The following is a 135778-nucleotide window of genomic DNA, read 5'->3' as shown; positions in this document are numbered from 1 at the left end:
TTTGAAACAGGTTTGTTGTACATCCCATGCTGACCTTGAACTCACCCTAACGCCCTGACTGACCTCGAACTCGAAGCAGTCCTCCTGCCTCTGCCTCCCAAATGCAAGGATTACAGGTATTCACTACCATAAACACGCTGTTGGGGATCTTTAGTTGACCATCGGTTTGTGCCTCCAACTCAGGTCCCTTTTTGGCTTCTAGGTAGTCTGGCTGTCTGGCCCTTGGCCACTCCCTGGGGACTATATAAACCTCAGTTTGAGTCTTTATTGCTCATCCCTAAAACAGTGAGCTGATGTCTGTGAGCAATGATTTCCTCATCTGTAAAATGGGAACGTAGCCAGGGATGATGACACACATACCTGTAACAGCAGCGTTCGGGAAGTGGGGGCAGGAGGAGGCCATTCTCAGGACATATCAAGTCTGTGGCCAGCCTGGGCTACTTGAGACCCTGTCTCAAAGCGGAGGAAGTTAGACATAGGTTCTCCCTGGGTAGGCCCCTATCAGAATTATGTGATTAAACACATAGTAAGTGGCAGCTCTTATGTTAGTCCCTGTGTCGTCATACTGTTCCCTCAGCTTGGAGCCCACCTGGATCTCCTAGCTCGTTTACTCTTGCTCATCCTTAATTAATATAGACAGATAACTGTCTATACTATAGATAGTTCCTAAGTACTTTGTATATATCAGCTTGTGTGTCCTCATGGCAGCCCTGTGGGATAGATGCTGTGTATTATCCCCATTCCACATATAAGTAAACTGAGGTTAAACTTGGACAACCAGTCTCCCTCACCTGTCCCTTTCGCTGCTACCCTTACTCTAAGAATCTCCAATAATTTAATTAATACGATAATCATTCAGATAACAAGATCACAGCAGACAAAATTGTAGTTGCACCTGGCGTCACCTAAGGGCTTGCTGGGACCAAGCCAGGCAATGGCTGCTGCTCAGGCCTGTGTGTGGGAGGCAAGATAGAACATGAGCGAAACTCGAAGGCTCTGAAAGGCAGGATCACGGAAGGTGGCGACCAAGGTCTAAACCTGTGCTTAGCCAGTAAGTCATTTGGTGGTGACGAATGTGCATTCCCTTCCTGCCACACCCCTCTGCCACACCGTTCTCCGTCCTGACCTCAGGCTCAACTCTCTGGCAGACTTGGCACAAGCCTCGTCCTCTGCCTACAAACACTCCATGTCTGGGTTTGTCTGTTTGCCTATGTCCTCCACTTCGGGTGGGAGCTCAAGCGTCTCTCATTTAGGAAGTCCTCTTTGTCCTCACACCCATGCAAGACATGGTGAGGCCACATGCTTCATGCTCTCAGAACCTGGAGTAGACATGCTGACACTTGTCTAGAATCCTAGGGCTCAAAAGGCTGAGGCAGGTGAGCTACACCATAGGACCCTATCTCAAAACAACAGTTTAAAAATGCTCTCAGGGAGCCCAGTGTGGTGGCGCACACCTTTTATCCCTGCACTTGGGAAGCAGAGGCAGGTGGATCTCTGTGAGCCCGAGATCCAGCCTGGTCTACAGAAAGAGTTCCAGGACAACCAGGCCTACACAGAGAAACCCTGTCTTGAAAAACCAAATAAATAAAATAAAAAATAAACCACTTTTTGTCACTTTTTTCCATAGCACTCACTACCCGAAGTGACCGATCATGCGGTCCTCTAATTGCCCCCCTGACCTCTGAGCCTGTCTCGGCTCCCAGCATCGGTGAGCTTCAGGCCTTGCCCCTCCCGCCCAGCCCACCGTGCCATTTGGTACCTCCCTGAGGTTCTTTTTAATGACTGTTTTTCCCCCTGTGTGTACATTTTGTGAGGTGGTCTCCTGTAGCCCAGGCTAGATGGTCTCCTGTAGCCCAGGCTGGCCTCGAGATCACTGTATAACAGAGAATGCCTTGAACCCATCTTCCTGCCTCCACCTCCCAAGCCCCAGAGTTGCAGGTGTGTGCCTGCTCCTGCATGTCTTATGTTCCGTCTCCAGGCCCAGACCCCTGCCTTCAACCTGGCCGAGACCAGGAACTCAAGGCTCCTTCATCCTGCCTCCTATGTACAGTCTCCTTAGGGACGGGGGAAGGGCTTTTAAGGCTTCAAGTGTTTCCTTCCTGAGCTTCTGCCCATGCTCAGTCCTTCCTTGTTTGTTTTTGCTTTGCTTTTCTTTTTAATTTACCTTTCTCTCTCTCTCTCTCTCTCTCTCTCTCTCTCTCTCTCTCTCTCTCTCTCTTTTTGCTCTCGCTCTCGCTCTTTTTTTTTTTTTTTTCCCGAGACAGGGTTTCTCTATGTAACCCTGGCTGTCCTGGAACTCACTCTGTACACCAGGCTGGCTTCAAACTCAGAGAGATCCGCCTGCCTCTGCCTCCCAAGTGCTGGGATTAAAGGCGTGCACCACCACTGCCCAGCCAGTTTTTGTTTTTCTTTAGTTTCTTAGATTTTAAATTTAAGAAATTTAAAATTTAAATTTTAAAGCCTGAGGTCAGGACGGAGAACGCTGTGGCAGAGGGGTGTGGCAGGAAGGGAATCCACATTAGTCACCACCAAATGACTTACTGGCTAAGCCCATGTTTATGCATGTATGTCTGTACCTACCATGTGTGTTCTGGGATTCAAACCTGGGTCCTCTGCAAGAGGAGCAGGTGCTCTTAACCTCTGAGCCTCTCTCCAGCCACCTATAGGTGTTTGTTTATTTGTTTGTGAGACAAGATCTCCTAGTACTCGGATTACAATCACACTTCACCACTCCCAGCTAACTCTCTTGTCTCCTTAGGTCCCCATTGCTCCAGCCTGTCAGCAAATCTACCCTGCTCCCTCTACAGAAGCTCCATGCTGCTCCCCACCCCACACCCCCACAGCCTTAATCAATCCCCTCCTCATCTCAGCAACTCCCCCCCAGTTACCTGCAAACAGAGGAAGCCTGTGCACATGGCTCAGGCCAGGTCCCTCTGACTCAGATTCTGTTCCTGCTATACCTTATTCCAGAAGAGTCAAGATTCTCTCCCCAAGGAAGGCAGTTCGGTGGTAGAGAGCATGCCCGGTATGCATGAAGCACCAGTTCTTTTTGTGGTTTTGTTTGTTTGTTTGTTTTCATTCAAAACCAAAAAGTCCTTACTGATCCATCCTGTCACCTCCTGACCCTTTGAGACACTACAAGAGGCCAGGCATGGTGGCCCTTGCCTTTAATCCCTGCACTTAGGAGGCAGAGGCAAGAGGATCTCTGTGAGTTCAAGGCCAGCCTGATCTATGTAACAGGTTCAAGGACCTGGATATTCCCAACCTTCTGGACAAAACTCCATAGGAGGCTCTGCCAGTATGCTGTGTGCAAAGAGCCTCTTTCCTGCACACGGGACCCTGGAACTCCATTGCCCAGGCATCTTCTGGCCCTCCCTTAGGGGGGCCTCACAGTGTGATTTTAGGGGAGTCTTCTCAGATCTCTAGTTAACCTCCATCACACACCACTTTTTTTTTCTTTTATGAATCAATCTCATCATGTAGCCCTGGCTGGCCTGGAACTCACACTGTAGACCAGGCCGGACTCAAACTCACAGAGATTCTCCTGCCTCTGCCTCCCTAGTGCTGGGATTAAACATATGCACTAGACCAGGTCTCTCCACCCCATTTTAGCATTCATACGGAAGGGGTTAAACTACCCCACTGTCACAACTGAATTCACAATGCAATTAGGTTCCAGTCCTCTGAGAAGAACAGACACGTGTCTTTTCCAGCAAAGGGCCATTTATCGACAAGGCCCTCACCTTCAGGGTCGAGGGAGAGAATAAACACAGAGGGTCTAAGTCAGCCTCACAGAGTCTCAAGGACAAACCCAGCAGCCCCCTCTGAGTCACGGCCAAGCTTGTGCAGATGTGTCCAGAAACGGTAAGACTAGACCTCAGCCGATTGAAAATATACTAATGTAACCGCTGCCTGCTTAACCAATTATGTACTGACTCTGAAACTCCCCTCAGCTGTGCTTAAAAGGAGCCTGCACGGTCCCTCTCCAGGTCATCGTCATTTTGTACAGGTGAATAACCCACATGCTGCAGTATAATAAACGCTCTTTGTTCTTGCATACTATAGAGTCTGGGTCTTCTCTGAGCATTTCCTCGGACCCTACAATACTCCACTAATACACTGTATAGTTACTGACCAATACTGTTTCTTTCTGTCATCAGTACTCAAATGTGAGCACTCTGAAGACGGGGTTTCTGACGTGTTCACAGACGCGTATCTAGTTCCTAAAACCGTGTTTCGTTTTCCTACCCGTGTTGGGCACTGACTCTAGGTCTCAGGACTGGGAGTCAAGGGTTCTGTCACTAAGATGTACCCTCAGCCCTTTCACAGCTGACTTTGTATGAGCAAGGAATACACTTTCAGCCCAGAGAAGGGATGCACACCAGTTATCTCAGGCTGGACAAGAAGCCTGCCTTGGTCTCCAGCATCCTTGAAGGTCTCATGCAGCCCGGACTGGCCTTGAGTCAGAAGACAACCTTAAGTTTCTTTTTTAAAAAAAAAATTTGGAGAGAAAGTTGTGGTGGCTTTGAAGTCTTTAATCTAGGGAGGAGCCTGGTCTACATACTGAGTTCCAGGCCAGCCAGGGCTGTGTAATAGAACCTTAGCTCCAAAGCCACAAAGGGCAATGGGAGGGCTGGAGAGATGGCTCAGAGAGTCTGCTGCTCCGCCAGAGGACCTGAGTGATTCCCAGCACCCCCTCTGGGTGGTCACAACCACCTCTAACTCTAGTTCCAAGGCATTCAAACCTCTCTTCTGGTCTCCTCAAGCACCCGTGCACAAGTGTGTGTGTGTGTGTGCGCTCAAGCATGCATGCATGCATACAAGCCACAGTGTGCTTGTGTGTGTGTGTGTGTGTGCTCAAGCATGCATGCATGCATACAAGCCACAGTGTGCTTGTAGAGGTGGGAAGACAGTTTGCAGGAGTTGGTTCTGTCCTTCCACCATGTGGGTCCTGGGGCTCAAACTTGTCAGCAGGTTTGGTAGCAATCACATTTACCTGCTGGGCCATCTCGCTGCCCCTTCTGATCCTCCTGCCTCTGCTTCCCCAGTTCTGGAAGTATAAGCCTGTGCCACTCTGCCCAGGCAGAGTGGGAAATGTTAGGATTCTGGTACCAAAAGGACTCCATCCCTAGCCCCAACCTCGGCTTATTTTGTTTTACTTCTGACTTTTTCCTGAGACTATTTTTATATGTTTCCGACCATTTTGAATGTGCAAATTAAAACACTATTATTGTGTGTGTACAGGTGCACATGTGGCAGGATCGTTCGTGGGGATCAGAGGACAATTCAGGAGTCAGTTCCCTCCCACCTCTGTTGGAGATCTGAGGGTTGAACTCAGTTTGTCAGCCACCTGGCTGGTCTCTTCAATATGCAAATGTTTGTTCTGCCCATTTTTTGCATATATTAACCGGAAAGAGCAGCTGTATTCACGGCTCACCTGTGACCAGACCTCGGCGTTCCTCACCCACTTTTCTCCTGGTAGGTGTCCAGTGACTCCCACAGTCCTTTGAGCATAATAAACGAGACAGCAAGGCTAAGGCTTTGTCTCTCCCTTCAGCTTGCTGTGAAGGAGGAACAAAGCCAGTGTCTCTGCCCTTTTTCTCCCCCACTGGCTAACACACAGATGTGGTAGAGCCATCTTGGAGGTCACAGGCCAGGCTGCTGCCTTAGGAGTAGCAGGGCCATAGGTACTGAGTACTCGGCGCCTAATGGCCTCAGCATCAGTTTGAGTGCTTAAGCTTTTGCTGCTGTGGAAGCAAGTAGAATTCTATTGCATTGACTCGGCTGTCATTCTGAATTCTGTTGCGGGGTTTGTTATAAATCTTATCCACCCTATAATGATCATTAGATACACCCTGGATAATTTCCCACAGTCCTAAAAACATCATTTCCACTGTGTGTTTAATATTCCATCATCTAAAAGCCAGCAGAGTTTTCATTTCCTTCATTTATTCCTTGAACACATATTGATCGAGTACTGACTAACCCCAGGGATCAACGATGATGAGATACAGAGAAGAACAAAACCTGCTGGTCTAGTTTGTTTTCTGTTGCTGTGGTGAAGCCCAAGACCGAAAGGCAATGTGGGAGGGAGCGTTTGTTTGGCCTACATGCTACAGTGTATCCAGGGAAGCCGAGGCAGGAACCCAGAGGCAGGAGCCCGGAGGCAGGAACCGGAGGCAGCAGCGGAAGCAGAGGCCATGGAGGAGCATTGCTCACTAGCAGCTCGCCATGGCTCATCCAACCTGCTTTTTTTTTTACAATTCAGGACCACCTGCCTGGCGTGGTACTGCCCACAGTGCACTGGGTGCTCCCACATCAATCATTTATTAAGAAAATGTACCCCACAGATTTGCTTACAGGCCAACTCGATGGAAGCATTGTGGGAGCCCACAACTGACTCAGTTTCCCAGTTTGAATCTGAAGTCTATTCTGAGTCAATAGAGTTCAGGCTTGTTTGTTCCAAGGCTGTGAGAAAGTCCTGATTAGCCCACAGGAAGGAACACACTAACTAGCTAGATGTAGGCTGCTGACGCCAGCCGGAGGTACATCGAGATAGAAAAAGAAACTGCCTGCTCCTTGATGCAAGGACAGGATAGATAGTGGTTGAATGCCTGCGCTGTGCACTGTTCTACCTCTGTCCTTCAAAACTGTATATAAGCTGGCTGTGAAATAAACTTGGGGCTGTCCGGCATTGACCGGCAGACCTCTCAACTCTTTTCTGTCTTCTTCATTGTCTCTTCAATCCGCACGCCTCTACCCAGCTACCCAGCTGACTGTCGGCAGGCTCCGACAAAGCATGTTCTCAGTTGAGGTCCAGAACTCTTCCCAGATATCCCTAGCTTGTGTCAAGTTGACAAAAACTAACCACCACAGCCATAAGTTACACCCTCTGTGTAAGCAGAGGAAGGCAAGGATCAGAGAGAGAAAACTAACAGTGCAGTCCCTCCGCGTTTTCAGAGCCAGCATAGTCAAAAATGTACGGTAGAGATTGGCTAATGTGACCTCAAGTGGCAAGAATAGGGGTTCCAAACAGTGAGGTGTTGCATGGGAGGACTGGGAATGAGAAATAAAGAGGACAATCAATCAATCAATCAATCAATCAATCAAGGCAAAAGCAATAGCTGGAGCCAAGAGGTCTTGCGTGAACTGATGACTTATGTCAAGCAAGTTTATTAAAAAGTGCTGCATCATATATGTTGTGGAATATTTCTTTACACTGTGTGAAGATGTGTCACTGTGATTGGTTTAATAAAAAGTTAAATGGCCAATAGCTAGGCAGGAGTTTCAGGGCAGAGAGAATGCTGGGAAGAAGGCAGAGTCGCCAGCCAAGAAGAGGGAGGAAGCAAGACATGCAGGAGGAGAGGTAAAAGCCGCGAGCCACGTGACAACACATAGATGAACAGACATGGGTTAATTTAAGTTATAAGAGCTAGTTTGAAACAAGCCTAAGCTAAGGCCGAGCTTTCACAATCAATCATAAGTCTCCATGTCGTTACTGGGGAGCCAGCAGTCCCAACAGAAAAGTCCAACAACACATATATACTATTTGCAGGAAGAAAAACGGCCAAGGTCAGCAGAGGGCTATGTCAGACAGTGTGGGCGAAGAGAACACAGGGACAGCTGCCTGAGAACGGACAACCACAGCCCAGGGGGAAGGGTTAGGTCCCTAGGAGCTGCAAGCTTGACTCCTTCAAGGCCTAGGCTCCAGCTCCGGACTAGCCTTGCCAAGTCCACTCCTGGACAAGGACGCAGAACTGAAGTTCTCTTTGTCCTTTTATCAGGGCCTCTGAGAAAGTCTTGGGTTTTTCTGGTTATCTATACAAATGATCCACTAAGATTGTTTACCTTTGGGCTGCCTAAGCAAGACTGTGGTGATATTTTATTTGTGCTGAACTGTGATATTTTATTTGTATGTTAATAAATAAAGTTTGCCTGGAGATCAGAGGTCATAGCGAGCCATAAACAGAAGTCAGGCGGTGGTAGCTCACGCCCTTAATCCGATCACGTGGCAGGCAGAGTCTCTGTGTGGTCAAGGACACAGACAATCGTGGTGACACACGCCTTTAATCCCAGTACCAACCATAGAGACCTAGAGGTCTGCATAGACAAGCAGTGACAAGGAAGTGATGTGGCTGGGCTTAGAGCCAATGAGAAGGCAGAACAGGAAGGCTATAAAGGTGCAGGTTAGACAGGAAGAGTCTCCTTTAGGAAGCTACAGTGGTGAGCTGGTAAGCTAAGGCTAGTCGTGGCTCTTCGCTATTTCTCTGATCTCTTCGGCTATTCCCCTGTATTTGTCTCTGTGTTTCTTATTTAATAAGACTGTTTAGAAATTCGTCTACACAAGACTACATTTCCCATCCTCCTTTGCAGTTATGTGTAGCCTCTGAACTATTGCCTGTATCTAGGAGCAGATACTTTGTGTCTAACATCCATCCCCACTCCGATTTACTGGTTTACTGGTTGACAGACACTGAGATCAGCATGTGGTGTGTGACTGCGGCATAGAGGAGAATGTATACAACAAAAGCGAAGAAAAGACCCATGTTTGTGCCTTAAAGAAAACTCCTGAGGGGGCTGGAGAAATGGGTCAGTGGTTAAGAGCACTGGCTGCTCTTCCAGAGAACCTGGGTTCAATTCCCAGCATCCATACAGCCGCTCACATCTGTCTGTAACTCCAGTTCCAGAGCTTCTGACACCCTCACATAGACATACATGCAGGCAAACACCAATAAACATAAGATTTAAAAAATAAAACAAAAAACTACTAAGTCTGGAGAGGCAGCTCAGCTGCTGTTAAGAGCATGTGCAGTACTTGTTTGGTTCACAGCAGCCACGGCCGGTGGCTTCTCCAGTTGACCCTCTCTTCTGACTCCATGCACCTACATGGCATGCAAATGAAAACTATAAGTCTTTTTTTTTTTTTTTAAGATATATTTATTTACTAAGTATACAGTGTTCTGCCTGTCCATATGACTGCAGGCCAGAAGAGGGCACCAGATCTCATTATAGATGGTTGCAAGCCACCATGTGGTTGGTGGGAATTAAACTCATGACCTCTGGAAAAGCAACTATTGCCCTTAACCACTGAGCCATCTCTCCAGCCCTATAAAAGTCTTTTAAAAAGCTGAGTGTATGGGCTGGAGAGATGGTTCAGTGGTTAAGAGTACTTGCTGCTCTTGCAGAGGACCTGGGTTCTATTCCCAGCATCCACATGGTGGCTCACAACTCTAGTTCCAGGGGACTCAATGCTCTCTTCTGACCTCCATGGGCTTCATCACTCAGGTGGTACACATCCATGTACACCCAGGCATACACATATACAAGTAAAATTAAACAAACAAACAAATAAATAAATAAGCTGAGTGCACACCTTTAATCCCAGCACTCGGGAGGCAGAAGCAGGTGGATCTCTGTGAGTTCGAGGCCAGCCTGGTCTATATAGACAGTTCCACACCAGCTGGGGCTACACAGTGAGACCCTGTCTCCAAAACAAGCAAAGGACAACTACAAGAAATGACTTAAATTTTTGTGGTTTGCTCAGCAGAGGGTTTCTTTGAAGAAAAATCACTGAAACAACCAACTCAGCCAGCTTAATTTGAAACAAAATCTTACTTTTCTTAAAATAAAATAAAAAAGAACGTAAAGAAAGGAAGAAAAGAAAACAAAGTTCTTGGGCGTGGGGAAGTTGTTCAAGGGTAGAATGCTTGCCTAGTATGTCCAAGGTTCTGGGGTAGAGATCAGTCTCACACACACACACACAAGAAAGAACAATGGGAGGAATGGAAATTTTGGTTGCTTTTTGTTGCTTTGTGTGGGGTTCTGTTGTGTTTGTTTCCTGTGTGTGTGGTTTGAGTCTCACTTTAGACCTGGCTTGTTTAAACCTTTCTGTGTAGCCCAGGCTAGCTAGGAACTTGAACCACCCCATTGCTTCTGCCTCCTGAGTGCCAGGCACCATGCCCGGCTACAGAAAGAATATTCTCTGTGGCAAAGTGGGGCTGTCTTAAGAACTGGACCACAGCTGGTGTGGTGGTGCAGGCCTGTAAATCCCAGCGCTTGGCAGACAGAGGCCCGAAGGCCACAGGTTCCAGTATGGGCTGTTTTATAGCCCAAATCCTAACTGGTCTTAATAATAAAAACCTGGAGCCAGATATTGGGGTAAACGCTGAAAGATCAGAGAGACAAAGGAGCAAGCCACAGCTACCTCTTACCTCGACAACTCCTCAGCCCGAAGGGGCCAAGCTCCTGTCTCCACCCACCTTATATTCCTCTCTCTGCCCAGCCATATCATTTCCTGTTTCCTCCTCCCAAGTGCTGGGATTAAAGGCATGAAATCCCAAGAGCTGGGGTTAAAGGTGTGTGCCACCACTGCCTGGCCACTTTTATTTGTTGGATCACAAGCAAAATATCACCACACGGTTTGAAGAATAAGAAAGAGCTGGGGAGAGTGTGAGTTTGAGGCCAGTCAGAGATACAGAGTGAGACCGTCTCTGAGGCAGGGGGGAGAAGAAAGAAAAAAGTCAGGGGTCTCTGTGGCCTCCTCTTGCATCTGAGTATCTTTGTGAGCACTCTGATCAATAGACAGCAGAGCGGTGACAGCGTGAGACTTCTAAAGGTGGTGACAGTGTGTGGCTCCTGAAGGTGTGTTGGAAAAGGCCATGCAGCTTCTGCCTGCTTATCTCAGCACTGGCTGTGGAGAGAGGGAGGTTTCAGACTGAAAAGTCCACCTGCACAGAGGCTGCCGCCTCTCTGGAAAGGCCGTGTGAGGTCTCCTAGTCACGGTCCCCAGGGCAGGGCCGACAGCCAGCATCACTACAGCCAAGTTGGTGAGTCATTTGGACATCCAGCCTTGTCATGCTGACAGGAGAGAGAGAGAGAGAGAGAGAGAGAGAGAGAGAGAGAGAGAGAGAGAGAGAGCGAGAGCGAGCTCTTAAAGAAGAGAGTACCAAGGAACTGGTGGACTAGTTAGATTCATTATCAATTTTTGCTATGCTGGGGTTCTGGGCTTAGGCTTTCAACTCTCCAGTCCTTGGACATTTTATCTCTAATATGTTTGTTCATTTGGGGGGGTTGTGGGTGGGGTTGCCGTGGTGCAGACGTGGAAGTTGGAGGGTCAAAGAACAGCTTGCAAGAGTCGTTACTTTCCCCCCACAACGTGGGTGCTTAGAATCGAACTCAGATCGTCAGCCTTGGCTACAGACACTTGACCCCAGGGCCCATCTCACCAGCCTTTTGTTTATTTTGAAACAGGGTCTTGTGTATCCCAAACTGGTCTTGAAAGCTCGTAGTAGCTGAGGATGATCTTGAACTCCTGGTCCTCTTGTCACTAACAGTGCCTTTTACGGGGTGCTAGGGATGGACCCCAGGGCTTTTGCGTGCTAGTCAAGCATTCTACCAACTGAGTTACATTGCAGCCCTCCTTGACTTTAATATAAAAACCACCAAATAGGGGCTGGAGAGATGGTTCAGCAGTTAAGGACACTGGCAGCTCTTCCAGAGGTCCTGAGTTCAATTCCCACCAACCACATGGTGGCTCACAACCATCTATAATGAGATCTGGTTCCCTCTTCTGGGGTGTAGGAATATATGCAGACAGAACATTGTATACATAATAAATAAATAAATCTTTTTTAAAAAACCCACCAAATAGTCCTAATTCTAACTCTGAAATAGTCAGATGTAGAATATGTATCAGGACTGGGACCTCGTGTGGCACTCAGGAAGCTAGGGCAGGAGGCTTGCCGTGGGTTCCAGGCCAGGCTAAGGGCCACACCTAGACCCTGTCTCAAACAGAACAAAACACCAAACAGCTGGGCTTGGTGGTGCACTCTTTTAACCTCGGCACTTGAGAGACAGAGGCAGGTGGATCTCTGTGGGTTTGAGGCCGGGCAAGATTACATAGTGAGACCCTGTCTCAAAAAGAACAACAAAAATCAAACAAGCAGCTGGATGTGGCGGCACATGCCCAAGCTGTGTGCGTTTTCACCCTGGGAAAACAAACACATGACTCTTCACTCCAAACAGGGCATTGCCAGCAACCGAAGGAACAGTTCCACTCAAGTCCCGCTGTGGAGCAAGTAGTTTATGTAAGGTTGTTCACAGGGTTGTGGGCAGTTCTGAGTGCCAGCCCCACATCTCTTTAAAAATATTTATTATTATTGGGGGCATGAACATATGGAGGTCAGAGGACCTTGTGGGATCAGTTTTCTTCTTCTACCTTCACACAGGACCCAGGCATCAAATTTGGGTCCTTAGGCTTGGCAGCCAGCAAGACTATTAACCACCGAGCAGTCTCCCTAACCCTCGCTCACTGTCTGTCTCTGTCTCCTTTTCTTCTGAGGATCAAACCCAGGGACCTCATGCACACCAAGAAGGGTCTTACACCCCCAGAACTCACCCTCCTTTTAAAGACCAGAGTCTCTGTGTGTACCCCAGACACACTGTGAGCTTACGGTCCTCCTGCCTCAGCCTCCTTAGTGCTGGGATTGCAGGCATAAGCCATCAGGATCAGATCTTCTTTCAAAAATATTTTAAATTGTTTTTATGTGTATGGGTGTTTTGTCTGCATGTATGTCTTTATACCATGTTTGTGCATGGTGCCTTTGAAGGACAGAAGAGGGCATTGATCCTCTGTAACTAGAGATAAGGTTGTGAGCTGCCCTGTGGGTGCTGGAAACTGGATCCCAGGTCTTCTGGAAGAGCAGAACCTTGAGTCATCTCTCCAGCCCCAACCAGCACTGGATCTTAATATCACAGGAACAACCAAAGCCAGGGGTCCTTCCTCAAGCCTGTAAGTTCAGCATTTGCCACAAGTCCAAGGACAGCCTGATCTATGTAAGGAAAATCCATCTCCCAAGAAAGGAAAGAAAAAAAGCAAGCAGCATGTGGAATTTGTTGCTGGTGGAATTCAACTCTACCATACCCCCAAACTGAATACTGATACAGCTTTTCAATCTATTTACAGTAGACTAATTGGAAACTGAAGAACATCCCAGGGCTGGTGAGAGGGCTCAGTGGTCAAGGTCACTTCTGCCAAGACTGACCACCTGAGTTCTATCCCCAGTAACCAAAATCCCTAGGACCTATATAGTAGAAGAGAGCTGAATCTTTCCAGTGGTCCTCTGACCTCTATAGACTCACCAGGGAGCACATACACATAAAATAAATAAATGTTGAAAAAACGTTTTTGTTTTTGTTTTTTAAAGAACATATTGAAAGGCATCAAGGGATGCAACCAGCTAAATTCTTATTATTTAGACTGTGGGAAACCTATGGTTTAGATTGTGGGAAGTCCCAGAAAAATGAGCTGGAGTGGGATTGTTCCAAAGTTCTTAAGAGAGCTATCCTAGCTGAGCGGTGGTGGCGCACGCCTATAATCCCAGCACTCCAGAGGCAGAAGCAGGCAGATCTTTGACAGAGTGAGTTCCAGAACAGGCTCCAAAGCTACACAGAGAAACCTTGTCTCAGGAAAACAGAGAGAGAGAGAGATCTGAATGCAGCATGTGATGTAGGGACCTTAGATTTTGATTTATATAAATCAACAGTAAAAAAGACATTTATGAAACAATCAGAAATATTTGAATACTGACCAAATGTTAAACCTTAAAACCAATGCAACTTCTTTTTTTTTTTAATAAATCTTTTCTTTTTTTATAATTCATTTATTTGTATTTTATGTGCATTTGTGGTTTGCTTGCATGTATGTCTGTGTGAGGATGCCAGATCCCTTGGAACTAAAGTTACATACAGTTGTGAGCCACCATGTGGGTGCTGAGAATTGAATCCGGGTACTCTGGAAGAGCAGCCAGTGCTCTTAACCTCTGAGCCATCTCTCCAGTCTCTTAATGCAACTTCTTAAAGGATTTAATAGAAACCCTTATTTTTTTTTTTTACAGACCCTTACAAAAACATTTCTGTATGAGATGTTACACTGTCCGAGAGAGGCAGGCGTGAATGCGCATGCCTGCAATTCTAGCATTTGCAGGCTAGTTCCAGCTACATAGCAAGACCCTGTCTCCAAAAACTAAGTAAATTGCTACATTAACTAAGACAGCGGGAGATGTGTAATATACAACACAAGATGGCCATATGATGACAATTAACAAAACTGAATCAGGCGTGACTTGATGGTGCAGTAGTCCCAGGACTCTGTACACAGGGTTTTCAGTGCCAGCAACTGCTTAGCCCCGCAGTCCTCACAGTGGGCAGCCACTGTGTACAATTCCTGGTACTGTATGAACTGGGTGGGAGTTGGGGTGGAAGGAACCGCGGACGACGACTACCTCTGCTTGGGGACAGCAGGATGGGGCTGAGACGTCGCGATGCTTTCTGGGAAACGATGTCCTTTTAATTTGCGGGCACTACTGTTCTGCAGGACTGCAGGCCCCAGGCCGCTGAGCGGTGCGCTGCTGCCCCCTGGTGGAGGCTGTGCGGTTATGGTCCAGGCTAGGGTCATTGCAGATGAGGGAAGTGGAGGCCAGGCGTAGACCTGGGAAGCTGTGGGAATCCTTTCTGGAAAGAGTGGACAAACCGACAGGAGCCTTAGGGGCGAAGGGGTGATGGTTTAAAAACAGGCGCAAGGCCGCCACCAGCGTGGACTGTTCTGGGTGTGCTTCTAGCTAGTAACCAGCAAGCATTTCTACGGGCCTGTTGCTTCACTAACGGAAGCTATTCGTCCCTGCCACTTCGTGTGTGTAGAGGTGGGTCTATGGTCAGCCCTGCTTCCTAGGAGTGAGGCTGCAGCCCATTCATCTGAACAGCCAGAGCTCGATCTGAACCTGGGCTGCTAGGCTTCAGAGTCCGCACTCTTCCACACTACAGCTTATCGATCACACCTCTCTTAACTAGTTAATTATCCCAAGCTTTTAATTGGCACAAAAGGCAACTCACTTTTAGCATGTAAATCCTTAAATCAGAAATTTAGCTCCGCCCTGGTCCAAAGGCTGCACTCGGGTGTGTTTGGTTGATGACAGCCAGATTTCTGGTCATCAGGAATCATGGGAGGGATTGCTGGAGGCCCAGAAAGGTTCACCCCGTATTTCAGCATGATCCCATTCCTTTGATGATGACACCGCCTGGCAGATCTGGCGATTCAGTTTCCTCTTCACACATTGCCAGCTCTGCTTACCTGGAGCGCTTCAGATCGTAATTAATTCAGATAGTAATTCCACAACAGCTTTGCTATTAACAGTGGAACATGACCAAAATCATGGCTCAGGGGTGAAGAGCTGTGTGTGACTTCCTGGGGAGACAGGAACAAACGTCTACTCACCCCAAATAGGGAGCCCATGACAGACCAAAGTACGGTGCCACCGAGGTCCAATTTGGTGAACCAGTGAGTTTTATTACTTACAGGGATATGGGTGAGGGGTCACTTACAGGGATATGGGTGAGGGGTCACTAACAGGAATATGGGTGAGGGGTCACTTACAGGAGCAGAAATGACTCACAGACAGCTGCATCACCAAGGCCCACCCTAGCATGGGTGACAGCTCACACAGCTGGGAACCTGGAGCCCACTGCACAGCCTGCAGGCCACTCAACAGGTTGGAGAGTGTCCTCTCCAGGTGCCTCAGGTGGTCTGAGCCTCCTCCAGGCAGCTCGGCTGATCTCTGCTTCTTATTGGAGGTTGGGCTTGTCTGACAGTGAAGTGCATCAGGCTTTACTCTTTAAATATACTCTTGGGAGGAACCTAGTGAATCTGGTCAGTTTCAGGGACTTCCTGAAGCTATTTTGAGGTTTTGGGTTTCGGTGTCGTGTCGTCCCCCCCCCCCCCCCCCCCCCCGCCCTCCGCCTCCCTGGCAAGACAAGGTTTCTGTGTAGCTCTGGCTGTCCTGGAATTCCCTCTGTAGATCAGGCTGGCCTTGAACTCAGAGATCTGCTTACCTCTATCTTCCAAGTGCTGCGATTAAAGGCACGTGCCCCACTCATTTTGAGTTGTTTACTTTTTGTCTCAAAGTGCTCCCCTGGAGGGTGGAATCAATCTCAGTAGCTGCTACACAAGAGCATTAGCTGCTCTTGCAGAGGACCAGGCCAGGTTCCCAATACCAACATGACTGCTTACAACCATCTCTGACTCAGGTCCAGGGGAGCCAGTGACCGCATCTGATCTATGGGTACCAGCCTAACACATGGTGCAAATGTGTACATGCAGGAAAAACATACATACACATAAAACAATTAAAAAAAAATAGAATATGGCCAGGTGGTGGCGGCGGCGGCGGCGGCGGCGGCGGCGGCGGCGGCGCACACCTTTAATCCAGCACTAGGGAGGCAGAGGCAGGCAGACCTCTGTGAGTTCAATGCCAACCTGATCTACGTAGTGCATTAGGACTCAGACTCATAGGACTTACAGCCAGGACTACATAGAGAGATCTTGGAGGGGGCGGGCTGGATACTTCTAGCCTCCGAGAGGGCCTGTACTCATGTGCATGTGCTCACATACAGAAACACACACACACACACACACACACACACACACACACACACACACACATACACACACACACACACACACGCCAATAAAAATCATGAAAACGCATTTTACATTTTTATTTGTTTTTTTTTTTCCAAGACAGGGTTTCTCTGTGTAGCTCTGGCTATTCAGGAACTCACTCTGTCGACTAGGCTGGCCTCGAACTCAGAGATCTACCTGCTTCTTTCTCCCTAGTGCTGGAATTAAAGGTGTACGGCTCCCAGCTAATTTAATTTTTTTTTTTCGAGACAGGGTTTCTCTGTGTAGCTTTGGAGCCTGTCCTGGAACTCACACTGTAGCCCAGGCTGGCCTTGAACTCACAGAGATCCGCCTGGCTCTGCCTCCCAAGTGCTGGGATTAAAGGCAGGCGCCACCACCACCCAGCTTAATTTAAAATTTTTAAACAAAAACCAAGAAGAGCTAAAAGTTTGGTTCAGTGGTAGAATGCTCAAGGCCCTGAGTTCAAAACCCAGCATTGTAACAAACAAACAAAACTAGCTAAACGTATAAATAAGAAAAGTACTAGTCTGATGCTGAGGGTGTGGCTCAGCGGTAGAGTGTGTGAGCTGAATCCAGCAGTGTGGGAATGGGGCGGTGGTTCAGTGGGAGAGGGCTAGTTTAGTGCACCTGAGGAGCTGCAGTGCACTGCCAGCAACGGCGTTCACACACACACACACACACACACACACACACACACACACACACACACATCAGCCCTTCCACTGTCAGCTCACAACCAGACAACCACCAGTCTTTATTTATTTAAAAAGGGTTTTTTTTGTTGTTCTTTGTTTTTCGAGACAGGGTTTCTCTGTGTAAATGCCCTGGCTGTCCTGGAACTCACTCTATAGACCAGGCTGGCCTGGAACTCACAGAGATCCACCTGCCTCTGCCTTCCAAGTACTGGGTTTAAAGGTGTGTGCCAACACGGTCCAGCTAAAATTTTTATTTCTTTAAGAATAAAAAATATCTATGTGTTTTGCTGTATTCATGTCTATACACCACATGCATGGAGTAACAGGTGTGTTCGACTAATCCTGTGGGTGCTGGGAATCAAACCCGAATCCTCTGGAATGACAGTCAGTGCTCTTAACCACCGGGCTGTTTCTCCAGACCTGGCTGGCAGACTTCTGAAGCACTCCCAGAAACTCCGTGCTGACGTTTGGTAGATCTTGGCGTGCAGTTACCTGAGTGCAACAGAGAAGAGCACACGGTCCCCCCTTGCCCTTTTAGCCCCATCGTGTGAAATATGAGCTCAGGTCTTCCGTGCTCGAGGATGAACTCTCTTGCTGAACACAGGCTGGTAGGTGTTATCTGGATCCTATGTGTCCCCTAAAGGCTCATAGGCTGAAGACTGGTCACCAGCCTGTGTCACTACCGACCTTGAAGTGGGGACCCTTAAGGAAGGGAAGCCATGGTGATGCACACTTGTAGGGATGCTGGGATCCTGGCCCCTTTCCCTCTGCTTCCCCTGCTGCTGTGAGATGAGCAGCAGACTCCTGGCCTTGACACTGTCTCATCACAGGCTGAGGTAATAGTAACGAGGGTCAGATAGCCACAGATGGAAATCTGCAACCACGAGCTTCTCCTGGCTTTCCCTGTTTGGAATGCTAAGGGTTGGATCCAGGACCTCGTGCATGCTTGGCAAGTTCCGGGTCACCGAGCTACAGCCAGCCTCCTCTCCTCTGTACATTATCTCAGGTTGGGCTGGGGGAGAGTGCTTGCCGGTCTGAGGACTGGAGTTGGCATGCCAACACAAATGTCAGGTGGGCATGGCGGGCCTGCCTGTAGTTCTAGCCTTGGAAGGGGGAAACAGGGTCTCCAGAGCAAGCTGGCTAGCAAGATTAGCCATTAGCAGTGAGCTCTGGGTTTGAGTGAGACCTGCCTTGATGAATGAGGGGAAAGAGCAACAGAGGGTTATTCCCAACAGTAACCTCAGACCTTCCTATGCATGTCCATATACACAGATGCACAATACCCACATGTATGTCCACACATGCAAATATGCCTTCATACATGAACACACACATATACACATGTGCGTGCGTGCACACACACACACAAACAAAAATGGAAAAAAATTATCTCAGGTATTTGTCACAACAACAGAAAGCTGCCCAACAAGCTGGCTGGAAAGTTGGGGCATCCCTCTTGCTTGCTGACTTGGGGGTGGGTGGGTGATGTGCCAGCATGTTCTGTGGATCTATTTCTTGTAATGTTTGGTGGTACTCAGTATGTGTGGTGGGTGCGTGGCTTGTGCAAATCTGTAGGCAGTTTCTGCACACCACGTCTCATGTCTGTGTTTGGGGTTGGCGCTGCGTCTCTGGGAGTTGAGTCCATCAAAGCGAGTCCACATGCTCTATGGTGGGAGGTGACTCCGGCTGTGTGCCCAGGGACCCCAGAGTTCTCAGGAACTTCCATTTCCTTCTTACTGTATCTGCTCGCTGTTACTGCTTCCTCCGTCTTCGGAGTTACAATTAAACAATTACAACAATTAAGCCATCTCCCAAAAAGTCATGCCACCCAGAATCCCTTGAAGGAGCTAATGAGGGTTATTATTTTACATGCAGGTCCATGCCTAGTGACTCACACTCTCCAGAACATACGGGCTGCACACACATCGTAAGCCTGAGGGCAGTGTTCTCTGCCAGGCTACACAATGCTATGAAGAACAGCTTCGTGCTGCTGATCTGCTTCCAATGCTCATTGACTTATTTTTCTACTTGGGATAGAACCATATGCTAGGCAAGCACTCTACCCCTGAGCGATATTCTCAGCCCTCTTTTTACTTTAAAAAAAAATTGTGTATGAGTGTTTTTTCTGCATTTATGTGTGCACCACATGCATGCAGTGCCCACAGCGGCCAGAAGAGGGTGTCAGATTCCTTGGAACTAGAGTTACAGACGGTTGTGAACCACCCGGTGGGTGCTGAAATTGAAGCTGAAGTTGGCTAAGTGCTCTTTTTCGTTTCTTGAGGTGGTATTGTGTTCCCCAAAATATTGTGTACCCTAATAAACTTATCTGGGGTCAGAGACAAAACAGCCACAATATTAAACATAGAGGATAGGCAGTGGTAGCACACGCCTTTAATCCTAGCATTCCAGAGGCAGAAATCCATGTGTTCAAGGATACAACCAAGCATGGTGACTCACGCCTTTAATCCCAGAAAGCAAGCCTTTAATCCTAGGGAGTGAGACAGAAAGCAGAAAGATGTATAAGGCATGAGGACCAGAAACTAGAAGCATTTGGCCTGGTTAAGCATTTGGCTGGTTAAGCTTTTAGGTTTTGAGCAGCACAGTTCAGCTGAGAACCATTCTGGATGAGGACTCAGAGGCCTCCAGTCTGAGGAAACAGGATCAGCTGAGGATCCGGCGAGGTGAGGTAGCTGTGGCTTGTTCTGGTTCTCTGATCTTCCAGTTCACCCCAATACCTGGCTCAGGTTTGATTTTATTAATAAGACCATCTAAGATTCATGCTATAGTTTCTTTTTTTTCTTTCTTTTTTGTTTGTTTATTTTTCAAGACAGGGTTTCTCTGTGAACCCCTGGAATTCACTGTGTAGACCAGGCTGTCCTTGAATTCAGAGATCCACCTGCCTCTGTCTCCTGAGTGTTGGGATTAAAGGCATGGGCCACCACCGCCCAGCTTTCTTTGTGCTTTTTGAGGCAGGGTCTCACTAATCGTTCAGGCAGGCCTTCAACTCACTCAGTAGCCCAGACCTGTCTGAATAGGGAGGATGGCAGGTCTGTGCCACAAACCTGGCTTTGTTTACTTTCTTAAAATACTAAGTGGGGGCCGGAGAGATGGCCCGGCAGTTCAGAGCACTGGCTGCTCTTCCAGAGGACCTGGCTTCAATTCCCAACACCTACACGGCAGCTCACAATAGTAACTCCAGTTCTAGGGGACCTGATGCCCTTTTCTGGCCTCTGTGGGCACCGTACACAGGCAAAACATAAAAACAAGTCTTAGAATACAAAGTCCCCGAGGTCAGGGTCTGTGACAGACCTCACCGCCACCCTCCCTTCTCTGCTTCTCCACAGTTCCTTTGACAGCTGACCGGTTAACAGTTGTTCTAGAGTGAAAGACCGACCCCCAGATTCTTCGAGCTTTACCATGTGGCCACACGACATCATTCTGGCTAATGAGTTAGGAGTAGGTTTGGACTTGGGCCTCTCCCAGGTCTGTACTCTAGCCCAGGCTGGTTTGGAATTCATCATAACCCACGCTGGTTGTCCTCCATAGCTTCCTGAATGCTAGGACTACGGTCAACTACCATGCCTGGCTCTGGTGCCCTTTCTTAAGGACAAAGACTCCTCCTGTTCCTTCTCTCCTGGAGTGTGAGGTGGGAGTCAGGACAGGATGGGAGTACACCATGGTGTACAGACATGGAGATGGCTGCTGACACACAGAGATCATTATCCTGCGGAATATGTGAGCCTCTACAAGAAAATCAGTCAGGCTGGAGAGATGGCTCAGTTAAGAGCTCTGGCTGCCCTTCCAGAGGACCCAGGTTCAATTCCCAGCACCTGAATGGCAGCTGACAGCTGTCTGTAACTCCTGTTCTGGGGGATCTGATTCCCTTATACAGACATACATGCAGGTAAAACACCAATGCCCATAAAAATAAATTTATTTTTTAAAAAAGAAAGAAAATGTATCAAACTGCAAGGTGTGGTTGCACACACCTTTATTCCTAGCACTTAGGAGACGGAGGCAAGGAGGATCTCTCAGAGTTTGAGGCCAGCCTGGCCTACACAGTAAGCTCCAGGCCAAACTACATAGTGAGACCTTATCTCAAAAAAAAAAAAAAAAGAAAAAAGAGGACTTGAGCTTTCATCCTGCTTAAACTCCATTATTTTGGGCTGTTACAGCAGCACAGTATTTAATTTTAAGAGAAATTTATATGGGTAAGTATACTGTGTGTGCAAGAAGTTGACCTTAACCTTTATGAAGGTTAAGGATGGATCCTGGTGTATTGAGATGGATCCTGGCCCTCTGAAAGCAGCACTTTTTAAAATCTTATTTTATGTGCATTGGTGTTTTGCCTGCATGTATGTCTGTGTGAGGGTGTCAGATCTTGGAGTTTACACACAGTTGTTAGGTAGACATGTGGGTGCTGGGAACTGAACCCGGATCCTCTGGAAGAGCACTAAGTGTTCTTAACAGCTGAGCCATCTCTCCAGCCCCTCAGTAAACACTCTTACCCACAAGTCAACTCTCCAGCACTCAGGATATTACCTTAAGTAAAAAGGGGTAAAGCCATCTCTTGGCGGCATCTAAGTGCCACGGCATCATCCAGGTGTTTGATTGAGACGGGGTCTTTTTATGTATTTCTTGCTGTCCTGGAACTCACTCTGTAGACCAGGCTTGCCTCGAATTCAGAGATCTGCCTGCCTCTGCCTCCCGAGTGCTGGGATGAAGGATGTGTACCATCACACCCCACCATGAGTTACTTTACCAAGATCTTCCCGAAATCAAGAGACTCCCACATCCTCCTGGATTCTGATTAATTTAATGCACAAATCTCAAAAACCAATGGCAGAAAAGAGAATAAAATAAACGGGATCAGAGGAAAAGGGCCACAGGCAGACAGACAGAGGGGGACGCCCTTCGTTCAGTGTCACATCTCATCCAAGCCGTAGTCCTCCTCGGGGAAGTCTCCCACGGTGACGAGTGCCGGCTTGACAAAGGCTCCGTACTTGGCCTGGCATTCAAAGTAGCGTTTCCCATTCACACTGCAGGGCAGATGGGGGGCAGCAGTGAGGGCAGGCTACCACTCTCCTGGCCAGCGTGGGTAGACTCAGCCAGCAGCACATGGACACGGACAAGCACACACGTCAGTGGCAATACGTTACCTGCCATCGTTTTTCCCTAACGGCTCATCGTATCTGACACCAACCCAGTAGCCTGGCTTGAAATCTGTGAGTCCTGTCCGGGAGAGAGATCTCAGTGAAACCTCTATGTGGAGCCCCCTCCTGGTTCCTGCTCCTTGGTGGAGTGGAAATGCTGCCATGGAGACAGGTTCCTACCTCCATGGCTTATGTCCCACCTCCTCCCCAGACAAAGATGGCAGCCTTGCCACCGCCTCTTCTCTTCTGCCTCTCTCCATTCCCTCAGGAGCCCAGCCAGAGCATGGCGTTGCCACAGAGAAAGGCTTGGGTGGCAGTGTGGCCATGGATAAGCCTGGCTTCAGGTTGGTGACGGACTACACAGGCTTGGCGTGTGCTGGGCGGCAGTGGCGGCACACACCTTTAACCCCAGCACTTGGGAGGCAGAGGCAGGTCAATCTCCGAGTTTGAGGCCAGCCTGGTCCTCCATGATGCTACGGCCAAGTGCATGGGGCCAGGTGGCCACCAACTGCCCCTTCCGAAACTTGAGCCAAAAGACATCTTTCCTTAAGTTCTGTCACGTTTCTAGTCACAGTGACGGAAAAGACACATACCTACATACATGACAGTGCCCCGGCGCGGGGACTGGCCAGGTGCCTGCACCTCACAACGGCTACCCACAGAGATGGCGCTGGCTTGGGTCTTCTCCTCGCTGAGGCGCTGGGCGGCTTCCGCCTCCTGCTGTGCCCGAAGTTCCTCATTGTATGGGCCTACCTTGCTGCGCTTCATGAAGGATCGAACTGTGTCTGTGGGCAGGGTGGGGATGGGGTCAAACCTGCCCTTCAGACATGTCCCTCCTATAAAGGGCTGACACTCATGGGGAAACTCTACTGAGTGTTTAAGAGCTACCACCAGATGCTCTCAAGCCTCTCGCCACGCTCTGGCCTCTCCCCTGCTTTCCTCCCTCCTCCCATTTGCATCTCCCTGCAATTCAGAACTAAAGAGATGCCACCTGCCTCCCGTCCCTTGGCTGACCCTATTTCTCCACACATCCCTCTGGTCTCATATTCATCTTCATCTGGCTCCCGAAACACTGCCCTGTCTGCACATTCCGATCTTTCCTCAGATGCCTGCTCCAACTGCCACACTACCCTGCACACATCCCATCTGCCCCATCACATGCCATCTTTACCATGACCACTCCCTCAACCAAATCCCCAACCCACCTCAAGTTCCTTTCTTTCAAAGCCCCCTCTGCCCGCCTAACCCCATTTCCTAGCCTCCCACGCCACTCCATGCCATCTACCTGAACTCATCTCCCTGTCCCTTCCCTACCGTAAGTCCCCCCTCACCAGCTTCCATCCTCCAAGCTCCATCCCCGTGCCTAGCCAGTGATGGCCCCAGCCTTCTGGACCACACATGCCCTCCAGCCCATCCCCGTGCCTAGCCAGTGATGGCCCCACTGTCTCCCAGCCTTCTGGACCACACATGCCCCTCCAGCCCATCCCCGTGCCTAGCCAGTGATGGCCCCACTGTCTCCCAGCCTTCTGGACCACACATGGCCCTCCAGCCCATCCCCGTGCCTAGCCAGTGATGGCCCCACTGTCTCCCAGCCTTCTGGACCACACATGGCCCTCCAGCCCATCCCCGTGCCTAGCCAGTGATGGCCCCACTGTCTCCCAGCCTTCTGGACCACACATGGCCCTCCAGCCCATCCCCGTGCCTAGCCAGTGATGGCCCCACTGTCTCCCAGCCTTCTAGACCACACATGCCCTCCAGCCCAGCCCATGCATTCTGTACTTTGCCTCCGGTCATAAGCTTCTGATGACATTTCATATTTCTCCACCTTGGACACATCTTCATACTCTCCAAGGCGGATGCCACTGTGGTCAATGACCTTTGGGAAGAAGAGGGAAGTCAGTGGGGACCAGGGTCAGTAGAGAAGACCTGGGATGCTAGCATGAAGTCACACACTGGCAGTCTGGAGACTTTAGTGGAAGCCACACTTCTCTCCTCCCCGGAGCCCAGCAGAAGAGACAGCGGTCACGCCCCTTTCACACCCATCTGAGCCTCTGGATACTGCATCTGCCCGCAGTTAGCCTCCACACACTGGCATCAACATCACTGATGTGTGCCCATGTCCTTAAAACAAGCTATAGAGCTCGTCTGGCTCACATCCTTCCTCTCACGGCCCCTGTGATGTTCCTAGGGTAGCCCCAACCTCCAGAACCAGGATCACCTGAGTCATAACAGCCTCCTTTCTGGCTTCCCTATTCTGTCCTCCATCTGGCTTTCCAACTACAACCTGAGGGTGCCCACGAACACCTGAGGCACAGCAGATCCCTCATGTTCAGCGCCCTCCCAGCTTCCACCATCCTTCCCAATAGCTCCCGGCAGCCCCTGTGTTCCCTCCCCTTTCATTGTGTTCTCCCAGGCCACGTCCTCCGCTGCCTCTTCTATGAACTCTTCTTGAGATGTTCACACAGCACCTGCTCCAGGAGGTCCTCACAGATCTCACTGAAGGCCAGCCTCTCCAGCACCCAGGATTCCAAGCTCTCCTGCACTGCCCTCATCCCCATGGATTTTTCCTATCTGGTTCTGTGATCATTTAGCGAAGGCCACCACACACACTGGGTAGGGCTAACACAGGCTTTCTGGGTTACGGCTTGCAACCACACCCAACCCAACACATATGTTCGAAGAACCAGTAACAGAATACATGAGAGACAGAAAAAATAACCAGTTCTCTAAGTTCAGTAGCTTCTGGAGTCAGGGCAGACCCAGGTCAAAATTCTAGCAAGAGTTCACCCTTAAGAAAGTAAATTTGGGGTTGGGAGGGTGACCCAGGCCTGTAATCTTAGCACTCTGGAGGTGGCTGCAAGATGATTATGAGTTCAAGGACAAGGACAGTCTGGAACACACACACACACACACACACACACACACACACACACACACACACATCAAACTGCTTAAGAACAACAACCAACCAACAGAACAAAACAACAATTCCATCCTTGAAGCTGAGTTTTTTCTTCCACAAATGGAGGTAAGTCAACCATAGTCCTGTGTTATTCTGAGGGTTCAACCACTCAGCAGTGACTCAGTGATTTACAGAGGACCCTGTCTGTGCTGGGCCCTATTCCAGTAGCTGGTGACATAGCCATGAACTACTGTGAGTGATGTCTGTGCTCCTGGAATTCTAGTCAGGGAGACAGACAAATAACCAGACCAATGAGAAAGTCCCAAGACATGCTGGAGTGTGGTAACAGCTAAGAGCAAAGAAAAACCCCAAGTATGTTTTAAAAAAGGAGAAAGAGAGGTCAAATTTTTATTCTGAGCTATAATTCCACTTGGGAGGTGGAGACAAGCCCAGGAATAGAGGGCTAGCCATGGCTACACAGGGAGTTGGAGGCCCATCAGGACTACATGAAACTATCTCAAAAAACCAAGAGGTGTTGAAGAGGTGGCTCAGCAGTTAAGAGCACTGGCTGCTCTTTCAGAGGACCAGGGTTCAGTTCCCAGCACCCACATGGCAGCTCACAACACTTCTAATTCCAACTCTAGGGGATTCAGGGTCCGCTTCTGGCCTACACACACACACACACACACACACACACACAAACACAGAGGCAAAATTCTCATACACATAAGACAAAATAAATAAATCTAAAAACAAACCAAAACAGTAAAAAGGGGGAGCACAGGATGGTTGCATCGAGATGGCTCAGGGTAAAGGTGCCTGCTGGCAGGCCTGGCCGAGTTCAGTTCACAAGGCTCACACAGAGGAAGGAGAAAATCTGATCTGACAGCACGCTGTACCACCCCTGCGTGCACCACGGCACGCACTGAACAGAAGCAAACAAACACAATCACTGACTCCTATAAAGGCACTGTTTGGAAGGCCTTTTTTTCTGTGCTGACTAATGAGCTTAGGCCTTGCAGTTTCATCACACTTGGACCTTTCATTGTTTTCAGTGTGTGTGTGTGTGTGTGTGTGTGTGTGTGTGTGTGTGTGTGTGCGCGCGCGCACCAGAGGACAACTTTGTGGAACTGGTTCTTTCTTTCTTTCCTTAATGTGGGTCTAGGAACTGAACTCAGGTTGACAGCCTCCTGTGACCAGCTCCTACTGTTGTTCTGTTTTGTTTTGTTTTCTCACGACAGGGTTTCTCAATGTAGTGCTGGCTGTCCTGGAACTCACTCTGTAGACCAGGCTGGGCTTGAACTCACAGAGATCCACCTGCCTCTGCCTCCTGAGTGCTGGGATTAGAGCTATGTGCCACCACTGCCCGCTTTGTTTGCTTGCTTGTTTTTTTTTTTTTTTTTTAACAGAGTCCCACTACTTATCCTAAGCTCGCCTCCTAACTCCTCCTGAAAGCTGAGATTACAGGTGTGCCCCACTATATCCAGTGCTGGAAGGTAACATCTTAAGATTAGAAAGATTCCCATGTGGGCATATGAAAAGCGAACTATTTGGATAGAGAATACAACACAAGGCAGAAAAGGGATGACGCGGAGCTTAGAACAGGATGTCTAACCAACAGTGGGGTAGGAACTGAGCGGGGAAGGTGAGGAGAGCTGTTACACACAGAGGTCCTTTGTGTTCTCGCTTCTCCCAATCTGGCCAGCCTCCTGCTCAGGGTGCTTCACCTCAGTTCTTTGGAGTTCTGTACTCTTTCCCTCCACATAATACCCTCAGGATATCAGCTCAAACACCCATTCCTCCAGGATACCCCCAAGTCAAGCCAGGAGCCTCTTCGGTGTTTCGCCACTCCCGGGAGTGCCCCTAACCCAGGACAGACAGCTCTGGTCTGTCACTGTCTACTGAACACCTGCTTTTCACCAGGCTTAACTGGGGGTTCCATGAGGACAGGGCCTATACTGGTTACCACAATGGGCAGAGCACACTATTTGTTGACTAAATAAAGGATGAATGTGGTGTGGGAAGGGTGGCCTCACATGGATGCGGCAGCCATCATCTACAGGATAGGAGCCCAGCAGTGCATCCTCTTGATCCAACTTGCTGTAGAACTTGTCATCAGCTCCGTACAGCTCCAGCTCCATGCAGGAGGCAGGACTGCCCACCACCAGTTGTAGTTTACACTGCGGCAAGGGGGCAGAATGAGGAGAAAGGCTGTCGGAGGCCTCATTTTCTGGCTTGTATCAACCACTAGGATGGTTCCCAAAGACCCCGGGCCCACCCAGCTCAGTTCCTTCTGGGGCCCGCCCCCTCGGCTCTCTGGAGCGTCTGGTTTTCCTGGGCCCCGCCCCTACTCTGGGGACTCCCACGCCTCGGAGGCTGGTTACCAGTCTCTGCAACCTCACCTCAAGCCCCGCCCACTAGCCTCCAGGCCCCGCCCTCCGGACCCCGCCCCCATGGCCACACCTTGAACTCTGCGATGGTAAGGCTACGACTGTACCGCTTCTCCGAGCGGAAGCTGTTGAGAGAGCTGCTGATGAAAACCGTCACCGTGGGCGCCGATATCCCCGTCACCTCCATCTCGCCGCGCCCTGCAGTGGCCCGCGGTCCAGTTCAGCCGTCTCACACCGGCTCCGCAGTGGCCGCCGCTCCTTCTGGGCTATCAGTCCCGCCCCCGGTCCCGAGGATGACCAATGCAAGCGCTCCAACAAACACGGTTGGCCAGTCACTATCGTCCTTTCTCCGCCGCCAGGCAGATTCAGCCAATCCCGAGAGGCCTTCCGTGGCTCTGGGTTCTTCCAATAGCTGCAAGGGAGGCCGCCCAGGCGGGCGGGAGGAGGCGGATACCAAGGAGAAAGGCTGGCTAGAGTTATCCTGGTTCGCCAAGAGTAAGCTCGGCGCATGTGCACTGGCCTGGGGCCAAGACGCGAGCCGTGGCTTCTTCCGTTTACGCTCCGCGCTTGGCGCACGGCGTTGCGCACCATAGTCTCAGCGCTTGTCCTGGGTCCGTGCTACTCCATAAATTGGGAAGCAAGGTTGCGAAATCGGGAGTGATTAGCAGAGGGTATCAAAGGATTGCGGCAAGCCGTCAGCCAGAACCCAGCAAGATTGAGAACCAACATGCGCACGCATCCCCGACCAATTTTGGCGCAGCCACGCGGTATGACCCTTCCCGCGGTCCGTAGCGCGGCGGCGCAAGCGCAGAAAGCTCGGAAGCCCCTCCGCTATGGAACCCGACGGGACCTACGAGCCCGGCTTCGTGGGTATTCGATTCTGCCAGGAATGGTGAGGCCTGGGCAGCCGGTGTGGAAAAGCAGTGAGGATTGGCTTCAGGTCTGACCTCCGCCCTCCCTCTCCCCACAGTAACAACATGCTGTACCCCAAGGAGGACAAGGAGAACCGCATTCTGCTGTACGCGGTGAGTACCAGCCGCCCTCTCCAGCGGGTTCGCGCCTTCCCTCCTCTCCGCTCCCTGCTGGTTCCCCACGCTTTTGCCTCTTGACTGCCCTTCACTACACCCTCTCTCCCATCATGTCCATCCCCCCCGGGGATCCTCCTGCCCTCCCATCCAGTCTGATCTCTTTGTGACACCCCTCCCGCCACTCACCCCCCTCCGGTAGTGCCGGAACTGTGACTACCAGCAGGAAGCCGACAACAGCTGCATCTACGTCAACAAAATCACGCACGAAGTGGAGTGAGTGGCGGGACCCCGGCTTGGGGTACGGGTATGGTCTTGGGACACCCAGTCTAACTGTAATTACTCACTTCCCCATCCCTGTAGCGAACTGACCCAGATCATCGCAGACGTGTCGCAGGACCCCACGTTGCCGCGGACGGAGGACCACCCGTGCCAGAAGTGAGTGCGCAGCTGACTTGGGGGAAAGGAAGTGGCTGTCCCCCGGGGATAACTAGGGTCTTTAACACTTAGTAACTGAACCATCTCCTTAGGTGTGGCCACAAGGAGGCAGTGTTCTTCCAATCACACAGTGCCCGAGCTGAGGTGAGTGGACCACTTCTTCCTGGGTGGCTGGGTGGTTCCCCAGGGGGTGGAGATGCCAGTTTTAGGCTGATCCTATGCTTCCTCCCTTTTGACTGTTCTTTGGGGTGGAATACCCCACACTACTCTCTCTTGGTCCAGACCCTTCCTAACTGAACATTCTTATTGCCAGGATGCCATGCGCTTGTACTATGTATGTACTGCCCCACACTGCGGCCACCGCTGGACTGAATGACTTTCCCTTCCCCCATCTATAATAAATGCCAGTTTCTATACTACTGTTCCCTGTATTTATTTGTCTCATGGATAGGCAGCAGCCAGTATATCAGGTTGTGCGGTGTAGCATGCGATGCTGTGCGTAAGCATCAGGCCGAGAGCTGGTGAAGCCGCAGTCTTCACACACGTGCAGCTTCTCCCTGCGCTCCCGGTAGGCGTAGCTGGCTGGCTGCCCATGGACCTTGGCAAGATGAGCTTCAAGGGAGCAGCGCTGCGTGAAAGCTTTTCCACAAGCTCCACAGCGGAATGGCCGTATTCCTGTAAAGATGAGGGGCAGAGAGGGCAACGGTCCTGGACTATAGGCTTCCCACCTTGCCTTTCCTGTCCTTATTCCAAGCTGGGCAGGCGCTTACATTCATGGCCCACCAGCCATCTGCTACCCCTTCCTAAAGCAACATGAACCAGCCCTTTGTCTCCTCCATTCCTCACCAGGAAGCTCCCGAGAAAGGGAGGAGCCCTTAGCAACTTGGAAAGTTTCCTTGACTGCTCTGAATCTGGATCCTGAAAATTTACTTTGTTTTTGTTTTTGTTTTGAGATAGAGTCTCTGTGTGTAGTCTTGGCTGTCCTGGATCTTGCTCTGTAGACCAGGCTGGCCTCAAACTCACAGAAATCTACCTGCCTCTGCCCCTCAAGTGCTGGGATTAAAGGCGTGTGTCACCAAACCTGGCTTGATTTTTTAATTACATTTTGTTTGGTGTGTACGTATTTGTATGTGCGTGCGAGCGAGCGTGTGCACAAATGCCCTGGTACAAGTCAGATAACTTGCAGTCTGTTCTTACACCTCCTGGGTCCTGAGGATTGAACTCGGGTCGTCAGGCTTGCCAGCAGTTGCCTTTACTCTTTGAGAAATCTTACTGGCCCCAGAGCCTGAATTCTGTAGCCAGCACCCATCTCTACCCTCTGCCAGACTCCTTCCTTGGTGCCAGCTTATGCTCACCTCCTGTGAGGTACCCCATTACCTGTGTCCCTGCCACATCCCCCACATCCCGTGCCTCTCCCTCTGTCATTCCATCACCGTCCCTGGCTGGCGTCCTGAAGACCCTCTTTTCCCCTGTCGCTCACCAGTATGAGTCCTCATGTGGCGCTTGAGATCGAAGGCATCGTGAAAGCCCTTACCACAGCAATGGCACACGTGGCGCCGTGCTGGGCTATGACATTTCAGGTGCCGAGTCAGCATGCGCTGCAATGGGAAAGCCTTGGGGCAAAGTGGGCAGCCAAGTGTTCCCGGGGCCCTGGGAGCAGAGGGCAGTGTTCCCTGTGAGGACTGCCAGAGGGGTACAGGAGTTAGCCTGGCCAGCTGGATCCTGCCCAGGCTTTGCTACTCTGCAAACAAGAATTGTCCGTGTGCCCACAGCTAAGGACCACCAGAAGAGGGTCTGTGAGTCGTGGGGACAGGTGCCACCCTCTCCCCAAGACCTTCCCTAACCAGATCCCATCACTGGTGTTCATGTGCGTCCATTGCCAAGAACACACTTCGCTAATATGAGCTTTCCTAGTGTTATTGTCTGTGCCTCCAGCTCCCACCAAGAAGAAGCTCCATGAGGAAGTGGACTTGCGTCCCTTCTGCTGGATACTCAGCACCTTGACCAGTGCCTGTCTCTCAGATACTGAGATGACCTCAAGCACACTCAGTTTTGACTAGTACTTTCTTTTCAAAGACAGCACAATTGACCTGCTCGTGGGAGGTTAAGGAAGCAGAGCCCCATCTCTGTTACCTTATCCAGTGTTCTGATATAAATCACCCACTGGACACAGCTCCTTGGAGCAGCCCTACAACTGCTCACCCACCCTAGGAATGCCGTTCTTAACTGAGACTGGGCAGAGCTGGCTGCTGGGAGAGGAGCAGCATGCCACATGAAGAACAACAGGTCCTAGACTGGAAAGCATGTGAAAAGGACCTGGAGTCGGGGAGCCAGCTCTCCGTGTGCGAGTGGAAATCCAGCCCTGTCTCAGCTGCCAGCTGCAGACTCACCACTGCCCAAGTGTCTCGCAGACCAGGAGATCTGTGTGCTGGTGGCACTGCCAGGCTGCTGCAGTCTGGGGAGAGAAGCCGGATGGTGATACCTCAGTCTCCCTGGCCCTTCACCTCCATCCAGGCCCAGTGAGATGTATACCTGGGATATAGGCATCTCCCCGGAGCTGGTCAGGCAGATGGCTCCAATTAGGGGGTTGTGGACGCCGACTCCTCACAAGGAAGACCCGGGGCATTGCTTTTAGGATGGTGGGGTGGCTCCTTGCAGGACTGCCTCAGCCTGTCTGCCTGCCTGTCAGTCCTCAGCCCCAGAACTATCCAGAACTCGGTGAGCTCAGGAGACCCATGGAGGAGCCTCATTCTCTTCATGCAAATTTTGGGACAAGTCTGGGGAGCAGCCTTAACTGGCTCTAGTTACCTACCGCTGCTCTGGGGCCTGCTCTTATGGCTCCTTTCCTAGGCCAGGCTCCCAAGGAACTCTGCAATCTCCAGGGGCTGAGACACTAGAGGACCCCCAGAGAGACTTGAGTGAGAGAACTGCTTAGGTTACTCCTGGGGATAGAGAGAAGAAAGAAGCATGACTCCAGTCTTGGCAGGGTGAAGGACTCCAGGGACTGTTTACCAGGCAAATCAGTCCCATGTCCGTTCCCCCCTACACACACACACATATCATCAGCCTGCCTGGTTATTCAAATCACGGCAGCTGTCCAAGGATTCAGGTGGGGACAGCTGTGATTGTTCTGTGCCACTGGTGTAGGATGACAGCTGAGTGGGAAGTTAGAAAGTAAAGATTCAGGCTGAGCTTCCTCAGTCAGGAAATGCTCCTTCCCTCCCTCCCTCCTTCCCTCCTTCTCTCTCTCTCTCTCTCTCTCTCTCTCTCTCTCTCTCTCTCTCTCTCTCTCTCTCTCTCACATCTTCAGGTTTCCAAAGATGATATGGCATCTTTCAGGCTTAAGGCATTAAAATGCCGGTTTGTCAACAGTCCGGTTCCTAGTGAGTGCACAGGACTCCGCCCATCCCTGGCCATCCCTGGGTTATCAAGAACTTACTACACTCTGGGTAGGCTGTCCTACATTGGTCTTTATCTGATGTCTGAACTAGGAGTCAAGAATTGTGAACCCTCTCCCCATAGTTACTTCTCTGACTTAATTAATTTTGAGAAAAGGTTTCTCTGTATAGCCTTGGGTGTCCTGGATCTCTCTCTGTAGACCAGGCTGGCCTTGAACTCAGATATCTGCCTGCCTCTGCCTCCCAAGTGCTAGGATTAAAGGTGTGCGCCACCACTGCCCAGCTTTCTCTGATTTATTTATCTAACAGTCTTTTGAACTTGTACTCTAGGCAGTTCAGCACTGAAAATGAGCACACCAGGCCATGAGGGAGACAGCAGTGACATCCAGAATGGTCCACTGTGAAGAACAGAGTGATAGGGATAGCTGGGATGGGCAAAACTGGGAGAGCAGAACTCTTGGAACCAAGAGAAGGTTCTAATCCAGCCTAGGGGTTCCTGTAGGGCTCCTGAAAGAAGAGGGCTCATGTGAAAGGGAAAGGCATTCTGAGCTCAGACCGTCAAGCTTGCAGCCAAGTGCCTTTACTCTGAGCCATCTCATCCCCTGCCTTTTTAACAGAGGGTCTCATGTAACCCAAGCTGGCCTGTGTAGCTGGGGATGAAATTGAACCCCTGGTTCCAGCCAAAGAGAATAGTCATTATAAAGGTTTGGCGGGAAGGAAAGGTACATTGCATTTTTTTTTTTTTAATTATGGCGGAGGGAGCAATACACAACACGTGTAGAGGTCAGAGGACAAAGTTTAGGAATTGGTTCACTTTCCGAAACCTTTATGTGGTTGGTGTGCTGGCTAGTTTTATGTCAGTCTGGCACAAAACAGTCATTTGGGAAGAGGGAACTTCAAATGAGAAAATGCCCTCACCAGATTGGTCAGTGGGCAAACTTCTGGTAAACTTTCTTGATTGATGTGGGAGGGCCCAGATCACTGGGTGGCGCTACTCCTGGGCAGGTGGTCCTGGGAGTTACAGAAGCAGGCTGAGCAAGCCATGAAGAGCAAGCCAGTGAGCAGCACTCTTCGGTGGCCCTTGCATCAGTTCTTGCCACCAGGTTCCTGCCCTGACTCTCTCGGATGATGGACCACATGTGATGTGGAAGTGAAATAAACTCTTTGCTCCCCCAAGTTGTTTATGGTCTTGGTGGTTTTTTGTTTTGTTTTGTTCTGTTTTGTTCTTTTTTCGAGACAGGGTTTCTCTGTGTATTCCTGGCTGACCTGGAACTCACAATATAGACTAGGCTGGCCTTGAACTCACAGAGATCTACCTGCCTCTGCCTTCTCAGTGCTGGGATTAAAGGTGTGCGCCACCATGCCTGGCTGGGCTTGATAGTTTATTTATTTATTTATTTATTTATTTATTTATTTATTATCACATCAATAGAAACCCTAAAGCATGTGGGTTCGAGGCTTGTGTGGCCAATGCCTTGACCTGTTGAGCAATCTCATCGCCACCCCTTTTTAAACAAATAGAACAAAAGAGGGTCTTTTTGTTTTTCACAGACCAAGCCTTGACCTTTATTATTTAAAAAGCTGCATATTTATTTTGCTTTCTGACTCTGTGCTTGTGCCTTCAACACCTTCACAACGATTTTCTGCTCCTCCGTAAGGAAAGTCGCTGATCCTGTCACAGACACACTTGGCACACAGGGACCCACCGTAGGCCCTGCTGACACGCTGCTTGGTCTTAGACAATCTCATAAGGACTTTCGGTCTCACAACACGAACCCCTCGAAGCCTGCCTGGGCACACACCACATGCGGATTTAGGTACTTTTCCAACCTTCTTGGTATAAAGGTAAACAATCCTGTTGCCAGGGGTTCGAGACAGCCTAGTTTTGTTAGAGGCTGTGTTGTAGGAAAGCCTACGACGGTATGGCAAACGCTGGACCATTCTGAGTGCCTCTAAGCACCGTCCCCGGAAGACTTTTTTTTGCTTTTTTGAGACAAGTTTTCTCTGAATTTTTGGAGCCTGTCCTGGAACATGCTCTGTAGACCAGGTTGGCCTTGAACTCACAGAAATCCACCTACCTTTTCCTTCTAAGTGCTGGGATTAAAGGCATGTGCCGCTACTGCCCGGCCAAAAGAGGGTCTTAGGCATCCCAAGCTGGCTTCCAACTTACTATATAGTCAAAGATGGTCTTGAACCTCTCAAGTGCTGGGATTGCAGGTATGTGCCACCATACTCATTCTATGTGGTGCTAGGGATGGAAACCAGGGTGTGGTGTAGGCTAGGCCAGGAGGTGGTGTAGGCTAGGCCAGCACTGTATTGAATTACACCCCAACTGCAGGGAAGATTTTTTTGTATTCCTTGTGTTATGATTTGAGTATGAAGTTCTCCTCCAACTGGGCGGTGGTGGCTCACGCCTTTAATCCAGCAATCGGGAGGCAGAGGCAGGCGGATCTCTGTGAGTTCAAGGCCAGCCTGGTCTACACAGTGAGTTCCAGGACAGCCAGGGCTACACAGAGAAACCCTGTCTCGAAAACAAAAAACAAAACAAAACAAAACGAACTCCTCCAAAGGTTCATGTGCTATAAAGAGTTGGACTCATTGGCTGGTGAATGGAGAGCTGATTGGGCCATGAGGGTTCCTAGCTCACCAATGGGTTAATCCATTGATGGATTCATACTTTGATGGCATTCTTGAGATGGTAGAAACTAAGAGGTGAGGCCTAGCCGGGCGGTGGTGGCGCACGCCTTTAATCCCAGCACTCGGGAGGCAGAGCCAGGCGGATCTCTGTGAGTTCGAGGCCAGCCTGGGCTACCAAGTGAGTTCCAGGAGAGGCGCAAAGCTACACAGAGAAACCCTGTCTCGAAAAACCAAAAAAAAAAAAAAAAAAAAAAAAAAAAAAAAAAGAGGTGAGGCCTGGTTGGAGGAAGTGGGCTCTGAATTATGTACCCGTGAAGAGCATATTCTGTGCCCAGACTTCTCTCTGGCTCCCTGTGGCTGGCCACTACGAGGTTCCGTGCCACAGCTTCTGCTGCCATTAAGTTCTGCGCTGCCTTAAGCCCGCAGCAAACGGCGGCCAGCTACAGCTGGAAATCACCAGCCTAAACAACCTTCCTGTCTCTCAGGAACTTTCATGATCACGGGAGGTGACTAACACGGGAGTCTGTCTTTCGGATTCACTGGGGGTACAAGGGAGAACGCCTGCTCCTCACCTGCATGCTGAGTTCTGCCACGTTTTCTCTGTTCGTCCTACGGTGTAGGACCTGGGCAAGTCACCTCAAGGAGACTTTAGGAAGCCTTACCTTTGTGTGTGCGCGTGTCTGTGTGAAGGTGCATGTGAGTGCAGGTGCCTGCAGTGGCCAGAGGCATTGCATCCCATGGAGCTGGAGTTACAGGTGGCTGTGAACATGTGTGGGTGTTGAGAACGAAACTTGGGTCCTCTTAACCGTGGAGCCAACGCTCCATTTTTTTTTCTATGCTGAGTCTGATGCAACCCAGGCTGGTCCCAAACTTATGTAGCCGAGGCTGGCCTTGAACTCCTGATTCTCCAGTCTCCACCTCCCAAGTGCTAGAATAACAGAATTACAGGTGAGGGCCATCCACACTCAGCTTCATTTGGCAATTGGTTGTAAAATGTCTTCTTGTTATGGTGTGTGTTGATCTCCACAGATCACATGCTCAGTGTGGGGTCAGCCGAGGGTGGACATACACAAGGTTGTGCTCAATTAGTCCTCAAGTGGCTGGGCAGGCTGAGTTTCAGCTGTCCTGGCTGAGAAATGGGGCTGAAGTGGCTCCATGTCACACCAATTGGATTTCATACTGTGATTGATGTTCCTTGTGCAGGTTGGTGTCTCACTCTCTAGGAACTGTCCTGATGTCAGGGGAGCCAAGTGTGGGTGTGGGGCACAGACAGTGGTGGCAAAGGATGGGCTGACCCACCGATGGGGAGCTATCTTCTTCTCAGGTGCCCTATGCCCACTACCACGCCTCCTTAGTGTTGTTGCTAGAGAAACCTAGAGTCAAGCTGCTGATTAGCACTATCCCTTTAGTCTAACAAGGCTGGGTTTTGTTTTTGTTTGTTCTGGGAGGGTTTTTGAGACAGGGCTTCTCTGTATAGCTTTGGAGCCTGTCCTGGAATGTTTGGTTTTTGAGACATGGTTTCTCTGTGTAGCTCTGGCTGTCCTGGAACTCACTCTGTAGACCAGGCTGGCCTCGAACTCACAGAGATCCACCTGCCTCTGCTTCCTGAGTGCTGGGACTAAAGGTGCACGCCACCACTGCCCAGCTGTTATCTCCGTAATCAGAGTTACTGTGACTATCCACAAGGGACCTTTCTTCAGAAGAGTGGATGGGTGATAGCCCTGTGCTTCAGACCTCTCTGCTGGGAACCTTTTTACGGGGACTTAGGACAGGATGTGTGTGGTCACGAGCAACCTTCTTAGGAACATGTCTGCATGCCTACTGCCTGAGGGAGCTGCTGGCTCATGGAATAAAGCTGGACAGTCCTCTTCCCGATGAAGGTATCACAGGGCCCAGCAACTGGGTGGCTTGGGGCTGCTGCAGATTGTAATGGTGGTTTTTTGTTTTTTCGAGACAGGGTTTCTCTGTGTAGCTTTGGAGGCTGTCCTGGAACTCACTTTGTAGCCCAGGCTGGCCTTGAACTCACAGAGATCTGCCTGCCTCTGCCTCCCGAGTGCTGGGATTAAAGGCGTGCGCCACCACTGCCCGGCCTGTAATGGTGTTTGTCTCCCCTGCTGCAGAAGTGATAACCGCAACCCAGACCCTGCGGAGTTAGCTTAGGGCTGTCGGCCAGAAGTCTATGTACTGAGGACAGGGTCAGCCCATGGTGACCACAGTGGCTCCAGTGGGTGTGGAAGCACCTGTAGGGTTAAGAAGGCTAGCTCCTCCCTACAGTACAGCTGGGCTCCAACGGGCAAAGAGCACACATGACCCCCGGCAACAGCTCAGTATGCTATGGACAGGCTCCGTGGGGAGCCAGGCCAAGCATTCTCATTACTGCTGGTCCCACGTTCCCTGTCAGCAGGTCTACAGAACAGGGCCTAGAGCTGAAGCAAAGCTGAGTCTCCAGGCTGGTTCATCCATGCAGGGCGCCCTCTACCCTCTCTCTGCATCCAATGAGGAGGGCTTTGCAGACAGGACAGGTTCCAGGAAACAACTTTATTTAGTTTAGTCAGTTTATTTGCTTAAAAATCGATTTCTCCAGAGCAGCAGGGCTTTGGTAGAGGGGTTGCAGGCCCTCAGTCACCCCTTGCCTTCCTCCTCACAGCTTGTACCAGCAGCTCTGAGTAGTGTTCCAGCAGGGCCTGCAGGTTTGGGCTGGCCAGGGGACATAGTGTAGGTGGGGACCGCAGACCTGGGCTAGGCAGTGTCTGGGCTGGAGCCGGGTTAGCTGCAGGCGTCCCATTGCTGGCTTCCAGCTGGCTGTGGATCCAGTGGAAGGTGGAGGCCAGCTCAGTCTGTGCCTGCTGTTGCTCAGCACCCAGCTGGTTGCTGGAGGCCAACTGTAAGGGTTGGCAAGCTTGTCAGGGGACATCCAGGGACTGCCAGGGAGTCCTTCCCATTCTCCTACCCTGCCCTGGGCTGCTTAGCTTACCATTCGGTAAAGGTCAAGGGCTTCTTGGAAGGCAGTCTGCAGTCGGTGCAAGACTGATCCTACACTGCCCAGCTCAAGGAGAGCTGGGGGCAGGACCTCAGCTGGCGGCCCAGGCTCCCCACAGTGTCCAGGGCTGCCCGGGATCACACTGGGTGTATCTGGGGCTAGAGAAGAGTGAATGACCAAGACAGTTTGATCTGTTAGATGGCCTGAGAGAGGTCAGGTGGCTGGGTTAATGACTGTTGGCCCTGGACCACTTTCGTCTGTCCTGAGGCTCCTCTTCCTCACAGAGTTCTGCTGGGTATAAACTTGTTCCTATGTCCTTTTGTTGCCATCCTAAAATTGAAGCTACACTGCTGACCCCTTCTCTTATTTCACCTTGTGATACGTCTGACACTTAAATTGGTCTGTGTAGCTCCCCTAGCATAGGAATCAACTCTGTCCTCTGGTTTGCCACTATGTTTCATGTGCTCAGGACCTAGAACAAAGCCCAGCATGTGCTCATTAACTATATAAAGGAGTGAATGAATAAATAGCAGGGTCCCGTGGCTAGGCTGAGTACCCCACTTGGGAGAAGAGTCAACCAGTGCAGATGGGCCAGGGCTCTATCCATCCCAAGGCAGTACTCACCAGGGGTGGGATCCAGGAGAGCAGCGGGGCTACCAGGCATCCTAGACCTGGTCTCTAGAAGTTGGAGGTTGTTGGGATGGCCAGGAGGGGTGAGGGGCCCAGAGGCTGAGGTCTTTGGGAGAAACACAGAGCTGTGGAGTCTCAAGGTGCTCACATCTACAGGGCTGGGTGCTGGGAAGCTGGCTACTGTGACCGCCATACCAGGCTGGGTATCCACAGGTCCCTGAGACCACATACATGTGGTGGGTGGATCCAGTGGTGGCGAAGAGAGGAGCTGGCCGCAGACACTGGACAAGGACAGTTTCAGGCTGGCTCGGGCCTCATGGTTGCCCCAGGAAGACATGGCAGGCCCATGACCTCCCATTCTAGAAGTGAGTGTCACTGTGGTGGGGACGACCTGAGGGTCTTGGCCCAGGGAAGCCAGTTCTCCCATGGATAAGGGTTTGTGAAGTGACCTGGAGAGCTCAGCTGTCACAGGGCCCTCACTGTCCCCAAGAGAAATGCTACGTGATAACTTGGCATGTGAACTAGTTGTCTCCAGGTAAGAACACGCGGAGAGGGCACAGACACTCTGATCCAGGCCTGTGGTAGGTACAGATGTCCTGTCTGTGATTGGCACTGAGGAAGAAGGGACACAGGATGCCAGGCCTGGGAGGGAAGGAGCTGTAAAGGAAGCAGACGGCTCACTTGCACACTTGTCTCAGAGCCTTGCCCTAGGAAGGCTTCACAGTCTGCGTGGACACTTCCCGTGGCTCAGCTGGGCACCCAGGGCTGTTCATCGGGGATTGGGGACACTTACTTGGTAGACACAAGGCCTCTGGGGTCTCTTCAGCCTTCTGCCCAGAGAGGACCTGCAAGCACAGCTCTGTAGTAAGGACAAGGCCTCCTGGCTTGCAGCCCTGTGTCCTGAGAGAGTAACCCCAATACTCACATTGGTCCCATCTGAGGACATGTAGCCAGTACCTGCTCTCAGGGGCCCTGCTTTGGGCTGGCTGCCCCCTTGGCCTGCAGGCTTGACCTCCGGAGACTTCATAAGGTACAGGGGCAGCCGGGGAGGAAACCTGGGGAAGAAGCCAGCGGGAAAGGCTCATGCAGACATACCCTGGGATCACTGAGGGGCATGGCTCTACTTGGGGCTGGGGATAGAAAGAGGGGAGCGTGGGGGTCACTAGTTTCTACCTGGAGGTCTTCTGGAGGCGTGAGAGAAACTGGGTGGAGATGCTCAGCCGGGGATTGAAGAAATGATTGTCAGCCTCTGAGATCTTTATGTCTGCCGCCGATCCATGAAAGAGCTCTAGGAAGACACCCCTGGAGCCTCAGGCCTGCCACATCTCCATGGCTCAGGTGGGAAGCGAGAGTCAAATTGTCCACTCTCACCCTTCCTGGCCTTCACTACCCTACCTGGCGCCATCACCAGGGCGCCCGCTTGCTCCCCACTCACCCTCAGGTAGGCTCTGATCCTTTGAACTGATGGAGGAGACCCTGAGATAGGAGTCGCCACACTGCCCAGCACTGGACACACACACGCACACAGTCTGGGTGCAGGGTCAGGTCCTACCTTCAGGAGGGGTATCAGTAAGTGTCTCAAAGTGGTGGCGAAGGAACTTCTCCTGCTCAGGGGTCTGGGGTAAGGAGCCACTGGCCAAGCCTGGCACTTCAGGCTGGGAAAGCTCTTCTGTACTTGGGTTCTCTGGATGGGAGGCAGGGTGGAGAGAGGAGTTGTCAGCACTATGAGTCATGGCAGAGATGGAGAAACAATGGAGAAATCCAGACTTGCCTGCCACACAACTATTGCCACCAGGCCGAGAAGGAAATGCCAGTTTCCACTGAAGAAACTGAGGCTCAGGGCTGATGGGGGCCTTGACGGCTGACTTACCTGGTTCATGGGGCATCGTCACAGTGAGGTGAGGGCCAGGGTCAGTTCGGGAAGCCGAGAAACGGGCATCGGCAAAGCTGCACTCCAATTCAGCCTCTGACTCCCCGGAGTCTGAAGGAATAGAGTAGGGGTCGGGAGCCTGCCCTAGGTAAAACAGGGCACATTACTCAGCTGCTTTGGGCTGTTTCCCCATCTGGAGGATGGCGGTGATTTATAGAATGAGTGGCAGAGCTGGGTGCTCAGCATCCTCAGGTGATGGCAGGAAACACTTCTCTTTTGTGGTATTATGGACATTGGAGAACTGGGTCAAGGCTATCACCAGTGCCCGGAAGGGGCCACCACAGGCCACAGGTACCTGTTGCTCCCCACTCACCCTCAGGTGGGCTCTGCTCCTTTGAACTGATGGAGGAGACCCTGAGGTAGGAGTCGCCCCGCTGGTCTTCAGGCCCGGCGTCTGCCTCCTCGTAGTACTTCCTGCATGATCGGGGTGGGGCGGTGCCGGCAATTAACAACTGGCCCTTGCCCAGACCCCGAGGCCCACACCCTGCTCCTAGACCACATCTCAGCTTCTCCTGCCTCCTAGAAGAACCCCTCATCCAATCTGGGACCAGGGAAACTGAGGCTGCAGCTGACTCCGCCTGACCCATGCTCACCCAGGCCCACGCCCACAGGCTATGGGAAGAGCAGTTTTTCCAGGTTGAGCCTATCACAAGGGGCTCCCTCTCTGTAACTATGGCTCTCCGTGGTGCAGAGGACATTCACCTGTGCATCCCTGTGACTGTCACTTCTGCCTCTGAGGAGCAGAGGATGAGCTCTCTTGTCTCAGTGGATTCCCTCTGTAGAGTCAGGAAGGAAGGATGTCCTCGGTTGTCCTCTTGGGGACTCTCTGACTGGGGATGAGGAGCAGAGCCATTCTGAGGGGGCTAGGACACCCAGGCCCTCAAAGCCGCCAGCTGTTATGCCACAAATGGCAGAGGAATGATCCCACAGCCCCCACTGACAGACGCCAAGTCAGGGACAGTGTGAAGTGCACTGCTGAGCCAGACCTTGTCCCCACCCAGGCATCAACAGCCCTTTACAGATAAGGGGTATAGGTTCAGCCTGAGACCAGAAGAGGCCTAACTCCGTTACAGGACAGTCAAGAATAAGCAAAGCTGATGGACGGTGGCACACATTCAATCCCAGCCCTCGGGAGGCTGAAGCAGATGGTCTCTGAGTTCACGGCCAGCCTAGCTACGTAATGAGTTCCAGGCCGAGACTCTGCCTCAAGATGACAACGGGAACAGGCAAGCCCGCTCATGGGACAGGTCAGAACGTGGGCACCTCAGGGGTTGGGGATACTGACGGGGTCACAGGAGATTTTCCAGGAGGTAGAAAATGCTGTGTGGTGAGGGTGGCCAGTATCTCTGAGTGACACAGGTAGCTCACCAAGCCTCCTTCCTGAGACGTCTGTCCATTACTGTGTGAGCACTGAACCACAGTAAAGAGGAAATGTACATGTCAGAGAAGGAAGGGACTGCCCTCTAGAAAAGAACAGTAAGGGCTGAGCTCTGGACCTGTGAGTCTTCCGGGGCAGGGTGTAGAAGAACATTATTCTAAGGTGTGTTACTTTGTTTATGTTGCATTTGTTTAACTCTGTGAAGCTGTGTGACTGTGCTGGTCTAAAACACCTGATGGTCTAATAAAGAATTGGCCAATAGCAAGGCGGGAGAAAGAAAGGATAGGCAGGCTGGCAGGCAGAGAGGATATATGCGAGAAGAAATCTGGGAGGAGGGTTGAGAGAGCTAGGAGCCAGAGAAGGAGGAGGACCCAGGGGCCAGCCACCCAGTTACACTGCAAGTCACGGAGCTAAGAGCAAGATTTACAGAAGTAAGAGAACAGGGCAAAGCCGGGGCAAAAGGTAGACGAGATAAGTTAAGGAAACCTGGCTAGAACAAGCCAAGCTAAGGCTGAACATTCCTAATTAAGAATAAACCTCCGTGTGTGATTTATCTGGGAGCTGGGTGGCGGACTCCCCTAAAAAGGAGTAGAATACCAACAGCACCACAGGGAGCACAACAGACTATTCCTGGAAAACTGAGAGGCGAGCCTCTCACCTCAGGTCAGAGCAGGGAGGGCTCATCACGGGCTCTGCCCACTCGACACTCCCCTTAGAAGAAAGGCCCGTTCTGGGGATCCAAGCTCTTAACCTCTAAGTAACCCTCTCCCAAAGATTGCTTGTTTGTCTTGAAAATCATGGTGTATAGTGGGCCTGGGCTCACCCTCCTGCCCTCCACGGTCTCCTGTAACCCTCTCTCCTCACCCCTGTAGTAGGACAGTCTTCCCCGAGTGGGCAGCCACAGTGTAGGGACTGCTGGTGGGCTTGGGGGGCAGGCTGTACCTCACTAAGCAGGCCTGACAGGTTCTGTGGTTCCAAGGATTCCAGAACAGAGTCTTCTGAATTTTCAGACTTCATGGGTGTAAAGTAGGAATCCAGGGCCCAGGCATCCAGGATGGTCTTGAGGGGCTCCTGCTCAGCCCGCTCTGCCCAACGGCCATGTGGCTGGTAGCTGCGGTTGGCACGGAAAGCCGAGTTGTCCGCCACATCATCATCCCCTAGCTTGAGGGACAGGGACAGTAGTCAGGCAGCTAGCCATGTGTGCAGCACCCCCAAAAAGGGCTATACAGATCTCATCCAGCCTCCTGGCTTCACATTTCTGAGAAACAGCTTTCAGAAACAATGTACTTCTACCCTGAACCTATCTACCTTTCCCATCGCTTCTCTTTTTCTCTCCCTCCCTCCTTTCTTTCAGGTAGATTGGCCCCATAGCCTAGGGTGGCTGGAACTTCCTATGTATCCAGCCTTTCTGACTCTACCTCTCAGGAGCTGGGATTATAGGTGTGAGCCACCAGGCTGGGCTCTGAACCGCCTACCAAGGCTGCGCCTCCTTGCCACATAAGTGCTCCAAGTTACTATGCTGGGGGCTCTGCTCTGGACTCCCCTTTGCTTGCCCCTCCTAAAGCCTTGCAGCTGCAATGGTTCACTGTAGTCTCTTAGGCCCCAATGGTGGCATCATTCCCCTCCCCCTTAGTCTGCCCCTCACACTTCACTGGTATTTCACCAGCAAATTCTGTTAGCTCTGCCACTCAAACCACCCAAAGCACAGCCCATTCCTACTGCATCCAACTGCACCTCCTACCAAAGCTGTCGCTGGAGGGCGTACAGTTGTGGTTTTCTTAAGTCCACACTCTAACTTCCAGCTGTGAGACAGCTGACTAGGCACTTAACTTCTCTGAGCCTCAAGTTTCCTGCTGTGAAATAGGGATGGGAAAAGCCCCTACTTCAGTGAAGTTTTTTTTTTAATACAAAAGTAACTTTATTATGGTTTCACAATGTAAAATAAAATTACTTTTCAGAAAATTAAAATATAAAATAGCTCAATAATAGAACATAACAGTGAATTATTTCCAGACAGGTGAAGATAAAATGAGATTGTAGAGGAGCTTAGAATGGAGTAAGCATACTGTCAAAGTCTGTTCAATATCACTGAAACCAGGCAAGGAGAAGTCTGGGGCCTGCAGCGCAAAGCCAGGGGCTGGCATCCAGGCCTTGACCTTAGGTATGGCCCTGGGGATGAAGCCAACTAATAAGTCTTTCGTTCCGCCTTTTTCAGTACTGGGGATTAACCCAAGGCCTCAGTGAGGTGTGACCCCAGCTTCCCGGCTTTCTTTTGTTTTCACTTATTACTTGGTTTGATTTTGAGACAGGGTCTCATGTTCTCATGTGTCCCTGGCTGGCCTGGAACTTGCTATGTAGCAGAGGATGACCTACTCCTGCCCTTGACCTCTGGTGCTGGGACTGCAGATGTGCATCACCACACCTGGTTAGACTGTGATCTTAAGGAGCAAACCTAGGGCTTCGTGAGAGCTAACTGAGCTACATCCCCAACCCTATTAGTTTACTACAGGCAGAGCCTCACATAGGCCAGGCAGGCTGGCCTTCAACTCCAGATCCTGATCTTCCTCCTCTCGCCTCCCAGACGCACCCACCTTACTTTCTATTTTGACGTAGTGTCTTACTAAGTTGCCTGGGATGGTCTTTACCTTACTCTACAGCCCATGAAGGCCTTAACCTTGTGATCCTCCTGCCTCAGTCTCCTGAGTAACTGGGATTATAGGTCTATACCAAGCTGGGATCTGGCTAGAGGTTAGGGTCCTGCTACCAGCCTCTACTCACCAGCTCCCAGCCTGTCCTTCATCCATGTCAACAACCATCCCTTCCACTTTGACACCATCTTGGTGTTTTCTTCTCCTCATACACAACTGGATGGCCCACCTCTGAAGCCCCTAGAGTCCACACTTCCTTCTGATCCAGCCCCCAGCCTCTCACCTGCTTGTCCCTTAGCCTATTTCTTGTCACTCTCCCTTCTTAGGCTCCAAGAGACATCGCCAGACGCCAGCTGACACTGAACTGACGTCCTGGACAGTCCTACTTTTCCTCTCTAGCATGTATCTATCAGCCCACATGTGGCATGGTTTATCTAGTTACTGTTCCTCTCCCACCTCCCCCACAGGTGACAGGCCTGGAAGGTCAGACTGTCTGCTGTGTTCCCTGCCCCCCTCCAATGGCCAGGACAGCAGCAGTCACGGGGCAGACGGTTTCATGAACCAAGGCTGCCTCAGCTGAGACTGAAAGGAGACAGAAAGAGAAAAGGACTTCCGGAAGGGGGAGCATGGGGAGGGCTCCTCCTCTGCCAGCCACTGAGTCTCCCATTCTTCCAGTAGACTCACCAGCCGCTTTGCCCAGAGTGGCAGCTTGCCATTGGTCAGCAGGCACTGGGGATCTGCAGACACACATAGACACATGAAAAGAGGTCAAGCAACCCCAGAGATGAACAGACCACACTTACTACTGGGCATTTCCAAAAGGAGTAGCACAGGAACTCACAGATCAAAAGATGCTCAACCTCACTCACTCACTGTCAGAGAAATACAAACTTAGATAATAAATACACTATTTAACTCATAAGACTGACCAAGTCTAAACATTAGGGGGCGGTGCTGGGTGTAGTGGTATGTGCCTGTAATCTCAGCATTCAGGAGGCTGAGGCAGGAGAAGCAAGAGCTCCAGGCCAGTCTGGGCTACAAAGTGACAGCCTGTTTCAAAAAATCAAAACCAAGACGGATGGGGCTCAGCTGTAGACCGTTAGCTTGACATGTGCAGGGCCCTGAGTTCAATCCCTAACACAGTGGTGGGGAGTGAGCGTAGGCTCACACCTCATTTCAGATAGGGCATCCATCTGAATTTGGAGCGCTCTTGGGGCTTCCTTTTAAAATAAAAGGAACACTAATGTCAGGACCCAGTGTGTCTGGTCAGGAAAAATACTCAACTGACTAACATGTCGGCCCAGGACAGGCAGGTGCAGCTTCTGCAACACTGTGGCATGAAGTTCGAAAGAAATCTAAATGCCCACTTGCAGGGGACTAACTCTACTAGAATACTATAAATATGGGGGCTTCTGCTTTACTCACTCACAGTCGGCTAAGCTGTTTCTGAGAGGGAAGGTAGGAACAGTAGCTCCGGGATACCGAGACTCACAGATATAACAGGATGTGCTGCGATGCACACACAACACTAGTGCTCAGGGAAAGGCACGATTTACACCAACCTAGTAAAAGCGGTCAGCATGGAACAGCAGACTGGGAGTGAGGGAGATAACAAGAAAAATTAGTTTACTCTCAGACACCTGCATGCCTTTAGTCCTAGCACTTCGGAGGCAGAGTCCAAGGCCAGCCTGGTCTACAGAGCAAGTTCCAGGACAGCCAGGGCTACACAGAGAAACCCTTCTAGAAACAAACAAACCTTTCCAGCTGAATTCTCACACTGCTGTTGTGTATCAAGAAGCCCCTTCTTGTCCCTTGGGGAGAGTCACCCTATAGGCACCCAGTTCTGTCACTGTTTCCAGCCTCTCTCAAGGATGGAGGCATAGTGGCCAGTGAGATCTACAGGAAGCCTGCCAGTGACTTCTGAGAAAAGGCTTCCTCTCTATTTGTGTGTGGTCCTGAGGGCTGAACCCAGAGTCTCACACACACCAGGCAAATGCTCGGCCACTAAGCTACTTCCTCAGCCTTTTTTTTTTTTTGGTTTTTCGAGACAGGGTTTCTCTGTGTAGCTTTGCGCCTTTCCTGGGACTCACTTGGTAGTCCAGGCTGGCCTCGAACTCACAGAGATCCGCCTGGCTCTGCCTCCCGAGTGCTGGGATTAAAGGCGTGCGCCACCACCGCCCGGCTTCCTCAGCCTTTTTAAAGACAGGGCCTCACTAAGTCCCCAGGCTGGCCTTGAACTCACTCTGTAAACCAGGCTGGCCTTGAGCTTATAATCCTCCTGCATCTACCTGTGATTACAGGTCTGTACCATAGACCCTGCTAGGAGCATCTTTTAAGGGAGACTTAGACACAACTATCTCTCCTCTTCAGCCAGCTCTGATGCCTAGACCATGAGCAGCCCTCTTGCAAGCCTGAGAGCAGATGCAGGGGAGCGGCACACAGCTAGCCTTCCATCAAATGGAGCTGTGCTCTCCCTACCTTTCCCTGGGAAGCCCTCTGGGGAAACCCCCTCAGCCCTCTACCATGTCCCACCTTGGCCAGGCACTAAGTGGAGCTGACTAAGCCTCAGCCCACAGGAACGGACTGATTCTGAACTGGGCCATAGTTTATGTCAGGAACAGGAGTCACAACTCCAGAACTCTGCTTGAGCATTAGGAAGGAGTGCTCATTTCTCTGCAGTTTTGTATGCCTACAGCTGATAGAGGCCTCTTCGCCCCTCAAAAAGGGAGAGTCAGCCTGAGCACAGAGGCAACGTGAAGAAAAGCAGACTCAGAGGACGGAGAAAAAGATCTTCCTTTTCTTTCTGGTTTTGAGATAAGCTCTTGCTATGTAGTTCAGGCTGACCTGGAACTTGCAATCCTCCTTCATCCTCTTAAGTGCTGGCTTTATAGGTACGAGCAACCACACTCAGCAAGATATCTTAAAATATCTCCCCCCCCCTCTTTTCTTTTTTTTGAGACACGGTTTCTCTAAGCAGTGCAAACTGTCATGGAACTTGCTATGTAGAGAACTTGCTAGGTAGACCAGGCTAGCCTTGAACTCACAGAGATCCTCCTGCTTTTGGAATTAAAGGCATACACCCCCACACCCTACCTGATACCGGTTTTTTTAAGTATCATGTTGAGCAGGCTAGCCTCACCCTGCTATGGAACTGAATGCTGGGATAACAGGCGCGCGCACAACACTCAATGGGGAGCACCTTCCTCTTGATGTCACCTGACCCTGGGCCCAGCAAAGCTTGAAACTAGTACTCTTGACTTTTCAGTTACTTCAACCAAGTCACTTTCTGGTTAGCTCAACTGTTATACTCCCAGTTTGGGCCTAACCTGGGTCCAAGCTCTCTTTGGACGGCGTTTTCAGCGACTCTTCTGGGTCACATTCCTCCTCCATCTCATCTTCTGTCTGCTCTCCAGGGCTCAGGGAGCGGATCTCACTTGGTGTGGATACATATGTCTCCTGGCTTCGGGAAGAAGAACAGAAAGAAAGCCTAGGTGAATGTGGGGAGGCGAGGACTTGCCTAGAGCTGACCTGTCCACAGCTTCAGCCATGACTGTGGAGAGCCACCCCAAAGGGAGCACATTCCCTTGGTGCTTCTGCCCGTGACATCTCCAATGCCACCTCAGGACCAGTGGTTGTTGCCAGACAGCAAGACTATATAAAAAAATCTGCTGTAGAATAATCCTTTTGTACACTGTGAAGATGTTACTCGGGCTGGTTTAATAAAAAGCTGATTGGCTGACTGCCAGGCAGGAATTATAGGCGGGACAATCAAACTAGAATGATGGGAAGAAGGGCAGAGTCAGGAGAGATGCCAGCCAGTCACAGCTGAGGAAGCAGGACATGTAGAAAGGGAGGTTCAAGCCATGAGCCACTTGGCAAAGCACAGATAAGAAATATGGGTTAATTTATATGTAAGAGTTAGCTAGTAACAAGCCTGAATTATTGGCCAAGAATTTATAATTTATATTAAGTCTCCGAGTCAGTTATTTGGGAAGCGGCTGCCAGTTATTTGGGAGTAGGTGGTTGGGACAGGAAACTTCTGCCTACAAAAATCATTATGGGAGCTCACTCCAAATAGTTTGAGAGAGGCATAAAGACTAAAGACATGTGCTTTGGGGACTCAAGTAAGCAAAGGACCAGGTCTGTGCTGAAGGGTAGGAGGACACTCAGTGCCACTGGAGTCCCCATTGGTCCCCGTCCTGAGCACCCTTCCCCACTGCTGGGTGGGTAGGTCTTCTCTCCCCCACGCCCTGGGGCTTCCCCATCACCATGCTCACGAAGCATGAAGACTCTGCACTTTAAAACCTTTCTTAGACTGGGTTTCTCTGTGTAGTCCTGGCTATCCTGGAACTCACTCTGTAATCAGGCTGGACTTGAACTCAGAGATCCACTTGCCTCTGCTTCCCAGGTATTGGGATTAAAGGGGAGCGCTATCACTGCCCAGCTTAAACCTTTTCTTAAGTTGTGTTTCTGGAACTTTGTTTCCAAAGCCTGACATTCCCCCAGGCTAAGACTACGGGAGGGCTGGCTCAGGGCCTTCTTGGCCTTGGCCACTTCACTGGTCTTGGGACTGGCAGGACCTGGGGGCGCTGCTCCACTTCTGGTGCTTGGGCTGCCGCGGCGGCTGCTGCTGCTGCTGCTGCTGCTGCTCCTGGTGATTGATCTCCAGCAAATGCTGCTTCATGCAGGTGGTGATCTCCGGGCCCAGGTGCCAGATGAACACGCAGCTTCAACGACCAGGGCAGAAAGCAGAAGGAAGTGTATGTGGGAGCTACTGCCATGCCTGAGTCTGGAGCCCCTCTGTCATCATGGCCAAGATCCCCTCCCTTGATGCCCTGTCAGCTTAGCTCAAGGTCCAGGCACCCCGGCAAGCTAGGGGCCTCAAGACTCAAGCAGAACAGTGCTGGGAGCAGAACTGTGATAAATCCAAGGAACAACCAATCAATCCCATAAGACAGCGGCGCTGTATCGTCCTTTCAATTGTCGTCATTACTTTTCAAGATAGATGGAAATGACCTGCTCAAGGTCACAAGAAAACAATAGATCTGGGTGGAACTTAGGGCTGGATACGACTCAAGGTGTACACTGTCCAAAGTGAGAGGAGCCTGGGAGCTCTGAAGCACCCCCACACAGGCTGAAAGCGCCTCTCCCCAGGAGGCATGCCCACCTACTCCTAGAGGGCGGCCCACCTGTCTCCAGACACTGTGATCAAGTGACGGCAGTCGTAGGTGAATTTCATGCCGGTGACAATCTCTGCAAGCAAAGGAGAGAGGCGTCCTTACTCAGAGCCAGCTGTGGGAGCAGGGAAGGGGGCGCAGGCCGCCAAACGCCTACCTGAATGGCCGAACATCTTGGCAACACACTCGCCCGAGTAAAAGTCAATCACCGAGATGCTCTTGTCAGAGCAGCTTGTGGCCAGGAAGGTGCCTGAGGGGTCCACATGGACCTGAGGGAAGAGACATGTTACCTCAGGCTGCCTACTTTATCCTTATTGGGAGGCCTGGGCCAACCATCTCAGGACCACCCCCTGATGACCACCTCTTTTGTGCTGGACACTTGGTTCAGGGAATCAACTCAGGGCACTCTCATGACACCCGACAGGGCAGAGACTCCTGCTCCCATTTTGCAGGTGAAGCAGTCATGGCCACCAGTGCAGAAATGATGGTGGCCAGGCCCTGGGCAAAGTGCTCAGTACTGCATACTTGACCCTCTACACAACCCTAGGGTGGAAGCTGCTTCCATTTGCATTTGACAGATGATGAAACAGGTTTAGACACCTGCCCAAGGTCACGCAGTCAGCCTGAGGCACAGCTGGGATCTATCAAGGAGCCTGAACTCAGAACAACTGCCCTGGGCCAGAGTCTCTGAGAAGTGTCCACCTGTCCTGTGTCCTGTGGGAGGACAAGCTAGGAGAGGAGTGAAGGTCTGTCTGCTCCTCCAATCACATCTTGTTGCCATCCAAACTAGAGCCCACTCAGCGAATAGAGGACCCCTCCCTCCATTCCAACTCAAGCACCCGTGGCTAGCCGGGCCTAGGTGGTTGCTGTTCAGTGTGACCGTTTCAATAAACACTAAGGACACAGACAGGAAGAGGCAAGTTGGGGCTCTGTGTTGGGGTCTGTGTGGTCTCACACTCACCTTCAGCAGGGACCCCTCATCTCCCTGGGAACCCTTGTAGCACTTCTTCTGTTTCCCACTCACTGTGTTGTAGACCCTGGGGAAGTGGGGATGCCATGTGGGAGCAGAAGACACCACCCCTTCCTCCTGGCCCTGCTGCCCTCTGCTCCTGGGTGGGAGCCCCTACCTCAAGCTGAGGTTATGCCCTGGGGTATTGATGAGTTGGCATCTGTTCCCTTTCACACAGCAAGCTTAGGGCTTAGCCCCAGGTGGAGGGAGTCCAGGGAAGAAGCAGAGAACAAGCCCCAGGCCAACCCTGATAGCTCCTGACCCTCCCACAGCCATGCTGACTCCCAAGCCTCCCTCCATCTCACCCAGACCACTAGGCACTATCCCTTCATGGACTATGAGTTTCCTGAAGGGCTGGGCTACCTTGGCCACTGCTCTGATAGCAGCATTCTCCAGCCCAGACAGGAGCCCAAGGAAGACAGGTGAATGAGCTATGAGTTCATGACTTCTCCATCCCCACCCAGTCCCCGGAGAGCCACAAGTCTTTTGTAGGGCTGGTGGCTAAGTCTGGTGGAGAAGCTCCTCCTCCTCTTCCCTTTTTTGAGACAGGGTCTCATGTAGGCTATAGTGACTTCCAATTTGCTATGTAACTAAGGCTGGCCTTGAACTCCTGATGTTTCTCCCAAGTGCTGGGATTACAGGCACGCTCTGCTGTGATGAGGATCACAGATCCTAAATGACGCCCTCTTCCCCTTGAAATCAGGCCACTTCCTTTTGCAGTCTCTCAGCTACAGAGAGCTGCTGTGACCTTCCAACTAACACAAAGCTGAGTTCTTTCTCTCCCCCATACAGCTGGGAGACAACCTTGAATTATAACTACTGTTATCAGAGCCTTGTGACTTCTGGGTCATATGAAACCTCCCATCCTGAGCCCCTCTGGGAATCTCTTAGAGCCAGAAACTTCCTTTGCCTTACAGAACTAGAAGGCCTACTTCTCCCTTGGGACCCCTCTCCTAATGCTGCCTATGATGCTGTACCTCTGCTAACATTCTGGGAACTGAAGGTTTGCCTCTACCTTCAAGACCCCTGTCTTATTACACATGGTGGCTCTTTCTTAGGGTCTCATCATGGCTGCCTATGGCCAAGAGCCTCTGGCTCTCCTTCTATTTATGTACTCTATGTGTATGGCTGCTTAGTCTGTATGTACACTTGCACACCAGAAGAGGGTATTGGATTCCACGGGACTACAGTTACAGATGGTTGTGAGCCACCATGTGGGTGCTGGGAATTGAATTCAGATCCTCTGGAAGAGCAGCCAGTGCTCTTAACCAGAGTCATCCCTCCAGTCTGCCTTTGGCTCTCCTAAAGAAGCTCTTTTGAAGGGTGATCTCACCCTCAGCTTCCTCTCTACAAACCTGCTATACAGTAGTTACAACACATGCCCTGCTTTGAAGCCAGACTTCTAAGAAGCATGCTGGGTCCATCAGTCTCACCAACTTTTCAGGGGCCAGATGAACAGGGAGAAGAAGCAGGAGCCAGAGAGAAAACAGTCCAGCAAGTAAGTCAGACCTTACTGAGAGAGGCTGGAAACCAGCTGGGGCCAGGCTAGCAAAGGCCCAGGCACTCCTCACCTCACGTTGCGGTCTTGGCAGGCTACAGCCACATACTTCTGCGTGATGTCAATGTCCATGTCATACAAGGTGGTCTTCTCTGCGACATGGTGGGTGCGGACGAAGTGCAGTCCGTCCGAGGTCTGGCAGGGCAGGCAAAAACTTCAGAGGACACCCTGACCAACTCCTGACCTTAGCCCCAAGGAGGCCACCCCACTTACCTGCTGGGCACTACGAAAGTAGATGCTCTTGTCGGCCCCACAGCTGATCATCTGGACATCTCTGGTGCCTGGAGGAGGAGGCAGGGGTTGGACAGGGCTGCCCTATGCTACACAGGAAGGAAAATGGGGAGCTAGGAAACCCCATTTCAGGGCAAACAACCAATTCTGCTAGGATCAGAAAGGTTCCTAGCAGAGGGGAGGCCTCTTAAGACACGAACTGTGTGTGCAGGTCTGGGCAGGGCAGGGGTACACAAGGAAACAAAGACCGGGGTACAGAGGGGACAGCATTTGAGAACTGGAGGTGGTGGTGCATGTAGTAATTCTAGCCCTCTGTAATACAGCACTTGGGAGCCTGAGGCAGGAGGAACTCAAGGTCTAAGCCAGTTTGGCTACAGATCCTGTCACAAAAACCTAACACAAACAACTAAGGCCAGAGATGATGCTTAGGGGTACAGCCCTTGGCTAGTGTGCTCACGGCTTCAGCACTGCAGGATAAACAAAAGAGCAACAGATGAAAGCCATGTGTGTGACCCATGCCTGCAATCCCAGCATGTGGGAGATGAAGGTGGGAAGATCAGCTCAAGGTCAGCCTTAGCTCCATAGTAAGTTTGAGGCTAGTGTGTGCTATACTCCGGAGTCTTGCTATATAGCTGAGGATGGTATTAAATGATCCACCTATTTTCTTTCTTTCTTTCTTTTTTTTTTTTTTTTGGAGCTGAGGATCGAACCCAGGGCCTTGCGCTTGCTAGGCAAGTGCTCTACCATTGAGCTAAATCCCCAACCCCATGATCCACCTATTTCCACCTCTCAAGCACTGGGACTACAGACCCATGCTACCAAACCTGGCTGGACATATATTTTACAGAAGGTTAAAATACTGCATCCGGTATCGTCCTCGGTCACTCTCTACCTTATTTTTTAATTTATTGTGTACACAGTGTATAGCGTGCACGTGAAAGTCAAGGACAACTTGCAGGAATTGGTTCTCTTCTCCCACTCTGTGGGTTCCAGAGATTGAACTCAGGTCACCAGGCTTGGTGCCAAGTACCTTTTCCAGCTAAGCCATCTTGCCTGCCTCTTCTATTTTAATTTCTGAGATCGGTCCTTCCTCTTTCTCTAAAGCTGGAGTTCACTGATTACCTAGACAGCTCCCAGAATCCTCATGTCTCTACCTCTCAACACTAGGATTACAGATGGCTTTTCATGTGGGTGTCAGGGATCAGAACTCAGGTCACCATGCTTACAGAAAAGCAGTTTGCCTGCTGAGCCATCTCCTCAGCCTCTGTAATGGTCCATCTGCACTGCCAACTCAGATCGGAATCACCTGAGTACCACACCACTGGACACGTCTGTGAGGAAATCTGTAGAGGTGTAACTGAGGGGGATGACCTACCCTGAATGTGGGCAGCACCATATGGACTAGGGTCTTGGACAAGCCCCAGCATGCACCTCTCTCGGACCCTGACTGCGGATGCTGCCTCCTACTGCAGTCATACCTTCCTGCCAAGAACTGTATCTTCTCCTAAACCGTCAGCCAAAACAAATCCTTGGTACATTGTTTCCGCCAGGTACTTTGTCAAAGCACAAGAAAAGTAAGCTGCCAGGCTGGTCTTGGATCCCTGAGCCCAGGCAATCCTCTTGCCTCTGGAGCACTGGAGCTACAGGTGTGGCACTGCACCGGCCTATTTATTCACTCACTTTGTATTTATTTTATGTGTACGTGAGCTGGCCTGCACGGATGTAGGTCTATCGCATGTGTGCTTGGTGCTTCCAGAGGTCAGAACAGGGTGTTGGGTGCCCTGGACTGGAGTGCAGATGAGTGTAAGCCACCATGTAGATGCCGAGAACCAAGCCTCGGTCCTCTGCGAGAGCAAGAGCTCTTCACCTGAGGCATGCCAGGCACGGTGGCTCTCACTTTCCACCTCAGCACTTGAGGGGCAGAGGCAGGTGTTCCATCTCTGTGTTCCAGGTCAGTCAGGGCTACATAGTGAGACCCTGTCCCAAAAACAAAACAAAACACCCAACCCCTGAGCCATCTCTCCTGCCCCCTATTCACTTTTAAAAATCAATTTTCATAAATCAATAAACCAAAAGCCCAGCCTTCAGATCCATGGGTTGCTACTCCTGTCTGCATACCACAGGGCATGCCATGGTTCCCTGCTAACAAAGGGGCTGTCTGCTGAGGTCCAGCAAGAGGGAGGGAAGGCGCTCACCAGCAAACTTAATGGCTGTGATGGAGGAAGAGTGGTCATCCAGCGTCTGCTCCAGGTTGTAGTTCTTCTCCACATTTAACACGTGGATGAGCCGGTCCCGACTGGCTGAAGCCAGCAAAGTCACTCCTGTGAGTGGAGAGGACAAGTGGGCTGCCAAAGGTGCCTAGATGCTCTGCCTCCCACATATGCGGGCAGACTGAGATAGATGTACAGTCCTGGATCCAGAGTCGAAGCTAAGCGGCCCCAAAGCAAGAAGGGGCAAGTCCTTGGCTCTGGGGAAAGACCCCCAGAGCCAGTTGAGTAAAGGCAATTCTTGACGTATGTGCCATGCTTACCAGTAGTAGACACTTTTGCACACCACAACATTCCTTCCTGGTGAGTCCTACTCTGTGGGATGCCATGGGAAGCCCAGGCACTCTCTTAGCCTCACTTAAACCATGCCCCAGCTCTGAGTCTTGGCTCTAGGCCTCAGCCAGGCTTTGCTGACCACTTTCCGCCACCATCCTTCTTTCACTGGGCCGTCCCCCTCACTGGACCCTCAGACTATGCCTGCTCTGACACCCAGCAGAGCTGAGTTTTTAACAACACAGCCTGAAGCCAGGAGGGCTCAGGGAAGGTCTAAGAGTTGAGAAACAGAAAGAAATTCTGATGGGCAGAGGGTATGGAGGATGGAAGAATGAAACATGGCATGGAAAGCCACTGTTTGCCATATCAGGGTGTACCTCCACCTAGATTGGCTAATGGACTGGTTTGAATGAGAATGCTCCACACCGGCTCAGGCATTTGAACACTGGGTCCCCAGGGGGTAGTTCTGTATGGGGAGGTTCTAGGAGGCAGAGCTTTGCTGGAGGAAGAGCATCAGTCAGTGGGGACCACCTCTGAGGGTTACAGCCTCACCCTACTTCCTGCTCTCTCTGTGAAGATAAAATCATCAGCTAACTTCCTGTTCTTGTCACATGCCATGCCTTCCCTGACATTAATGGACTCTATCCCTCTGGAACCATGGGGTAAAATAAACTCTTCTAGAAATTGTTTTTGGTCATGGTATTTCATTATAACAGCACAAAAACAACTAATACAGATAGGATACTCCAAAAGTATATTGTCTGAACTAAATGATAAGGAATCAGACAAACTCAAAACTGAGAAATTCTACATGACTGGCTTGTTCTCTTCAGAAAGCCGAAATCCAAATACCAAGTTAAGACTGTGCAGGTGCTCCAGAATAAAGACGATAATAAAGCCAAGACACTTAAGAACGTGAACCTCGATTAGAAACAAAGGTTCTGTGAAAGACAATACTGGGGAATTAGCAGAATTTGAGTAAGGAACATTGTCTAAACAACATCATGGTATCAAAATGGAATAAACAGACTTGGTAAGTACAGCAGTGTTTTATATGTGTGTATATATAAACAGACACATACACATGTGTGTATGTGCATATATGTATATGTATGGATGTTTATGACCAAGATGGGACCTAGGGCACCTACAAAGCTAGGTAATGCTACACCAATGAGCTACACCCTAGCACGCTACAGTCATGTGAATAGAGATGCTCTTCTTAGGGTACTGGAGGGTCAGAGGACATCATGCCTGAACTCTCACATCACCCAACAAAAACACAAAATGTGTACGCCCTTATTTTATCCTGCATGTAGCATACACATATACACAGCACAATGGAGAGAGGAAAGCTGAGGAACTCATGTAGATAGACAAAGAGTGAGACTGGATTAAAACCCTGGATCTAGATGAAAGATCTCTAAGTACTTGCTGTCATATTCTTGCAATTTTTCTGTGGGCATTTAACTTTTTAAAAGGAACACCTAACAGCCTGTCCATCCAGAAGATGACGAGCTTATATTCACATGCTCACTCACCCCTTCAGCTGGGGCCTTGAAGAGGCCCTGGGACCAGCACAAGCCTGAAGCTGTCTTGCTCTGTGCAGTCCATACCAACCTGGCCAGTCTAGCCCCAGGGCCCTTCCTGGACTCCCACCAGTTCTGCTTTCTGTGGCTCAGCCCACCTGACCTCAGCGTGCTGTGGGCTCACCTGTCTCAGGCTTGGAGTACTCCAGGCACAGCACCTCGGCATCATGGGCCTCCACCTTGATCAGCTCATCCATGAAGTGCAGCTCGTGGATCCTGGGAGACACACACTGCCAACTGTACCCTGCCCACAGCCCCTCGCCTGGCTCTAGGCCAGTACTGCAGTCTTATTGTGTCAAGCAAAGCAGTCTGAGATGCCCGACCACAGCCTCCCATCCAGAACATGGCTGTGGTAAAGGGAGCAGTGCAGGGACAAGGAGACCACAGTTATGAACCTCTTGTAGTTCAAAAGCCAAAACATAACCCCAGGGACTGAGGATAGTCCTCTGCTGCACATTTTTGCAGAGCTAAATTTCATATAGGCAGTTTGAGGGAAAGGGCAAAGGCCAGAGACCATATTCATGTATTTACCTCTTTTGTTTTCTTAAAAAAAAAAAAAAAAGATTATTTATTCCTTTTTTTGGTGGGTGTGGGGTTGGAGGTGAGAGAGTGGAGGGAGTCCTCAGTATTTAGTCCTGGCTGGCCTGGCACTGGCTATGTAGACCAGGCTGACCCCAGGCTCACAGAGGCCTACCTGTCCCTGTTTCCAACTGCTGTGATTAAAGGCATGTGCCTATTTCTTTTTTTTTTTAATTAATTTATTTATTGTGCATTGGTGTTTTTGCCTGTGTAAGGGTGTCAGTTCCCTAGAACTGGAGTTACAGACAGTTGTGAGCTGCCATGTGGTGCTGGGAATTGAACCCAGGTCCTCTGGAAGAACAGTCAGTGCTCTTAACCACTAGGCCATCTCTCCAGCCCCAATGTGCCTATTTCTTAAAAAATATATATGTTTTCATCTTGTGTGTGTGTGTGTGTGTGCGTGTGTGTCTGCAGAAGAGGGCATCAAATCTCCTAGAGCTATAGTTAAAGTCTGGCAGTAATGAGTTGTCGGACATTGCTACTGGAGACCAAACTCTGGTCCTCTGTGAGAACAGCAGGCGCCCTTAACTACTGGGCTGTCTGTCCAGCTCTTCGCTTTGTTTTCTTTCGGTAGAGCATGCACCATCGTGTTTCATTCATTATCCGTTCTTTTCAAAGACAGGGCTTCTCTCTGTAGACCAGGCTGGCCTGGAACTCTCTCTGTAGACCAGGCTGTCCTGGAACTCAGAGATTCTCCTGCCTCTGTCTCCTGAGTGGGGATTAAAGGCGTGCACCACCACATCTGGCTCATGCCTCATTCATAACGTCTCAAATGTAGACTTCCCTTATTTTTACCACCACAGCTCCTCCACTATCTACTGTGTGAGTTTTAGCCCATCCTTTTCTGGTCTCTCTCACCTCAATAACCCATGTATATAAAAGAGAAGTAAAACTGGGCTTACATACAGCAGGCTCTGCAAGGGGATTAAATCACCAGGTAAACACAGTGCTCAGCCATCACCAGGCATGGGGCGTGTTTGCCATTCATGGAAGAGCTGTCACCATGAGCAATGACACACGCACCTTGCTTAATGCGTGACTGATATTACAACTGTCAGTATTCAAACATCACAGGACTCCACAGGAAAAACTGAAACAACGAAAAACTAGGACAAAAAGATGGTGGGTAAAGGTGCTTGCTGCCAAGACTAGTGACCCGAAGCTCCAGGAACCACACTGGAAAGAGTTGACCCTCCAAGGTTCTCTTCTGACTCCCACACTTGCACTATAAGATGCATGTGTGCACTTGCACACGCACGCATGCAATAAATAAATAAACAAATAAAAAGAAGCTGTTCACTAGGTACCCCATGGTAGCTAGCTGCCCCTTTATGGGCACACGCTTTGCAGTTTCTTCCCACTTGCTCTGTCTTTCAAGACTCAGACGGCCATAGCTGCCACTTACCATCTTACACCAGGTCTCTTGGACAGAGCTCATGCTCTGCTAGCACCCACTAGCTAAGCACGATGGCTGCTCACGCCTATCCTACAATCCTAGCATGCTAGAGGCTGAGGCAGGAGGACTGACACAAGTTCAAGACTAGACAGGGCCACACAGTAAGTTCTAGGCCATTCTGGGATGCCTCCAGTATGAGCCCCTGTCTCAAAAATGAAAACGGGGCTGGGGGATAGCTCAGCGGGTAAAGCACTTGCTGAGTAAGCGAGAGGATCTGAGTTCGGCGTAGAGTGTGCCTCTAACTCCAGGGCTTAGGGCTGTAACAAGGGTCCCGGGGGCTTGCTGGCCGCCGGTCTAGCCAAACTGGTGAGCTTCTGGGTCAGAGAGAGACTGTCTCAAAAATAAGTACAATCAAGTGATAGAGGCAGACATCCAGTCTTGACCTCTAGCCTCCATAGAGGCATGCACACCCACATACACACACACACACACACACACACACACACACACACACACACACACACACACACAAATAAGTAAATAATAAAATAAAAATGAAGACAAATCTGGACATGGTGGTACACACCTGTAATCCAGAACTCAGGGGGTGTGAACAGGAGAATTGCCATATAAGACTGTCTCAAAAAAACCTCACCAGGGGCTGGAGAGATGACTCAGCAGTTAGCACTGGCTGCTCTTCCAGAGGACCTGGGTTTGGTTCCAAACACCTATGTTGGGTGGCTCACTACTACCTATAACTTCAGCTCCAGGGGACGTGACATGTCTTCCGAGGACACACACACACACACACACACACACACACACACACACACACACACACACACCCTCAAACCACCTGGGCCTGCCCTCTCAGTGCACCCACCCCCTGCAGCTGGCTCCTCCCACTGACACTTCAGCCTCAGTACCCGATGCTGTGAGGGTTTCATGAATCTCCCTGTCCAGGGAGGAGGCCATTCCACGCAGCTGCTGAGGTCCTGACAGCCACTATGACCTCAGGCCTTCAGGAGCCCCTCCCAGTTGAAGCCCTGGGGTGCTGCTGGTAACTGCATTACTACTCATGGTCTCCTATTCCCAACCAGCAGCTGAGATGCCAAGACCAGGACTCCTCCCCAGTGCCCTGAGAGCCCCAGCTGGGGCCACCACCAGGGCCACTTGCCTCAGATTTCCACTGCGGTCGCCTGAAGCCAAGTGTTGGCCGTCAGGACTGACCTGCATGACTCGAACCCCAGCTTTCACATCCATGGGTGTCCCATTCTCACTGCCCCGGTCTGGGAAGTGAGACATGTCCTGCAGGTGTTGAATGTCATTCTCCACATATACCACCTTCAGCAGGGTCTGTGGGAAGAGAGGCTAAGGTCAGCTTGCATGGAGCTTACAGCACCTCTGAGTTCAGTGCGTCTCTTGGCAGGGGCCTGAGTAACAACTCAAGCCGGGAGCGGAGCTTCTCCACTCAACTCCAGTCACTGCATTCCTGTCTTCCTTGCAGCTAGACAAGGTTCTGGGCACTGAGAAGGAAAGCAAGTGGGAACGCATCGGCTGCCTTTCCCCTGGGATCTGGCTGCATGGGGCTGACCAATGGCTCGTGAGGATGACAGCTATCTTCTCACATGACAGAATGAAGAGACGGGAGGCCTCCGAGTCTCTGAGAGCTTCCTGGAGCTGGATAAGCTAGCTCCAGACTTCTATTTTAAACATGTGTATGAGTGTTCTGTCTGCATGTATGTACGTGTCCCATGCATGTGCTATGCCCGAGGAGCCCAGAATCAGTCACTGGATCTTCTAGAACTGGAGTTAACTGATTGTTAACTCTCACAGAGTGCTGGGAAAGGACCCAGGTTCTCTTCAAGAGCAGCCAGTGCTCTTAACTGCCGAGCCATTTCTCTAGCCTATAATCCCCCCACTTTTTAAACATTTTTTATTGTTATTTCGTGCACATTTGTGCTTTGCCTGCATGTATGTCTGTGTGGGAGAGTTGGATCCCCTGAAACTGGAGTTACAGGCAGTTATGAGCTGCCATGTGGGTGCTGGAAATTGAACCTGGTTCCTCTGGAAGGGCAGCCAGTGCTCTTAACTGCTGAGCCATCACTCCAGCCTGCCCCCCCTTTAAAAATACAAACCCTTTTACGCATCAGAACACCACACTCTCACAAGAGTTGTAGGGCGTTCTTTTCCTGTTGTTGTTATTCTGTTTTTAAGACAGGGTCTCACGTAGCCCAGGCTGGCCTCAAACTCCTGACCCTCCTACCTCTAATTACAGGTGTGTGACACCACGCCTGGCCAGTTTTGCATTTCCTCTCCTGAAGAAGACAGTGCTATTGGCTGGGGAGGGAAAGAAACAAAGGAGCAGTTCCGTGCATCTCCTGCACTAAAGGCTGCATTACTGCAGCCACACTGACCTTAGAAGGTTTTCCCAGTCACCAAGTTTGGTGTCACCTCGGGGCCTTTGCACAGTTATTCCCCAGGGGTGGAGTCTGTCCCCTCCTCTTTTTACCCCGTCCCTCTGTACTGTGGCGGAAGTGCTTCTTCCAGAAGGTTCTTGCGATGGCATGGGCTAGTGTTACACGTTAGTAGCACCCTGTCCTTTTCTTTCATGGTGCTTCCTGCACTGGTGTTTGCATATGACTTCAAGTTATCCAATTACTGTCTGCCTCTCACAAGACTTGGAGGGGCCACAACAGCAGAAGGGTGTTTTAACATAAAGTACAATACATAGAGAGGTTTGGTTCTCAGCTACCCAGGAAAGCTCCCTTGCTCACCTAGCAGGACTGACCAAAATGTCTTCAGCAAACTGTTTCTCCCCAGCCTCCACCAGACCTCCCCCCACCTCCGCCGGCTCCTGCTAGCACACCAGCTGAGGTTTCCCGTGTGACAGCTACTTAGATGAGGCAAGTCTCTGCCTGGCTCTGCCCATTGTACTCTCCTTGAGTTGTGATGCAAGACTTGGAAGCAAGGTCATTTTCAGTGAAGGTGCTGGACCGCCTGGAGTGACCACACACACACACACACACACACACACACACACACACACACACACACGTGCGCGCGCGCGCACACACGCAGGCGTACACACATACATACACACACCACAAACACACCCCCCCCACACACCCCACACACAGCAGAAGTCAGGTGGAAAAGAGAGAAGACTGATCATGCCACCACCACAGAAAGGGAGGGAGAAAGAAAGAGAGCGACACAAGAAGGGACAAGAGTGCCCCATCTCGGTTCCTGGATCCTGCCCCTGGGGAAACCTCACATCTTGTTCCACAGGGAAGACTTCCCTGCTCCTAGAAATCAGACTACAATGAAGCAACTCACGTCACTGAAGATGTTTTTCTGCCACTGAGTGTCAGAGCTGCTACCCATATTCCAGAAGCGGATGGTGTTGTCTGAGGAACAAGTCAGAAAAGACCCGGATGGCAGGCAGGCTCTCTGATCTTCAAACTCAGGATACACCTGCAGCCCAGAGAACAAGGCAGTGCTGGGATGATGGATGATGACCATGTACTGTTGCATGTGGGCAAAAATCTAAGCTAAAGCTTGAGATGGTGGTGGACCATGCCTGTAATCCCAGCAGTTGGGAGCTGAGACAGTTGGGATCAGAAGTTCATTTCAGACTTACCTACGTACTGAGTTCAAAACTAGCCTGGGCTACAAGAGACCTTGTCTCAAATAGAAAGAAAGAAAAACCAGCCAGGCAGTGATGACACATGCCTCTAATTCCAGCACTTGGGAGGCAGAGGCAGGTGGATCTCTGAGTTCAAGGCCAGACTGGGCTACAGAGTGATTTCTGGTCAGCCAGGGCTGCACAGGGAAACCCTGTCTTGTGTGTGTGGGGGGAAACAAAGAAAAAAGAAAGAAAAAACACTTTGAGGACTACTTAACAAGATCTTGCCTCAAAACAGAAACAAAAACAACAAACAAACAAACAAACAAAGCCAGGAGCAGTGGTGTAAGCTAGCACTTGGGAGGCAGAAGCAGATGCCTCTCTTTGAGTTCAAGGCCAGCTAGGACCATACGGTGAGACCCTGTCTAAAAGTGTGTGAGTGAGTGTGTGTGTTTCCCAGATAGAAATAAAAATAGAAAGAAAACAAAACATGTGACCATTTTCAGAATTGAATAACTGCCACTCTTCAACTCTGGTATATATGATGTGGAAAAAAGCAAATGAATAACAGGACATTCTCATTCTGTAACTTTCTGGGCCTTTGACAACTAAGAGTCACCTAGTGTCCTTAATGATTTAATAACTGGCAAGATGGGGATATACTTGATGGTAGGGTACTTACATAGTATAGATAAAGCCCTGGGTTCAGTCCTAAGTAGAAAAATGAAAGCAAAATCTAAACAACAACAACAACAACAACAAAAATACTCATGCCAGTTCCCACTGAAAAATGAACAGAGGTTTTCAAAAACTGGCTGGGTCCAGGCCTGGGACAAGAAATGTACAAGATGAAGTGGAAGTATCTTGGTAACCACCAGCAAGGTGCTACCAAAGACTACCAGGGGGCTTCCAACACCAGAAGCCAATGTAAAGAAGCTCCCATTGACCCAGAATGAACAAGTTGAACTCTAACAATGTTAAAGGTGATGGACAAAAGCATATCCCACATATTGAAACATATGAGTTTATATAATGCTATGAACTGAAACAACCAGGTATGCTCAGCAGGCAGAGAACCAATTGGTTGTCTTGGGAATGGGAAGTAAAGGCAAAAATCAAGCATTATCCAGCCATCACTGCATGAAGTGTCTACCAAGTGACCAAATGTTACACAAAAAGAAGAGACTCATTAATGTGAGTGGGCCAACTAACAAAGAGAACCGACAGCATGAGAATATCCCATAGTGAACCCCTCAATAAGAAATGGATCTGACCGGGCGGTGGTGGCGCACGCCTTTAATCCCAGCACTCGGGAGGCAGAGCCAGGCGGATCTCTGTGAGTTCGAGGCCAGCCTGGTCTCCAAAGCGAGTTCCAGGAAAGGCGCAAAGCTACACAGAGAAACCCTGTCTCGAAAAACCAAAAAAAAAAAAAAATAAATAAAAAAAAATAAAAAAAAAAAGAAATGGATCTGGGGGCTGGAAAGATGGCTCAGAGATTAAGAGCACTGGCTGCTCTTCCAGAGGTCCTGAGTTCAATTCCCAGCAATCACATGGTGGCTCACAACCATCTGTAATGAGATCTGGTTCCCTCTTCTGGCACGCAGGCATACATGGGGCAGAACACTGTATACATAGTAAGTCTTAAAAAATGAAGTGGAGGGGCTGAAGAGATGGCTCAGTGATAAGACTGTTCTTCCAGAGGACCCAGGTTCAATTTCCAGCACCCACATGGCAGTTCATAACTGTCTATAATTCCTGTTCCAGGGGATCTGATGCCCTCAATACAGACATACCTGCAGGCAAAACACCAATGTACATAAAATAAATAAATTAAAAAAATAAGAAATGGATCTGAGCATTGAATCTCAATATCTGCTAATAATAGTCAGCTTTTTCTTATTCTTTAAAACAACTTTATTTTTATTTTATGCTTATGAGTGCTTTGCCTGTATGTATGTACACCACGTGCATACAATGCCCACAGAGGTCAGGAGAGGGAATGATGATCTGGAACTGGAGTTACAGGCCGTTATGAACCACCACTCACATCCAGGTTCTCTGCAAGAGCAGCAAGTGCTCTTAACCACTGAGCCATCTCCGTTCAGTCTCTGAACAGAGCTTTGGAACATCTTTTCCTTCCTTTTGTTCTCTTTATCACAGGGTCTCACTTTCCATACAGCCTGGCTGGTCTGGAACTTGCTATGTACACTAGGCTGGCCTTGAACTCACAGAGATCTGGCAGCCTCAGCCTTCATAACACTGGGATTAAAGCACACTTGGGTCATCAATCCTGTCCAAGTTTTTCTTTTCTTTCTCTGAGACAGGTTCTCATGTACCCCAGGTTGGCCTTGAATATTCTGCACAGCCACGGATGACCTTGAACTCCTAATCTGCCTGCCTCTACATCTCAAGTACTGGGATTACAGGTGCGTACCAAGCCCAGCTCAATTTGTGTCTTTTGACACAATGGTTACATGGGTTCTCTAAGCTCTAGGGAATACATGAGCTGAGCCCCAGTGGAGACACAGTTGGACAAAGAGAAGGAGGGAAAGAGGGTCTCACCTCCACATTCCAGACGAAGGAGCTATGGAAGAGCTCTGACCACATTTTGCTGACTTCATTGATGTCCTTGACATCCCAGATATAGATGCTGTGGTCCTTATAGACACAGGAGAGCCACTCGTGGATGGGGTCAAAGGTCAGTGCCACTGTATCTGGGTAGACTGCTTCTGCTTTTCTGTGGAAGAAGAAGCTACCGAAGCCATATGGGTTAGTCACCATCAATGCCAGCAAGCCACTCCTGCGGCTCTGTGGCTGGCCATCTTTCTATTCTACTTCCATGCCCTGTCCTCTCTTTTCTTTTGTTTTGCTCCTAACGTAAGCTGCAAACTGAAAATGCCTGGGTCTGACCCTGAGAGCACACTCTTTTGCATGATGACTGTATTTATTATTTATTGCTACATTAGAAATGAAAAGAAGACTGTGAGAAGCTACAAAAGCATGCAGCTTCACGGAGATCACGAGACAGTGGTGATACCCACTGTAGTTTGGTTAAAATTGGCTTGCCCTGTAGGTGGTGCAAGGACCACACACTTGATGGTCATCAGTGGTGAGATAATCAACAGCACCTTCCATCTGGAATTTACACACCAATGAGAACACTGAAATAATTCAAACTCAAGTATGGTGGCGAACATCTTTAATCTTAGCACTGGGAGGTGGATGCAATTGGATCTCTAAGGTCAAAGCTAGTCTGGTCTACAGAGAGTTTAAGAATAGCCAGGGATGCACAGAAAAGCCCTGTGCGCCCCCCCCCCCCCCCCCGGCGGTGGCGGTGGGGGGGTGGCGGGGGGGGGGGGGAATAAATTCAAGGGAAAATCGGCTACTACTACAGCCAGGAAGTAGAAGCCATCAATGGTGTCTCTAGTCTCTACAGACTCAGGTTAACAAAATCCAGTCTAAAAAGGAAGAGTCCTCTGAGGGCATTCTGAGTTGCTCTTTTTTAAATCCTGGGGGTTTGTTGTTGTTTATTTTGTGTGCAGGGGTGCTTTGCCTTAATGCATGTCTGCATCACGTGTATGCTTGGGACCCATAAAGGCCAGAAGAGGGTACCAGATCCTCTGGGAGTTATGAGCCTTGATGTGGGTGCTGGGAATAGAACCCAGGTCCTCTGGAAGAGCAGCCAGTGCTCTTTTTTTAAAAAAATATTTATTTATTACATATACAGTGTTCTGTTTGCATGTATCCCTGCACGCCAGAAGAGGGCGCCAGATCTCATTACAGATGGTTGTGAGCCACCATGTGGTTGCTGGGAATTGAACTCAGGACCTCTGGAGGAGCAGCCAGTGTTCTTAACCTCTGAGCCATCTCTCCAGTCCGCAGCCAGTGCTCTTAATCACTGAGTCATCTCAGCAGTTCCTTGTTTTAGTTTTGTTTTAGAGATAGGATCTTACTATATAGCTGGCCTGGAACTTGCTGCGTAGACCAGGATGGCCTTGAACTTACAAAGATCTGCTGCAGTGTGTGTCACAATGACCAGCTGAGTTACTGCCTGATTATCATTTCTACTCCCATTCCATTCACCCCAAGATCCTGTCCATTTCCGTCCAGAGGGAAAATGAGCATCTTCCTCAGGCCTCCTCTCTTCTGTCTGGCCTCATTAGTAACTGACCCCAACTGCAGGGCAGGGCTGAGGTAGGGCGGTCCTAGACCTTGGGTCTCCTACAGGCGACAGCCCACTTAGTGCTCGCTGTGCACTACTCAAGTCTCATCACTCCCAGGAGAAGTGGTGTTGTTTCACAGACCCAGAGGGGCACACTGACGACCTGAGACCACACAGTGCGTTATAGCAGGTGGGGGAGCTAGGCAATACGCCATAATCTGTGGCTTGCTCAACTCTCTCTTTCCTTATACACCGAGTGTGTCACCCCTCCAGCTTTCTTTTGGAGAAGCTGCTGGCCTAGGAGCCAACAATCTACAAAGAGGTAGCCCACCACTGTTAGATACCCATGCCACTTTCCCCAAGTGAGACTTATGACAAAGGGAACAGCTTGGCCCTTCCCTCCACTTTGGACATGGCATTCAAATGATTCTGCATTCAAGAACTTACCATGCAACCCCCTGTGGCCACCCCTCAAACCTCAGAAGAGACACAGGCTCATCCAGCTGGTCTCCACCAGCGTTCCAGCCACCCAGTCTCACAGCCCTTTGCTAGTCCTGCAACATACAACATTCGGTGCGCTGTCCTTTATGGCATTTAACTTGCTGTCAACACTGCTGGCCTCTCATACCAGACACTCAGTGGCCATAGCCCCGCCCAGCATGCTTCTAAGTCACTGCTTCCTTTCAGCATTCTCTCATGTGGGTACTTTTCATGGAGCTCCCTCCCTGTGCCAAGGTTTCTTGGCACAGAAAATTTCTTGGCAGTGATTTCCTTTTTGTTTGTTTGCTTTCCTCCTCCTCCTCCTTCTTCTCCTTTTTTTTTTTTTTTTTTTTGAGACAGGGTTTTTCTGTGGGGCCCTGGCTGTCTTGGAATTCACTCTGTAGACCAGGCTCGCCTCACACTCAGAGATCCACCTGCCTCTGCCTCCCCAGGGCTGGGATTAAAGGCGTGTGTCACGACTCCTGGATGCCACAGAGATTTTGCTGGCTCGAATTCCTACTTTCCGCCTTGGGCTGCCACTGAGTAGCTGCTTTGTAAATACCTCTGGAATAGGACTTTTATGCCTTATTCACTGCCATTACTGCTCAGAGCTAAGAGTGATCATTGGTATTTACAGTGTGGACACTCAGGTGGATGGACGCCAGTGAATAGACTCCCAACACACCCCCCCCCCCCCCAGTGCAGGACAGTACCTGGAGTCCAGGCCCTGTGCCACGTCTACTCCCAGGTAGTGCGGCTTGGGCAGGTTGGTGAGGTACTGCAGGCTATGGGCCTGGAAGATGCGGACTATCCCATCTGTGCATCCACAGAAGATCAGTTCCTCACTGACACACAGGCAGGAAGACAAGGAGACCTGAGGGGACATACTCAAGTGGATTTGGTGTTTTATAGTATTTTGAAATCAGAATATAGCAACAGTCATCACTGAAGATGTGTCAACATGCAGACAAGAGGCATGACTTGGGGCAGAACTGTCACTGCTATTCACAGAGGAACTTAACTGTATGTAAAAAATTTGTCAGGGATGGAGAGATGGCTCAGCAGCTAAGAACACTTGTTCTTGAAGAGGACCCAAGGTCAACTCACAGCCACATGGTGCCTCACAACTATCCATAACTCCAGTTCCAGGGGATCCAATGCCCTCGCCTCACCTCCACAGGCAGCAGGCTCACAGGTGGTGCACATGCATACGTGCAGGCAGAACGCTCATACACATAAAATAAAAAAATACATAAATCCGCTGGGCGGTGGTGGCGCACGCCTTTAATCCCAGCACTTAGGAGGCAGAGGCAGGCGGATCTCTGTGAGTTCGAGGCCAGCCTGGTCTCCAAAGCGAGTTCCAGGAAAGGCGCAAAACTACACAGAGAAACCCTGTCTCGAAAAAACCAAACCAAACCAAACAAAACAAAACATAAATCCGAAGAGTACCTTTCCAGCAGTTACTTAGGCAGGTCACTGACAGTAACTGGGCTGAAGTTTAGACCAGAACTCTAGAAAGACTGCAGTTTTCTATAGGGCTTAATTTAATTTATGAGTCATTTGGTGCTCTCTCAAAGCTCGTGCTCTCTCTCTCTATTTTTTTTTTTTTTTTTGAGATGGGGTCTCACTATGGGGCTAAACTGGAATTTCTGGCAATCCTCTGGCCTCAGCTTTCCAGATTCGAGGACCAAGTGCAACACCACACTTTACAAAGCAGAAGTGTTTCCTTGCACCAGTAGTGGTGGTGTATAACTACAAAAGCTGAAGCCAAAGGATCACAAGTTTGAGGCCAGCCTGGTCTACATAATGAGACCTTGTCTAAATAAAAACAAACAAAATAGCTTTTAACTCACTTTAAAGTTGCTTAAGTTCTAGAAAGATTAAAAGAAAATTAAAAAAAAGATGTTCAGGGCTGAAGAGATGGCTCATCAGTTACAAGTGTTTCCTTCTCTAGAAGAGGATCGGGAGCTTCCCAGTGCTCACATCAGGCAGCTCACCACCCCTGCAATTCCAGGGCCACTGGATCCTATACCATCTTCTGGCCTCCATGAGCACCTGTGCTTCTGTGTGCAGACACAGACACACACACAGACATCCTACGCTCACACTCACCATTGTGACACTGTAACAATTAAAAATAAACACATATTTTGTTTTAAATGATGTTGGGGGCTACAGAGACGGCTCAGTGGCTAGGGGTGATCTTTTAGAGTGCTCTTCTAGAGGACTCTCGGAACACAGTCCAAGAACGGAGCTCTGTGTGGAGACTTCTGAGCACCTGAGAGAAAACTCCAAGAAACCAAGACAAGAGTCTTGTGATCTGTTTCTTCAAAAACATGGATTTAAGCCAAGAGGTGGTGGCACTCGCCTTTAATCCTAGCACTCGAGATACAGACTTGTCTATAGAGCAAGTTCCAGGACAGCCAGGGCTACACAGAGAAACCCTGTCTCAAAAAAACAAAATCCAGAACCAAACAAACAAAACATGGAATTGTTCTTAGATGATGCTTTTGTGCCCCTCCCAGGTGTAGCAGACAGGAGCGAGTTTACTTCAGATTATTCATTACAACTGGCTATTGTTACTAGCTTATATGCCTCTGGAAAAACTGGCTATTGTTACTAGCTTATATGCCTCTGGAAAAACTGGCTATTGTTACTAGCTTATATGCTTCTGGAAAAACTGGCTATTGTTACTAGCTTATATGCCTCTGGAAAAACAACTGGCTATTGTTACTAGCTTATACGCCTCTGGAAAAACTGGCTATTGTTACTAGCTTATATGGCTCTGGAAAAACTGGCTATTGTTACTAGCTTATATGCCTCTGGAAAAACATGTTTCTGCCACTTGAGGTTTGCCCTTGTGATTGTACACTTTGCTCAGGTGACCTTGCTTAACCCTCAGAGTATAAACTGTCTGATGCTCTGAACAAAGCTGGCTACTGCATGAGGATTTAGTCCGCCTCATTCATTAGCTCTATTCTCCCAGGTCCCACCGCCTCTAGAGTGGTGACTTAAGACTAGAGTTCGGGTCCCAGCACCAACATTGGTCAGTTCATACTGTCTGTAACTTGAGCTCCAGGGAACATGACGCCCTCTTCTGGCTTCTTTGGGCACCTGCACTCACTTACACAAACACACATACACATAAGTAAAAATAAAATAATCTTTTTTTTTTAAGCGACACTTAAGTTCCTAGAAAACAGACAAAATTTGGAACTCTTCCACATGCTATAAGTCATGAAGGCAAGTTCTGGGGGCAGTCACAGAGGCCAGCTGGGAAAAGGAGCAAAAAGCCCATCTCTCCCACCCACTGTCAATGGGTAACTGAGCTTGGAGCAGGGTGATCTTGTGGACTCAAACTCAGGCACTAGGACAAAAAAATAAAACAAAACTCTGCAACTTATTAAAACACTGACCTTTAGTCTAAAATTTTGTTTTGCAGAGTCTTTTCTTTTTCTTTTTGGTTTTTCGAGACAGGGTTTCTCTGTGTAGTTTTGGTGCCTGTCCTGGATCTTGCTCTGTAGACCAGGCTGGCCTCGAACTCACAGAGATCTGCCTGGCTCTGCCTCCCAAGTGCTGGGATTAAAGGTGTGTGCCACCACCACCCGGTGCGGAGTCTTTTCTTTTTTGACAGGAAAAATAGTAGGTTCATGATATTTAAAAAAAAAAAAAAAGTCTCCTGCATATTATCTCATGTGACTTCCTTGTCAACTTTAAGGAAGGTATTTCCATTTAATTTTTGTTTGTTTCTTGTTTTTCGAGACAAGGTTTCTCCGTATAGCCCTGGCTGTTCTGGAACTCACTCTGTAGACCGGGCTGGCCTGAATCAGCAGAGATCTATCTGCCCCTGCCTCCCGAGTGCTGAGATTAAAGGTGTGCGTCACCACCTCCTGGCTCACAGGGAACCTGTGTAGTCAGTCACTACCTTGATGCCAGGCAGGGGGGTGCACACCTGCTATGCCAGCCCTCAGGAGGCGGAGGCAGGAGGATCAGGAGTCTGAGGACAGACTCAGCTTCACAAGGAAGGGGAGACCCTGTCTATGACAAAACACAAAACACCTCAGTCCCTCCCGAAAGAACCAGCAGGTGCAGTGCACAGTGGAGTACCCCTGGATACACTAAGGACAGAGTAGCTCCCCAGCTGACGGCTGGCAGAGAGAGGTGGGTACCTTCAGGTTGATCCACTTGTCCAGCATCCTCTTCTCATTGAACTGGCAGAGGAGGCCAGAGTAGGACACACAGAAGGTATTGCCCGCCATCCGGCCCCGGCCGCAGGCCACACCACAGAAGATGTTGTTGTGCAGCTCACCCAGGATGCCTGAGCGCCCCACCAGGGGCACTGTGCCAGTCACCTGGAAGCACAGGAGGACATGTTAGAGACTACCCCCTTGCCTAGTGCTCAGCTGTGCTCAGTGGGCCCTTACTGACACAGCGGACAGGAGGCCTTTTTTGTTTGTTTTGTTTTTCTCTGTGTGGCCCTGGCTGTCCTGGATCTCACTCTGTAGACCAGGCTGGCCTCGAACTCACAGAGATCCGCCTGGCTCTGCCTCCCGAGTGCTGGGATTAAAGGCATGTGCCACCACCGCCTGGCTGACAGGAGGACTTTTAAGAAGTCCTCCATGTGGAGGAGAAGAGCAGAACCCACACTTGGGCAGCGAGGCCAAGAGGCAGTGGTCCAATGGTGAGTCCTGGCCTGGGGCACAGTCCAGCAGGGCTTACTAGTCAGCACCTGGACGCCTGAGAAGCTTGATGACCTGTGAGACCACGACTTCCAAGTCCGAGGTGGACACAGGAGCCTACGCTGCCACTGCTGCGAGGGACTCTCCAAGACCTGACGGGATGGGGACAAAAGCTCACCTTTGCTTCCGTGGAGACTTCTAAGAACCAAAACCTCACATGCCGATTCCCAACGGTGACAAAATAGCTGCTGTCCTCAGAGAAGGAGAGGGCGATGACTCTACATGACACCTTGTTGGAGGCCACCACAATGTCTTTCTGAAAGAGCGGGTGCAGACTAAGGTGCTGGCGACTCCCTGCCTGCCCATATGCCCACGGGACCACTGGGTTCTCACCTTCCAGTCCCAGACATTGAGGACCATGTCATGTTGGTAGCCCATGGACACGATGTGCTTCATATTGGGTGAGAAGGCCACACAGGCCACACCATACTTGTGGCCCAGCATCTCTGCCACCTGAGTTTTTTCCTCCACATCCCAGATGCGTACAGCTGGCCTGTGCCCGTTCTGGGGGTAGGGTGGGAGGGTAAGGTATTATTACTGCTGAACAGTGTGCCAGGCAGGGTTAGAGGGGCTGTTTAAGCTGAAGTTGACATTGCTACAACTTGTTCCCAAAAGCCACCTCCCATATCTGCCACAGGCCTTTTCTGAAACCGGGAGCCAATAAGGGATTCCCAGGCCTGCTGGAAGCAGAAGAGATAGCTCCAAGACCTTTCCCACCTGCTCAGGCAAGACTCACCTCTCCTGTCACTATGTACTTCCCATCTGGGGAGAAGGCCAGAGCACTCAGGGACTTCCTAGGGACAAGGAAAGAGTCATCACTGGTTCCACCAAGGGTGACTATGCTCTCAGCATTCTGCCCGCTCCTGGTCCCCAAGGCTGGGGAAAGGCTTGGAGGACTGAGCGCCAGCTCCTCCTACACAGCCAGCGTAGCTTGTGTGCTCAGCATGGCACTCAGGGAAGCAGAACAAAAGCAAAGGGCTCTTCCTCCCTCAGCACCGAACACTGCAGAGCCCGGATGGAGAGCCCGCTTTCCTCCCCAGTGAGCTTCCCAAGGCCCCCCCACCTGAACACGACCCTGAAACTCAGCCGCAGGACCCAGTACAGCCTTGGCCTAACTAGCGAAGTGGTGCTCATGGGAGGACGCCGGTAGACAAGGCACAGATACAGCTTATTGAATGCCTAGAAACCCTGACACCTGAAATGCTTCTGATACTCCATGTGCGCACATATGCACGTGGAGGCCAGAGGTCAACTTTCGGGGGAGCGGCTCCTCAGGAGTTCTCTACCCTATTTTCTTGAGACAGGATTTCTTGATGGGATGCAGGGCTCACCAGTTAGGCTAGACTGGCTACCCAGTGAGCCCACAGGGATCCCCATCTCTACCTTCCCAACACTGGAAATATAAGCACATGTCACCACACCTAACTTTTTTGGGGGGTGGGAGTGGGGTTTTGAGACAGGGTTTCTCTGTGTAGCCCTGGCTGTTCTGGAACTTGCTCTGTAGACCAGGCTGGCCTCGAACTCAGAGATCTGCCTGCCTCTGCCTCCCAAGTGCCACACCTAACTTTTCCTGTGGGTCCTGGGGACTGGATTTGGGTCCTCATGCTTGCATGGCAAGCATTTCACAGACGGAGCTGTCTCTCCAGCTCCTGTCTCGTTTACTCTGAACTAGCCTGAACAGGGACTGAAGGCCAGACTAGCTGGCCTGCTGTTTAGAAGCAAGGCCATGTCCAGATTGTATAATGTTAGCTCCTCCTTTATTTCAGCTCTAGAGGGTAGATTCTTGTCTCTGCTCATCGCTAGGTTGCCAATACCTGGAACAGTACCTAGTACAAAGTAGGTCCTGTGAACATTGCGGAGTAAATGAGTCACCACCCATGACTATCCCCAGTCTCTGTGGGGAAGGATTTGGGACAGCACCCTGGTCCCCCAACCCCACCCCACGCCCAGGCCCAGCCTACCTGGTAGTGTTAAAGATATGCTGCTGCTTGTTCTCTTTGGGGTTCAAGATCACCACCACACAGCTGGGGAAAAGAAAACATGTCTCAACTGGGGGGTTGGGAGAAGCACTGGGTTCAGGGATGATTCCCTCGCCAAGGAAAAGCCCATGTATTAACATGGCTCCTTTTCTTTCTGTTTCCTTGTCTCATTATGCAGCCTAGGCTAGCTTTGAACTCCTCCTGCCTCAGGCTCCTGTGCCAAGGAGCTTTTGCTTTTGGTGGTGTTGAGGATGGAACCCAGGGTCTTAAATATGCTAGGCAAGCACTCTACCCCTGATTACCTCTCCAGCTTTTATAAGGCTCCCTCTAGGCAGAAGATCCTGTTTCAGGTTCCCCCTTCCTCCAGACAGTAACGCGGAGAAATCTTGGGCACCTGTCATTATTAATATAGTCTTAAACAGAAACAAGCACTTCCTTTGTGGGGACTATTCTGGCAGGCCCTAGGCTTATGGCTATAATAGCCTTAAATCTTCACAGTTGCTTGGTTAGGCCAAGGGTTCTTTAGATCTGATATAGAGGAATGAAGCCCAAAGAGGGCAAGTCGTTTGCACAGTCAACCAGAAGGTCAGAAATGGAGTGCGGATGTGAATGTACCCCAGCTGGATTTAAGAGCCCAGCCTGTCCTCCATCCTGGACTGTTTCCCAAGGTCTCATTAATAGATACTGCTTGTTACTATGAGTCTATTCAGCCCTATCTTGCTCGGGGGGTGGGAGAGAAGGCTCTTTCACTGCCTGAGCAGGGCCAAGCTAGATCAGTATTTCTGGACAAAATCCAATCTCCTTCAGTTCTCTCAGCTACCCGAGTGGAGTGGAGTGTTACTAGGTAGAAGCAGAGGTTCTAAGTAGGGCATATGTAGAAGAGCTGGACATGAATTTGGGTCTCATCCACTGGAGTTTCCTATAATTGCTACCACCTTCACATCTGTAGTCATGATTAAAAGGCTTTCCAAGCACTGACTTGCCAGGTGCTGTTCTAGACACTGATGGGCTTGTGAAGAGGATGGAGACCTTGCCACAGCCCTCAGAGGGAGAAGCATTATCTATATCCTACAGATGGGAAGTCAAGGCCCAGAAAGATGCAATGATTTCAATTCCAAATTCCTAACCAGCGACCAGCTGCTGAAGCCCACCCATGTGCTTACCCTGCCAGGTAGGCTACATGACCCGTGCCAGGGTCACAGGTTAGCCCACTGCTGTTCTGGGCTGTGATGCCAAGCACCTTCTCAAGTGTCACCTGCAAATGAAAGGGCTGTCAGAAAACATGCTCTAGTGGGCCCCACATGGCACAGCTGCTCAGTCAGGAGTCTAAGGGCACTCCACACACGCCCCTGAGCGTCGGAAGTCATGCTGGTTACCAGCAACGGGCACTTGACTTGACAGCATTCCCTTGCCTGCTGCAAGAGAAACAAGAGCTAGCAAGGAAGGAACCGGGCCTGTAGGGAGGGAGACTGCCCGGTGACAAAGCGACCTGTGATAAGTGTCAAGGATGATCATGGATGAAAGACATAAGGCCTGACAATCCGTGAGGAAGAGGATCACAAGCACCCTTGTTTACAGACAAGCCACAAGCTCCGCAGCTGGCGAGTGGCCCTGGTGCAGTGCCAACCAAGGTGCTCTGTTCCAATGCTAGCACTTCAGGCCACACAGGGTGGACACAGCACTGAGCAAAAGCAGATAGTGTCCCCTCATCAAATTCAGTCTAGAGTTTTCCACAAGTAGAGAAATAAGTCACACTAAGAACATCATTTCAACAGGTTGAAGATCGAGCTCAATAACAGAACGCTTGCCTAGCAAATATAAGGCACTGAGTCCTTATCACAATCACAGGGGTGTGCGGGCACACGCTTACTGAGTCCTTATCACAAACACAGGGGTGTACGGGCACACGCTTACTGAGTCCTTATCACAAACACAGGAGTGTACGGGCACACGCTTACTGAGTCCTTATCACAATCACAGGGGTGTGCGGGCACACGCTTACTGAGTCCTTATCACAATCACAGGGGTGTGCGGGCACACGCTTACTGAGTCCTTATCACAATCACAGGGGTGTGCGGGCACACACACTGAGTCCTTATCACAGTCAGGCACTGTTCTAAGCAGAGCTCCTCAACACACATGACCACCTTATGATACAATCACTACTGTCATCCGGAGCAAACAGAGCCCCAGAGCAGCCACCCATGAAGAGGAGCCGCTGCCAGGATTCTGGTACAGTCAGTCAAGCAACAGCACTCAAGGGTCTTACACGCTCATTAGTTTTATAGGGCTTTAGTGTAACTGGACATTTTTAGAGTACAGCTTTTGTAAGCCAGATGATCTCTGGGGTGTGCTGTCAAATGAGAAAAAAATAAATAACATCACCCCAAACACAATAACAAGAGTATTTAGTAGAGTACCTGCAATGTGCCTAACAGGTGTTCTGAGGCTTAAGATATGTGTGCCTACAGAATTTCACAGGTACCCTTCGAGGAGGCTGGGTAAGGTGGCACACTTCTGTGATTCCAGTACTTGGAAAGCTGGAGAAGTATAAGTTTGAGGTCAGTCTGGGCTATATAATAAGACCCTGTATCACAGACAAAACAAATCAAGTCATAAAAGCTAGTGTGGTGTGAGAGATTCTACATCATCATTCTTGTTTTACAGCCGGGACTGAGGCATGGCAAAGTTCCTAACCTGCTAAAGAAACAGAGTATTGAAGCTCAGGCGTCAGTCCAGAGGCCGGGCCAGACCACCTTACTGTGCCCCTTTCTGTATGTGCTTCTGCCATTCTCCTCCATGCAGCTTAAGAACACACAAGGCACTTTCAGGAGCATGAAAGGGCCCCGAGGGAGAGTTAACGTGGGTGTCTCTAGACTGGGATTCCAGAACCCCGCTCTGGACAGGAATATTCAGGCTGAGACTTGAAGAATGGGAAGGAGCCAGAGAGAGACTACAGCCAAACACCCAGGCACACAAACATCAAATGCAAAGTCCAAGGATAGACTAGAACTTGCAACTTCAGGAAAACAGAAAGCAGGCCAGTACAGCTGGACCTCAGTGACAGGGAGGACATAGAAGGAAGGTACAGCCAGACAGGTGGTAATGGTGCACACCTTTAATCCCAGTCCTCAGGAGGCAGATGCCAGCCTGGTCTACAGAGTGAGTTCCAGGACAGCCAGAGCTATACAGAAAAATCCTATCTTGAAAAACCAAAAACCAAAACAACAAAAAAAAGAAGGTACAGTCACTATGGTGAGCAAGGGCCGGGCGTAGTGGCTCATGCCTTGAATCCTAGCACTTGAGGGATAGAGGCAAGTGGATCTCTGTGCATTCGAGGCCAGCCTGGTCTAAGTAATAAGTTCCAGGATAGCCAGAGCTACATAACAGAAAGACCTTGTGGGCAAGGGCCACTTGTCTAGAATCCAGCAGTCTGGGTGGAGGGGACACATTCTCTAAGGCATCAAACACTCACCAGAGAGGAAAAAGAGCATCAGCAGCTTCCATAGATCCATCCTTTATCTGGACACTGTGTGTGTGTGTGTGTGTGTGTGTGTGTGTGTGTGTGTGTGTGTGTGTGTGTGTGAAGAAGGGCACAATCACAATTTCAAATCCCTTCAATCCCATAGTATGGCTGTCGTCTCCATTTTATAAAAAGATTTATGTGCCCAGGCAATGACTGGAGAACCACTCTTTTTGTTCTTTCTTTCTTTCTTTCTTTCTTTCTTTCTTTCTTTCTTTCTTTCTTTCTTTCTTTCTTTCTTTCTTCTTTTTTTTTTTTCGAGACAGGGTTTCTCTGTACAGCTTTGCGCCTTTCCTGGATCTCACTCTGTAGCCCAGGCTGGCCTCGAACTCACAGAGATCCGCCTGGCTCTGCCTCCCAGTGCTGGGATTAAAGGCGTGTAAGGCGTGCCACCACCACCCGGCCTTGAGAACCACTCTTGTGTTGCTGGTGGAGTGGAAAGCTGGCTTAGCAGTTAGGAGTGCACTTGTTGCTCTCCCAAAGGACCCACAACCATCTGTAACTCCAGTTCCAGATGATCCAGCGCCCACATGGTGCACATACATAAATGGAGGTAGAAAGCCCCCCACACACAAAAATAAGAATAAATAAACCTTTAAAAAAAGAAACAAAAAACTACTGCCTTGGGGTCAGAGACGTGGCTCAGTGTCAGAACATGAACCAAGAATAGTGTCATGTGGGGGAATTCTGAGTGTTTGTGAGAAAATTCCAAGAAACCAAGACAAGAGTCTTATGACCTCAATTTCTTCAAAAACACAGAATTGTTCTTTGATGATGCTTTTGTGCCCCTCCCAGGTGTAGCAGACATGAGTGAGTTTACTTCAGATTATTCATTACAACTGGCTATTATTTGTTCATGTGCCTCTATGGAGAAACATGTTTCTGCCACGTGCAGCCTGTCCTTGTGACTGCACACTTTACTCAGGTGACTCCTCTTAACCCTTGGAGTACAAACTGTGTTATGTTCTGAATAAAGCTGGCTATTGCACGAGACTTTAGTCTGACTCATTTATTGGCTCCATTCTCCCAGGTCCCACCTCTAGAGCAGTAAATGACTCAGCAGGTAAAAAATGTTCTTGGGACCAAAGCTGACAACTTGAGTTCAAATCCCCAAAACCCACACAAGGAGAGTCTAATCTCAAAAGTTGACCTCAGACATTTACACCTGCACCAAGGTACAAAATCCATCTCCCCCAATAAAAAAGTGTAATATAAAAAATGTCTGGCAGGGGCTGGAAAGATGGCTCCCAGGATAAGAGCATTGGCTGCTCTTGCAGAGGACCCAGGTTCAATTCCCAGCACCCACACGGCAGTTCACAACTGTCTGTAACTCTAGTTCCAAGGGGTCTGGAACCCTCACCACAGACACATACATGCAGGCAAAACACCAGTGCATGTAAAATACGTAAAAATCATTTTAAAAATGTGTTGCTAATAGCATTCCTTCTTCCTAAAGTCATTTCTGTGTCTCAACATGTGTGGAACTGACCAGGCGTAGGTGGCACACGCCTTTAATTCCAGCACTTGGGAGTCAGAGGCCAGCCTGGTCTACAAAGGGAGTTCTAGGACACCTAGGACTGTTACACAGAGAAACCCTGTCTCGAAAAAAAAAAAAATTTTTTTTTGTAACTGTTCTGTACACCCTCCTCCCCAGGCAGCACTACTGAGATTTTACAGATCATTACTCTCATTCTCCTAATTGTGAGCTGTAAATACAGAGTAAGAATCCCTTCTAGCGAAAGAAAAGGGAAAAAATCAGGAGCTGAGAAAAAAGGTAGAAATGTTAAGTAAGTAAGGGAAGCAAGCAGAGCCTTAAAGACCCAGGGGAATGATGTCAACAAAATATGGGGCGCCATGGAGGAGGCAGGTCAAGAGCCACAGCCGCCCTCTTCCTCATACCTGGGTTTGGCACTCTGTTGTTGCTGCTGTGGATAGCCAGAGCTACGTAACAGAGACCTACCTGGTGGGCAAGGCCCACCCAGCCCTATTCCATAAAAAAAGAAAGAAAAACAAGAAAACATTGGAATGGAATAGATAAGTGTCTTAGGTTACAGAACGGGAAAGTGAGACTTGGGAAGATTTGTAAACGCAAATAATTTCCCAAAAGTTGGAACTAAGATAACGCAATGTGCCAACACTGGATGGAGCCAGAAAGATGGGCGGCAACCAACGCTGAAGTCAGCAGGAAAGTGGGAGGAGCCTTTGCTCAGGGGGCGGGCCTTCCGGACCAGGCAGGCCAGGGAAGGCAGCCTGCAGCAACACGTAAAGGGTGATGGGAGGGGCCGAGGCCCTCAGGCGGGACCAAGGTGGCCCAGAGAAGCCCGGAGCAGGGTGAACAGGGCGAGCGGACTCTCACCCGGTTCTGCACTGTGTCCTCGGGAGCCGCCGCGAGTCGCGTCCGCCGCCGGAGGCAGAGCGGTGGGGCAGGAGGCGGGGAGGACTGGTTTCTCCGCGCCGGAACCCCCGCCATAACAGAGGGCAGCTTCTCTACCGTATCACTCCGTGCGTAGCCTCCGGCCGCTAAGGCCGCCATCATCCTGCCAAAGACCAGCGTCCGTTACGCTCTTAACAGCCGTCTGTCGCCAGCACCCACTCGAATAGCGAATGGCCGCGGGAAAGCCGGCGCCGCCGCCCATTGGACGCGGCCGCCAGCCCGTCTGGCCAATCGCGAGGCTGCCAGGCGGGCTCATTGACCAATGGTAGCTAAGAGGCGGAGCTGGGGGTGGAGCCACGGCCAGTCTATTTCAATGCTTGTGAGCCGTGCTGCTATCTCGAGCAGCTAGCGTTTTTTCGCTCACAGAGACGTGGGACTTCTAACTTTTATGAGGCTAAGCCCTCAGCTTGTCTTTTGCCACAGTCCAGGGCGACTATTCAAGCTGTAGCAGTCTCCCGGATGTAGCTATAGGGCGGAGCCAGAGAGCTTGGACTTGGCGCAGGCTCAGGAACACCACTGCCCTACTCTTGCCTGTGCAAGTGGTGAGGGGCTGGCTGTGCGCGGATGTAGTCGCTCTCCCTTCGCGTGATAGGGACGTAGTCGTGGTAGCACGAGGAACATCGTGTACGTATGCGCTCTCAGTTTCCCCGTCACGTGTTGAGACATCCCACTCCCTCCCCCGTGGGCTGACGTGAGGCCGGTTGATGGCACGCGGGTGGGGCGGGGTGCCGTCCTGGCTGAAGTGGGTCGAAATGCTTTCGCTGACTGGCAGGACTCGACGGGGTTGGATAGCTGTGCCTAAGTGCTGCGGGGCTCCAAACTGCTTCAACACTGCGGGCCAACTAGGCGCAGACAACCAGCCTGGGAGCGTCTACAAGTGAGCGCAAGCACGGGGTGGGGCTCAAGGAGAAATGCATCTGGGCAGACACTTGGTCCTGAGGGAGTCCTGGAAGATGCTGCTGGGAAGGTGCAGGTGTAGATAATGTAGTTAGTTCACTGCTACAATCCGAGCGAGAGGGATGTGTAGACACATAACTCTCCTTGTCCATCTCCTGTTTTATTTTTCTCTAACCTGGAGCATCACATGTTTGAGGTATTCAACGTTGTCAGCCAGGTCACTGAAGCCAACGGATTTTGCTCTCTTGTTTCCTGTTAGTCCTAGGTTTCTAGTGCCTGGCACGCACTATGTGTCTACCAAATATTTGTTGGAAAGGTTTGATTTTACCCCAGCTGTCCATGTCTCATCTCTCCTTTGAGGGAACTTTGTGCAGGGTAAAGAGGGTCAGGGGAGTCTTTACATCTAAATCAATGGATTTGTTTAAATATATTTTTTGACACTATGGTGTCATGTGGGCATGACATGTCACTGTGGGCATGTTGGCACACACGTGTAATCCCAGCACTTAGAGGCAGGAGGATCAGGTCCTCCTTAGTTACATAGTCAGTTAGAGACCAGCTTGGGCTACAAGACTCCCTATCTCAGAAAGCCAAAATGAAAGCTAGGCGTGGTGGTTCACACTTATAAATAATCCCGAGATTTGGGAGGTAGAGGCAGGAGGATCAGTAGTTGAAGGTTGCATAAAAGAGTTTTAGGCCAAACTGGACTACGTGAGAGCCTGTCTCAAAAACCAAAACCTTTAAATAAATGAATATCACTGTGGCACACAAAGGTCCTGTTTCTGTTATGAAGAATCTTTTCTGTATTGAGACAGGATCTCTCTATGTAGACCTGGCTATCCTTGAACTCACAGAGATCCTCCTTCCTCTGCCTCACGTGTGCTGGGATTAAAAGTGTACACCATTACACTCAGTTTATGACAGATCTTATAGACAGGTCTCTGGGCTTGGTGGTGTGCACCTGTAATCCTAGGAGGTGGAAGCTGGAGGGCTTCAGGAGCTCAAGGTCATCTTTGGCTACCTAGCAAGTTCTAGACTGATCTGGACTACAGAAGACTTGTCTAAAAAAACAGACAAAATAAGCAAAACCACATAGGTGAAAGGGCCAAACATTGATGAACTGAATACAAAAACAGGGGGCATCAATAATCCTTCCCAGCAACACTTACAGCAAAATCACTAAGACTTTGCCTGTACGAGTTATAATTGCAAATGGAAAACTCTCAACTAAATGATTAGGAAATTGGGGGTGAGGGAAAGCACATTCCCAAACGACTTCTCATTGTATCTATGTCACCACCACTCATCACCTCTTACCTAGACACAGTGACAGATGGCTGCTCACTAACTCGTCTTACAACAGTAGTATACATGAAGAGCATTTATGTGCCAGGCACTGCCTGGCATGTAACAGTAATGAGGACAATGACAACCAGCTGTGTGCTGCAGCCAGATAACTTCGTAAAAACCAGGGCCTTTTGTTTTGCTTATATGTTTTCAGATAAGGTCTTATAGAGCTCAGGCTGACCTTGAACTCATGAAATTAAAAATAACTTTAAACTCTTTAAAATACTTATTTATGATTGCATGGCGGGGGTGTGCATATGAGTATTGATGTTGGCAGAGGCTAGAAGAGGGCACTGGATCTCCTGGAGCTACAGTTGTAGTTTTGAGCTGCCCCAGTGAGTTCTGGGAACTGAACTCTGGTCCTCTGCAAGAGCAGTACATGCTTTTAACCACTGAGCCATCTCCAGTCCAACTCCTAATCCTGCCTCCAGCTCCCAGATAATGAAGATTACAAGCATGCACTGCCATGCTTGGTTTAAAAATTGCTTCTCATCTTTGTTGGTGCCTACTAATGGCTTCTAGGCTGCTCATCACAGGGCTAGCCCATTTCCATCTTAGAGCCTTCACCCAGCTGGTCTTGCAAAAGAAGACACTTAAGAGTTAGATGAAGAGCAGCAAGATGGCTCAGTGGATGAAAGTGTTAACTGGACAAGCCTAATGGACCTGGTTCAGTCCCTGCGATCCACAGTGGAAGAAGAGAGCTCACTCCTGAAAGCTTCCCTCTGACCTCCACACATGTGGACATGTGTGACATGTGCCTTTCCACCTACACTCCCCAATATTAATAATAATTACATTTCTAAAAAGGGGGCCAGGTGATGGCGCACGCCTTTAATCCCAGCACTCAGGAGGCAGAGGCAGGGGAATCTCTAAGTTCAACACCAGCCTGGTCTACAGAGTGAGTTCCAGGACAGCCAGGGCTGTTACACAGAGAAGGTTGTCTCAAAAAAAAAAAAAATTTAAAAAGGGAAGAAGAACCCAGATATGGTGGTACACTCTAATCTCTGTATGAAGGGGGTAGAGGCAGGCATAACTCTGATGCCAGCCTGGTCTACATCGTTTCAGGACAGCCAGGGTCTGTACATCTATCTCAATCACCACCAACCCCCAAGAAAAAGAAAGAAAAAAAGAGTATTTCCCAAAGAGATTCAAGAGCAGGCTTGGTGCCAAGTAGGAAATGAGGTGAAACAGTGAGAAATGGCTTCTGGGAAGTCAGCTGAAAGCCTGCCGAGAGCCAAAGAGAACATTCATTAGTCCTTTTTACGTCTTTTAGAGCTTTGTTCTAGGGGCCTATTATTAAGAAGTTACATCTTCTTAACAATCACAAAGTCCTCAACAAACAGTGGCTTAAGCAAGTTATGAAGTCCATTATTGTAGAATATTATTTTAAGATACATTACATTTGTTTATGCTGTGGAATATTTGTTTAATGATGCAAAGACGTGTTGCAGTCTTTTATGTTGCATTTGTTTAACTCTGTGAAGTTGTGTTACTGTGCCTGTCTAAAACACCTGATGGTCTAATAAGAGTTGAACAGCCAATAGTGAGGCAGGAGAAAGGATGGGCAGGGCTGGCAGGCAGAGAGGATAAATAGGAGAAAACGGGGAGGAGGAGCAAGGGATCAAGGAAGGAGGACAATGATAGGGGCCAGCCACACAGCCAGCCACACAGCCACACAGCCAGCCACACAGCCACATGGCCAGCCACACAGCCAGCCACACAGCCACACAGCCACACAGCCAGCCACACAGCCACACGGCCAGCCACACAGCCAGCCACACAGCCACACAGCCACACAGCCAGCCACACAGCCAGCCACACAGCCACACAGCCAGCCACAGAGTAACAGTGAAAGTAAGATATACAGAAGAAAGAAAAGGAAAAAGCCCAGACGTCACTGGGATAATTTAAGTTAGGAAAAGCTGGCTAGAAATAAGCCAAGCTAATGCTGGGCATTCATAAGTAATTATAAGTCTCCATGTGTTTACTTGGGAGCTGGGTGGTGGGCCCCCCAAAAGAGTTAAAAGCAAAAGAGTAAAACAACCAACATCCATGGAACCAGACCATGGAACCAGCATCATTAAGTTACACTGTAGTCTCAAACTCCCCAGTTTCAGTGGCTTACCACAGCTCGGGCATAGTCCTTGCTCACAGTCTGTTGCAGGTAATTGGTAACCCTGCTCTACAGTGTTTTAGTTGGGGACTCAGCCTGGAGGAGCTGTCCCTACTTGGAACATTGGGTCTTATGAAAGGAGGAAAAGAGAAAATGCAGGGATCTACCCAGTGCTCCTGGGAAATTTTGTGTTTAGGAGTGGCCTGTAATACTGCACTCACATTCTTCAGACATAGCAGTTATATGTAGTAAGCAGCTTGTCTATGGAAGAGAGCAAAGGTTTTGAATGGTACAACTCCCCATGGGATTTTGTTTCCCTTTAAGATTTATTTTCATTCTTTATGTGTGTGGCATATACACGTGATTGCAGGTATCTGGAGAGACCAGAGACGTTGGATCCTGCTAGAGCTGGAGTTACAGGTAGTTGTGAGCCTCCCAATGTGGGTGCTCGAAACCAAACTTGAACTCAGATCCTCTGTAAGAACAAGGTGCATTCTTACCTATTGAGCCATATCTCCAGTACCCTATGTTTCTCTTATATCACACAAGCACAGAGGTTGGCATACCAGCATTGGTATAGCAGCTCCATCGTCGTCCAAGATGAGGGTCCTCTCCTGTTGTATCATCCTTAGCCTGTGGCTCCAAGATAACTGCCAGTGCCCCAGCCACCATGCCCTGCCATTCCTGCAGGGGAGGAAACAAAAGTCTCAGTGCTAAACTGAGCTAGCTCCCTTTACAAGGCCTTCCCAGGAACCCCATTCAGTGGTAGCTTTGTCATTATTGGTCCCACACAACTGCAAAGGAGGCTGGGAGTGTGGTCTTCTAGCTATACACTTAACCACCCTGAATAAATCACTAGTTATATTAAGAAAGAAAAGACCTTTAGAGCATGCTGTCCCATCCTCTAATGTGACCAGCCGGTCTCACACAGGTGACAAAGGTGAACGAACACTTGTCCAGTTAATGTAGGTGTTTAGAGGGAGGGCCCAACATGAATGCTGCCATCTAGAGGATTGCAAGAGAAAAGGCCTAGACCAAGTTGTGGAGAGGTTTTGTTATGTTAATCACTTTCCTTCTTTGTTCTTTGTACCATTCTGTTCTGCTGGAGTGTCCTTTCTCCTTTACACATCCCACACTACAGGAAAGCATATACCGGCCAGAACATAGGTACATGACTCACCTGGGATACTCTTTTTTTCCAGAAAATGCTAATGAGCTCAAAGTTGTACTTGCGTTAGGAAGGAGAAAGAAGAGGGTGGATATTGGAGTAGTCAGCTGGCAGGCTCTGTGTGCAGGGAAGGAGAAGGGTGCTGCGTCAGTAGGTCTCTGTCTAAAAGGATGGGGCTAGTGAGGACATTTAGCTCCTGGATGGAGGCTGAAGGTGCTCCCTGCGACATTCGGATTCCCTGGCTGTGTGCCCTGCAGTTCAGCTCTTTGTGTGTTAGAGTGTCTGAGTCGGCCCTTCAGTCGCCTTTTCCCTGTAGTCCCCACTTTAGTTTTGTCGAACTGTCTTGCTCCGTCATCTCTCCACCCCACTATTTCCTCACTAGTAGTTTTTCATGTTTCCTTTCCATAGTTCCTCCTGGGTGGTTTAGTTTTTTCAAACAGGGCCTCCCTATATAGCCTATACTGGCCTGTAACTTGCTGTGTAGCCCAGGCTAGCCTTAAGCATGCACTCCTCCTGCTCTTGCCTCTCAAGTTCTGGAATCACAGTTGCATGTGGCCATGCCCCATTCCCTACGGTTTCTCTGTGTAGATATAAGCAAACATGAATGTATATTCCTATTTCTCTTTGATTACAGTATTACTTTTAAAAATGTATATATGTGTGTCTGTGTGTCGGTGTGTGTACATGCCACATGTGTGCATGTGCCCACAGAGGGCAAAAGTGGGCATAGAATCTCCTGGAACTGGAGTTACGGGCAGATGTGAGCCACCTGATGTGGATGCTGGGAACTGAACTCCAGTCCTCTGCAAGAGCAGCAAGTGCTCTTAACCATTGAAACATCTCTCCAAATGCTCTCCAGTCAGTTATGTTTGTTGTTTGCTCTTAGACAGGATCTTACCATGTAGCCCTGTCTGGCCTAGAACTTGTTATGTAGAACAAGCTGACCTTGAACTCAAAGAAATCTGCCTGTGTCTGCTTCCTGCATGCTGAGATTGACCTGGCACTAGTTTTCCATTTGTGGTGTTATTTCTCTTTTATGTAGTGTTAATGAATATTTAAACATGAGGGGGCTAGAGGTGTGTGTGTGTGTGTGTGTGTGTGCAGGTGCCAGAGGTCAACATCAGGAGTCCTATTGCTTCCCACCTAGTTTTGTTTGTTTGTTTTTGTTTTTGTTTTTGTTTGAGACAGGGTCTCTCACTGAGTCTAGAGCTCACCATTTTGGCTACACTGGCTGGCCAGAGAGCTCCATGGCTCCACCTGTCTCCATCTCCCAGCCCTGGGGTTCCAGCTACGCTCTGCCATTGCCTGGCTCTTAGGGGTGCTGGGAATCCAAACCCAGGTCCTCAGGCTTGTACAGCAAGTGCTTTATCATTGAGCCGTCTCTCCAGCCCCACAGAATTCATTTCTTGGTTGTTTTTCAAGACAAGCTTTATCTGTGTAGCCCTGGCTGTCCTGGAATTCACTCTGTAGACCAGGCTGGCCTCAAACTCAGAGATCTGCCTGCCTCTGCCTCTGGAGTGCTGGGACTAAAGGTGTGTGCCACCACTGTCTAGCTCAGAGTTAATTTCTTATGACTATCCAATATAGTTTATTACTGCTTTCTCCAGATGTCTTTTTCTTTCTTTCTTTTTTTGGTTTTTTGAGATAGGGTTTCTCTGTGTTGTTTTGGTGCCTGACCTCTGTAGACTAGGCTGGCCTCGAACTCAGAGAGATCCACCTGACTCTGCCTCCTGAGTGCTGGGATTAAAGGCATGTGCCACTGCCACCTGGCTCTCTAGATGTCTTACATTGGGTTTTTACTGGATGGTTTATTGCCCGTGGGGGTCTATATCCTAAATTTGGGTTACTGTTTGGTTTAATTTTTGATTACTGTTGGGCCTGCTGACAGTCAGCTGGGTAGCTGGGTAGAGGTGTGAGGACTGAAGAGACAATGAAGAAGACAGAAAAGAGTCGAGAGGTCTGCCGGTCAATGCCGGACAGCCCCGAGTTTATTTCACAGCCAGCTTATATACAATTTTGAAGGACAGAGGTAGAACAATGCACAGCACAGGCATTCAGCCACTATCTATCCTGCCTTGTGTCAAGGAGCAGGCAGTTTCATTTTCTATCTCAATGTACCTCTGGAAGGCATCAGCAGCCTGCGTCTAGCTAGATAGTGTGTTCCTTCCTGTGGGCTAATCAGGACTTTCTCACAGCCCTTCAAGGAGACTCTGTGGGCTAATCAGGACTTTGTCACAGCCCTTCAAGAAGACTTTGTGGGCTAATCAGAACTTTCTCACAGTCTTGGAGCAAAGAAGCTTGAACTCTGTTGACTCAGAATAGACTTCAGATTCAAACTGGGAAACTGAGTCAGTTGTGGGCTCCCACAATTCCTCCTTTTTTATTTATTTAAAGACCCCACTGAGTCTCTCAGAGGACTGTGCCTGTCTTAGGTGTTTCCTTACCACACTCCAATCTTACCTGTCATGGGAGCATGAATTCCATCATTCACGTCCTGTCTTAGGTTGAAAGGAGGCAAAGAAAACTTCCGTCTTTGGCTACCAGCCTCTGGTGATAAGTCATAGGAATGTGTGTAGTTTTACTCCGTGGAGTTCCGAGTCCAGTCTCCATAACGAGTTCAAAATCAGCTTGAAAAATCATAGGCAAACAAATTGTGCCTACTAAGACACATGCTCCAGTAGCTACAGCACAACTTAAGATTGAAGTATGCTGCAGGCCGCAGGAATATTTCATAAGAACTCAGCTGGTTATGGCAAAGTCACTACCTGGAGGAATCAAGGAATTCCTCCAGAGGAAGCCAAATCCCAAGGAGTTTTTGATGTTACTTGGCTTGTTATATATCAGCTGTATTCTGTTATGAAAATCATGTGTGCCTTCATAGTTTTCCCAATCGACTTTTCCCTAAGAAGGGCTAACAGTGTGGGCTGATCACTCTCTGGACATACACATTCCAGGTATTTGGAGAATAGCCTCAGGAAAGGCTTTCTCTGGAATCATATATCTCCCTTAGCCACTTTCAAGGACTAGCAGTAATAACAGTCCACATGCAAGTCTCCTGATTTAAGACAAATTCCACAAGGAGACACTGCCTAGGTCAGGTGGATGTTCAGTAATAGCTTTACATGATTTAGCTCGGACCTTCCTTTCTTACAGCCTTATTAACTTTATAGACCTCTAACTCCTTACCTAACCACTTCTAGGAATATTTAGATAACCTTCTGCACTGACAGCTATGCTCAGCCAGAACCCCAGTTCAAGCCTCCCTGTAATTATCGTCATTGGCAGCATTCAGCCAGGTCCATCCCCAGTTGGAGGAAAGTACCTTATCAGAGATACCTCTGTATTCTCTAAGAACAGACTTAACCATCCAGGCTACCTGTTTGAGAAGGCCTGGCAGATGTGCCAATTAAGCTTTACTTCCTCCTTTCCCAAATCTTACCTCTTGTTCCAGATCTCCCTTTAACTATCACCAGAGGCATCTAGCTGTACACAGGTTGCCTAGCAACTGAGCACACTTTCCCCCACCCTGCAGAAAAATGGCAGATAGCTTGGACAGATAGGAGCCACAGGAAAAAAGAAGACAGTTTTATTTTCTCCCATTGACCTAGCAACTTATAGATTCTTAACATTTTCTACCAATCATGTTTAAGATTATAGTTGAGCACACAAGAGCCCCTTCCTAGATATTACCCGAATTTAGCCTTTAGTTAATTCATTTCCCCATTGGTCACTTCCTTTGGGGTTGCAAATGATAATTAACGGTTATTGCCTCTCAATGTGATTCTTATCACCTCTCCGTTTGACCCTGGAAGCCTGGCTTTATATACCAGGACTTCCAGGGCACGGAGAGACGGAGAAGAGAAAAGAGAGTGGAAGAACTAGACGGGTAAGAGCTTGAGAGGAACAAACTGAGATGGGGAAGAACTAGGTTGTAGGACTAGAAGAGAGTACCAGAGGAACGAGATGGAAGATGAGGAAGAGCCAGATGAGGAAGAACTAGATGGGGAAGAACAAGTTGAGGAAGAACGAGATGAGGAGAGAGAAGGAGATGGGAGAAAAGATGATATGGGAAGGAACAAGATGGATGAGAACCTAGAAGGGGCAGAACTAGATGAAGGAATTAAGATGGAACCTAGAGGGGACCGCGGACAAGTGTGGAGAGAAATCAGGCTAGAAATGAGCTAAATACGAGAGCAGAATATAAGCTTGTAACTGACTCAGAAGAATAAAGTGTATGGACTAAGGAGTTTCGTGTACATAGATTCATTTCTTCTCATCAAAGATTAATTATCAGCTGGTTGTAGATTCTCCCCGGACCTGGGAGGGGACTGTCGAGGGGCTGGACCCCCCTAGTCCCCGTAGAAGTAAAGGATGACTGTGATGGGGTAGACCTTTTCAATTGTTCTAAAATATCTGCGGCTGTCTTAGTTGCACAAAATCCAATGTAGTCTTTTTCATTTCTATAATCTCTTGATGTAATTTAGTCAAATCTAAGGATTCATTAGAATCATGCCAGATTTCTTTAAGATGTGCCTTAACTCTTTCCCATCCAATAGCACTTTCATTATACACAGAAGATGTAACACAAATCCGTTCATAATTAGCATGACATTTCAAATGTACTCTAGTTTTCAGGTTTGGAGCTCATCTCCCAGAAACTGTACCACATCATACAAAGCATTCAATTTATCTTCCATTTTCACATCTATATCTTCTTAAATCTCTAATATCATACAAACAGTCATAGACAATTGATTAACAAACCCTGTTGTCTGGATGGATTGAGACAAATGCATTGAAGCAACAGTAGTAGTAGCAATCATAGTAACAAAGGCTGCAATTCCTGCTAAAACTAATCCAGCAACATGCTTCTGTCTGCTTAAAGCTTTCTTGATTTCTTCAGTCACTTGCAGCCCTTTATCATCAAACCGTGGGTCACTCATATATACTGGCAATGTTACAAAAGAAGGTCCTTTTAACACTATTACATGAGTATGATTATCCATTTGAGAAATACAATTAGTCAAAATACAATTAAGACATGATACATAGAACCATTCATAGAAATATTTGCTTCACCAATTAAAAGAACATAGAGCATTTTTACACAAGCTAAAACAGTTCCTTTCAAAGGACAAACAGGTTTCAAGCAACTGGAATGTCCTGCCACTGTTCCCATCACAGCAGCAAATTTCCAAACATAAATTTGTGGAGATCCAGTACTGGAATACCAAATTCCAGCTGACAGTCCTTTGTGCCAGGATTCTGCTGTAGACACTGTATAGGAGTCACTATAATTGTCCTGATTTCCAGACCAATCAAGACTATATTGCTGTGTCCACGTGATGTCATACTTTAAAGGAATAATGCCAGTACATCGTCTCCATAACAAAGTTCTGTTAGACTCTCTCAGTTCTTTTGTGAATGGAGGAAATCATTGAGGGGGTGAAATATTACTTATCCAATCATCTTGAGGAAGCAATCCAAGACATCCCTCCAAAGTAATATTTTTTGCAAAACATACATGAATCCATTTACCAATATCCAATATAAGAAAATTGTGAGCAATCTGGAACTCTTGGGTGGCAGGTAGATCTAAAAGCTTGGTATCTTGCAACCACAATTTCTTTTCCTTCCCAAGTTGCAGGATGTAAATTTGATGTATCAGGAACATAGGCCCAATAGGTCTCACTCTGGCATCCCTGGATGGTCATTAGCAACATCAGGACCAGCATCTCTCTGCTCCATACACCACACCAATCTTTCAGGCAACCAACGAGCTTCATTTTCATTCTGTGAGAAAACATAAACATGCCCTCATCCCCATATTGAACAGGGTCGGGGTCCTTCCATAAGTCAGTACAAGTATCTTTACATTTAACTTGAGAAAATTTTGTGGTGGTGCCTTCATGCCAAAATTGATCAGCTGCAGATTTTCCAGCAGCATCCACTTTTAAAAATTTTAAGACAAGATTTAAAGCATTATGTGGTGACTTGGGGTATAACTCCCCCTTCTTTAATTTTTGAAGATGTATTTTGAGGCTGCTGTGAGCTCTCTCAATAATACCTTGTCCTTGAGGATTATAAGGAATGCCTGTTTTATATTCAATTTTCCATTGAGAGCAAAATTGATAAAAGCTTTATAAATATATCCAGATCCATTATCAGTTTTAATAACTTTTGATATCCCCAAATAGGAGAAACATTTCAGGCAATGAGCAATTACATACTTAGTAGCCTCACCAGTTTAAGCAGTAGCCATTAAAAATCCTGAATAAGGGGCTGGAGAGATGGCTCAGAGGTTAAGAGCACTGCTTGCTCTTCCAAAGGTCCTGAGTTCAATTCCCAGCAACCACATGGTGGCTCACAACCATCTGTAATGAGATCTGGTGCCCTCTTCTGGCCTGCAGGGATATGTGCAGACAGAACACTGTATACATAATAAATAAATAAATCTTAAAAAAAAAAAAAAAAAAAAAAAAGAAAAAAAAAAAAAAAAAAAAAAAAAAAAATCCTGAATAAGTATCAGTTGTCACATGCACATATTTCAATTTTTTTATGAGTGACATCCATTTGCCATAAATAATTAGGAATAAGACTTCAAAGATTTACTCCAAAGTGAGGTACAGTCAAATATTGTGGACATGTAGCATATTTCTTAATGATTTGGTGAGCAGTTTCTCTTGTAAAGCCAAATTGTTTTCTTAAGCTTTTACTATTCTGATGATGTGAAGCATGTGATCACTGAGCAAGCTCAACTTGAGACAGACAGATTCCTTTCTTCCCTTTCCTATCATTATCCCAATCTTACACCTTCTCTTGCTTTTCAGACAACATGCAAATTTCTACCAAAGTTCTTTTCTTGTGATTTCTTCCCAGCAGTTTAGAACATTGCATAGGTATAACATTTCAAACAAGAATAGAAACATATAGATATATGCATATATCATAACAAAACTTATTTTTGCATTAATATATTAAAAACCTGTATCAATGTGAAACGTTTCAGATTAGCAACAGTTTTTCTTATCTTAATCAATAATAGTTTGTAATCAATTCTCTTAAATGATGACAAGTATTTGTAACCCATTGAACTCAAATCACCAGAATCCATGTATTGTTTCTTTTCCTGTGGAGGCAAAAGCATAATTTTTTCCAAAACATCAGAGTATGCAGGCTGGTAATTCAACATTATTTTCTCAGGCAGTATCAGGACAGAGAAGGGTTAAAGTGGGTTAAAGTTGGAAGTTGCTGGCCAGCAGAAGAGACCTTGAGGTTATCACAGTGAAGAACTTGGCTTAGAAAGGAAAGGAGGCACAGAGTGTGTCCTTGGCTGCCGTGTTCCTGAAAAAATTTTGTTAACTTTTCTGACTACAGTAATTAACAATTAACATCAGATTTTCTTTTCGACATCTGTTCAGCTTGCCAATAGTAGGAACGAACTCCCTGCCACTTCATCTGCACTGCAGGCCTGATGGTAAGGGAGCTTATGGAGGGAGGCAGCCCTTGCCATGCCTCCCTCTCCTTCTCTTCCAGGAAAACGAAGTAGATTAGCAGACAAAAAAAAGTAACACTGACAGACATAAGTTCTGGTACATCAGCACTGAGACAATGGCCTCACTCGCTGTTAATGAGTCCCGTCTAACAGATGACTTCTGTTGCAATACCCGTCACACCTGGCAGAAGCTACCTGCTTATCTCAGTTCAGTCGGGGGGACCCAGTCCCCTCAAACACATGGAACAAAATAGTAACATAGTAACAGTCAGAACACAGACCAAGACAAAGAGTGCTCACATTTATATTTACCAGCTGCAGTGAACAGATCTGAAAGTGAGACATTAGGCTAATGGTCACGGGTTTGCGGTCACGACCTGCTTATTCTCTCCAGATGAACCAGTCATAGTCAGGAATGGAGGTAGGGGAGAATCTTGAGGTGTGAGAGAATCTTCATTATAATACTTAGCAGCCTCTTCCTCTAATTCTGTCGTATTGCCAAAATCTAACTGGTCATTGTCATCAAATAACTTTGTAAAAGCATCTGCTTAAAGCCGTCTCTCTGACAGAGCAGAATGTTTAGTTTCAGTTTTTACTTCCTTCAGGAAACACTTTATGCCTTTCAGGACAGAGGTCTAAGTTGTCCTGAATGAGTGTCCAGAGACTGAAAATATTTGTTGTAAGTTTTTCTGGACAATGCTTATCATAATACTGCTGTATCTTAACTCCAATACATTCTACAAATTCTAAAAATTTACACAATTGCTTATGTACCTCTAGCCTTTAAGATATCTTTAAGTAAACGTACAAACAGCTGTTTTCTATTTCCTTGGCCCATACTTATTTTTACACTTGTTCACAAATTTTTTACCACGCGTCTGCTTTTTTATTTATACTTATTACTTTTACTCTCGAGTTAACTCACCACAGCTTCCACTTTTATCTTTTTTATCCTTTTTCTTCTGTGTTGTCCATCACGGACTCCTCCGTACCTGCCCCCTCGCTGGGCGCCACTTGTCCGGCCTGCCAACAGTCAGCTGGGTAGCTGGGTAGAGGCGTGCGGATTGAAGAGACAATGAAGAAGACAGAAAAGAGTCGAGAGGTCTGTCGGTCAATGCCGGACAGCCCCGAGTTTATTTCACAGCCAGCTCGTATACAGTCTTGAAGGACAGAGGTAGGACAGTGCACAGCACAGGCATTCAACCACTATATTCTGCCTTGCGTCAAGGAGCAGGCAGTTTCATTTTCTATCTCAATGTACCTCCAGCTGGTATCAGCAGCCTGCATCTAGCTAGATAGTGTGTTCATTCCCTTGGGCTAATCAGGACTTTCTCACAGCCCTTCAAGGAGACTCTGTGGGCTAATCAGGACTTTCTCACAGCCCTTCAAGGAGACTTTGTGGGCTAATCAGAACTTCCTCACAGTCTTGGAACAAAGAAGCTTGAACTCTGTTGACTCAAGAATAGACTTCAGATTCAAACTGGGAAACTGAGTCAGTTGTGGGCTCCCACAGATTACATGTATTTTTTATTTATATGTGTGTGGTATATATGAGGAGGTCAGAAGATAACTTGCAAGAGTAAGTTCTCTCTAGCTACCATGTGGGTCCTGGGAGTTGAACGCGGGTCATCAGGCTTCGCGGGAAGCCTCTCTACCCACTGAGTTATCTTGCTGGCTCTTTTTTATTTATTTAATTAATTAATCTTTTGAGACAGAAGCTCAAGCTTGCTATGTAGCCAAAGATGACCTTCAAATTGAACTTGAGATTCTCCTGCCTCCACCTCCTGAGTGTTGGGATTACAAGCATGCACCACCACACCTGGTTTATATGGTGCTGAGGATGAACCCACGGATTTGTTTGACGTAGGCAAGCACTCTACCCAATGAGCTACACCCCCAGGCTTTTTCTGGGATGGGAGTGGGGCAAGGGGGGGGTCTTACTATGTAGCTCAGGCTGGCTTCAAATGCATGGTAATTCTCCTGCCTTAGCCTCCCTAATGCTGGGATTACAGATGTGCTGTACCATGTCTAGCTATAGTTGGATGTTTCTTGGATGTGCACAAGCACATGTATGCACATACACACACAGATCTATTGTGGAAGAGTCCCTAGTATATAGAGAGGAAAAATATTTCCCTTGGACTCTCATATTCTAGATATCCAATTTTATGAACTCCTGCCTCAAATTCATGCAAACAGAGTTGGAGGGTGGCAGTGGGTAGCCATGGCAGAACCCAGCTGGAAGAAGAGGGACTCAAGCTGGGATGAGAGGAGCAGCGGAGGAAAGATGGTCAATGCTGGAGCCCCAAAATAGGGTGTGAGCATGAGAGAGGCAGCCGGGGTGGGAGGTGTGAACTTGGAGCCCAGGGTTCTTGGGTGTGAATATCCTCCAGTCAGGGAGCATGGGGACCTGTGGCACTCATCTGTGACTCTACTAGGTTGCAGGTTCCCACTGAAGGATGGTCCCAGGCTGCAAGCCTGGCTATGGCACCTGGGCCGTGAACAGTGGGTACCCAGCTGCCACCAATACTTGAGCAGTGAGCATTTCACACCCTCCTGCTTCCAGTGGCGATGGGCAGTTCGCTACCTGCGGCCTGGTGGGGTGTCCTCCATCTTCTCCAGGGTATCAACTGAGGTGAGAAGGTCCCCTGTAGAGGCTGATCCCCAGCCTTGCCACCTGGGAAATAACCGTAGAATCTGGACTCCAGTTCTCTTCCCTAAGGCAAATCCCTCTTTGATTCTGTCCTTCAGCCTTCCCTTCTAAAGGAGGTCTGTGTAGAAACTGACCCCTGCTCTTAGGCCTAAAGGAATGCCCCTTGGAGTATCTCTGATGCTTTAACCGCCCCCGGCCCCCATCTTGTCCTTTTGAGCCAGACAAGAACCAGAAGCACCGAAAGCATGTGGCACTGGCCCCTCCTCCTGGGCGGGAGGTTTCATCCCTGCCCCTGGAGCCCAGCAGCATGGCATCTGGCCCAGTGCATTTCCTGGTACTGGGACCGGCATCAGGAGACCCCGAGACTTGGCCACCATGCTCCTGACCCCTTGTCCCTCCCACTTGCTTCCACAGGGCCAAGGACTGGAATCTCTGACCAGCGCCCACAAGCTGGGTTGGAGGCTGCTCTTGGGGCACTGCAACAGATAGTTCACAGGTTGCAGAGGCACCAGGAGTGGCACCAGGCACAGCTGCAAGCTTTGGAACAGCTGGCACAGCAGCTGCACGGGGAGAGCCTGCTGGCCTGCACACACAGGGTCCATTGTGTTGGGCGAGTGCCCCTGGGACTGGTACCCAGGGCGCTTGCTCCACCTGCAGTTCTGCTTTAAACCAGGGTCCAGTGTCTAAAGAACCTCTCCGTGCCTTTGGGGTTGTTGGTGTGACCTCACAGCAGAGTGCTTGCCTAGTAAGGGCCAGGACCTGGGTTCCATTTCCAGCACAAGCCAGACAAAACAGGCCTTGAGTGTCAGTGCAGGCCTGTAATCTCAGCAAGTTCAAGGCCAGGCTAGACTAACTAGCAAGTTTAAAGCTGGCCTGGGCAATGTGCGACCCTGTCAGAAATAAGCAGACATTAAAAATCTGTGAATAGCAGCCAATCATCAATCAGAGCTGAGTGATGGCCCAGCGAGGGCATAATTAGGAAACATGTTTAAGGAGCGCGCTGTCCGTGCCAGACTGAAACTTACTGAAAACCGCTATGGTCATGATGCTGCTTTTGTGCCGTTCTCTGGCTATGAAAGCAGAGTCCTAACTTTTACCAAAGCAGGTAGGCATAAAACTGTAACCAGGAACCACCATGGAGCTTGTGTTTGCAGCCCTGTCAGGCTGTGTAAAGCTCCTAGGCAACTCCAGTACTCTACTGCTGAGTTTGGTCTTTTGAGAGGTATAAAATAAATCAATTCTTGACATTTTTTTTTCTGCTTATGACTCTGTGGTAGAGGTAGGCTCTAGCTCAGTGATAAGTCCTTGCTTAGCATGTGTGAGATCCTGGGTTCAATCTGTAGCACTCTAGCGAGGTGTCTTCAGCTGGTGGGTTGGACATACCCTACAGGTGAGACTGTTTGGTCACAACAGTGCTTTAGAATGGTTGGTTTGTGGTGACCCAGAAGATAAAGAGCACTGGGTCCGTTTTCCCAGGTGACAGTGGTCAGCTGGAGATGAAGTGTGGTTGTCCCTGGTGCTTTGAGACTGTGGCCTGGGCATCAGTTGTATGGTGGGACTGGGACAGAGCTCAGACTGATGCCTGGAGCTTTCCATGGAGCTTGCTGGGGTCCCTGGGCTGACATTGTCTCTCTCCGCATCCCTGCCCCTGTTTAGTCTCTGCCTCCTACTAAATCATCTTTTCCCTCTTTTTTATGTGTATAAGTGCTCTATCTGTGTGTATGCCTGCAGGCCAGAAGAGGGCACCAGATCCCATTTTAGATGGTTGTAAGCCACCATGTGGTTCCTGGGAATTGAACTCAGGACCTCTGGAAGAGCAACCAGTGTTCTCAACTGCTGAACCATCTCTCCAGCCCCTACTAATTCATCTTATCTCACCATCTCCACATTCACTGACTTTCTGTCTCCATTTTGCTATCTCCCCACCTCCCCCCCCCCATGTCACTCTTCATCTGTATCTTTCCATGTCCTTGTCATTCCACGTTGGTCCTTCCTGCATTTATCTTCCCACCCTCCCCACGACTGTCTCTGACCTCACATCTGCTGCCTTGTCTCCCCACATCTCTCCATTCACATCTTGTTTCCGACATCCCTGGCCTTCCTGTTCCTCACACTATGCCTGCCTGTCTCCCTGTGTCCCCTGTCTCCCCCACTTCTTGCTGGGATGACTCAGCTGCCTGGACCGGAGGATTCACCATCATCTGTGGAAGGCCTGACATAGCCATACACCTGCCGCCCTGGATGCTAAGCCCAAGCCCCTGGACACTCAGATGCCCCCTGTGTAAGGGTCCGAGTGACAGGACTGAGAGACAGAGACAGAAGCGGAAGAAGAGTTACCACACTCAGCCTTGGCCATGCCCTGGTGCCTATACCTGGGGAGGAGCAATGCTCCCAGCACTGGGTCCCACTCTCATCCACTTGAACCTTGAAAGTGACCTTGGACCAAGTTGCCCCGGAGCCCTCATCCCCTAGGATGCTCATCCTCTGCGGTTTCCAGCCCCTGCTATCCCCAACTCAGACCCTTGGCAATCAGTTAAAGTCTGAGCAGAATAAGGGTCACTCGCTCAAGGGGTGCTGTGCCTGGTTCTGAAGAGTCCTGGTGTGCTGTGCCAAGCCTGCTGTGGGGTTGGGAACACAGCAGTGAACACGGCCCCAAACCATCCCTGCCTTTGAGTTCATGTCTGCTTGAGTAGAAAGTGAACTAGTAAACTAATAAACCAGATCACTTCAAACTGACAAGTCATCTCAAGACTGAAGAGGTATGATTGATAGGGGCGTGGGGATGGGGTGGTGGTGGTCTATGGAAACTGGGTGGAGAGGGGGCCTGTCTAGAGGGCACTTGGGCCAGTGTAAGAACTGATGCAGAGGCCCTACCCTCTGGGTCATCAGAGTAAGGAAGGCTGTATTGCTCCAGAGAAAACCTAAGGGGGTGGGTGCAATGTTTACAAGAAGAGCCAAGATGTCACCAAGAAGGTACCTGTGGGTTAAATATTAAGAGGGAAGGGAGGGGACCATACAGGTGTCGGGGGAAGAGTTCCCCAGCAGCAGGAACCATGAGGATGCAGGTGTAGCTGCAGTGAAGTGAACTAAGGAGAGAGAGAAGGTAAAGTAGGAGAGGTGACAGGCAGCCGGGCGGTGGTGGCGCACGCCTTTAATCCCAGCACTCTGGAGGCAGAGCCAGGTGGATCTCTGTGAGTTCCAGGTCAGCCTGGTCTACAGAGGGAGATCCAGGACAGGCACCAAAACAACACAGAGAGACCCTGTTTCGAAAAACAAAAACTAAAACAAAACAAAACAAAAAGAGAGAGGTGATAGGCACGTTCACGTAGGGCCATTGTGGGCTATGGTGGTCCACACCTGCATGAGCGTGTGTGTGTGTGTGTGTGTGTGTGTGCGTGTGCGCGTGTGCGTGGGTGTGTGCGTGTGTGTGCGTGTGCGTGTGCGTGTGTGTGTGTGTGTGTGTGTGTGTGTGTGTGTGTGTGTGCGTGCATGCAACATGCGCATACCTGGTGGTGGCAATAGAGGAAAGGATTGTGGTTCTTGATGTGTTGCCCAGGTTGAACTGAATTGCAGGCCTTCCTCTTCAGCCTCCTAAGTGCTGGTCGTAGGCCTGTACCATACCTGTTAACACTGGCCTTCACCAGGGCTGATGTCAGGCAAGCAGATGTGGGACACGTTAATAGGGACAGTTCAGCCAGGTTGGGGACAGCACAGAGGAAGCTGCCGCTCTAGTCCGGGTGGGAGATGAACAAGTATGGACCTGGATGAAGGCTGGGAGAGGCAGAAGAGGGAGTCCCCATTCTGTCCATTAGGAGGCAGAGGGGTGGAAGGCAGGCCCAGGCCAGGGTGATTTGGGGTACAGCAGGCAAGGCCAGCCCAGGTGTGAGGCTGAGATGGCCCTGGGCTAGAAGTGATAGACATTTTCAGAGGTGCCATCCAGAGACCGATGGGCACCCTTAACACCACTGCAACCATGATACTTGGTTCAAGCTTCAGCTCTACTTGCTATGATCCCTGAGCTTACTAACGGTTCTGTCCTGGGTGATGAGGATAAGCGTGAGGACGAAGATGATTTAAAAAGAAAATGACCCTCTGATCTCCCGTACGTGGGGCAAGCTTGAAGGAGTTAAGACTGGGATTCCAGAGAGTGGAAATACCCAGCATCAGACTCAGGATCACTGCTCTAACCGGCCTGGTTTGCCGAGTGGAGGAAAACACCCGTGCTTGCCTTCTTACCCATCTCTTTCTAGCCCTCATCTCGGCCTCATCTCTCCAATTTCTATGCCTGTCACATCCTTCCAGGAAGCCATCTCCCCTTCCTCTGGAGGTCCTGAGAGTCTAACCTCTTCTCGTTGTTGCCTGCAGCTTCCACCCCGACTGACTCCCAGCATCTCCTCCCGCCTCCCCCCCCCCCCGCTCCCCCCCCCCCCCCGCGTCTAGTCACTGCGCATGCTCCGCCAGCGCCCCTCCTTCTCTATCCCCCAACCCCCAGCCAGCGTCTGGGCCTCGTCCCCTTCTCTCTGTCTCCCTCTCCTCCCCCATCTCGTCCCCCGACACTGACACCCCGTTACTCCGGCAGTCTCCTCAGTCCCAGCCTTTCTCTCCAACCCCCGCCATCCGAGGTAAGATGGGAGGCTGGTGAGAAGGGGAGGGGCGAAGCATCCTGCATCCCTAGATAAACAAACCCCGGGAGGGGGCGGCCGAGACCCAGGGGCCTGGCACCCGAAGAGAAGAATGGGAGGCTGGGCCTGAGGGAGGTGGCAGGCTTTGAGGCGCATATCTCCGGGCCTTCAAATGAGTAATGGGGATCCCTGTGGCTGCCAAATCCAGAGCTGGAGACTAGGGGGCCACCCGGGGTTCTTGGAGCTTCTGTGGGCTTGGACCCCCTGAGCTGTGGGGCGCTATCTCTAGCTGACCTCTATTTTCAGGATTTGCCTCCAGGCCACCCCCCAACTTTGCTCAGGCCCCCCAGGGCTATCGAGGACCATGACTAAGACAGATCCTGCTCCAATGGCCCCTCCACCCCGAGGGGAGGAAGAAGAGGAGGAGGAAGAGGATGAACTGGTCCCAGAACCCCCCAGCCCCACCCAGGAGCGCCGGCAGAAGCCTGTTGTGCACCCCTCAGCACCTGCCCCACTCCCCAAGGACTACGGTAAGCACTGTCCCCACCCTGGAATCTGGTATGGAGCTTTAGGTGATGGTGGCTTGGCTGCACTGTGTTGATGGTGGAGGTGGAGGCATGCTGAAGGTAGTCCACGGAAGTGTTAGTTGCAGAGCCTTTAAGACCGCTCCCCTTCACTAATTACACTCATCTATTGGAGAATGGGGCTGGAAAAATCCTAGTCTTCCATTTGTGACATACCAACTCAATCATTTAGTCATTCAACAAACATTGTATGGGAGCTCCTGTGAACCTAACTTATGCCAGAAACTGGGGCTGCAGCACAGAGCACAGTTCTCCTAAGGCTTTGCTGAGAGAACTCCCAGGCCCCAATCATAGCCACACAAATGAGTCTAAATATGAAGTTACAGGAGACAATGAGATTGATTTTGTCAAGAACAGAGTGCTGCAAGAGCTTTTAGAGACAAGGTTCCCCTTAGGAGGTACCATGTGGGGAAGACCCAGTTTGGATTTGGGGGGAGGCGGCTGCAGGATCCTGAAGCACAGGAATAAAGGATCTGAGGTAGAAGGGCATGAGGTAGGAGCCGAGAGCAGCTTGAGAAACGGAGCGTCTTATCATTCATGGAGGACTGAATATCTCCGGCTTCATCATGAGGATCCAGGCATGAGCCTTGCTCTCAAAGAGACCCAACACATTACCTTCCGAAAGGCTGAGACTTCCAGCAGAAGTCTCGGAGAGACTCCCAGCAGAGTCTCCCAGACTCGGGGAGTTGGGCTGGGTCTTTCTGATGATGTGTGTTGCAGACTGAGGTCCAAAGACTGAGGAGGAACCAGCTGTAAGCAACCTGGAGAAATAGTTCCAGTTCAAGAAAAGTAAGTGCAGGGCCCAGAGGCAGAAATGAGTTTGGAATGGAAGACCACAAAACTGCATTTAGGGGGCGATCAGAATGGAGGTGAACTATTACCAAGGAACAGATCTGGAAGGGACTTAAAGGCCACACCAAGGACTTGTCCTGCATTTTGAGTGTGAAAGGAGAGAACAGTGTGTGTAATCTGAAAGTGAGAAGTGGCAGGTGCAATGGACAGTCTCATCATTACATTTTAATTGATTTGGTGTGTGTGTTTGCACGTGTGTGCCACAGCGTGTGTGTGGTAGTCAGGGGACACATTTCAGCAGTCAGTTCTCGCCTTCCGCCACGTGAGTCCCGGGGATGGAACTCAGGCCATCAGGCTTGGTGACAAGCTCCAGCCCTTACCAGCAGAGCCGTCTCACCGGCTCTTGATTGGCAGTCTAAAAGATCCTGCTGGCTTCTGATTAGAGAGATGGGGCCCAGCCGGGGCTGGTGTTGACTGGGAATTGCTAGTAGCTGTGAGATCCAGACACTAGTACTGGGTTCAGAGCTGGCAGCGCTAGAACGGGCCAGGAGGGATTGCCTGTGGACATGTCACCTGCCAGAGGTAGATCAGGGGGACAAACGTCAGTCTAATTAGAAAAACAAAAAGGTTATTAGCTGGCGAGATGGCTCAGTTGATGAAATCTTTGCCATGCACCATGAGGAGCTGGGTCCCCAACACACATAAAAAGCTGGGCATGGCTGCTGGTGTCTGTAATCCTGGTGCTGAGGAGACAGAGGCAGGAGGATACCCAGGACGTCTGTCCCGTCTAGACAATCAGTGAGCTCCAGGTTCCATAAGAGACCCTATCTATCTAAAAACTAAGGTGACCAATTGAGGAAGACACTCGCTGTCAACCTCTGTTTTCCACAGTGCATGCTCTCCATATGCGTGTACACAGAGCCACACACACACACTATTATCTGGGGGTTTGGGGTATAGTGGGAGTGTCCACCCTAGGAAACCAGGAAATCTTTAAAAATCCAACTGGATCTGGCTGGAAGTCACAGCGCCTAGGCTGGTAATCCTGCTTAGAACAAGGGATCTGGAAATGTGGCTTATTCCAGAGAGAAAGCTATGGGGGCATTTGTTTGTCCAGCTCATACATTACTTCCTAAGAGACCCATTAGGCCTTTCCTGCATGCTAGGTGCTGTGTGCCGTAGGTATAATGTCAGCACACGCAGCCGTGGGGACAGAGGCATAAGGAAGGCAGGACAGGAACCCCGTGTTTACATCCCAGTGACGGTGACAAGTGAAAATGGGAGAGAAAGAAAACACAGACGAGAAGGGCCTGGGGTGTGGTTTGGGCGGAGTGCTTTCGTAGCTCAAGACCTTGGATTCCATCCTCAGCAGAGGGACGAAGGAAGAAGAGAGGAAGAAAGAGAGTAAGGTAGAGGAAGAAACAGCGAGGCAGGAGCATACACACCATGTTTGGGGAACGCGCACATAATAGACAGCACACCCAGGAGGGGAGGGTAGCGGTGTAGATGGGCGATGTGAGGAGGCCTCTCTGTAGAGGTGACATTTGCAAAGATTTGCAAAGCCTTCTGCAGGGCCGAGGGACAGCAGCAAGTGCAGAGGGACAAGAATTTGCTTGGCACGCTGGAGGGACAGAAGTCAGTTGGCTGAAGGGGACTAAGGGAGAGGGAAGGTGCAGACTTTAGAGGGGCCAGATTGTGCAGAGCCGTGTGCCCCGCGGGGAGGACTTCGGGCGGTACTGTGAAAGGGATGGGAGCCAGAGAAAGGGTCTGAGCCAGGAAAGGCTGGGACGTTAGTGAATGGCGACGGATTCCTGACTCACTGTGCACGGGTCACTTCTCTGCACTGTGTGGGATGCAGTCTTCATTTACTCATCCATTCAGCACATGCTGAGGCCCCTGCTGAGTGCCACCGAGAGCAACACTTACCGGCATCTCAACATAGAAGATCAAGATCCATTAGCACTGCCCTAACTGGCCTCAGATCAGAGCCTGTTCATTCATGGCTCCATTTGGTATATGCTACACAATTTACATTTTTAAAGATTTATTATTTTATTAGTACTTCTTCTTCTTCTTCTCCTCCTCCTCCTTCTTCTTCTTTGTTTTTTTGAGACAGGGTTTCTCTGTCTAACAGCTCTGGCTGTCCTGGAACTCACTCTGTAGACTCGGCTGGCTTTGAAATCACAGAGATCTGCCTGCCTCTGCCTCCCAGGTGCTGGGATAAAAGGCGTGCACCATCACCACCTGGCCTTATTATTTTTTTAAATTATGTATGTGCATGTGTGTCTGTGGGTATACACACATGAGTGCAGGTGCCAGAGAAGCCCAGAGGTGTCATCGCCCTAGACCTAGAGTGACAGGCAGTTGTGAACCATGTGACATGGGTGCTGGGAACTGAACTCAAGTCCTCTGCAAGAGCAGCATTCAGTCTTAACCACTGAGTCATCTACCCAGCTTCAGAACTTGAAATTTTGGGTTTCAAAACAAACAAACAAAACCCAAGACTTCTGAATTATTTAAGACAGGGGTCCCTCTGTGTGGTCCTGGCTGGCCTAGAACTTGTTTGTTCAGACTAGGCTGTCCTAGAACTCACAGATCTATATCCACTTCTGCCTCTCCAGTGCTCCATACATGTGGTACATGTCTGGCCTGGCATTTGTTCATTCATTTGTTTTGATTTTCCCATACAGGCTTTTATTTATTTATTTTTATTTTTTTAGTTTTTCGAGACAGGGTTTCTCTGTGTAGCTTTGCGCCTTTCCTGGAACTCGCTCTGTAGCCCAGGCTGGCCTCAAACTCACAGAGATCTGCCTGCCTCTGCCTCCCGAGTGATTAAAGGCGAGTGCCACCACCGCCTGGCTCCAGACAGGGTTTCTTTGTGTAGCCCTGGCTGCCGTGCAACTCGATCTGTAGATCAGGCTGGCCTTGAATTTACAGAGATCTGCTTGCCTCTGCCTCCCAAGTGCTGAGACTAAAGGCGTGTGCCACCACCAACAAGCTCTGGCCTGGCTTTTAAAGGAAGAATTTCCTCCTCTGGAAACTTGACTAGGCTGTGTCTATTATTATTATTATTATTATTATTATTATTATTATTATTATTAGGTATACAGAAGAAGGTGCCAGATCTCATTACAGATGGTTGTGAGCCACAATGTGGGTGCTGGGACTTGAACTCAGGACCTCTGGAAGAGCAACCAGTGCTCTTAACCCCTGAGCCATCTCTCCAGTCTGGCTGTGTCTATTTTATTTGTACATGTGGTGAGGACTGAATTCAGGGCCTTGTGCGTGCTAAGCAAGCAGTCTGCCACTGAGCTGTGTCTCCTGGATTTGGAGACAGGTTCTTGCCGTGTAGCTCAGGCTGACCTGGAATTCTCCATGTAGTCAGTCAGTCCATGTTGACCTCAGATTCCCAATCGTCCCGACTTTGCCGATTGCTGAGTGCTGAGATGCCCTACATGTGCTACCTCACCCAGCTCACTACGCCCATAGTTAGACTGGGTAACTAAGGGCCCAGAGCCTTGAACATGCAGATGTGAAGAAGGTGCTGAACCTGCAGCCACTCTTGTTTCAGAGAGTGGAATCACCCGATTGTCTGATTTCTCAAGACATTGGATGTCTATATGTTAATCATTGAGTGATCTCTTTATGTTGAAACCTGCTGGTCTTCCAGAAGACACCTGTGGGTTGGCTGTGGCCTGTTGCCACCAACCCTGTCTTTGAGACTCTGGATCTAGAGTCTCCTTCCCTCGGGATGCAAAGGGGAGTCAGCTTGCCTGGGGTGACTCTGAGCTTCTTTCTCCAGCTTTCACCTTCTTCGACCCCAATGACCCTGCGTGCCAGGAAATTCTGTTTGACCCGAAGACCACCATTCCAGAGCTGTTCGCCATTGTTCGCCAGTGGGTGCCCCAAGTGCAGCACAAGATAGACGTCATCGGCAATGAGGTAGGAACGCTTTGGGAGACTGGGGAGGAGGAGATGTGGTTCCTCCAGGTTTGGGTAATCCTGTGTTTGCATCTGGTGCTCACAGATTCTGCGGCGTGGCTGCCACGTGAATGACCGCGACGGACTCACTGACATGACATTACTCCATTATGCGTGCAAAGCTGGGGCCCATGGAGTCGGTGAGACCCCGGCCCCAAAACCTAGGTTCCCGGTGCTGATACCCTCAAAACCAGCAATGACTGGGGGCCCCAAGAGCGCACCTGGAGCCCAAATCCAAGAACCCGAAGTCCAGAACCCGGAGTCCCTCCCCACACGTTGGCGCATGTACTAGAGAACAGCTTCCAAGCTGACCCTGGCTCTTTTGCAGGAGACCCTGCAGCGGCGGTGCGTCTGTCACAGCAGCTGCTGGCGCTGGGCGCCGATGTGACCCTGCGCAGCCGCTGGACCAACATGAACGCGCTTCACTACGCAGCCTATTTCGATGTACCAGACCTTGTGCGTGTGCTGCTGAAGGGGGCAAGGCCTAGGGGTGAGGAGGCGGAGCCTGGCTGGGAGGGGGTGGGGCCTGGGGTGCCCAGGGTTTGGAGAGTGTGGGGGCCAGGATCTGAGTAAGGGGAGAAGACCCAAGAAGAGAGGATAAGGACTGAGGCCTGATCTTGAAGGGAGAAGTGATTCAAACAGGAAGCAAGGACTAGAGGAGTACGGGAGGCAGGGGAGGGGGTGGGGGACTGGGGAGTGCCTTGATGGGGGTGGACAGGAGGACAACGGAATGGAAGGGCAGGGTGGGCAAGATGAGTGCTGCCTAGAGACGGGAGCCCGGAGCTGGGGGTGGGGCTCCACGCAGATGCTGCAGGAGGGCCCTCACTCAGTACTCTCCTGTCCACTTCCTAGTGGTGAACTCCACGTGCAGTGACTTCAACCATGGCTCAGCTCTGCACATCGCTGCCTCAAATCTGTGCCTGGGTGCAGCCAAATGTTTACTGGAGCATGGTGCCAACCCAGCGCTGAGGGTACTGCCGCCACCCTTTATCTCCTCCCTCCCGCCGTCCTCTTCCCTTCACATTTAACAAATGAAATCACAGCCAGCATCCACGTAATGTTCGTTATGGAACGGGTCACTTCTCTTTATGATAAGCCCTGTTTTACAATGGAGAATCTGAGGTGGGGATCGAAAGATTTGCCCAGGATGTGCTGTGTGGAGAGGGTGGCTTGTTCCTTTCTTTCAGTCTGGTTGACCAGAATTGGTGATGTAACATGTCTCGGAGCCTTGGAGGCGGAGCCTGAATCTTTATTTGTTGTTTTTGATATAGATCTCACTATGTAGCCCAGGCTGCCCTGAAACTCTCTCTAGACCAGGCTGGCCTCAGACCCTCAGAGATCTGCCTGCCTCTACTTCACAAGTGCTGGGACTAACAGTGTGCCTCCCCCTAACATTTCTTTTTTTTTTTTTGAGTTTTGAGTTTTGAGCTTTGGAACTCCCTCTGTAGACCTGGAAGATGTGGGCACCTGGGCCACGTCTGTGTCTTTATGCCCCATTTCTTCTTACTCCCAAGTTGGCCTGAGGTGTAACCTAGCATAACTTCTGCTTTACCCAAGGGGGTCTAAAGTGTGGTATCGAAGAGGGCTTGTCTCATTTAGTCCCTATTCCCTCTGTTCTCTTTGACCCACAGAATCGAAAGGGACAGGTACCGGCGGAAGTGGTCCCAGACCCTATGGACATGTCCCTTGACAAGGCAGAGGCGGCACTGGTGGCCAAGGAGCTGCGGACACTGCTGGAAGAGGCTGTACCACTGTCTTGCACCCTTCCCAAAGTCACACTACCCAACTATGACAACGTCCCAGGCAATCTCATGCTCAGTGCGCTGGGCCTGCGCCTAGGAGACCGAGTGCTGCTAGACGGCCAGAAGGTCAGGGGGCTGGGTGGGGAGTGGGGTGGACTCAGCTTCCTCATCGCCCAGACCTGGGTGCATGGGCTGCACACAGACTGCCCCGGGCAGTCACACTGCACTTTATTCTAGAAGTTGATATCCACATACTCCCTTTGTCCTGTACCCTCTGCCGAGCTCTGACTCTTGCAAGGTGACAGACCTGTCCCCTGACAGTGACAGCCCAATGCAGTCACAGCCGAAACAGTGATTACATAGCTCCGCACACCTGTGGCTCCCCGCCCCCCCCCCCCCCGGAAGGTGTGTGGGCTACTTCACCCTCAGGTGCAAAGTCAAGGCTTTAACTGGTACCTTATGGGCTGGAGAGCGCCAGGGGGAGGTCCGCCTGGAAGACGGGGCCTGGGAGAAGAGAAGCAGAAACAAGTGGGGGTGGGGGTGGGGAGAGGCAGAGGAAGCCAGCCTCCATCCAGGCATCTCAGCTTTCATCCATCTTCCTGCTGTTCCTCTTGCTGAGCCCAACTGTTCTTTAGGACAGAGGGTTGTGTCAACTCCAGCTCTGGTCTCACGGAGTTCTGCTGGTACTGGAATAGAGACGGCAAAGCAGCGCTGTGGTTAAGGCCATTTCCAGGGGCAGCAAGGACTGTGGAAAACATTTGGTGCCTGGATTTAGGAAACTGTCTCTGGCTGGAGGCAAGAGAGGTTTTAGCAGGAGTGTTCTGAGAAGGCTTCCCGGAGGAGGTGATGTCCAAGCCGAGAACGTAGCTCGCAGCAAGTGTGACCAGGAGATAGGAAGGAGCAGTGTGAGCAGAGGAATTACGGATGAGAGAGGCTAGAAGGGGCTGGGTCACATCAGACCGCGGGGCTCTAGAAGGAATTGAGATTTTGTTTTTGTTCGGTGAGAAACTATGTAAGTCACGTTTTGTTTCCCAAGCCAAAGCTCCTGGGGCCATGAGATGGCAGTGGTAAAGACGCTTGCCATGAAGGCCTGGCAACCTGAGTTCAAACCCCAGAACCCTTGTAAAGGTAGAACTGATTCCAGGAAGTTACCTTCTGACTTGCACACGTGACATGCCATGTGCGCCCCTCATAAGACATCATTTACAAGCATACAGGCATGATCTCACATACTACCACTACCACTACTATCAACATTTATTTTTTGAGACATGGTCTCTCTCTATAGCCCTGACTGTCCCAGAATTCTCTGCATAGACCAGCCTGGCCTCGAACTCACAGAGCCCTGCCTGCCTCTGCCTCCCGAGTGCTGGGAGTAAAGGTGTGCACCACCTCTGCCCGGCTATGTCTCCACTTTTAATGAGCCCATTCTATAGACAAGGAGCTCATGGCTAGGAGTGAGGGCCAGGGTTGTAGCTCAGTGGTAGAGTGCTTGTTCCACACACGGGCACTACAGAGAGAAAACGAATGCTGTGTGTGGTGGCCCGTGCCTGCCATCCTAGCAAGGCCCGCCTGGGCCGCCTGAAACCCTGACTCAGAGACAGACACAAAGTGCATGAAAGGGAGGGACCCTCACAGGATTGTAGAGACCACCCATCACTGAGGATTCCCTGTAGCTAAGCATTTAAAACAGTTATGTGTGTACGTATGTTTTTAAGTGTGTACACATGAGTGCCGTGCCCAGAGAGTTCAGAAGAGGGTGTTGGGTCCCCTGGAGGTAGTCATAGGTGGTTGTGAGCCTCCTGATATGGGTGCTGGGAACCAAACTGTCGTCTTAAAGAAGAGCAAGTGCTCTAACCACTGAGCCATCTCTCCAGCATCCTTATGTGTTAAAATGTTCCCTCCCCTACCCTTAAGCCAGGCATGATGTCATAGGCCTGAAACCCCAGCACTGGGGGAGACCAAGGCAGGAGGCTCAAGAGGCCCAGCCCTAGCTCAAGGTGTGTGTGGGGGATGACACCTTAACTGAGGCAGGGTCTCGCTGTAGCCTCGGCTGGACTGGAGCTTGCTGCTGTCCCTCTGCCTCAGCCTCAAGGGCTGGGGTTGCAGGCATGAGTCACCAGACCTGGCATCAGTTTTTACTTGAATGTCGCCCGTGGCTTGACTATTCACTGAGGTAGCAGGGCAGTTACATGACAGTAGTTTTTGCTTATGGCACTGGGGAGGAAACCCAGGGCTTTGTGCATAGTGGACAAGCACTCTACCATTGGGTTCTATATCCCTCCCAACCCCCCCAAGCATCTTTATCAAGTGGATACAATTCTTTGTTCCCATTTGGTGGAGAAGGACACCGAGGCATGAAGAGACGCAGTTACGTAGCTAGTAGTGGTGGTGTCAGAACTGAGAACTGAACCTGGCTTCCTGCATCCACCCTGCCATGCTGTCCGTATGTAAGTAGTTCACTATGGTCTCCAAGGCCCCTGTCCAAGTCATGCCACCCTTGTCTCCCCAGACTGGCACACTGCGCTTCTGCGGGACCACGGAGTTCGCCAGTGGCCAGTGGGTGGGTGTGGAGCTGGATGAACCGGAGGGCAAGAACGATGGCAGTGTCGGGGGTGTCCGGTATTTCATTTGCCCTCCCAAGCAAGGTCAGTGTCTAACGGGGACCTGGGATGGTGGGTGGGGTATGCTCAGTTCTTGGGATGATGCTGCCTGGGGAAAGGGTGGGGTGGGGACACAGCCAAGGGAGAGGGTCTCCTTTGGCTTGGACAGTGCCAAACCCAGGCTCTGCCTCCTCCCTAGGTCTCTTTGCTTCTGTGTCCAAGATCTCCAAGGCAGTGGACGCACCCCCGTCATCCGTTACTTCCACACCCCGGACTCCCCGGATGGACTTCTCCCGTGTAACTGGCAAAGGCCGGAGGGAACACAAAGGTCAGAAGTGGGTAGTCATAGGAGTGGGAAGAGCCAGCCTTGGGGACATCACGTGGGGAGCTCAGCTCTGTGATTCTGTCCTTCCTCCACTCCAGCTGTAGAGAATGAGCTGATTCCCCACTTCAGTGGTTTCTCCTTTGGCTCACCACTGGCCCAACCCAGCTTTTGGGAGGACCTCTGTGGTTCCCAGCCTCCTGAGACTTAGGTTCCTCTCAGGCCCAAAGACTGTTCCCAATTTTAAGGGAGAACCTGTCTCTAGGGGTTACTACTCCAGAAGTTTTTCTGGCTTTTGTGAATAGAGGCACTCTCAGACTAAAATTCAACTTCATCTGATGTGTGTGTGTGTGTATACATACATACATACATACATACATACACAAGTGTTGGCAGGTGCTCTCATACATGTGTGCATGCTTGTGTGGAAACCCGCCTGCCTCTGCCTCCTGAGTGCCGGGATTAAAGACATGTACCCCCACTGCCCGGCTTCCACTTTCTCTCTTCAGTGAACCTGAAGATCATATATTTGGCTATGCTGGCCAGCACACAAACTCCAGGGACCTGCCTCTCTCCGCCTCCTCAGTGCCTACCACTGCACCTGGCTTTTCACGTGGGTGCTGGGGATCCAAACTCACATTTTCATACTTGAGCTGAGCTCTACCCTACTTAACTTACTTTTGACATGAGATCCCACTGAGTCGCATAGGCTGGTCTCAAATACGGTGACTCAGGTAGTCTTGTATCAGTCTTCTGAGTCCTGGGACCATAGATGTACACCACTGCCTTCAACTCCTTTTAGTTTTTGGTCATGCTGAGAATTGCATTCAGGACTTGGCATATGCTAAGCAAGTGCTGTTCTCCTGAGCCGCACCTCCAGCTCCCTTCCCTGCATTTTCAAAGGGAAATTTGGGGGCTCCTGACTTCTACCTCAGGTTTTCCTTTGGTCTGAATGTATTTGCCTTCCATTCCCAGGGAAGAAGAAGTCCCCATCTTCCCCATCTCTGGGCAGCCAGCGTGAAGGGGCCAAGGCTGAAGTTGGAGACCAAGTCCTTGTGGCGGGCCAGAAGCAGGGGATTGTGCGCTTCTACGGGAAGACTGACTTTGCTCCAGGTGAGGGTGGGAGCGTGGGCCGGGGTGTGGCTCAGATGTGTAAGGTTCTGGGTTCCATCCTCAGCACTGAATACACCCTGCCGCAGGTTACTGGTATGGCATCGAGCTGGACCAGCCCACCGGCAAGCACGACGGCTCTGTGTTTGGTGTTCGGTACTTTACCTGCGCCCCGCGACATGGGGTCTTTGCGCCAGCCTCTCGCATCCAGAGGTGAGCCTCGCTCTGCCCCTCAGCTCAGGAAACCACCTAGAGCCCATGTCCTCCCTCAGATGGCCTCGCTTGGACTGGCAGGCCAACATGGCTGGTTCTCATACTACAGCTCTTTTCTGTGGGCTCTCTGAGGTTCAGCTCCTAGCCCTTCATGGCTCTGAATTTTCTGTGTCTCCCCAGGATTGGTGGATCCACCGATCCCCCTGGAGACAGTGTGGGAGCCAAAAAAGTGCATCAAGTAACAAGTGAGTTGGGGGCTGGGGTGTGGGGATGGGGGAAGGCTGTAGGCTCTCAGGTATGTTAGTGACGATCGCTAGCATTTAATTTGATACATGTGGCCCAGAAAAATATGAGACAGGGTCCCAAGGAAGGTAGGTAGGGTAGATACAGGGAGGTTAACAAGGCTATGAGGGTTTGGAATATAGTTTAGCTGTGAAACACCTGCCTCGAGTCCCCCAGTGAAGGGCTGGGGTGTGGCTCAGTGGTAGAGCCCCTGCCTAGCATCCCCCAGTGAGGGGCTGGGGTGTGGCTCAGTGGTAGAGTACCTGCCTAGAATCCCCCAGTGAGGGGCTGGGGTGTGGCTCAGTGGTAGAGCCCCTGCCTAGCATCCCCCAGTGAGGGGCTGGGGTGTGGCTCAGTGGTAGAGCCCCTGCCTAGCATCCCCCAGTGAGGGGCTGGGGTGTGGCTCAGTGGTAGAGCCCCTGCCTAGCATCCCCCAGTGAGGGGCTGGGGTGTGGCTCAGTGGTAGAGTACCTGCCTAGAATCCCCCAGTGAGGGGCTGGGGTGTGGCTCAGTGGTAGAGCACCTGCCTAGAATCCCCCAGTGAGGGGCTGGGGTGTGGCTCAGTGGTAGGGCACCTGCCTAGAATCCCCCAGTGAAGAGCTGGGGTGTGGCTCAGTGGTAGAGTACCTGCCTAGAATCCCCCAATGAGGGGCTGGGGTGTGACTCAGTGGTAGAGCACCTGCCTAGAATCCCCAGTGAGGGGCTGGGGTGTGGCTCAGTGGTAGAGCACCTGCCTAGAATCCCCAGTGAGGGGCTGGGGTGTGGCTCAGTAGTAGAGCCCCTGCCTAGAATCCCCCAGTGAGGGGCTGGGGTGTGGCTCAGTGGTAGAGACCCTGCCTAGAATCTCCCATTGAGGGGCTGGGGTGTGGCTCAGTGGCAGAGCAATTGCTTAGAAGCTCCCAGTGAGGGGTTGGGGGTAGGGTATGGCTCAGCATGCATAAGGCCCTGGGTTCCATCCTTAGCATTGAGAAAACAAAACTATCTGTGGGGCTGGAGAGATGGCTCAGTGGTGAAAAGCACTGGCTGCTCTTCTAGAGGACCTGGGTTCAATTCCCAGCACCGACATGGCAGCTCATAACTGTCTGCAACTCCAGTTCCAGGGGACCTGACACAGACAGACATGTAGGCAAAGTGCCAATGCAAAAAAAAAGAAAGAAAGAAAATCCGTAAGACCAACATTCATGGTGTTGAGATAGAAGGATCGTGAATTTAAGACCAACATCAACTACAGTGAGACCATTTCAGAAAGCCCAAGGCAGTCATTGAGGGTGTGGGATTCAATGGGCATATTGGAGGCATGGATAATTATTGGTGGAGGCCAAATATTAATAAGAGGTCCAGATGCATATTGAAAATGAAGGAATCCAGGCAAAGCCTGGAGCCACTGATAGGTGACTGACAGAGTGGGACATGTGTGTTGGTAACACACAGAAGTCGACTGTCACCTCGCTTGAGACCTTGCTTTCCTCTCTAGTGACACAGCCCAAACGCACCTTCACAACGGTCCGGACCCCAAAGGATATTGCATCAGAGAACTCCATCTCCAGGTGCGTGGCAAACCATCTAGCAGAGTGTTAGAGACATCTGCAAGGCCACTGGCCACGGGTGTCCAAGGCCCTATTTGAGTTGGAAATGGAAGTAAAGTTGTGAGTAAACTGGATGTGGTAGTGCATGCCTATAATCCCACACCCAGAGGGCAAGGGGTCAAGAATTCCATGACACCCTGGACTACACAGTGAGACACCGCCTCATAAAACCCACTTAAAAAAATGTCAAACGGTGGTGGCGCATGCCTCTAATCCCAGCACTAGAGAGGCAGAGGCAGGTGCATCTCTGTGAGTTCGAGGCCAGCCTGTTCTACAGAGCAAGTTCCAGGACAGCCAGGGCTACACAGAGAAACCCTGTCTCAAAAAAACAAAAATCAAACAAACAAAAAACCCCAACACCATGCCAGCTTTATAGAGTGCATGCAGCAGTGTGGAGGTTGAGGCAGAAAGATTGCCCTCAGTTTGAGACCAGCCCAGGGTACACAGTGAGACCCTGTCTCACAAAAACAATGAAGGCAGGGCCAGGGGTGAGAGGAGAGAGAGGGGGGGGCATCTTTAGAATGGAGGGCTTGACTGACTTCTGAGACTTCAGCTGAAGGAAGCAGAGAACCCCCCCCCCACACACACACACACACAGCACAAGCCTAAAAAGGTACAGTCAGAGGCAGAGTGCCAGACACAGGAGTGGATGAGGGAGCCAAGTGTCCCCACCCCTGTGCCCCTGTGTGACCTGTGCCCCTGCCCCTCTTTCAGATTACTCTTCTGCTGCTGGTTTCCCTGGATGCTGAGGGCGGAGATGCAGTCCTAGAGGCCCTGGACACCCAACAAAGAGACAGAGTCCCCTCTAGCATCTCCTGACACAAGGAGCCCCCAGTCACCCCAAGATAGAGATTCCCAGTGACACCTCCAGAATAGAAACCCCGTTAGCCAGCCCTCGATTACTGAGGTCCCATTGTTAACAGATCTCCCATGACAACTCCCCAAATACAGACCTCATGTTACCCCAAAAGAGATTCCCTGAGTAGCACCTTCAGGCTAGTCCCTGCCCCCTACCCCTCAGAGCAGATTTCCCCCAATAAACAGATTTCCACATCACCCAAGTGATGCTGGCCCTCTCCACACAGGACATTCTTGAGTTCCTCACCAGTGGATCAGAGCCCCACGAATGAAGACCCCTCCCCATTCTCCTTAAGCATAGGTCATACCTCCAGAATAGCCGGCCACATCCCATTTAACATCAGTCTCCTCAAGATGTTGTGACCCCGAGGTCACCTGAAAGCCCTTATACGCTATTCTCCTTATCAGAGACTCCCTCCATTCACAAGACCCTGTTATCACCCCTGAAGAAGACACCCCCTGAATCAGCCCAGTCACCCCCAATTTACAAACACCAAAACAGTCCTGGAAGCATGGGTTACAGGACACCAAGTCTTCCTGCCCTCTGCACCCTTGAAAAACCCCCAGTGCCTTGTATGAAGCCCACCCCCACATGGCCCACAGTCCCTGTGCTGGCCAAGGCTCCCAGAAAATTCTCTATTTTTTAAAAGTAATAACTTCCCCCTTTGGGGGAATCCCCAAATTTGGAGACCCCCATTCTAGAACTCCGGGGAGTTCAAATTCCAGAGAATATATATATAGATATATCCCCAATTCCCAATGCCTCCAAATCCTACAATCCCTAGAAAACCCCAAATTTCTAATTCCCAGAACTCCCCCTACCCAAGTCACAGAATCTTCAAATCCCCAGGGAATCCCAAATTTAAGACTCCAATCCCAAACTCAGGAAACCCCCAACCACAAGGTCCTTAGGACTGGGAGGAAGGAACCTGTTGCTAGAACATCCCAGGCTTCCAGGACATCTCAAACCTGACTCCCAGGCTCCAGGAGACCCCAAACAGGAAGTCCCATCTTGAAACAAGAATAGAGGACTCCAATGCCCTTAGTCCATGGATCTTCTGATCTCCCAAACTCCAAATTCGACGGGCCCCAGCCTCAAGGGAACCCCCAAGTCCCAAATCTCTGATTTCTAATTTGTGCAGGGCCCCAGTGCTCTGACAGGACCCCAAGTCTTGGAGTCCCTATTTCAATCTACCTTCCGGTCACAGATCCAAGACACTACATCTGAGTCATTGGCCCCAAAGGACCTCACAGTAACTGGGCCAGACCAACAGCCTGAGGGAGAACCTGAAGGCCCCATGGGTCCCGAGCAGACCTGGGGCCCTGATCACCAAGGACAGCTCACGACTGCCCCTTCACTGCATGCCCCCAAACTCAGCATGACTCCTGTCCTCTTCAATAAAGACGTTTCTATGGCCTTCTGGTGTCAGGTCACTGGGGGTTCACTGCACTGACCCTGCGCCCTTGCTGGGGAAGGGTGCGGGAAGAAGGCCTTCCTTGAACGTCGTTTCCCTGCGTCAATGGCATAGAAGCGACGGCTTGACCTGCAGAAAACAAGGGCTTCTGGTTCCTTCCCTGGGGTCTCCCTCACTGCGGTTCTCATCAGGGTCGGCTTTGTGCGTCTGCTCGGCTCTGGAGTCCTAATTGGTAGGAACCAGACCAAGTCCCGTCCCTGAGTGCAGGACGCAGCCTATCCCTGAGCGCGGGTGGCCGCCACCGAGTGAGAGCGTCGATTGGCTGGAGGGCGGGCCCGTAGGTGCTTGAGTGTGCTCAGTGGTCTAAAACCTCTGCGTCAGTATTACGGGGCGGAAGTGGCTGGGGGGCGGGCGAGCGGGAGGGTGTTGAATCTGGAAATTGGAGGAGACACTGGACGGTCAGGTTTTTTTGTTTTGGGTTTTTTTTTGGGGGGTGGGGGTGGGGGGTGTCAGGGTCTGTAGAGGTGAGTGTCCAAAGGGCTGAAAGTGGGGACCTAAGGGAGCTCAGAGTGTGGAATCCTAACACTCAGAGGCTGGGGTCTGAGAGGTTCGGCGGGGGAAGAAGCCTTGGCAGTCTGGCTCAGGTCCGGGGTGCTGAAGTGAAGGGGGCGCTCGGCAAGGGAGTCGGAGAGGGTCCCGAGTGGAGAGATAGAGGAGGCTGGAATTGACAAGTCTGAGAAAGCTCAGAGTAGGGGAGCAGGGATGTTCAGAAAGAGAGATCCCAAGGGGCTGAGGTGACAGGAGGGTCCTTACACTCCAGGGTACCTATGCTCACAGTCGCAGAGTTCCGGGGCCCGGGTGGAGCTCTCGAGAACGGCTTCCTGTGTGGGCGCAGAGAGTGTTCCCTGTGAGGCTCGGGAAGATTCATGTATGGGTGGGCGTCGGTGGACAGAGTCTTGGAGGAATGTGCTGCCTACTGATAGCAGGACTGGGGTTCGGGGGCAGTGCTCATTGGGTGGCTTTTGAGACACTGAGGACTCTAGTTTTGAAGACTAAAGTATATAGGAGGTCTAGCCTCTGATGAGGTGGAAGGAAGGCTGGTCACAGATAGGGGGCTTAGGCACTTAAGGGTGTCCACCCCTCCCCACAGGATGGCACACAAGGAGTTGGTAACCATGGAGGAGCAGGACGCCAGGGTCCCCGCACTGGAGCCATTCAGGGTGGAGCAGGTTGTCAGGACCGGGGCTCTAGAGGAGGAATGTGGGGGCAGAAGGGTGTGAGGTGGGGTGGAGTGAGACTGACTCCCGGGTCTGTTGGTTGGGACTGCGCCATCTCTCCTGAGCCTAGCTCTATGCCCACCTCCAACCCCCAGGGTCACAGGCTCCTTGAATTGAGGTCCTGGACTCTCTGAGGCCACCCCAAGTTCCTCTCCCAAAAGGAAGGTTGCTCAGTCATGATAGGGTCGTGTTGGGCAAATCACCACATCCTAAGGCAGTGGTTCTCAACCTTCCTAATGCTGCGATCCTTTACTACAGTTCTTCATGCTGTGGTGACCCCCAACCAGAAAATCATGTCACTGCTACTTCATAACTGTAGTTTTGCTACTGTCGTGAATCATAATGTAAATCTCTGTGTTTTCCTGTGGTCTTTGGTGATCACTGGGAAAGGATCATTTGACTCCAAGGGGTCGAGACCCCCCAGGTTGAGAACCGCTGTCCTAAGGGCAGTCTTCCGTTATAGGCACCTCCTCTAATCTACTACGTCCCCGACTTCATCTCCAAGGAAGAGGAGGAGTATTTGCTTCGACAGGTGACCCCAGCGCCCTTCTCGTCCATCTTTCCCCGCTTGCCATGTTCCTCTCCAACCCTCAGCCCCGTGTGAGAGCCCTGAAACCTCAGTGAAAACCCTGGCAAGGAGAGGGCCTTAGCACCCTCATGCTTCTGTTCCTCGTCCAGCCATTGCTAGGTCTGTCTGAAAGCTTTCTCAGCCAGGTGTAGTGACACATACTTGTAATCCCAGCACTGGGAGGCTGAGGCAGGAGGATCCCAAATTTCAGGACTTATGTTTTAGAGTTTTAAAAAATTTTCATGTGTATGAGTGTTTGCATGTATGTATGTGCACTGCCTCTGTGGAGTGCCCGAGGAGGCTAGAAGACCTGTCATATCCCCTGAAACTGGAGTTACAGATGGTTGTGAGCTACCATGTGGGTGCTGGGAAGTGAACCCGAGTCTTCTGCAAAAGCAGCCAGTGTTCTTAACCACTGAGCCATCTCTCCAGCCCTGTCTAATGAGCTCTTGTTTGGAACAAAACAAAGCAAAGCAAACAAAACAAACAAAGAACTTTCTTTAGAGGCTTAGGAAAACCCAAATGTATTCTTAGGAAGGAGGATGTGTGTGTGTGTGTGTGTGTGTGTGTGTGTGTGTGTGTGTGTGTGTGTGTTCCTGCTGGGTGTCAGTGTGGGATCTGGGGTTTTGCATGCTAGACACACACTCTACCATTGAGGCACACCTCTACCAGCTCAAGGACACAATTATGAAGCCCGTATTCTGTATACTGAGATAGCCCAGTCTAACCTCTAAAACAAGGGTGTTATTGAGATCACATTCCTGACAGGAATAGCCCAGGCCTTGGGAACAATAAAGTTTCAGAGCTTCTCTCTATGTTGTGATCGCCCAAGTTGGGTATGGTGGCACATGCTGGTAATGCCAACACTGAGAAGGTAGGTGTGTAGGAAAGTCAGGAATTCAAGGTCACGCTCAGTTATGTAGGGATTTCAAAGCCAGTCTGGGATACATGAGACCTTATAAAAAAAAAAAAAAATTCTAGGAACATGCCATACCCAGAGAAGAATCCCATTTCCAGCTGTGGGTGCATTCTGGGTAAAACATCTGTTACCCCTTGGTTGCCAAGGCTGATTCAGCTGATTGGCTGGCTAGGCAAGCGTCTCTGTGCTTTCCCATGTCTTTATGAGTATCCGTCTCGGAGCTGACCTCTTGCTAGAGCCACCTTCCTTGATGGAGGAGGACCATTCTTCAGTCAGGGTTATATGAATGGCTGCTCTCCCCAACTGGAACCTCCAAACAAGCTCCAGACAGCCTGTTTCCACCCCCATGTGAAGGCCCTTGTGTCGGCATACATGGGGAGTCCTGAGAACCTGTTCCCCACCTCCTAGGTTTTCAACGCCCCAAAGCCCAAGTGGACCCAGCTGTCTGGGAGGAAGCTCCAGAACTGGGGTGAGTGTTCCTAGCTAGGGAATGCGGCCCTGGAAGGGCTGAGGTCCAATGGTTTCCAAATATGTGGGGCTATCTCCAGGGGCTCCAGGGGTCCCAGAGCCAGGAGGATTCAGGGTTTGGTGGTGGTCTTGAGGGATTAGGGTTTGACTGAGTGGTTGGGAGTATCTCTAAGAGCCAAGTGCTGTGAAGAAAATGTGGGAAAGATCTGGTGGCAGTCTCCAAAACTGAGTAGGGATGCTTCCAACCACTGGAATATCCCTAATGAGGGTACCAGATGCCAAGGCTCCTCGATTGAGTCCCTTCACGCCTCCTTTGCCCTCTGCAGGTGGGCTCCCCCATCCCCGGGGAATGGTCCCTGAGCGACTTCCTCCATGGCTTCAGCGCTACGTGGACAAAGTGTCTGACCTCAGCCTTTTTGGGGGTCTCCCAGCTAACCATGTCCTTGTGAACCAGTATCTGCCTGGCGAGGGCATCATGGTAACCACATACCCTCATCCCAATTCCCAGATTTCTGAATCATTAGGAGGGGTAACCATAATGTTTGCCTACCCTCACTGAGCAGCTACACACCCCACCTAGGCACTTACCTCCCTATCCCAGCTTTGACTTAACGGAGTGAGCTAGGCTCCTGCCCTGGCCATGCCTGGTAGTCCTTTCCTCCCCAGCCTCATGAAGATGGACCACTGTACTATCCGACCGTCAGCACCATCAGCCTGGGCTCCCACACTGTCCTTGATTTCTATGAACCTCGACAGCCAGAGGATGATGTTCCTATAGAACAGGTGGGTCCTAAGACAATGTCTCGAGCATTTGGGGGCATCCCAACATGTGACATCCCATATACTCCAGGACAGTCTGATTCCACCCGTCTCCAGAGTATTCCTGACACTCAGACATGTTCCCCTGCCCCTGGTTGGGTAGCCCTGCTTTCTCCCAGATAGTCAGCTCATTCCCAGTCAGTCTGCTTGTGTGGTGCTCCAGCTGCCATGATAGCCAGATACCCAGTACTTCTCTGAGGTATTGGATGCCTGAAGATATGGATGACTATGACACTCTCACAGACCATTTCAGCTCAACACAGTATTCCAACACACTTTTTTATTATTACTATTTATTTTTGAGACAAAGTTTATGTAGCCCAGGTTGGCCTCACATTTGCTATCCTCCTGCTCCACCCTCCTAAGTGCTAGGGTTACAGGTTTGGGCCCCCATGTTTGGTCCCAGCATACTGTATAGTATGTACAGGGCACCTTAACATTGGTGTCTTGCTATTCTAGTCGCATGCTCTGTGACCCCCAGACTCTCCTTAATTCACCATTGCATGACTGTGTTGGGGACACCTAACACCCTTATCTCTGACTTGTACCCCCGAAGGCATGCATTCCTGATACCCCAGTGTTCGTAGGATTTCCGCCTGAACACCCAGGTCTGCTGTTTCTCAGCCCCCTCCCTGCACTTCCCTCTTTTCACCCCCTCCCAGTTCCTTAACCTCTACCAGAGCCTGGCTCCAGCAGGACACTCCCAGCTTAGCTCTGCATGGATCCCTGGGACTGCCCACTTCTGTCCCAGTCTCTCAGATGCCAGCTGAAGCTCCCACAGTGGAGTGACCCCCGATGTCTCCATCTGCAGCGTAGGCTCTGTCTCCTCCCAAAGGACTGGACACACGTACACACAGGACTTCCCTTCCCAATAGCTTTGTTCCCAGAACCTGTAGGTTACCACTCCTCGGTCACCAAAGCTTCCACCCCCCTGGGGACTTGCTGACCCTTGTCCCCTGACCAACTGTTGACACCCGCTGACTTTTCAAACTCCGGATATCCACTGACCATCAACTGGCTCCCGCAGCCCCGGCCGCCTCCACAACCCATCACCTCGCTGCTGGTGGAAGCTCGCAGCCTGCTGGTGCTCCGGGGCACAGCTTACACACACCTGCTCCACGGCATCGCAGCCACCCGTGTGGATGAGTTGGATGCCACCTCGCTGCCGCCCAATGCAGCCGCGTGCCACTTGGCGCTGCCCGGAGCCCACCTGGTGCGTGGCACCCGAGTCTCCCTGACCATTCGCCGTGTGCCTCGAGTGCTGCGTGCCAGCCTCCTGCTGAGCAAGTGACCACCGGAGTCCTGCCGGTTCTGTGACCTTGGGACCCTAGGGTAGAGGTGACTGTCCAGGGTTATTTATTTTCCCAGTAACTATGGAAACCATGGAGAAGATGCCATTCCAAATAAACCAAAAATACCTTTACTTGTTTTGGATTTTTTACTAGGTGGGAACAGATGCTGTGGTTTCCTTCTTCCTCCCCCGCCCCCTCTTCACTACTGGGGACGGAACTCAGAGCTTCTTGGATGCTAGGATATATATGTATATCTGTAAAACTAAACTATAACCCCTGGCAACAATTTCGATTTTTAGTTTCAAGACAGGGTCTTCATAGGTTGCCCAGGCTGGCCTTGAGATCCTCCTGTCTGAGATGACAGGCTTTAGCTACCAGGTGCTTGGACAATGGGATGGATCCCTGAAGGTGACAGGAAGACGGGTTTGAGGGGATGGGTGAAGTTTTCTATCTCAAAGCCCCTTGGGATAGCGTGGGGGCTGTTATTGGGAGGTTTAGGTTCTCCTGCTGGGGAGGAAAGAGTTAAAAGTGTGCTGTACCTCCGCAAGGCATCAGGTTTCTTGGGTCCAGGTTCCTCCTGGAAGGGGTGGAGCTAGGCTGGCCCCTGGGCCTCTCAGTAGCCTCAGGCTTGGCTAAGTCCCGCTGAGGAAGCATGGGGAACTGGCTGAGAAAGAGACTCCGACTGGACATCCTCACCTGACTGTCCCCAAATCCACAGCCATGGCCCTGTCCCCATCTCTTGGCCATGGATTCTCCTCAGAGCCCCTCAACCAACCCCTGGGTGCTCCTAGGGAGCCGGACGTTACTGGATGCACCATCGGCCCTGTGCCTGGAGAGGAGACAAGCAGGTGGGATTCCAAGGAGGGGACGGTGGGAAGGACCACGTGTGACCACGATTGAATCGGACATGGAGGAAGCTGGGGATGGAGTTTGGGTAGAAAAGGAGGCACAGTGGCTCATCCAGGGCCCTACAACATTCCTTATCTTCAGGTCAGAGCAGGCCCAGGCCTCCTTGAGCCCTCCTAAGCACATCACAGGTGAAGTGAAGGACACCGAGCCTGCCACCGGGCCCCCAAGACTACCCCTGGCCTCTTCCCATGAGCATCAAGATGGGGGCAAGCGCTGCGAGGTGAGCTGACCACGCCCTTTGTGCCAGCCCACTTCCTCCCTGTTCCCTAGAATCTGCCTCTTGCTCTAGGAATGATAAGGTGGTTCTGAGGAGGTGCTGGTGTCTGTGGAGGAAGGGACACTGTAAGGATATTTGCCAACCAGTATAGAAGTATTTCAGTTATTTTTAATTTCTTGTGTATTTATTGTGTGTGTGTGCACATGCATGTGGGGAGGCCAGAGGGTCAATGCCACTCGGTCACTCTCCACCATATCTTTTGAGACAGGGTCTCTCACTGAACCTGGAGCTCACTCATTTGGCTTGGTTGTCTGGCCAGTGAGCTCCAGGAACCTGCCTGCCTCGACCTCTCCAGCACTGGCATTACCGAGCAGTGCCACATGCTTGGTTCTTTGTGTGCTGGGAATCCAGACTCGGGTCATCACCCTCACTTCACAGAAAACACTTTATCCACTGAGCCAGCTTCCCCACCTCATTTGAGACAGGCTTTCACTATGTAGCTTAGGCTGGCCTTGAACCTTCCATTCTCTTGCCTCAGAGAGCTAGGATTTTAAGTATGTATCTCCATTTCCAAGCTTGGCATATTTCCGTATTTTACCAAGTAGAAAATCATAATTTCATCAACGGCCTTAGTACAGCCCCATTCCTTTTCGGGGGAGGGGGGGTTTCTCTGCTCCATTACCCCTCCCAGTTTAGACGCATATAAGGAGGTTTCTTGAAGGCTTGAGATCCTGAAGACCTTGAATTAGTTGTCTCCAACCTTGGGGTAAAAGGCTGCCGAGTGGGGGCAGCTCCAGTGCTGCCCTGGAGATGGGCATTGCTTCAAAGAAGCATGGACAAGGCGGCAGCCTGCATGGGAACAGGGCATTGCATTGGCTCGCCGCCGGCCCTGATTTGGACCCCTGTAATCTTCAGCATGCTGTCTCTGGCCTGGAAGTCCTAGAAACTGAGCAGGACAGCCTACGTCTTTGTCTGTTGGGGTTGAGCTTCCAACTACAGGACCTGGAACAAGGCCTTGGATCTTGGACACTGGCCCACAGCAGGATTGTCCAGCTGCAGGTGGGCAGTGGGGGGCCAGTGGGAGTAGGCATGGGTGCAAGCTTCCTGGGTGGAAAGTGGGTTTAGTACATATTCTGACTTCTGCCTAGGACATGGAGGAGGAAATAACTCCAGGTTTCGGGGGGTCTGGTATCACAGTCATGTGTGTGAGAGTGTCTAACCATGTGTCTCAGGCCCTACAGGCAGAGCTACGAGGGGCAGCTGAGCGTGTGGATGCATTGCTGGCATTTGGTGAGGGGTTGGCAGAGAGGAGTGAGCCCAGGGTCTGGGCCTCTCTGGAGCGGGTCCTGAGGGCCCTTGGAACCCACCGAGACACCATCTTCCAACGGCTCTGGCAGCTGCAGACCCAGCTGATCAGCTATAGCCTGGTAGGCCCTGCCCCAGTAGTCCCCAGCCCAGGCCCTCATCCCCCAACTCCCATGACATCTGTCCTCTGCTCCAGGTGCTTGAGAAGGCCAACCTCCTGGACCGGGACTTGGAAGTTGAGGGAGACTCAGACGGGCCAGCACCTGGTGGAATCTGGGGGCCCTGGGCACCCAGTACCCTCCCTACTCCTGCAGAGTTGGAATGGGACCCAGCAGGGGATGTTGGGGGTCTTGGGCCCTCAGGGCAAAAGATATCTCGGGTACCAGGAGCTCCCTGTGAGCTGTGTGGCTACAGGGGACCCCAGGGCAGCGGACAGGGCCTTGAGGTGAGATCAGCCCCCCTCAAAGACCCTCTACTTGGCTGGACACCATAGGGCACCTCTCTGTATCTTCTAGCATGGCCTTTCCTTTCAAGGAGGACTTGGCTCTGTCTCCCCTCTAAGCCTCTCTCTCTCTCTGTCTCTTGTCTCTGTCTCTGTCTCTCTGTCTCTCTGTCTCTCTGTCTCTCTCTCTCTCTCTCTCTCTCTCTCTCTCTCGACAGATTCATGCTATGCAGCACAGGCTGGCCTTGAACTCATGATCCTCATGCTAAATCCTGGGATTATAGGCATGCCCGGCATGCCCACCTATCTATGTCCACCACAAATGTCACCATGATTCTCTTGTGCTGTCTGTCCTGGTCTCTATGACCCATTTGCTCTCCTTCCTCTTTGCCCTCTTATTCTGCTCTCCTGTGTGCCACAGGCATAATCCTGACCCTCCTCCAAACCCAGCAGCCTCACTCGCATAAGCACAAGATGCATGCCCAGCTCACCTCTCCCCTCTCAGCCCAGTTTCCTTATGTGTCACCTCTTCAGAGAGCTCTTGTGACCCAACTTAGCATTTCCAACCATTATTTCCTGATATCCTTACCACAGCTTGATACGATACATTTACTTTTAATGTTTTACCTCTCTGGGTAGACTGTTAGGCTCCACAGGGACCAGGATTTTGCCCAATTCCATCCTCACCATGCCTCCTGGAAGTGCACCTGATGTGTAATAGACACTCATTAAATATTTGCTGAGTGAATGAATAAGTAAAGTTTCTCTCCTCTTGGTTTCTTTGGCTCTGCCCTCTGTCTTTCTCATGAGATCTGGGTGTACCCGCATAATTTCGTCTCTGTGGCATCTCCTTCCAGACCCTTCCATAACTATACTACCAGTCTTCCAAGAACCACGAACCTTTCTCTTCCCACAGGACCTGCTCACGTTGGGGCTCAGCCACCGGAAACACTTAGCAGCTCACCATCGAAGGCGTCTCCGGAAGCCTCAGGTGAGCTAGGAGCACAAGGGGGTGTTGATGGCAAGTAAAAGAGACCCAACCCATATTGACTGCCACACACATGCCAAGAATTCAGGACCTAAAAATGTACCAGGGCTCAATCCCTGTCTTTTGGCCTCTTCTCCAGCCCCAGCTGCTACAGTCCCTTTTCCCTGGTTTTCTAACCTACCCCTGTGACCCCTGACCTACTAGCAGTAGCCAAAGTCCAGGGCCTGACTTCACCTGCCAAGCTTGGGTCATAGGCTGCACCCTGAACTGCTCTGATTGGCCAGGTCTGAGTCACATGCCCCATCATGGAAGAGGGGAAAACAGAAATCAGTTGAACGCTACCCTGAAGGTCTGAGTGTGGAGGCATGCACACACCCACATACCATCCCACCAATATTATCAGGAAAAGGGCAATGGATGCACAAAGGACAAATACAGACACCCACCACACTATTAAGTTCATGTGTGGTTCAGGGGTGCCAGGAAAGGAGGAGAAATAAGCTAGCCCTGGAGGTCCAGAGTAGAAAGAGAATGTCCCCACTTAAGTGTCGCTGCCTTTCATTCTACTGCTGGCTGCTGTCTACCCTCAGGACAAGAAGAGACAAGCATCTCCCAGTCCACCAGATGTGATGCTGGAGGTGGATCATGGGTGAGAATGGGGCTGGGGTGCGGGTAAGAGGGATCATGGTGGCATTCCACCCTTGTTTTTAATGCTCTGTCTCTTCTCAGGATCCCTGCTTCTGCACCCAAGCGGCCCCTGACCCTCTTCTTTCTGCTTCTCTTCTTCCTTCTGCTGGGTGCCACGTTGTTGCTGCCCTTGTCAGGGGTCCCCTGCTGTTCTCATGCTCGACTGGCCAGGACGCCCTACCTGGTGCTCAGCTACGTCAATGGTCTCCCTCCAATCTGAGTCCACAGCCCAGACATGTGTATTAAATGGTTGCTTTGCAAAGATGTCTAAGAATATTGAGTGCTTTAGAACTTGGAAATGGAGACAGCCTGGATATGTTTTCGACAGCCCCTTCTATACCTGTGTGTCTGAGGGCAGAACACAGAACTGAATGAGCCTCCCTCAGCTGGGGTTCCCCAGTTGTAATGCAAAAGACCAAGTTGTTGATTTTGAGAGCCAACGAAGGGAAGAGTGGTAGGAAAGTGAGGGTGGGTCCAGGGAAGGGAGAAAGAGCGGGCGGCTGCTCTTGGTACCCAGAGTGCCAAGTGGCTGGGGACCCTGGGAAACCGTGTGCAGCACACTCGAACTTGTTCCAGGCTTCCACGCCTCCCCATGAGGTCTCTCTTTGGGGAGGCGGACTCCCTAATACTTCCCGCCTATCTGTCTGTCCTTCCCGTGAACACCAGTCTCTGGGGGTTGGGGAGAAAGAAATCGAAGATGGCACCTGCCACAGGAAGTCAGAAGCAGGTGTGAGGCCGGGGCAGGTGCTGTGGGTGAGCTGCCAACACCCAAGCTGTCTCACATCCATTCTGGAGATGGTCCCATATTCTACACAGAGGGGTGCAGGCTGTTTTCACTAGCTCAGAACTGTGAGAGACCCTCTTTTCTGGGAGATATTTTTCCCTGGTAGGGTCTCACTGCATAGTCCAGGGCAGTTTTGAACCCCCCAGTCCTCCTGCCTCAACCTCCAGAGGACTGGGATTACAGGTGTGTGCCATCAGGCCTAGCTAATAGTTCTGTTCTGTGTTGCTGAACCCCAGGGCCCGGCACATGCCAGGCAAGTGCTCCACCACTGAGCCACATCTCTAGTCCAAACTCCTGGACTAGTCAACACCAGGCTGCAGTCTAGTCTCCTCACACCTAAGGCACAGGGGGAGGGGTGGGAACAGACTGAAGCACAAGAATGAGGCAGAGTCCTGTGCTGACCCCAGATGCACACTGAACACAGCTCTTCCCTGTGGGGGCCCCAGATGCACACTGAACACAGCTCTTCCCTGTGCTGACCCCAGATGCACACTGAACACAGCTCTTCCCTGTGGGGGCCCCAGATGCACACTGAACACAGCTCTTCCCTGTGCTGACCCCAGAGGCACACTGAACACAGCTCTTCCCTGTGGGGGCCCCAGATGTTCACTGAACACAGCTCTTCCCTGTGGGGGCCCCAGGTGCACACTGAACACAGCTCTTCCCTGTGGGGGCCCCAGATGCACACTGAACACATCTCCTCCTCCCTGTGCTGACCCCAGATGCACACTGAACACAGCTCTTCCCTGTGCTGACCCCAGATGCACACTGAACACAGCTCTTCCCTGTGCTGACCCCAGATGCACACTGAACACATCTCCTCCTCCCTGTGCTGACCCCAGATGCACACTGAACACAGCTCTTCCCTGTGCTGACCCCAGATGCACACTGAACACAGCTCTTCCCTGTGCTGACCCCAGATGCACACTGAACACAGCTCTTCCCTGTGCTGACCCCAGATGCACACTGAACACAGCTCTTCCCTGTGGGGGCCCCAGATGCACACTGAACACAGCTCTTCCCTGTGGGGGCCCCAGATGCACACTGAACACAGCTCTTCCCTGTGGGGGCCCCAGATGCACACTGAACACATCTCCTCCTCCCTGTGCTGACCCCAGATGCACACTGAACACAGCTCTTCCCTGTGCTGACCCCAGATGCACACTGAACACAGCTCTTCCCTGTGCTGACCCCAGATGCACACTGAACACATCTCCTCCTCCCTGTGCTGACCCCAGATGCACACTGAACACAGCTCTTCCCTGTGCTGACCCCAGATGCACACTGAACACAGCTCTTCCCTGTGCTGACCCCAGATGCACACTGAACACAGCTCTTCCCTGTGCTGACCCCAGATGCACACTGAACACAGCTCTTCCCTGTGGGGGCCCCAGATGCACACTGAACACAGCTCTTCCCTGTGGGGGCCCCAGATGCACACTGAACACAGCTCTTCCCTGTGGGGGCCCCAGATGCACACTGAACACAGCTCTTCCCTGTGCTGACCCCAGATGCACACTGAACACAGCTCTTCCCTGTGCTGACCCCAGATGCACACTGAACACAGCTCTTCCCTGTGCTGGCCCCAGATGCACACTGAACACAGCTCTTCCCTGTGCTGACCCCAGATGCACACAGAACACACACCTCCTCGAATCCCCACAACCCAACAAGGCCCACTGTAGCCAGGTGCAAACCGAAGTCAGGGCCGAGGCCACACAGGAGTGAGTGACTAAAGCCAAGTCTGCCGTGACTCTAATGGAAATGGGAGTTTCGTTGTGTGGGTAACTGAGAAATTCAGAACTTCTGGCACAACCAGATCCCACATGATGTCTCTATCTCTGCGCCAATCCCGGCCCCCCTTTTCATTCATAACCTAGTGGCCAGATTGCCCCATCAATTTAGCAGCCAGTAGGATCCCTCTCCCTTTAAACTTCTACACATAAGTCCCAAGCAGGGCTCCTCTGGCTTAGACTACATGCTCTACCTTCACCAGGGGCCACAGTCAGTTCTATGGGGATCATGGAGACTAAACAGAAGTGTGTCTTCAAAGGAAACTGAAATGGTTCCTGGAAATGCACAAAAGGGAACTCAGGGTCTGGGAAGCGGTGGCTTCCAGGAGACTCCACACTAAGCGTTGAGTGTTCAAACCAGTAGCTAAGGGATGTACCAGAATCTGCAATTATGGTCTGTTTTTCTAAATACGTTTATTTATCATTTATGTGCACAAGCAGGTGGACACCGAAGGACAAATTGCCATAATTAGTCCTCGTCTTCTAACGTGTGGTCCCTAGGATGTGAGCTCAACTTGTCAGCCTTGGCACCAAACTGCTTTATCCACTGAACCATTGGGCCCATTTTTTTCTTTTTTCTTTTTTTGAGACAAGGTGTCTCTATATAGCTCATGGCACCTAGAGCAGGTTAAGCTCAGTGGTCAGAGCACTTGCTCAGCAAACACAAGGCCCTAAGTTCATGCCCAGAACCACAAACAAAACAAACAACAAACCAGCATATGTTGTGGTAGAACATGCCTGTGGTCCTAGCATTCTGGACGTAGTGGCATGACAGGCTGGAAGCCATCATCCCTTACGTGGTCAGATTGAGCTACGTTGAGTCTGTCTCAAAAACTAAACCAACCAAGATCATCTTGATGATCAAAACTGAGGCTGAGAGATGAACAGGTAGCTAACATCTCATGGTGAGGGGTAATAAAATTGAGGTAACAGCCACATGTAAGTAGTGTCATAGCCTCTTTTTCTGTCACACAAGCCTCAGCTGGGACCCCAGTTCCTCCCTTTTGTTCTCTCCCACCTGCCTCTCCACCCTTGGCATGGAAGTACATGTTTCTAATCCTAAGGTTTACAGGCTGAGGCAGAAGGAACTCAATGCTGAGACCAGCCTAGGCTACATCATAGCAAGACCATCTCAAAAGAAACAAAAAGCAAAAACCCCTAAGGACTGAAAATCTTAAGACAATCGACAAGGAAGTAAGTACACCTCACATTTATTCCCTTTATACAAGAATCCTGAGGAAGACTAGCAGGAGTAGGAACTGCTTCTTAGAAACACCCAGAAGGGATTCTCCAGGAGTCTTTGGCTGATCAGCTGGGACGAGCTACTGTAAACCCTCCCTTACAATCCTGGTTTGTCACAATGAGTGGGACACGGTTTTCCAAACCGGGCTGCGAATTTCTCACGGTTCATCGGGGTATTTTATTAAACTTGCTAGGGCAAAAGTCTGCTTTTCTCCGCGTTAAAAACAGCAAAGGGCAGGCCCTCAAGAGCGCGGGGTGGGTGTGTTCTCAGAAGTCAAGAGAGGTGTCTCGGCTCCTATTCGTCCGTGGGGAGGAGGACGTGCGTTTGTGCTCTTTGACTTTGTGTTAGCGCATCACAACATGCATGGTGCAGCCTGCCAGTGCCACAGCATGCCTGGAACCTTCCTGGCGAGGGAGTGTCTGATCTCTCACCCTGCATCAAGAAAGTTCGGCTGTCTCTCAAGACATCTCACCTTCCATCAGTTGAGTTCCCGATCTTGCCCCAAACTGTCCGGAGGCACCCTTCTCTGGGTCTGTCACCGTCCACCAGATCTCGTCTCCCGTGCCCCTGTGCCTTCACAAGGACTCTTTGGGCTATCGCTATCGTTCAGCGTGGTCCCTGGGGTTGTCGTGTCAGAGGGTTCCTCAGTCGGTCCCCGAGGGCGCACGAAGGTACCCATGGCCGTGGCGTGGCCGGAACGCAGCAGCTGTAGCTGGCGCCGTCCCCGGCGGTACAGATACTCGATACGCAGCACGTCGGAGCGCGGAAGGCTGGCGTGCTGCCGGAACTCGGCTCGCACCCGCGCCTCGGCGCCGGGTTTCCCCCGCCCGGCGCGCAGCAGCTCTCGGTACAGGCTCAGAACTTGCCTCTGCAGCCTGCTGGGCCGGCTCATGACCGCTGGGTCGCAGGCAGTCGCAGCAGACCCGCCGGAAGCACCGCCCCAACACACAGTCCCAGGAAGCTAAAGGGCAAGGCAACGGCCACGTCCGCGAGAGGTCCCGCCTCCCGTGTTCCGGTGCTGCCGCATCCGATTGGTTGGTGCCGCCGTACGTCACGGCGGCTTTAGTTGGGGGTGGGGACGGAGTTGCTGGTCCTCTGGTCGACTACTAAAGGGAATTGGTGTCCTTGAGCCGACTACGGTTCTGGAGGACGTGTGAACTTGAATTCAGGGAAGGGAAAGGAACTAAGCGATTAGACTCTGGCTGAGAGTTGGAGGAAACAGTCCTGATTCCAGGGAGGACGGAAAGCGAGGTTCGAATCTGTGGGTCACCAAAGGACGCAAGGACATTGGGAAAGGACAAACCGTTTTTTTAAAGATTTATAATTTTAGGGGTTGGAAAGTGTATAAGCTGACAACGTGATCGCTCCATGGTATGGTTAAGGGGAAGATTTTTATTGTAGATATGAAAGAGGACAGCCAGAGACATCTGGAAGAGTCCAGAGCAGAGAAAGTAGCCAGGACGTGGCCAGGGCTGTGTGCCAGAGAGGGGAGAATACCAGGGGATAGAGAATAGACAAAACACAATGAGAGGAGCAGGGGCGGAGCATAGAAAGAGAACAGCTGGAATAGCAGGGTTGTAAGGAGAATGAGTATCTGGGGGCAGGGAAGCCTGCAAGCTGGGGGAGTTTAGGATAGGGGAGGAGGTGAGGATGCTTTGAAATGTGTAACAGGTACTTGTGGTACTGAGGGAACCTGAAGGCTAGCTAGCATGGGCTTTGGTGTGCTGGTAAGTGCCACAGGTAGCCGATCCCTTCTGTCGGAGGTAAGGGTGCTGTGGGATGGTCTGTATGGCAAATGTGTTGCTGATTAGTCAATAAATAAAACACTGATTGGCCATTGGCTAGGCAGGAAGTGTAGGCGGGACAAGGAGGAGAATAAAGCTGGGAAGTGGAAGGCTGAGTCAGAGAGACACTGCCAGCCACCATGATGACAAGCAGCATGTGAAGATTCCGGTAAGCCACGAACCACGTGGCAAGGTATAGGTTTATAGAAATGGATTAATTTAAGCTGTAAGAACAGTTAGCAAGAAGCCTGCCACGGCCATACAGTTTGTAACCAATATAAGTCTCTGTGTTTACTTGGTCGGGTCTGAACAGCTGTGGGACTGGCGGGTGAGAGAGATTTGCCCTGACCATGGGCCAGGCAGGAAAACTCTAGCTACATAAGGGAGTGACTCTTTTTGGTAGATGAGAGCCAATTTCACAAGTTCCTGAGGGATGGTTGTTTTTTGTCTAACTGCCAGAATTTGGGAAAAGGAGTTTCTTCATACCCGACAGACTGGAACTGGCTATGTAGACTAGACTGGCCTGGAACTCCAAAGATTTCTGTGCCTCTGCCTCTCCAGTGCTGGGATTAAAGGTGTGCACAAACACAAGAGCCTTGTATTTATTTGTGTGTGTGTGTGTGTGTGTGTGTGTGTGTGTGTGTGTGTGTGTGTGTGTGATCCTCTGGAACTGGGGTTACACATGGTAGTGAGCCAACATGTGGGTGCTGGGAATGGAATCCAGGTACCCCGAAAGAGCAGCTAGTGCTCTTAACCACTTAGCTATCTCTCCCGAATGTGTGTATGTGAACTCATGGACAGACTGGTGTCTTGGAGACCAAAGGAGAGGGTCAGAACCCATGAAGCTGGAGTGACAGGCCATTGTGAATCTCATGGGTGCTGAGTGTAAGAAAAATTAAACAGAGAGGCAGACAGACTCCATTTCAACAGGCTAAGACTGCTTTATTGGAGCAGCAAGGGGCCCCAACATCCATGGGATGAAGGTTGAGTGCATTTAGAGGGGCTGAGGGACGTGTGTGTATATACATACACAGATACATAGGAAGTTACAGATTTTTTTTTTTGGGTGGGAGCAGGATGGGTTGGTTTTAATACCCAGATATACTGTTTCTGCAGGTGAAGCAGGTCAGGCTGGGGTTAAGTCATTCTTTATGGCTAAGGGCTATTGCACAGAACAGTCTGATTCAATTCCTCATGACCTGAAGGCTATTACCCAACACTGAGACTTGAACTCAGGTCCTCTGGAAGAGCAGAAGTCTTTTTAACTGCTGAGCCGTCTCTCCAGTCTTCTCCCGTTGTTCTGTGGTGTGGTCTGGCTGTGTAGCAACAGTGGGAAAGTCCTTACAGGCTGTTGGGCTGGCCTGGCAGCCTTCAGGTCTCCCCAGGATCTCAGTCCTCCCGGGCTGTGAGGTGTCATGCCTTACACTGGGGCAGGGGAAGGTAATGGACCCTGCCCTCTTACATCCCTCAGGAAAGGGAATAAGTGAGGGACCCCTGGAGAAGCCCAAAGCCCTCTGCCCAGTGCACTGATGCCTCTGCTCATGTAGGTGAGCCAAGTCACTGGGCCACAGAGCTCATTTCCATCTTGTATATGTTCCTAAAAGAAGCTTTGGTGTGTGTGTGTGTGTGTGTGTGTGTGTGTGTGTGTGTGTTGATCTGTCTCATTTCTCTTATCTATGTCTTAATAATAACCTGTTTTTATAATTTTTTCTATCTAAATTGTTTTCTGAACACTTACTTTATGCCAGGCACCACTCTATATACTTCAATGTTTTGTTTTGGTTTGGTTTTTTTTTTTGTTTTGAAACAAAATTTCTCTGTGTAGCCCTGGTTGTCCTAGAACTCACTTTGTACACCAGGCTGGCCTTGAACTCACAAAGATCTACCTGCATCTGCCTCCCTAGTGTGGAGTTTTCCTGTCCCACAGCTACTCTCAAATAATCACTCAAAGGCTTATATTAATTACAAATGCTCGGCCAGTAGCTCAGGCTTGTTACTAGCTAACTCTTACATTTTAATTGACTCATTTCTATTAATCTATATATTGCCACGTGACTCATGGCTTTACCTGTCCTCTAGCATCTCCTGCTCCCTCAGCTGCTGGCTGGTATCTCCCTTGACCCCGCCCTTCTCCTTTCCAGCATTCTCACTAGTGCTAGCATTAAAAGTGTATGCCAACACCACCCGGCTATACTTTAATTATTTGTTTTCTATTATTTATGCTGCACATGACCAGAGATGTATCTTGGATGGTAGAGTTCTTGTCTGGCATGTATGAATCCCCGACACTGAATAAAACCAGTTGTGGTAGTGTACAACTTTATTCCAGCCTGGGTACATAACAAGACTCTGCCTTAAAACAAAACCACCAAAAAGCTTCTGAGGTGACCAGTGTGTCAACTCTGTGGTAGTGTGGCAATGCCAGTGCAGATGTGTCTGTTCTTTTGACTTGTTCCTCTTGCTGGGGGCCATCTCTTCATTCTCAGGATCCTCTGGGTTCTAAGCTCCCATGCCTTTCCTGTCAGGTGGCTCTTTATCTCCAAGACATCTCTGCCAAACAGGCTCAAGGTCTTGCTTTATTTTCCTGTGGACTGAGGCCATAAAACCGGAAACGTATACTATTCCCCCTGCCATGGCTCCACCCAAGACTTTCTGATCGTGGCCTCTCAGTTTGCCTTTGGAGAGCTGGCCCTGCTCTCTGTGGGGTTTCCTAGGTGATATGCTTTTTCTCTGCTTCCAGATGTGGACAGATTCCCCAAGACCTGTCCCATCAGCCAATCAATGTGATTGGTTTAGAGATGAGAAAATGCCTTTGGGACATCGAGGATCAGCCCTGAGACTTTTGCTCAAACTAATGAGAAATAAGTGCTGGCTCCCCACCAGGATAGCTCAGCTGTAGGAACTTGAAATGGTGCCTCCACCTCTGCCCACAAACACAAGAATAGTCTGAGAATTAAGCTATAGTTTTCAAATATCCGCTGTTTATTTCTTCCCAGAATTAGAATATTGAGCTGTATACCTGACTGCTCAGCTAAAGATGTATCATCCTCCTTTGTAGCCAGATGATAGAGTTCTACAAAGTGTTGGCATCTGGGGAATACAAGAAAGTGATATGTGCCATTTCTGGGCTGTATCTTCGAAAGAGATCCAATCCCTTTGTCTGTCTCCCTGCCCCTTCCATAGTGCATGAATGTGGAAGTGGTGGGGACCAGGTTATGACTGCCACTTGGGAGGCATAGCCAGACATACCTTAGAAAGCTCACCCAGGCATGGTGGTGCATGCCTGTAAATCCCATAGCTTGAGAGATGAAGACAGGAAGATAAGGAGTTCAAGGCCAGTCTGGGCTGTATAAGACCCTGTCTTGAAAGAAGAAGGAAGATTGGAGGGATGGCTTAGTGGTTAATAGCACTTTGAATAGAAATGGCCCCCATAGGCATATAGATTTGAATGCTTGGTCACCCAGGATGACACTATAAAGAGGTGTGGCCTTGTTGGAGGAAGGGGGTGGGTTTTGGGTTTCAAATGCTCAAGCCAGGCCCAGTAGCTCACTCTCTCTTCCTGCTGCCTGTTAATCCAGATGTAGAACTCTCAGCTCTTTCCCCAGCACCATGTCTGCCTGCATGCTGCCATGCTTCTACCATGACAGTAATGGACTATAAGCCAGTCCCAATTAAATGTTTTCCTTTATAAAAGTTGCTGTGGTCATGGTGTCTCTTCATAGCAACAGAAAACCTAAACTAAGACAGACGTTCCTAGTACCCATGTAGGGTGACTCACAACTGCTGTAACTCAATGATGCCACCTTTTGGCCTCTGTGGGCACCGTCACACATGTGCACACACATAGGGATGTTTTGCCTGCATGTGTATCTGCACAAAATGTGTGTGCAACGCCAGTGCAGGTCAGAAGAGGTGTCAGATCCCCTTGGAAGAGTTATGGCTGGTTGTGAACCAAGATGTGGTGTGGTGATGTTGGGTTCCCCAATATATTGTGCACCCCAATAAACTTATCTGGGGTCAGAGAACTGAACAGCCACTAGACAGACATAGAGGCCAGAGAATGGTGGCACACACACCTTTAATCCTAGCATTCTGGTGACAGAGATCTATCCGGATCTCTGTGAGTTCAAAGACACATACCTTTAATCCCAGGAAGTGATGGCAGGAAGCAGAAAGGTATTTAAGGCGTGAAAACCAGGAACTAGAGCCTGGTTAAGCTTTTAGGCTTTTGAGCAGCAGTTCAGCTGAGATTCATTTGGATGAGGACTCAGAGGCTCCCAGTCTGAGGAAACAGGATCAGCTGAGGAATTGGCAAGGTGAGGTGGCTGTGGCTTGTTCTGCTTCTCTGATCTTCCAGCATTCACCCCCATGGCTTCAGGTTTGATTTTATTAATAAGACCTTTTAAGATTTGTGTTACAATGTGGGGCTGGAAACCAAACTCCAGTTCCTCTGCAAGAGCTTCAAGAGTATGCCTAACGGCTGAGCCATCGTTCCAGCCCACCTAAAGTTAATGAGTAGGTGTTTTATTTTACATTTGTTTATTTATTTATTTGGCTGGTGAGACATGCGTGCTCTGGTGTGAAGCTGAAGTGTGAAGTGTGAAGGTTAAGGACGCCTTGTGGGAGTCAGTTCTGTCCACATGGGTCATATGGATTGAACCAGGCTGTAAGACTTGCCTTTACCCACTGAGCCAACTTCCCCATCTCTGAATGGGTCTTGGGTGACCGATTTCCTCCCACGGTCTATGACAGGTGATAATACAAATACCAGCTACTCTGTTTTTACTTTTGTCAGTAC

General features: G+C 50.2%; 9 protein-coding genes and 1 pseudogene across 18 annotated transcripts; 5 read left to right on the top strand and 5 right to left on the bottom strand.

The window, feature by feature from the left end:
- Positions 1–21968: 21968 nt before the first annotated feature.
- On the bottom strand, positions 21969–27928 carry Tbcb (tubulin folding cofactor B). 2 transcript variants are annotated; one of them, XM_052761919.1, is made up of 6 exons: positions 27688–27928; positions 27261–27404; positions 24102–24198; positions 22916–23107; positions 22329–22401; positions 21969–22208 (listed from the first exon to the last, which is right to left on the bottom strand). In XM_052761919.1, exons 1-6 carry the CDS (start codon positions 27799–27801, stop codon positions 22094–22096), a joined length of 735 nt encoding a protein of 244 aa, XP_052617879.1. In that variant the 5' UTR covers positions 27802–27928; the 3' UTR covers positions 21969–22093. The 2 variants fall into 2 exon arrangements, with proteins under 2 accessions (XP_052617879.1, XP_052617880.1); XM_052761920.1 differs by lacking the exon at positions 21969–22208 and having other exon boundaries at positions 22345–22401; positions 22965–23107.
- A 240-nt stretch (positions 27929–28168) lies between these two features.
- Positions 28169–30157, top strand: Polr2i (RNA polymerase II subunit I). Of its 3 annotated transcripts, none has more exons than XM_052761943.1 (6): positions 28169–28506; positions 28585–28639; positions 28842–28915; positions 29003–29077; positions 29170–29221; positions 29529–30157. In XM_052761943.1, exons 1-6 carry the CDS (start codon positions 28448–28450, stop codon positions 29559–29561), a joined length of 348 nt encoding a protein of 115 aa, XP_052617903.1. In that variant the 5' UTR covers positions 28169–28447; the 3' UTR covers positions 29562–30157. The 3 variants fall into 3 exon arrangements, with proteins under 3 accessions (XP_052617903.1, XP_052617904.1, XP_052617902.1); XM_052761944.1 differs by having other exon boundaries at positions 28171–28506; positions 29650–30157; XM_052761942.1 differs by lacking the exon at positions 29529–30157 and adding an exon at positions 29391–29493 and having other exon boundaries at positions 28177–28506.
- On the bottom strand, positions 29544–31703 carry Ovol3 (ovo like zinc finger 3). The gene is made up of 4 exons (XM_052761940.1): positions 31610–31703; positions 31468–31532; positions 30558–30759; positions 29544–29752 (listed from the first exon to the last, which is right to left on the bottom strand). Exons 1-4 carry the CDS (start codon positions 31701–31703, stop codon positions 29544–29546), a joined length of 570 nt encoding a protein of 189 aa, XP_052617900.1.
- A 2361-nt stretch (positions 31704–34064) lies between these two features.
- LOC128125006 (60S ribosomal protein L34-like) lies at positions 34065–34442 on the bottom strand (annotated as a pseudogene).
- A 3189-nt stretch (positions 34443–37631) lies between these two features.
- On the bottom strand, positions 37632–79907 carry Wdr62 (WD repeat domain 62). 2 transcript variants are annotated; one of them, XM_052761745.1, is made up of 32 exons: positions 79625–79907; positions 74909–75000; positions 73728–73790; positions 72503–72560; positions 72100–72270; positions 71885–72022; positions 71197–71379; positions 67741–67901; positions 64948–65137; positions 62097–62234; positions 59935–60113; positions 56907–56998; positions 54849–54974; positions 52636–52703; positions 52436–52557; positions 50817–50892; positions 50013–50124; positions 49868–49931; positions 49259–49405; positions 48005–48138; positions 45363–45415; positions 42973–43191; positions 41355–41482; positions 40966–41066; positions 40593–40736; positions 40275–40406; positions 39896–40010; positions 39648–39777; positions 39516–39567; positions 38717–39379; positions 38087–38250; positions 37632–37994 (listed from the first exon to the last, which is right to left on the bottom strand). In XM_052761745.1, exons 1-32 carry the CDS (start codon positions 79802–79804, stop codon positions 37731–37733), a joined length of 4659 nt encoding a protein of 1552 aa, XP_052617705.1. In that variant the 5' UTR covers positions 79805–79907; the 3' UTR covers positions 37632–37730. The 2 variants fall into 2 exon arrangements, with proteins under 2 accessions (XP_052617705.1, XP_052617706.1); XM_052761746.1 differs by having other exon boundaries at positions 40593–40703.
- Positions 79908–80406: 499 nt separating this feature from the next.
- Thap8 (THAP domain containing 8) lies at positions 80407–98118 on the top strand. The gene is given in 7 exon segments (XM_052760256.1): positions 80407–80579; positions 95168–95477; positions 95554–95740; positions 95743–95787; positions 95790–96031; positions 97293–97599; positions 97602–98118. Coding segments are annotated over 7 exon segments (1323 nt in total). The 3' UTR covers positions 97661–98118.
- A 1744-nt stretch (positions 98119–99862) lies between these two features.
- On the top strand, positions 99863–115488 carry Clip3 (CAP-Gly domain containing linker protein 3). The gene is made up of 14 exons (XM_052761864.1): positions 99863–99997; positions 100304–100527; positions 105176–105315; positions 105401–105494; positions 105683–105844; positions 106207–106325; positions 106986–107222; positions 109609–109744; positions 109899–110027; positions 110997–111134; positions 111221–111344; positions 111525–111589; positions 113101–113173; positions 113927–115488. Exons 2-14 carry the CDS (start codon positions 100362–100364, stop codon positions 113979–113981), a joined length of 1638 nt encoding a protein of 545 aa, XP_052617824.1. The 5' UTR covers positions 99863–99997; positions 100304–100361; the 3' UTR covers positions 113982–115488.
- A 415-nt stretch (positions 115489–115903) lies between these two features.
- On the top strand, positions 115904–120959 carry Alkbh6 (alkB homolog 6). Of its 4 annotated transcripts, XM_052761915.1 has the most exons (7): positions 115913–115943; positions 116636–116714; positions 117226–117294; positions 118658–118718; positions 119044–119195; positions 119384–119500; positions 120564–120959. In XM_052761915.1, exons 2-7 carry the CDS (start codon positions 116637–116639, stop codon positions 120825–120827), a joined length of 741 nt encoding a protein of 246 aa, XP_052617875.1. In that variant the 5' UTR covers positions 115913–115943; position 116636; the 3' UTR covers positions 120828–120959. The 4 variants fall into 4 exon arrangements, with proteins under 4 accessions (XP_052617877.1, XP_052617875.1, XP_052617876.1 ...); XM_052761917.1 differs by lacking the exon at positions 116636–116714 and having other exon boundaries at positions 115904–115943; XM_052761916.1 differs by lacking the exons at positions 115913–115943; positions 117226–117294 and having other exon boundaries at positions 116003–116714.
- Positions 120960–121463: 504 nt separating this feature from the next.
- Positions 121464–125640, top strand: Syne4 (spectrin repeat containing nuclear envelope family member 4). Of its 3 annotated transcripts, XM_052761892.1 has the most exons (8): positions 121464–121676; positions 121819–121957; positions 122870–123013; positions 123187–123381; positions 123456–123704; positions 124618–124692; positions 125280–125338; positions 125419–125640. In XM_052761892.1, exons 1-8 carry the CDS (start codon positions 121549–121551, stop codon positions 125594–125596), a joined length of 1167 nt encoding a protein of 388 aa, XP_052617852.1. In that variant the 5' UTR covers positions 121464–121548; the 3' UTR covers positions 125597–125640. The 3 variants fall into 3 exon arrangements, with proteins under 3 accessions (XP_052617852.1, XP_052617853.1, XP_052617851.1); XM_052761893.1 differs by lacking the exon at positions 123456–123704; XM_052761891.1 differs by having other exon boundaries at positions 121565–121957.
- A 3508-nt stretch (positions 125641–129148) lies between these two features.
- Sdhaf1 (succinate dehydrogenase complex assembly factor 1) lies at positions 129149–130202 on the bottom strand. Its single transcript, XM_052761945.1, has one exon. It carries the CDS (start codon positions 130086–130088, stop codon positions 129732–129734), a length of 357 nt encoding a protein of 118 aa, XP_052617905.1. The 5' UTR covers positions 130089–130202; the 3' UTR covers positions 129149–129731.
- Between the last annotated feature and the right edge of the window lie 5576 nt (positions 130203–135778).

This window comes from Peromyscus californicus, unplaced genomic scaffold (genome assembly GCF_007827085.1).
Source record: "Peromyscus californicus insignis strain IS unplaced genomic scaffold, ASM782708v3 Scaffold_4__1_contigs__length_199733344, whole genome shotgun sequence".
Taxonomy (NCBI): Eukaryota; Metazoa; Chordata; class Mammalia; order Rodentia; family Cricetidae; genus Peromyscus; species Peromyscus californicus.
This window is presented reverse-complemented; position numbering and strand designations above follow the sequence as displayed.

What these genes read in the sequence shown, in the direction of transcription:
- Tbcb (XM_052761919.1), bottom strand. Translation starts at nt 27,801, where the DNA reads ATGGAGGTGACGGGGATATCGGCGCCCACGGTGACGGTTTTCATCAGC. An exon ending in TTACCATCGCAGAGTTCAAG is followed by an intron (nt 27,405 to 27,687) that starts GTGTGGCCATGG and finishes CCCTTGCCGCAG; the next exon opens with TGTAAACTACAACTGGTGGT. An exon ending in AGCTTATGACCGGAGGCAAA is followed by an intron (nt 23,108 to 24,101) that starts GTACAGAATGCA and finishes CCCTGCCCACAG; the next exon opens with ACACAGTTCGATCCTTCATG.
- Polr2i (XM_052761942.1), top strand. Translation starts at nt 28,448, where the DNA reads ATGGAACCCGACGGGACCTACGAGCCCGGCTTCGTGGGTATTCGATTC. An exon ending in ATTCGATTCTGCCAGGAATG is followed by an intron (nt 28,507 to 28,584) that starts GTGAGGCCTGGG and finishes CTCTCCCCACAG; the next exon opens with TAACAACATGCTGTACCCCA. An exon ending in GAGGACCACCCGTGCCAGAA is followed by an intron (nt 29,078 to 29,169) that starts GTGAGTGCGCAG and finishes CCATCTCCTTAG; the next exon opens with GTGTGGCCACAAGGAGGCAG.
- Ovol3 (XM_052761940.1), bottom strand. Translation starts at nt 31,703, where the DNA reads ATGCCCCGGGTCTTCCTTGTGAGGAGTCGGCGTCCACAACCCCCTAAT. An exon ending in GGGAGATGCCTATATCCCAG is followed by an intron (nt 31,533 to 31,609) that starts GTATACATCTCA and finishes TTCTCTCCCCAG; the next exon opens with ACTGCAGCAGCCTGGCAGTG. An exon ending in CCACATGAGGACTCATACTG is followed by an intron (nt 29,753 to 30,557) that starts GTGAGCGACAGG and finishes TCATCTTTACAG; the next exon opens with GAATACGGCCATTCCGCTGT.
- Wdr62 (XM_052761745.1), bottom strand. Translation starts at nt 79,804, where the DNA reads ATGATGGCGGCCTTAGCGGCCGGAGGCTACGCACGGAGTGATACGGTA. An exon ending in GTACTCCAAGCCTGAGACAG is followed by an intron (nt 54,975 to 56,906) that starts GTGAGCCCACAG and finishes CTCCACTCACAG; the next exon opens with GAGTGACTTTGCTGGCTTCA. An exon ending in ACAGTCACAGGGATGCACAG is followed by an intron (nt 41,067 to 41,354) that starts GTGAATGTCCTC and finishes CCGATCATGCAG; the next exon opens with GAAGTACTACGAGGAGGCAG.
- Clip3 (XM_052761864.1), top strand. Translation starts at nt 100,362, where the DNA reads ATGACTAAGACAGATCCTGCTCCAATGGCCCCTCCACCCCGAGGGGAG. An exon ending in GTGCCAACCCAGCGCTGAGG is followed by an intron (nt 106,326 to 106,985) that starts GTACTGCCGCCA and finishes TTTGACCCACAG; the next exon opens with AATCGAAAGGGACAGGTACC. An exon ending in AAAAGTGCATCAAGTAACAA is followed by an intron (nt 111,590 to 113,100) that starts GTGAGTTGGGGG and finishes TTTCCTCTCTAG; the next exon opens with TGACACAGCCCAAACGCACC.
- Alkbh6 (XM_052761915.1), top strand. Translation starts at nt 116,637, where the DNA reads ATGGCACACAAGGAGTTGGTAACCATGGAGGAGCAGGACGCCAGGGTC. An exon ending in AGGAGTATTTGCTTCGACAG is followed by an intron (nt 117,295 to 118,657) that starts GTGACCCCAGCG and finishes CCCACCTCCTAG; the next exon opens with GTTTTCAACGCCCCAAAGCC. An exon ending in GAGGAAGCTCCAGAACTGGG is followed by an intron (nt 118,719 to 119,043) that starts GTGAGTGTTCCT and finishes TGCCCTCTGCAG; the next exon opens with GTGGGCTCCCCCATCCCCGG.
- Syne4 (XM_052761891.1), top strand. Translation starts at nt 121,574, where the DNA reads ATGGATTCTCCTCAGAGCCCCTCAACCAACCCCTGGGTGCTCCTAGGG. An exon ending in ATGGGGGCAAGCGCTGCGAG is followed by an intron (nt 121,958 to 122,869) that starts GTGAGCTGACCA and finishes TGTAATCTTCAG; the next exon opens with CATGCTGTCTCTGGCCTGGA. An exon ending in GCAGGATTGTCCAGCTGCAG is followed by an intron (nt 123,014 to 123,186) that starts GTGGGCAGTGGG and finishes CATGTGTCTCAG; the next exon opens with GCCCTACAGGCAGAGCTACG.
- Sdhaf1 (XM_052761945.1), bottom strand. Translation starts at nt 130,088, where the DNA reads ATGAGCCGGCCCAGCAGGCTGCAGAGGCAAGTTCTGAGCCTGTACCGA.